The 141000-nt window shown below is 35.1% G+C and overlaps 13 protein-coding genes and 1 non-coding gene across 20 annotated transcripts; 9 read left to right on the top strand and 5 right to left on the bottom strand.

Moving 5' to 3' along the window:
- Positions 1 to 4609: 4609 nt before the first annotated feature.
- On the top strand, positions 4610 to 9059 carry LOC137838086 (uncharacterized). The gene is made up of 5 exons (XM_068647312.2): positions 4610 to 5355; positions 5862 to 5928; positions 6023 to 7772; positions 7920 to 8064; positions 8263 to 9059. The coding sequence occupies exons 3-5, from the start codon at positions 6045 to 6047 to the stop codon at positions 8892 to 8894; spliced, it is 2505 nt and encodes an 834-aa protein (XP_068503413.1). The 5' UTR covers positions 4610 to 5355; positions 5862 to 5928; positions 6023 to 6044; the 3' UTR covers positions 8895 to 9059.
- Positions 9060 to 10980: 1921 nt separating this feature from the next.
- Positions 10981 to 14530, bottom strand: AUG1 (HAUS augmin-like complex subunit). Its single transcript, XM_068647315.2, has 7 exons — positions 14296 to 14530; positions 13965 to 14178; positions 12730 to 12862; positions 12513 to 12647; positions 12024 to 12147; positions 11296 to 11433; positions 10981 to 11196 (listed from the first exon to the last, which is right to left on the bottom strand). The coding sequence occupies exons 2-7, from the start codon at positions 14170 to 14172 to the stop codon at positions 11089 to 11091; spliced, it is 846 nt and encodes a 281-aa protein (XP_068503416.1). The 5' UTR covers positions 14173 to 14178; positions 14296 to 14530; the 3' UTR covers positions 10981 to 11088.
- Positions 14531 to 19575: 5045 nt separating this feature from the next.
- Positions 19576 to 20611, top strand: LOC137838912 (uncharacterized). The gene is made up of 2 exons (XM_068648121.2): positions 19576 to 20112; positions 20567 to 20611. The coding sequence occupies exons 1-2, from the start codon at positions 19576 to 19578 to the stop codon at positions 20609 to 20611; spliced, it is 582 nt and encodes a 193-aa protein (XP_068504222.2).
- A 9492-nt stretch (positions 20612 to 30103) lies between these two features.
- LOC137838089 (pre-mRNA-splicing factor ATP-dependent RNA helicase DEAH7) lies at positions 30104 to 36324 on the top strand. Its single transcript, XM_090301226.1, has 13 exons — positions 30104 to 30244; positions 30534 to 30689; positions 30786 to 30931; positions 31140 to 31237; positions 31572 to 31680; positions 32451 to 32628; positions 32725 to 32954; positions 33047 to 33223; positions 33601 to 33672; positions 33785 to 33961; positions 34109 to 34170; positions 34266 to 34418; positions 34498 to 36324. The coding sequence occupies exons 1-13, from the start codon at positions 30235 to 30237 to the stop codon at positions 36095 to 36097; spliced, it is 3168 nt and encodes a 1055-aa protein (XP_090157352.1). The 5' UTR covers positions 30104 to 30234; the 3' UTR covers positions 36098 to 36324.
- Positions 36325 to 37405: 1081 nt separating this feature from the next.
- Positions 37406 to 41312, top strand: LOC137838091 (protein CONTINUOUS VASCULAR RING 1). Its single transcript, XM_068647319.2, has 7 exons — positions 37406 to 37686; positions 38246 to 38298; positions 38997 to 39106; positions 39451 to 39618; positions 39714 to 39811; positions 40130 to 40256; positions 40907 to 41312. Exons 1-7 carry the CDS (start codon positions 37546 to 37548, stop codon positions 41002 to 41004), a joined length of 795 nt encoding a protein of 264 aa, XP_068503420.1. The 5' UTR covers positions 37406 to 37545; the 3' UTR covers positions 41005 to 41312.
- Positions 41313 to 43328: 2016 nt separating this feature from the next.
- LOC137838090 (protein LIKE COV 1) lies at positions 43329 to 46912 on the top strand. The gene is made up of 7 exons (XM_068647318.2): positions 43329 to 43618; positions 44179 to 44231; positions 44862 to 44971; positions 45285 to 45452; positions 45543 to 45640; positions 46071 to 46197; positions 46706 to 46912. The coding sequence occupies exons 1-7, from the start codon at positions 43460 to 43462 to the stop codon at positions 46801 to 46803; spliced, it is 813 nt and encodes a 270-aa protein (XP_068503419.2). The 5' UTR covers positions 43329 to 43459; the 3' UTR covers positions 46804 to 46912.
- Positions 46913 to 48737: 1825 nt separating this feature from the next.
- On the top strand, positions 48738 to 48824 carry LOC137838969 (small nucleolar RNA Z43). Its single transcript, XR_016520719.1, has one exon. It is a non-coding gene; the product is annotated as a small nucleolar RNA Z43 (small nucleolar RNA).
- Positions 48825 to 51501: 2677 nt separating this feature from the next.
- On the top strand, positions 51502 to 54052 carry LOC137838092 (uncharacterized). Its single transcript, XM_068647320.2, has 3 exons — positions 51502 to 52359; positions 53281 to 53466; positions 53593 to 54052. Exons 1-3 carry the CDS (start codon positions 51910 to 51912, stop codon positions 53869 to 53871), a joined length of 915 nt encoding a protein of 304 aa, XP_068503421.2. The 5' UTR covers positions 51502 to 51909; the 3' UTR covers positions 53872 to 54052.
- An 821-nt stretch (positions 54053 to 54873) lies between these two features.
- LOC137838094 (RNA-binding protein-like protein) lies at positions 54874 to 59489 on the bottom strand. Of its 2 annotated transcripts, none has more exons than XM_068647323.2 (3): positions 59132 to 59489; positions 55794 to 56088; positions 54874 to 55619 (listed from the first exon to the last, which is right to left on the bottom strand). In XM_068647323.2, exons 1-3 carry the CDS (start codon positions 59319 to 59321, stop codon positions 55001 to 55003), a joined length of 1104 nt encoding a protein of 367 aa, XP_068503424.2. In that variant the 5' UTR covers positions 59322 to 59489; the 3' UTR covers positions 54874 to 55000. The 2 variants fall into 2 exon arrangements, with proteins under 2 accessions (XP_068503424.2, XP_090157353.1); XM_090301227.1 differs by lacking the exon at positions 59132 to 59489 and adding an exon at positions 56573 to 58104.
- Positions 59490 to 61000: 1511 nt separating this feature from the next.
- Positions 61001 to 66549, top strand: LOC137838093 (putative plastidic glucose transporter 2). 5 transcript variants are annotated; one of them, XR_016520376.1, is made up of 14 exons: positions 61001 to 61206; positions 61818 to 61937; positions 62301 to 62412; positions 62521 to 62588; positions 62674 to 62806; positions 63370 to 63469; positions 63560 to 63672; positions 63752 to 63845; positions 64283 to 64436; positions 64646 to 64701; positions 64789 to 64862; positions 65128 to 65216; positions 65616 to 65730; positions 65975 to 66549. XR_016520376.1 is itself a non-coding variant. In XM_068647322.2 (14 exons), the coding sequence occupies exons 2-14, from the start codon at positions 61844 to 61846 to the stop codon at positions 66155 to 66157; spliced, it is 1473 nt and encodes a 490-aa protein (XP_068503423.2). In that variant the 5' UTR covers positions 61001 to 61206; positions 61818 to 61843; the 3' UTR covers positions 66158 to 66549. The 5 variants fall into 5 exon arrangements, 2 of the variants coding, with proteins under 2 accessions (XP_068503423.2, XP_068503422.2); XR_011085548.2 differs by having other exon boundaries at positions 61001 to 61124; positions 64558 to 64701; positions 65561 to 65730; XR_016520375.1 differs by having other exon boundaries at positions 61001 to 61124.
- An 871-nt stretch (positions 66550 to 67420) lies between these two features.
- LOC137838095 (cyclin-dependent kinase F-1) lies at positions 67421 to 70024 on the bottom strand. The gene is made up of 2 exons (XM_068647324.2): positions 69370 to 70024; positions 67421 to 68481 (listed from the first exon to the last, which is right to left on the bottom strand). Exons 1-2 carry the CDS (start codon positions 69835 to 69837, stop codon positions 67636 to 67638), a joined length of 1314 nt encoding a protein of 437 aa, XP_068503425.1. The 5' UTR covers positions 69838 to 70024; the 3' UTR covers positions 67421 to 67635.
- A 4171-nt stretch (positions 70025 to 74195) lies between these two features.
- On the bottom strand, positions 74196 to 77603 carry ROP9 (RHO-related protein from plants 9). 2 transcript variants are annotated; one of them, XM_068647325.2, is made up of 8 exons: positions 77218 to 77603; positions 76845 to 76932; positions 76636 to 76745; positions 75553 to 75616; positions 75396 to 75460; positions 75208 to 75273; positions 74945 to 75051; positions 74196 to 74484 (listed from the first exon to the last, which is right to left on the bottom strand). In XM_068647325.2, the coding sequence occupies exons 1-8, from the start codon at positions 77317 to 77319 to the stop codon at positions 74454 to 74456; spliced, it is 633 nt and encodes a 210-aa protein (XP_068503426.1). In that variant the 5' UTR covers positions 77320 to 77603; the 3' UTR covers positions 74196 to 74453. The 2 variants fall into 2 exon arrangements, with proteins under 2 accessions (XP_068503426.1, XP_068503427.1); XM_068647326.2 differs by having other exon boundaries at positions 74196 to 74481; positions 77218 to 77526.
- Positions 77604 to 81766: 4163 nt separating this feature from the next.
- LOC137838098 (peroxiredoxin-2B) lies at positions 81767 to 83837 on the bottom strand. Its single transcript, XM_068647327.2, has 3 exons — positions 83502 to 83837; positions 82936 to 83015; positions 81767 to 82257 (listed from the first exon to the last, which is right to left on the bottom strand). The coding sequence occupies exons 1-3, from the start codon at positions 83654 to 83656 to the stop codon at positions 82004 to 82006; spliced, it is 489 nt and encodes a 162-aa protein (XP_068503428.1). The 5' UTR covers positions 83657 to 83837; the 3' UTR covers positions 81767 to 82003.
- A 965-nt stretch (positions 83838 to 84802) lies between these two features.
- On the top strand, positions 84803 to 86503 carry NRPB5 (Eukaryotic rpb5 RNA polymerase subunit family protein). The gene is made up of 3 exons (XM_068647328.1): positions 84803 to 85364; positions 85769 to 85882; positions 86251 to 86503. The coding sequence occupies exons 1-3, from the start codon at positions 84981 to 84983 to the stop codon at positions 86374 to 86376; spliced, it is 624 nt and encodes a 207-aa protein (XP_068503429.1). The 5' UTR covers positions 84803 to 84980; the 3' UTR covers positions 86377 to 86503.
- The last annotated feature ends 54497 nt before the right edge of the window (positions 86504 to 141000 follow it).

The following is a 141000-nucleotide window of genomic DNA, read 5'->3' on the forward strand; positions in this document are numbered from 1 at the left end:
CAATCAATCGGAAGTAGTTACTGTAGACATTAGTCTGCAATCAAAATAACGACGAATTTTGAAAAAACTATTAATTTTTTAAAAAACTAACAATCATATATATAGAATGACCAATTTTAATTATTTCTATACTATGATTTAAATTTTGAAACAAGAATAAAAACTAATTTCGTGTTATAATACATTAAGTAAAAACAAATTTAACCAAATTTATTATAAATATGTGCATTTGTTGGCTTTTCCCTTGTCACATGTTATAATTTTGAGTGAAGCAAATGTATTACCATGTAATGTCTCTGCACAAGCTCCACATGACAAGACATAACTGTACTCAAGATTATTGCCTGCAAATGTTGCCACCTATACTTTGTCTAAGTTTAAATTCAAATTTTGCAGATGGTGTGTCTCCATAGAGATTTTGAAGATGTGGAAGAAACTTTGGACAAACAAAACACAATTGCTTTGTTTATCTTCCAATTATTTAATGCAAAGTTTGATTGATATATGAGAAGGGAAACCAAAAGTGTTGGTAGCTAATTAGCTTTTTGTGATTTTGTGACCCTTCTATTCTATATGCTACAAAGTAGTAGTAGTCTTCTTTTGTCTTCAATGTCTCAGTGAGATACGTATTTGCTAAATTTCATGATATCATGTTGCTCACATTTAATCAACCACAAATTTTGAAATTGAAGATACTTTCCTCTTTCATTCATGATTTCACTCTATTTGCTTAGCCACCAGAAATGAAGAGAACATGAAAAATTTGAATTAGATGATGGGGAATTGATTGGGGAAAGTTAACAGCTTAAAGCAGAAAAAAAAAGTTGCATTTAGTAGGGAAAAGGCTACACTGATTTTAGAGTTGAAGACCATAATTGAGGAATGGGCCAAGCTTACACGTCAATTTTTGTTTTCCTCGTTTGTCTAAATCCAACTGAGATGCAATTGCACATACTTTTTGCCCATCTTTGCAAGTTTTTATTTTGTAAAACTATGTCCCTTCATGAGGCGGGAAGCACAATACTTTCTTTCTATATATTTTTCACGATATTGATTTTGCGAGATCTGACAACTCGTGTAAGAGATTAGGAATGTCAATGCGGGCTAGTCCGTTCTACATAGGCTCACTTCATGTTTGACTTACAAAATATGCACTGAGTTGGTTTGTCCTATACAAAGAATGTAGGTTCCTTTTACTAGTCCGTCCCGTATAAGAGGTAGACACGGGCCAGCCCACATGACCCACACGGGTTGCGAGTTATGCGCGATGAGTCTAAACGGGTGAGTAAACTAGATTAGTGAGTTTGTTTCATACATTTTTTTAGTAACAGGTCAGCCCACATGGCCTACACAAACTGCGAGTTATGCAGGATGAGCCTAAGCAGATCACTAGACTAGATTAGTGAGCTTGCTTGCTTGCTGGCAAAGATCCTGTTTAGTTGTGCGGTGCATGTCCTTTTTTGGGAGTGTGAGCTCATGGTGGGTTGTTGTAACTGTATTTGTGGGGCTTCTATATCTCGGACTGGTTTATTTTGGTTGATTTGTAGTGTATCCTGTGTTGGTAGGGTGTTAGGAAACTTGTTTTGGGGTGTTTTGTATAAGGGTTGTGACACCCTGAAGTGTCTCATTTTATTTTATTTATTCTTTGCTGATAAAAACAAAAAAGATTAGTGAGTTTGTTCCATACTTGTTAATAGCGGATTGCGGGGCGTCCTGCATGACCCGTCTTACATTGTCATCCATATGTGAGACTATATATTTATAGATGATCAAATTTATTTTTATTTATATACTATAAAATGTCTTTATTTTTTTTAATCAATTAATTTGGTATGCCCACATATTGAATTGCAACAACCATAATTTTGTGCTCATTGGGTGTTGCTTAGTTAGAGAGAAGCATTGAAGTCTAAGTTGCACCCTTTTTAAAATAACAGACTCTGACTTCAATTCAAATTTGTAACCAAACAAGGAAAAAAGAAAGTGGTGAGGGTTGAGTTACATTTATTATAGGGACCAAAATGTGAAATGCAGCAAGAGTCCTGTGACTTAATTTAAAAAAAAAGTGATTCCAATAACTTGTTTGAGAGTTCAGGGTACCCACTTGACAGGTGTAAAATGCAGATGAAGTTCATTTGAAGAGTGAAAACTTGGAATTCATTGAAGATAAGGGCTTGTTTGGGAAATTACAGTTTTTTTCTGTAACCAAAGTGTAAGAAATAGCTTCAAAATCAATTCAACTTGTTGCCTTCTTTTTTTATCATATGGTAGTGTTATTCCAAACACTGCAAAAGCTCATTTACGGAGATTAGATATAATATTTTAATTTAATTTTTTATATATTTTGTAAAAACTGCATTAAATAATAAACTCTTGTTGATTTGGTTTTTTAAAGCAGTCTCTTTCACACTTTATAAATAAATAAATAAACATCTTAAAATGGTAAAGTTGCACTTATATTTGTAAGATTAAATAATTTTTTGTTTTAATAAAAATGGTATCTTAAAAAAAATAGTATTTTTGATACTCAATATTCAATAAACATGTTAATTTCATTGTGGCAGTTAATGTGTGTTATCCAATTTTATAACTACCAAAAACCTATTTAACCCTAATTTTTAATATTAAAAAAGTATTGTTAAATAATGTTTTCCTTTGATAATAAGACATTTTGGGTGGCAAATTTTGTGTGGTATGTTGCCAATTGTTATTTGTACAGTTTGGTTTATTTAGTTTATTATGACTACTTTTTATTTAATACATGCTCTGCAAAATTCATGAAAGAAATTAATACATTAATTAATCTTATAGGTATGAAGAAATATTGTTCATAGCTACTCACTGTACTTGAGAACATGCAATGAGGAATTTTTTCAACATTAAAGATATAGGTGGGGTTATATGTTTTTTCAACTAATGCAATTAGTAACACTTTGGCTTTAATGAATATTATTATTATGATGAACATATGGGGTGTGTGAACAATGAATGGATTGGTTTCCTCTTTGTTCAGTGAACCAAATGCACCCATCAATTTAAACAAAAATCAATATAACACAATAATTTGACATCAATTTCATCTACTTGATACATAAAAAAAAAATTATTGTTAGTTGATCCTCGTAGTACCGATATCTAAAATTAATGAAAAATATCTTATTTATTTTTCATAAAGAAGAAGGAACATTAATTAATTACGGAGATTGATTGAAGAATATGCGGAATTGTAATCAATATGAGAATGTAGCTGAAAATAATACCAAATACAAAGAAAAAAGGAAGAGATAAAGGAAAGAAGATAACCTGATAAGGCAAAATAATAATTTAACTATTGTTTCTGACTAAATTAAATGTTTTAATTAAAAGACGTCTATCTTTATTAGAATAATTTTAAAATAGTTATAGAATATTATCTTTTACTATTAAGTGTGAAATAAATTTTATTAAAAAATAAATGATGGGAAAATTGTTTCCTTGGTATGCTTGGGAAAGAGGCAACAAGTAAAACTTTTTTATGAAAATAATTATGAACATTAAATATTGAGAATTTGGTTTGAAGATTGAGTTATATGCCGGCCAATTTAGACTTTAGTTGGAGTGTAGGGACAAGTGGAACTTTAGTAATTAATATTTCATTATAAGTAAACATTTGACTTCAAATGCTTTTATTATTATATTTATTTATTTATTCATTCAACACTAATTGTGTTTATCACACTCATATATGTAACCAGTGACTCAAATTTTAATAACAATAATTGTAATTAAATTAATAATGAAAATATTATAATGAAGAAGGACTTTTTTTCAGTGATGCAAAGGGACTAAAACTTGATAAAACTCAATTAATTATCACCTATCTGGATTGAAGACCATGTTTCTGCAAGAAAATCAGCAACTTTGTTTCCTTCTCTAAAGACATTTCATAATTTTTTAGAACCTGTTTGGGAGGATTTGATTATCTTTCAAAATTTAATATTGGGACAACATATATATTAATATTTCAACTCACATTTATGATTTTCTGTGTATGCAAAGAAGTGGTATTGGTTGAAAGAAGTTAACTTTTTAAATAAACTTTAGTGTTTTCAGAGATTCATATTAAAATCTCATTAAGGGGTATTCTAGGATTAGGAAAAATGATTTTACTATAACTTTACATGAATTTGTTTTTCCATACCGACACAAACAAAACTTAGCAGAACTAGTGATGATTTATTAGGTTGTCTGCATTGCTGAATTCCTAGTTTTTTTATTGTCTGTTTGCATCAATTATCTGCACCTGCACTGTTTTAAGACACTTTTTTTCTCAAGCAATGTGACAAAACATTATAAACAAATATTAAACATAAGATCATATGGTGGCATTGCTAGATATTATATGATAGAGGCAATGATTTATGTATGACAGCAAATAACGAATTTAACCTTAATCAAATGGCCAAGCTCACCAATCTCTGTCTTCATAACAGTAGAGTGCCGTAAAGACCAGGTTTCTAACTGCACTATTTATTATAGAGTTTAACTGATATCACTACACAGGTTTAACTTTTTTCTGATATGGATAATTTACAATATGTTGAAGAAGCTCAATGACCATGTTCACTATAATTAACAAAATTAGAGTTTTATATTACTTAAACCAATAATTTAGTATTATAAGAAGATGGTGTTTGTAAAAATTGTAACTTTATATAAAGTTAATAAATTTGTAATAGTTACTTTACGATGACATGAACTATTTTCTCATTGGTTTATTGATTTTCAAAAGGGTCTCATGAAAACTACCTTTTTATGGTAATATGTTTTAAAAAATAATAATGACATAATAACTTTAGAAGAAAAGAAGTACCAAAATTTTTGTTTTGATCAACTGGTTTGCGTGGAGCCATTTTTCCACTCTGATTGTCTGACCCGTGTGCTTTTGAAACAGGCTTTGCTTTGCTTCTTTGGCACTCTGCAACCAATGTGTACCACCAAAGCCATTTGCTGCCATTTTTCACATCCATGATCTTTCAGTGATTTTCTTGTCTCTAAACAAATCCCTTTAAACAATGCTAAGCAAAACACTCACTGTGTGGTGTTTTTTGAAAGCTCAAGGTTGTTTGTTGCTAGTATCTACCCTTCATTCATCCAATCACAAAGTCAATGCAACCATTTGACTGTCTTGTTCCTCCCATGTGGATCTGAGTCTCTTGCTTGCACCTCGCTCCCTTGGACGAAGCTTCTCTAAACCTTCCTGGCTCCTCCTCACCATAAATGCAACTTTTTTTTCTTATTTTTTTTTCATGAGTTTCTCATCTGGGTTTGGATAGGTGCTGCTGATTGTGATGAACAGTTGAAGGAAAATCAAGGGTAAGTTGTAAGTGTTGCATGTAACCGTGAATTCTTACTTCTTTTTGGATTAAAGGGTTGGCGTTTTAGCTTCTTTGTTGTGAGTTTCTGAGAATGTTGAATATTTGGTTCCATCATCAACTCTGAGGAGAAACAAAAGAAAAATGTTTGTTTTTTTATATTAATCTGGGAACGAAAAAATGGAGTGTGAATTGCAAAAATGTTTTAGCTTGCCAATGGATTCGTGGATACTATGATGATGTGTGATTAAAGTTGGAGTTTTTGGAATCATTTCCAAGTTGGGTCCTTTCTGATTTCAGTGGAGAATTACACACAGATCTCCAACTCTCTTTCTGTGCTTGCTTCAAGAGTCCAATTTGAAACATATGCAAACAGTTTCATTTTCATGGTTCAAGTGTGCTAATGATCGAGACCTTTTTTGTTTGTTTCTATGTTGATCTACCTCCTCATTTTTGCTAGAATTGTTGTTTCGATGAGGACTAATTAATTAATTGCACATGTTTCAGTTGGAAAAAAAACAAGCCTCATTTTTGTCTCATGTAGACAAACTGAGATCCAAGAGGACAAGACCATGTAAGTATTCTGAGATTTTAATAACAATTGTTGTTTATTTTGGTTGTTAAAATATTACTAGACACCCAGTTTGTTGATGAAATTTCTGTGACAGAATATCCCCTCAAGACTCAGTCATGTATAGACCATTCATGACATGTGATGATCCAAAAGGGGTAGTTGAGTGTGGGGCTATAAGGAAATACAGGACCAGTTCACAGAAAATGAAGGACAAGACAAAAACTAGGAGGCCGGCTGAGACATCATTGGCTAACAAACAAGACAAAGAGGAGAAGGTTTCAAAAGGATCCGCAGAAAGGTGTTTTGATCCATCATCCTTGCAGCTCATGGAGGTATCTAGAGGGGCTCAAAGGTTGAACAACATGATTGATTCATGGTCTAGGGGTCTTAGGTATGATGGAAGTTCTGAAGATATAGCAAAAGATTTGCTAAAAGGGGCTCTTGACCTGCAAGAATCTCTACTAATGCTGCGCAAGGTGCAAGAAGCTTCACAACACATGGCTAGCTTGAAGAGAAGACAAAATGGGAAACCTGAAAGAGGGAGATTTGATGAAATGCCGATGGATGGAACTGCACATTGTGATCATTTTGGTGAACAAAGTTATCCAATGGGATTCCAAAGACATTGGCCTTCAGCTGATGGTTCTTCAAGTAGTTGCACTGAGGAGCTTAAGAAAGTGATCAAGGAGAGCCTGATTAGCCAAAATTTGTTCACTACCACTGAAGGGTTGGATTCAGCATCCACATTCCACTCCACAAACTCAAGCCAATCTTCTGTGGCTTGGAATGATAAGCTTTCTGATTCTTCTTTCTCACCAACAACTTCAAGGAGGGAAAGACGATCCAATCTGGTTGCCAAGCTGATGGGTTTAGAAGAAGCACCTTCAAGATCATTTCCAGCTGTTATGCAGAAACAGTTGGAGAGTCCAAAGATTCTGAATCAGAAGAGACATGTATTTGACATAGATATGCCTAAACTGAGAAAAAATGTTGAGAAGGTTAATCTAGAACGTAAGATGACCTTGAAGGAAATCCTTGAGACTACTCATTTCAATGGACTTTTGAAGAAGAGTCCTGTGAGAGAGCCTAATGTTCAGGTCCATCATTCCATTGATCCGCACTACAAACATTGTGGTGATTTACCCCCTATTGTACTTATGAAACCTCGATGTACTCCATACCAGGAATGTGTAAACAGTTACCAGCATGTTGTTCCTTCAGAAAAGTTATCCCTTAGAAATCTAAAAGCAAAAGTTGGCACTTCCAAAGTGTTCCAACCCAAGGAAGACTCAACCGTGGGGAAAAGAATGGAAGAACATGTATCCAGAAGGCTTGCCAAAGAGGAAAGAACTAAACTCCTCAGAGAGCTTGTGGAGTTGAAGGAAAAAGAAATCAAGCCTCTTGGAAACGAGAAGGCCCTTGAAGGTAAGGTAAAACTGCCTAGTCATGTCAGTCACAAATCACATGTAAATGAAACTGTTGATAGAAAATCTAAGGTAAAGACCATTGCCCCAAGTAGAAAGATGTCAGAAAAGGAGGTTTCAAAATCCAAACATCAACAAAAAACTCTTGTCCCAGTAGTTGAGGTTTCCAAAACCAAAGTTGTGACAAAATCCCAAGAAGATCAAGCAGAAATCAGCTCTACAAGTACCAAGATTAGGAAGCCACAAAGTGGCTCCCGAATTGAAAAGAATGAGATTCCCAGCAGAAAGAGCACTGTTTCAAATTCAAATACCATCTCAAAACCAAAGAGCCAAAAGATTAGTTATTCCAAGGAACAGAAAAAGAAACAGATGAAGAAGCAAAGGCCTGCTGTTGCTGAGCCTGAAGCAGCTAAACCAGTTGTAAGTTTACTTTTGCCCTCATCTTTTTGTCTCTAGCAAATGTAACATTATTGTGTATCATCTCTTAGAAATTTGAGTTTGGGTTAGTAATCCATGAGTGAAGCAAGGCCTTTAATCTGAATTTTAATTCATTGTTTTTCTGAACAGGATGAACAATTAGGCCAAGAAGAAGCAATTAGTGTGGCTGTTTCTCATAAAGATGATTGCCCTGAGATTAGAATAATAACTACAATAACACATCATCTTGAGATGGAGCATGAAGAAGTATATGCATCTGCAAATAAGATTAGAGGTAAATTTCTCTCAAGTTATCTTCACTTGTGCCACATGCTAACAATTACATTGTGAGAGGTTAGCATGTGCACTGATAGTTACCTTAAAAGATCCACCAGTGATTTTATTTATAGTGCATGGAAATTAAGCTCTTATAAACCATAGTTTTCTTCATGAGTCTTGACATGGCAGGCATATTCTTTTTCTTTTATTACAGAAGTTTGTGAGCAAAACCAGAGTTCTTCTAGTGATGATTATTTTATGCTCAAGTCTGAACGTGAAAATGATGCCATTCTTGCTGAGAAAGCTCATGACAGTATCAATATCAGTGAAACCTATTGCAAGCCTGACAAAGAGAGTTCTGAGCTTAAATATTTGCTTCTAACAAGTCAATCATTTATTGAGCATGCAGAGAAGCTCCTCAATCTTGATGCTGACTGTCCCAAGCTCCTACCAAAAAGTGAAACTAAGGAAATAGCCAATCTCACACTCTATTTGGACTGTGCAAATGAAGTCACTGAGCTTAAAAGCCTTCAGGGATCACAAGCAGTTAACCCTTTATTGTTAACTTGTGCTGGGAATCCAAGATTGCACACTTCTTTAGGTAGGTTGGTTGATGAAGTCTGTAATGCCATTGAGCATCTAACATCTTACAGTGAAAAACTAGCTTCAGATAACATATATGCAATGATGGAGAGAGATATAAAGGGAAACAATGGACTGATAAATGGAATATGGAACTGGGGTTGGAGGCATGGATTTTCTGCAGATGAAGCTGAGCAAGTTGTCATTGAAGTAGAGAACCTAGTTTTAGGTGGATTGATTGAAGAGGTAATTGTAAATTTATGATTACATATTTTGAGACCATGTATACAGCCATTAATATCAGCATCTTCACCTTGTATATAGAGACTCATTGAATTGATACAAGAAAGAAGAGTTGAATCCCTTGGCTGCAGAAAGTTGCATAATTTTGCTATGAATAACATTTTTTAAGAATAGTATAATGGATTATTCTATAATGCTTTCTTTCACCTTCCATACTAATATCAAGCTATTGAAAAATGTGGAAAAGAAATGGAATTATAGACATGCAACTTGATGTTGTGGTTGGTTGTAATCTTGAACTGAAGCTACTTTTGAAGATAATGATGATGCATGAAGATAAAAGAAACAAGTTAAGATTAAAAAAAAAAAACAATACCCAGATAAATGAAAAGGTATTACAACTAAGCATTTATCATATATGAATAATCCTATATTATTATCCATTAAAAAAAAATATGGGTTTAGTTGAGTGGTGTATTGAAATTTTGATTTTTTGATGATTAGATCCGAACCAATTCATTAAGAAGTTAGTATAAATAATTGGGTAATCATACCTTCACAACTCCAATTTCCCAATTTTTTATACAAGCACGTTATAATTCTCAATATTATTATTTTACTATTTTTCATATCATTTAACTACAAATTTACCTTTTATTATACATATTTTTTTTTAAATCCATTACAAAAAATTTATATACAACTTTAAGGGTAATCATTTTCCTAAATAGTTAGTTAGTGTTAAATAATTTTAATGTAAAACCTTAAGATTTTAATTACTTTGATGATTTTATTGTAAATTATATATTTGTTTAGCAAATTTTCTAAGCCCGTAATTTGGACCAGGCTCATGCAAGAATTTGCTTTTAAATATGGGGCGTTTCTTTTCCACCTCCATACTTTTCTTCCTACACCTTCATAGTTATAGGGGTAGGAAAAGACCAAATTATCATGGGTTAAAAATATTTTAAATTATATAATTCGAAAATCTATTTTAAAGGATGTAATTTGGAATTCAAAAATATATTTCATATTGTATAAATAAATTTTTTAGGAATTATACAATTTATAATATATTTTGAATCACGCAATCCAAAAATCTGAAAATATATCGTAAATTATTAAATTTGAAATTTATTTATAAATTACATAATTTAAAAATATATTTTAAATTGTACAGTACAAAATTTTTAAAAATATATATATATATGTATATAATTCATAAATTCATAAATGTATTTCAGATTATATATATATTAAATTTTAACCTTGTTCCAATTAATTCTTAATCTTTATATTCTTTTTAATTACCACCTAAAATTTCAATTTTATTACAATTATTTATAAAACTTATTAAATCTTTATAAATACTTTTTTCTAATAACTTAAGAGTTAAATAATAATAGTAAATAATTATTTTCATACTAATAACAATGATATTAATAATAGTAATAATTTAATGAAAGTCATTTAACACAAAGATAGAAAAACAATTTCTTTTTTCTTAAGAAATAATTATAATAAAGTTAATGTTCTAGGTGTCTATTAAAAAAAAGATAAAATTAAAAGATCAATTAAAACAAAAATTAAAATTGAAGATGTCTATTTGTAAATAGGATAAAGTTTGTGGATTAATCAAAACTAAACTAAAATTTGAAATTTCTATTTATAAAAGGTGTCAAGTTTAGGAAGGTTAAATGTTTTTCCCCAAATATTCTAAATTGAAATATAAAGTTTAGACAGTGAAATTCTCACTATTTCTATTCTTTCAATTAGACAGTTTTTTATATTTTTTGAATATATTTTTTACACACTGTTCTTGCAACTAAGTAGAATTTTTTTTGCAAAACATAATTTGGATCCCTCCTTAGTATTTGGTTTTGGTTTGGTTCTACAAGAAGAAAGACCAAAAATATATGTTAACCAAATTTCTCTCTCAACTATTTCAAACTACTCTTCCAATTGTGATGATCCTCACCATTAATTTTTTTGATTTTAGGATAAAATGTGAAAGGATTGCATGCAACAATTTTTCCAGTGAATCGGATTATGGCTGCATGATATGCAATTTAAAATTCAACTCTACCTAACCTGATTCCATCATGTGAAAGCCTACTTAAGTGACACTTGTCCATATATATCTTTAGTGAGGTCAAAAATCAGAATCTTGAAACAAATTTACAAAGAAAGAGGCTTTAAAAATTATAGTACTAAGTCACTCAGAACTGGCAAGAGCTGACTGCAAAACATCTTCAAGATACTTCTCAGCATCAGCATACTGCATTTTCTTATCCTCAATTGCTAAGGCAGCTAAAGCTTTGTCCTGAACAATCCCAACCAACAGAAATATACGAATAAACACAACATAGTTTTAATACAGTCAAGAAATATAACAAACAGAAAGCATGTAAATCATGAATACCGGAGGCAAATCTTGGTAACTCCTCAGAGTATCAAGGATGGGCTTAGTTTTCTTCTCTAGCTCCTTTCTATGCTCATCCATTTCAACCAAAACCCTGTGGCTAACCTCGGGGGTATAACCTGCATGATTCAGCACCGCCTGCACCAAATGTTATTCAGCATCTAAAAGACAAGATTCCGAAGTATAAAAAAACATGACAGTATCATACAGAGTAGAGTACAACAATTCAACGTTATTTATTAATGGTAGCAGGGGCATGGAAGTAAGCCAAAAAACCACCATGATGACAAGAACACGGTGACTATAATAACATCATGTAGAGTAAGCCAATTATCAAGATCTTGTATACAAAAAAGAGAACTAAAGAAACTGCACAGTAAATTAACAAAAAGGTATACGGATAACAAACCATAAACATAAGAAGAAATAAAATCGATCAAAAGAACACAAACTGATAAACCACAAACTAAGGAGCAATATCATAAACATTAATGCATATAAAAGGCTTTAATGCGTATGGGATAATTCTTTTTTTCCTCAATGACTAAAGTTATCTACTAATTTTTCTGATTGTTCACATTCACATCCTTTTGTTTTCTCTATCTTTATCTCCCGTGCCCTAAAGTTAAATACACATCCAATATCATATACATTCCAACCATATATTATACCTCAAAGGACTAATTTCTGAAGCCTCTATCCACCCACAAGAAAAAGAGACAACATACCTTGTAGTTGGCACATTGTTGCACGTACTGTCTTTCTTTTGCAGCCATTACTTGTAAATTTGTTGCCCAACTCTCCATCTGAGCCTCACATGGAGCTACCTCATCCTCTAATTGAGCAAGTGTTCTGCATAAAAATTGATTCTTGTAAACTTATCAAAAAAACTGATAACAAAAGAGTGTAATGCCAAAAGGCTGAATATACTATCTAGGGTGATATCACAATGCAACAACATTTCAATTCTAGTAGTTGCATCGACCACATTAGGTCCCGATTGTTAACAACATCAGCCCTAACGCAACCAAAACTTGCAAAGGTAAAACACACCATGAATACATAAAAGCCCTCCATTCCCTAGTTTTAAATTGCAGTCTGAAACATTGCAATTTTGGAGGCTTCCACAACAACGCACCTGCATTTACATACCTACAATCTTCTGTAATATTGACTATTGCAATTTAAAACTCTGTTTGACTCATTTGAAAATGTACCTTTTTAAATATGTTAGCCTGGCTATTGCCTTTCTAGTGTAATCAAGTAGAAGCTTGGATTCCTTGTTAACTTCAGCCCTTTTTTCCTCCACTCCAGTCTTCCTTAGGGAAATATCACCCATAGCTACAAGAAAGCTAAACACAGATTCCAGGGTGAATTCAAACTTCAAATATTGATACAAACAAAGCAATAATGGAGAAACCAAACAAAACCCACCTACTCATTTCAGTGTCTCTTATATTCAACAAGTTGGCCACATTTGCTAGAACTTGTGCCGATGTAACCACATTGGAGGGCAGGCTCTCCTGCGCTAGGCCCACATTCTCCAAAATCTCCCTAATCCTCGCAGCTGCAAAGAATCATCATCACCAAAGCATTTAAAAGTTGACTTTGCTTAAATGTTTGCCAAGGCTTAAATCTACAAATTTTAGTTAGATTCATATAACTAATTCCATGCTTCGTAACTGCCTCAATAAGTTTTTGTGAGCTTTACCAAATTATGATGTCGAGACCAAAACCAATACCAACAACATCTAAACAGAAATTTCATTTTTTGGTGTATTACAAAACATAATTTGAAATCCAACTAAAACGGCATCGTTATCAAGCAATGTCTATGCTCAAATGATATTAATCTCAAGTCTTAAGATCAATCTTGACATGATCATTTAACTAGAAAGATATATCGTCTACTGTTTATTTTATTTTAAAACAACACTTAGTAGGACTGATACTATCTGTTTCAATCAGTGTGAATTATTTAAAACAATCAAGAGCTAACAAGGTAATTGAAAAATCTATTTGTTGACGTAACAACATTTTAATTTCTATCAGAAATTTTTTAAAATTTTGAAAAACAAAAATTGTGTTGTGTAATAACAAAATGTCTGCGTGATATCAGAATATTAAAGAAAAGGTGCTCAACACAAATGTTCACATTTAAACTTTCTCTTTATTTATATATCTATGTTAGATAGTTGACTGAATTAAATTCTAAAACTAAACATACAGATCATGATTTCTCAGTCTCAATAACTTCAGATCAATGATCGTCAGTCTGCAATCTTAACCAAACTGTAACCACATTCCCAAGAAAACTTGTGCCGACATTGGAGGGCAAGCTCTCCAGCGACAAACCCACGCTCTTCAAAATCTCCGGAATCCTCGCAACTGCAAGGTTTTAAATCCCAACGCGTAACCACCATAGCAGCCAAATTTGCCGGCAACTTCATTAATCACGATCATTTTGCTCATTGGAAAAAAATGAGGAACCCTAGCCATAACCCTAACTAGAACCAAATCATCATCATCACCATAATTTTCCACAATCCGCGGCCACGGCATCACACTTTAGCCAGTCCAATTGCAGCAGTACGTAATTTTCCACAATTGAAAACCACCGCCATTTTAGCTACAGAAAACATGAGAAATCCTCGCTAAGAGTGACTGACCTTGGGATCGGTACTCGGAGGCCTTGAGGCGGAAATCGCGAGCTACGAGGCGCGCGGCCTCGTCTTTGGCTTTGGAAAGAGTGATGAGATGGTGCAAATGCGAGACGCTGCGTGGTGTGTATTCAAATTCCGGAACGGATTTCCCAGCGCCTTCGAACGTCTTCGCAAGCCACTCCTTCACTTCCGCCATAGCCTCTTTCTCGCTCATTCTTCTCTGAAACACACACGATTTCAGATCAGATCTAATGAACGAAAATCAGAATTGAGTGCAACAAATTTCAAATCTCTTCATGAAAACAAAGGAACCAACAAAAAACAAAAACGTCGTTACCTTCTTCGGAATCTGATGAATCAATTCTCACCACTAACGCATTCTACTGTCGTCGTTTCGGTGGCGCGTGATTATGGAGAAATTCTCCTCTATAATTTGAATTTAATTTGAACAGCATAGCAGAGAAGCTTTTTCTTCTCTTTTTTTTTTAAATGATGAAAATGCAGAATTTCTATTTTGTTTTGAATTTTTGAGGATTGAAAAATGTTGTGGGAAAGTGAAACTTACTCAACTGAATCTGTGAGATAAATTAATTTATATTTATATGATTTCAGAGTATTAATCCTTTTTAATAAATTTCTGGGAAAAATAAATACGCTTATATTTTTATTATATTCAATATATATAATTATTTTAAATATATATATAATTTGTAAAAATAATATTAAAAATTAATAACCGTTATTTAAAAAAAATTAAAAACTATTTAGTAATTTTAAAATAAGAAAAATTATTCAAATCATTTATTCTCTTAAATAAATAAGTAATTTTTTATTTATTAAAATATATAATTAAAAATAATATAAAAAATACTAAATAATATGTTTCTTTATGTAATGATATAAATAGTTATAGTTATTTATTACATTTATAAGTTTCTTTCAACAGTGTCATCTATTTTATAGTAGTAAGTAAGGTTGTGATCAAGATGAAAAAAAAAATAGTTGTAATCGCGATTAGTTTTAGGTAAAATAACGGGTACTCTTATTTTAATTATTTATTTGTTAATGAAAAAAAAATACTATTATAGAACCCAACTCACATATATTCGTTAATCATTATTAATAAATTTTATTTTCGTATTTAAAAAAATAAATAATCAAAATATAATTATTGGTGAACAAAATATTTAATTAATAATTATTTAAAGATTAATTAAAATATAAAATATTTGTACTAATATTTTATTATACAAATTTCTTTGAATTTTATTTTTAAATTTATTTTTATCTGAATTTATATATTAAAGAACTTTTTAGAAAAAAAACTTTCATTGATAACTACAAATGTTCAAAAAATAATGTGTAGGGTTTAAAGTTGTTAACTACAGTGCTAATATTTTGGTTCTACTTATTCGTTGTATATGTGGATTGACGAGCGAGTGTCTTCTTTATTTGGATCAAGTGATTTGAAGACGAGTGTGCAAACAGACGAGCGAGTAGAGATGATTTTTTGTTCTACTCTCATGTGGTGATTTGCGATGATATTTGTGATAAACTTAAAAAAAAAATTGGATACCCCTCAACCCTACCAAATTGTGCATGATGCTTAGTCTCAACCTCAGAGACACTGAGCCATTACATGAGGAATCAATGATGTAGAATAATCTTTGATTATTTTTTAATTTGTTTTCTTCAAAAGCTTCAAGGCCCGTGCATGCTTTGTATGTTTTCATTTGAGGTGTTGTGTGCATATTGAGGTGTTGTGAAAGCTCTTGTTCCTGTGAGGTTTCCCTTGTTCCCTTGTCTAGAGAGATTGAAGAATTTCTTGAAGTTCTTTTTGTGGTTGAGGAAGAGAAAGCATTTATGGAAAACATTACAAAGGTGAAATTTATTTTGCATGCAATGTGTAGAGAAAGAAAATTGATTTTGTAATAGTTTCTTGTTGAGGAAAATTGAGTTTGGTAGACGCTTTACTTAAGGAAGAATCGATTTTGTTTATGTGTTGGTAATGAAAATTCTGGTGGTTGTTGTATAGTAAGACATATTCAATTTTGTCTTTGTTGGTGCTCTCAATCGATTTTCATGTGCTTACCAAAATTGATTAACTTCTTTTGTGAGGTGTTGAAATTGATTTTCATTAACATATTAGTGAAGGCATAATCGATTTTAGTTTTGTATATGGGGTGAGAATCGGTTTCGTAACTGGTTGAATTGCATGGAGAATCAATTTGGTAGCTTTGTTATTTTTTTATGCAGTTTGAAGAACTTATAATTTTTTTTACCTTGTTTCAGATTCTTGGCTCTCATTGGATATTGGGTGTCGTTATTCAACTAGTGGTGTTGAGTTGTGTTCATTGAGTTTGAATGTTGAATCTCTTAGACTTACTTAAACGTTGTTGTTCTTAAGTTTTCTTTAGTAATTTGTACAATGAATAATTGTTTATCTGTGTAATTTTTTTTACAAATTGATCATTGTATTTAATTTTCATAATTGTGTTTATAAATTTTTTTTGTCAGTTTATTCTATTCTTATTCTTGTAGTTGGATATATTTTCTGGTGATAGTAGTTGCAGCATTTATAATTAAGTAAGTTTGATTTTAATTTTGTTACACGTGTAACGTGTAGTGTTTTGATATATATATATATATATATATATATATATATTATTTTTATTTTTATTTTTTTAAAATTTATTTATATCAACATATTATTAACATGGTCATAATTATTTTTTGCCAAGTGTAATTAACTATTATATTTGTAATTTTATTTAAATTCCTATAATTCATCTATTTGTAGTGTAGTCAAAGACATTTCATGTCTATCACATGTTTATTAAAAATAAATGAAAGTTGTTATTTTATTTTCTTAGTTTTATTAGATACAAATTGAGATAAAAATTATACATTAAAATTAAAATATAAAAATTATGTTCTTAATATATTGAAATTTTGAATAGTCCAGACGAGGCATGGTCGTCTCCATCTTGTTGCAAGGTGGATGCATCTTCCCATCTTATCTTTAGAAAATTTAAATAATAACAATAATATTTTTTATAATCAGGATAATATCACAAGAAATTTAAATAATATCAATCATATCTTTTATTTCCCGGCTAATGTCACAACAAATTTAAATAATAAAAATCATATATTTTATCTTCAGAATAATGTCATAATATATTTAAATAATAACAATTATATTTTCTATTTTCATGCATCAGTTTATGAGTTTATAAGAAATAAAAATGATTTGAATAAAAAATCTTTATCAATCAACATTTTATTAAAGATAAGTACATTTTTTACTACTATTAGAAAAGTTCAAATTATTTATAATTTATGTATTACATTTTTAAATTGTGTCATCTAAGTTTGGAGGTGGTCTTCAAGATAATGTCGTTGCGGGGCTCATCCTCTATTTATATAGTTATTTTTTACTTATCTCCTCTCATTTATCTTTTTCATCAGAATAATATTACAGATTTAAATAATAATAATTATATATTTTATTTTCAGAATAATTTAAATAATACCAATCATATTTTTTATTTCTAGAATAATATCACAATAAATCTAAATAATATCAATCATATATTTTATCTTTAGAATAATGTCACAACATATTTAAATAATAACAACCATTAATTTATGACTTTATAAGAAATAAAAATCATTTAAATAAAAAAAGATATCAATTATATTTCATTAGTTTTTTCCTATCTCCATATAACTAAAAGAGAATGATTTTTTTATTACTATTAGAAAAGTTTAATTATTTATAATTTAATAGTACATTTTCAAATTGTGCCATCTAAAATTATATTCTCAATTATATAATTTGAAATATATTTATAAATGGTATACTTTATAAACATATTTATTAAATAATTTCAAATACATCTTTAAATCTTAAAATATATTTCAAATTATGTAATATTAAATAATTTTTTGAATTGTCTAATTTAAAATATTTTTTATATATTTTGAATTTTATAATTCAAAGTAATATTACAACACACACAAAATAAATACATATTAATGGGCCTAACAATAATAATTAAACTTTAAAAAAAAAATATTTTAGATTTTATAATTCAAAATAATATCACAAATACGTAAAAATAAATACATATTGATGGACCTAACAATAATAATTAAACTAAAAAAAATTGATTTGAAAAATCCGCACACATGAAATCAAGACAAAATCGCACCAAACTTAAATCGTAATTATAATTGTAAAATGCCTGAAAAAAATTAAATGGTAAAATTTGTGACACATGATCATCTAGAGAAGAAATGTACAACTAATCTAATTAATTTACTTCACATTTAATTTTTGTTTAATTTTTATAAAATTAATGTGATATACACATCAAACTCAAATTTTAGTTGTTGAGAGATGGAAATATATAAAAAGAGAAAAACAAAAAAGATCTTAAAATTTGTAAATTTAATGATTATGTTTTAAATTTTAAAGTTATTATTTATTAAAAATAAATTATCCTATTAAAAAATTATAAAAAATTGAGTTTTTTCTTTTCCTTTAACTAAAAAATCATAAATTATCGATTTGATAATAAACCAATCATAATATAGAGTTATCATATACAAAGTTAAATTTCCCTAAACAAGTATAATTATTATATGATAAATTTATTTATCATAATAAACCAATCAATATTATAAATTAAGACATAAATTTTAAATATATTTAAATATTAAGTTGACTAAGCAGTGCAGTCATAAATTTTTTTTATATTTTTTAATATGTATTTGTATTTATTAGAATGAATTATAAATTTATAATAACAATATAAATATAAAAGTAATATATTTTATATTTAATTTTTAACTTTAAAGATAACTGTATATGTAAATAATAAAAATAATGTGTTTTTGCTAGTTATAAATAGAGTGACTTATAGTCAAATGAAGTAGCAGAAGACGAATGTGCTATTTTCTTGAATCTTTAACCTCTCATTCTATTACAATTAGACCTGTTAACAATATTTATAATGCAATGCATTAGTTGTAAAAGAATTGTGTAATATGTTTAACTTGTATATCGACGAGTAAATTATAAAATTTTTAACTACTAAATATCGAACTCTGATAAATTCAAAAAAGTTACCGGACAAAATAATTATTAGACTTAATTAGACTTAATTACAGGAATATAATCACTATTAATGAGTCTATAATTAGACTTAATTATAGGAATATAATCAGGGTCTATAATTAGTCTTAATTATAGGAATATAATTACTATTAATGGGTCTATAATTAGTCTTAATTACATATGTTATGTTAGAAAAAGAATATGTACGGATCTGTACGGTTCTAATGCTATGGTTATATATATGTATAATTGCTATAGATGAAAGACAGATTGAATAAAACAGAAAATATTCTTTCATGGTATCAGAGCACAAAACTCTGATACCCGACAAACACAAAGCAAAGGCAACGGTGCACAACAGAATAATGCCAACAAAGCAAAGCACGAAGGAGGAGGTGCTAAGAAGACCTACTCGCCATATGATCTCAACGCGAGTGACAATCTCGGAAACATAATCACGCAAGTCCAATTGCGCGGAGAAAATTACGACGAATGGGCAAGAGCAGTAAAATCTCGCTTCGTGCCCGAAGAAAATGGGGCTTCATTGATGGAACACATATCCAACCAGAGGATGAGGCACCCGACCTTGAAGATTGGTGGACCGTGCAGTCCATGATTGTCTATTGGATTCTAAACACCATTGAACCAAGCTTACGATCCACAGTAGCATATGCTGAGACTGCACATAACTCGTGGGAAGACATTAAAGAAAGATTCTCGGTCGTGAATGGACCTAGAATTCAACAACTAAGGTCGGACTTGTCAAGATGCAAGCAGGAGGGAATGGTGGTGGCAACTTACTTTGGAAAATTGAAGGTCCTTTGGGATGAGCTTGCTAACAGTGACAAAATTCCATCTTGTACGTGTGGTGGATGCAAGTGTGGGATTGGTGCTCAGTTGGAAAAACAAAGGGAGGAGAAGGTTCATCAACTCCTTATGGGGTTGGATGACGCAAGCTACGGGACAGTAAGATCAAACATTCTGGCCTCAGACCCATTGCCGTCTCTGAACCGAGTATATGCTATGTTGGTACAAGAAGAAAGAGTGAGAATGATGGCCAAATCAACGGAAGAAAGGGGGTTGGTCGTGGGTCTCGCGATGTAGGCCAACTACAAAGAAAAAGGGCGTGGAGATATGGTAGAAAAATTAATGACGTGCAGTCATTGCGGTAAAAATGGTCACGACATGAAGGGATGCTTCCAATTGATCGGATATCCCGAATGGTGGGGTGACAGACCAAAAAGTGAAGGCAAATGGAAAGGGAACGCCAAGGGATGCGAAACAAAGGTAACCCGACACGTGCAAATGTGGCACGCGCTAGTGGAAGCAACAATCAAGCCAACAATGACGACAAGAAACTTGAGATGGCAGGTCTGACCAATGAACAATGGAAGGTACTGGTTCATATGATCAGCAAACAAAAATCAAATGAATAACAGAAAATGACTGGTAAGAGCATTTGGGATTTGTGGATTATTGACAGTGGGGCATCAAACCATATGACCGGGTCACTGGAAAATTTGAGTGAAAAGGAAACTATACAAGGGTACCCCGTAGGGTTACCCGATGGTGAACGTGTTTTAGCTTGCGAACAGGGAACAGTGACTCTTGAAGAAGGACTTGAATTGAAAAATGTCCTTTATGTTCCCAAATTAAAATGCAATTTACTTTCAGTACCTCAATTGACGGATGAAGAAAATTGTGTTGTAACATTCACTGATAAATTGTGTATTATACAGGACTGCACTTCGAGGACGCTGATTGGAGCAGGTGAACGGAAAGATGGGCTTTATTGGTATCGTGGGGTACGGAAGACTCAAGCATGTCAAGTCAAGATGGAAAATCAACTAGCACTTTGGCACCAAAGATTAGGACATCCGTCATTTAAGATTGTGCAAATGCTTCCTGATATAAGTGGGAAATGTACTCATGATGAGTTGAATAAAGTTTGTGAAGTTTGTGAAGAATCGAAACAAACGAGAGATAAGTTTTTCTTAAGTGCGCATCAAGCTTTGAATATTTTTGATTTAATTCATTGTGACTTATGGGGTCCTTATAAAACTCCTTCATCCTGTGGTGCTTCATATTTTTTGACAATTGTGGATGATTGTTCACGGGCAGTTTGGATCTATTTGTTAAAAGAAAAAACAGAGGTATCAGTGACTTTGAAAAAAAAATTCACACTCGTTGAGAGACAATACAACAAATGTGTTAAAATGGTTCGCTCTGACAATGGAACCGAATTCACGTGTCTAAAACAATATTTCATTCAACAAGGTATCCTTCACCAAACTTCCTGTGTCGGGACCCCGCAACAAAATGGACGCGTCGAACGCAAGCATCGGCATATTCTGAATGTTGCTTGGTCATTACGGTTTCAAGGCAATCTTCCCATTAAATTTTGGGGGGAATTCGTTTTGACTGCAGGCTACTTAATCAATCTCACACCATCCTCCATTCTAAAAGGAAAAACCTCTTATGAAGTGATCCATGGATGTGTACCCAGTTACGCGCACTTACGAGTATTTGGTTCATTATGTTATGCTCATAATCAAAATAGACAGCGGGATAAATTTGATAGTCGTAGCCGAAAATGTGTGTTTGTCGGGTATCCATATGGCCAAAAAGGATGGAAATTATTTGATTTGGAAATAGAAACTTTCTTTGTCTCTCGTGATGTACATTTTTTCGAAAATAAATTTCCATATTTTGAAGCCAAAAAGATGGACACTGCACCACCATTGCAAAACCCAATTATTGCCAACTCTTTAGAAACTGGAACGGACCCACATTTTCTTCATGAAGTTGCCTCCTCAAACCTAGATGAATGCATGTCAACCAACCCATTGCATCTCCCATCCCAGCCAAGGAGGATGCTACCCTCACAGATGACTTCGACCACACTATCAACGACTCCGATCCGTGTATAGAAGCCTCGACGCTACCCGCGGATCCACTGCCGCGTCCGACGGAGACGGCGCCGTCGGTTTCTTCACTACCGCTGACGGCCGCGGTTCCCCTTGGGCGAGGGCATCGCGCGAAGCTGCCTTCCGTACGATTACGCGATTTTTTCGCAGCCACCACGATACCGTCAAGCCCCTCTGTTCCGTCACCTCCTTCAACAGAATCCTCAGGTGTTTCGTATCCTATACATGATTTTGTGAATTGTGATTCCTTTTCTAAACATCATAAAAGTTTTCTTGCCTCTTTACACACCGAGCAGGAACCCCCTGTTCTTTTCTCAAGCGGTCCGAGAACCCCGGTGGCGTGATGCTATGGCACAGGAGATTCATGCTCTCGAACTCAATGACACCTGGAAACTCACCGCTCTCCCTCCTGGAAAGAAGGCACTTGGGTGTAAATGGATCTACAAAATCAAATACAACTCGGATGGAACAATTGAAAGATTCAAGGCTCGATTGGTAATTCTTGGCAATCATCAAGTGGAGGGTTTGGATTACAACGAGACGTTTTCTCCTGTCGTAAAGACGGTAACCATTCGCACAACTCTAGCAGTAGCAGCCGCAAAAGATTGGGAGCTTCATCATATGGACGTTCACAATGCGTTTCTCCATGGTGATCTTGATGATGAGGTTTATATGAAACTCCCTCCTGGCTTCCAAGAATCTCAACCAGGGGCAGTGTGCAAGCTTCAAAAGTCTCTATATGGCCTCCGACAGACCCCCAGGTGTTGGTTTGCTAAACTATCTTCTTCTCTCACTCGTTACGGCTTCCAACAATCCCCGAAGGATCATTCCCTGTTTACTCTCAATAATAATGACATACAGTTGGTTGTGCTAGTCTACGTTGATGATCTTGTGATTGCAGGGAATAATGGTACTGCCATCCAATGTTTTAAAGGCTACTTAAATCAATGCTTTCATATGAAAGATTTAGGCCGCCTCAAGTACTTCCTGGGGGTTGAAGTTGCTCGCTCCCCCAACGAAATCTTCCTTTGTCAGAGGAAATTTGCCTTAGATATCATTACTGAAGTCGGATTGTTGGGTGCGAAGCCCGCCACTACACCATGTGAAGAAAATCACAAATTGAGCTCCGCTACTGGTTCTTTTCTTTCTGACCCGGCTACTTATCGTAGACTTGTTGGGAGGTTAATTTATCTGTGTTTCACTCGACCTGACCTTGCCTACAGTGTCCAAGCTTTATCTCAATTTATGCAAAATCCACGAGCATTGGCAAGCTGCTCTTCGTGTTGTTCGATATTTAAAGGGGCATCCTGGACAAGGAATACTCCTACCTCGAGAGAACAACTTACAACTCTTTGGGTGGTGTGATTCTGATTGGGCAAGTTGTCCACTGACACGGAAATCTCTCACCGGATGGTTTATTCAACTCGGCACTTCCCCAATCTCTTGGAAAACCCAGAAACAACAAACGGTTTCTGCCTCCTCTGCTGAGGCTGAATATCGATCAATGGCTAAGACCACCCGAGAATTAAAGTGGATTAAAGACATTATCGCTTCTCTACATGTTCCTCATCCTGACCCAATTCGTCTTTATTGTGATAGTCAAGCAGCACTTCACATTGTTAAAAACCCGGTCTTCCACGAACGCACCAAACACATTGAAGTTGACTGCCACCTTGTTCGAGATGAAATCATTCACAAGCGCCTTCTTCCATCCTATGTGCCCACACATACACAACTAGCTGACCTTTTCACCAAAGCTCTCGGTGCTAAAAAGTTTGGAGCCATCTTGGTCAAGTTGGGCATTCAAGACTTACATGCTCCAACTTGAGGGGATATTACCGGACAAAATCATTATTAGACTTAATTACAGGAATATAATCACTATTAATGAGTCTATAATTAGACTTAATTATAGGAATATAATTACTATTAATGGGTCTATAATTAGTCTTAATTACAGATGTTTATGTTAGAAATAGAATTTGTACGGTTCTGTACTGTTATAATACTATAGATGAAAGACAGATTGAATAAAACAGAAAATATTTTTTCATTAATTTTTATATTTTTCTAATATTTTTGTTCCAGAAATATAGTATGAAAAATGATAACTCTGAAATTTTCGGTTTATATCGGAATCATACTTAAAAATGAATTGAAAATAGAACATTTGCTTAGAACTAATATGAAAGGAGATTTCACGTGAGTTCGGGTCGAATCAAATCAACTTGAACTCGAACAGACTCGATTCGGTTTGGGTAAATTTGGCAAAACATGGAATTGGGTCGATTCAGCTTGATATTGGTCTGAGCTGACTTAACCTGAACTTAGGTCGATTCAGGTTAACTTGTAATTAGGTTGACTCGGCTCGACCTAGACTTGTATCGTCTCGATTCGACTTGAAACTAGATCGACTCGACTTGACCTTCGCACAGACCGAATCAGCTAAACATGGACCGTAGTGAATCAGCTTAATTAGACTGAGGTTGAATAAGTTAGATATGTTATTCTTAATTATTTTGATTGAATTAGAGTTTTAAGTTTTATTCTTAATTATAATAATTTAAAAAGTAGTTTTGAAAATATATAATTTTTAAATACGAGTAGAGGTGAGTGGCAAAGAGGAAGATCTGACAGAAGCATAAATATGCTCGAAATTGCAATCGGTTTGTTGGTGCTAGGACTGTTTATGCACCTGCGTCCTACACCTCCAGCTTCCCTTAGTTGGACACCTTCACCTTTTGAAAGGCCTACAACTTCTCCACCACTCCCTCATTACTCTTTCCTAACGTTATGGCCCTTTCTTCTCTCTCTACTTTGTCTCTATGCCCTGCTGGGTTAAGCTGATTAGACACCATGTTTAGTGGGTGAGTTTAATCATTGTGTCCTCTTTATTATTTTTATTTAAAAAGATCATTGTGTTTGTAATTTAGGGAAAGAAATAAAACCTAATAGTTGTCCGTGTGAATGTAGGTTGCAGTTGGCGCCGAACCACGTTAAATCCTGTGTTGTTTATTTTATGCAGTTGATCTGTAATTATGTGTTGCTTCCGCGTGCATTTTGACATCAGATCTTGGTTCGTTTACACATTATATTTCATCAGTTTTTTCTTATCTCCATATAACTAAAAAATAATAATTTTTCTATTACTATTAGAAAAGTTTAAATTATTTTAATTTATTTAGTACATTTTGAAATACATTTTCAAATTGTGTCATCTAAAATTATATTGTGAATTATATAATTTGAAATATATTTATAAATTTGAAATATATTTATAAATGGTATACTTTATAAACATATTTATTAAATAATATCAAATACATCTTTAAATCTTAAAATATATTTTAAATTATATAATATTAAATAAATTTTGAATTGTCTAATTTAAATTAATTTGTATATATTTTGGATTTTATAATTCAAAGTAATATTACAACATACAAAAAAAATACATATTAATGGGCCTAACAATAATAATTAAACTTAAAAGAATTTGATTATATTTTAGATTTTATAATTCAAAATAATATCACAACAAAAAAAAAATATATGATTTGAAAAAGTCGCACATGAAATCAAAACAGAATCGCATAACCATAAATTAATTAGAAATGGAAGGCTGAAATCCATCAAATCGTCTATAAATATAAGTGTTCATTGGAATGAAAATTTCTTGCGCCATTAGCAACCTTGAAGTGATCTTGCAGCCAAGCAAGCAGAATTTGTTCTTCTTCTCAGAAATGGATCACAATAGTGACAAAAGGCATTCCAGTGATGATTCAAGAAGTGGTAGCGGAAGAGTGCGTAAGGGAGTAAGGGAGAAAGGATTCGTATGACCGTGATAATGATAGAGAGCGAAGAACATATGAAGATTCCAGGAGAACGCCTATTTCTAATTAAAAAGATCATTGTGTTTGTAATTTTGTACGTAATAGAGAAAGAAATAAAACCTAATAGTTGTCTGTGTGAATGTAGGTTGCAGTTGGCGACCAAACCACGTTAAACCTGTGTTGTTTATTTTATGTCGTTGATCCGTGATTATGTGTTGCTTTCGCGTGTGTTTTTTCTCATCGAGTGATATCATACCTTGTTCGTTTACACACTAGATTCGATCAACAGAAATTAATCGACGAGACATGAAATTTGGAGTTGCAGTAGCGTTCCAGAGCTAGGGTTTCGCAGAGGTGGAACATTGAGTTCCGTTGACAAATTACAAAAGTAGTACATGTAAATAGTTGAAGCGCAAGTGAACATTGTTCCATGACTTCAAGTGAAAGATTGTTGGGTATGAAGCTATGACTAATTGGGTTGGGCTGACTAGACACTATATTTAGTGAGTGAGTTTAATCATTGTCTTATTTATTATTTTAATAAGAGTGCTTGTAATTTTGTACGCACCAGAAAAGAAATAAAACCTAATAGTTGTCCGTGTGGATGTAGATTGCAGTTGACGACTGAAGCACGTTAAATCATGTGTTGTTTATTTGTTACAGTTAATTCATAATTATGTGTGTTGTTTATGTATACGTTTTTTCCTATCATGCCCACAGTTGTTACTTCAAAACTGAGAGGTCAATTATTAAAATTTTTGAAAATATCAAAGTTAAAGTAGTAAAATGTATAATTTAAAATATATTGTATTGGAAATTCACCTCACATAAATCATATTATCATCATAATTTTAATTTAATAATTAAAGTTTAATGGATGAAAGGATAAAATATGTAAAATTTATAACTTTAATGGTAAAATTAGTAAAAATATAAAAGCATAATGATAAAATATATTTTAACTTTATATAGTGAAATGGTTAGGATACAAAGTTAGAGAAATAAAAAAGAAGAATAATAAACCATTGTTATAATTGAGTAAAAGAGATAAAAGAAATAAAGAAAGGGTAAAAAATAGCAATGACCATTTTAAATTTTACCATAACAAACTTCCCAGTTTCAAATTATTCTTTCTTCCATCTACCTTACATACAACTCCTCTTTCTTTAAAAAAAAAAACTCAGTAATTAATAGTAAACAAAACCAAATCTTATTATGTAGGTTATGTACTAGTTTTTTTTTTTTGTCTTAGGCTCCTAATCATACTTGTATAAATGGATAATAAATATTATTAAATATATACTTAATTTAATATTGATTAATTTAGTGTTAAATGTGTTTTTTCGTCCATATAACACAAAATAAGTTTTTGTTATCTTTAGTTTAAATTTTAGATATTCGAAGTACTTGTAGTAAGAAAACTATTGAAATTAGTATTTTATTAATGTTTTTGGACATAATAAACAAATTTATTTTCAACATGAACTATATTATAATAACATCCACATTAGCAATGAGTATGTAGGAAATGATTTAACATCGTAATCTACAATGAAAATTTATTTGTCACGTATAAAAAAAACTGACAATAACCAATCTCAATAGTTTTCTTATTACAAGTATTTAGGAGGTCTAAAGTTTGAACTAGAGATGAAAACAAATTTTGAGTAAAAGTACAATGATAAAACACATATTTAATCCATTAATCTATTTTTAGGGATGAATTAGATCCTCGTGTCGTTTAGCACTACATCATACTACCAATGCATGTTTAAACATTTATGACCGTATTGTAAATTGAAGTAGTGGAAGTTTGGAAGTAGTATTAAAGATGATGTCATTTCCTCTATTTATATAGTTTTTTTTTACTTATCTTCTCTCATCAATCATTTTCGTCAAAATATTACAAATTTAAATAATAACATTTATATATCTTATCTTTAGAATAATTTAAAAAATATCAATCATATCTTTTATCTCTAGAATAATTACAATAAATCCAAATAATATCAATCATATATTTTATCTTAATGTCACAACATATTTAAATAATGACAACAATCAATTCATGAGTTTATAAAAAAATATCTAAATAAAAAATTATCAATTATATTTTATTAAGTTTTTCGTATCTCCATTAGAAAAGTTTAAATTATTTATAATTTATATAGTACATTTTGAAATACATTTTAAAATTATGCCATCATCAAATTATATTGTCAATTATATAATTTGAAATATATTTATAAATGGTATACTTTATAAACATATTTACTAAATAATATTAAATACATCTTTAAATCTTAAAATATATTTTAAATTATGTAATATGAAATAAATTTTTGAATTGTCTAATTTTTTTTTTATATTTTAGATTTTATAATTCAAAGTAATATTACAACACACACAAAAATACATATTAATGGACCAACAATAATAATTAAACTTAAAAAAATTTAATTGTATTTTAGATTTTATAATTTAAAATAATATCACAACACAGACAAAAATAATAATTAAACTTTTTTTTTTTTTTAAAAAGCTGCGCATGAAATCAAAATCAGAATTGCAACAAACTTAAATGGCAATTACAATTGTAAAATGCCTGAAAAAAAAATTGAATGGTAAAATGTGTGACACATGAATAATCTAGAGAAGAAATGTACCACTAATCTAATTAATTTATTTCACATTTTTTTAATTTTTATAAAATTAATGTGATATAAACATCAAACTCAAATTTAGTAGTTGAGAGATGAAATATATATAAAAAAAACAAAATAGATCTTAAAATTTGTAAATTTAAGGATTATTTTTAAAATTATTATTTATTAAAAATAAATTATCATATTAAAAAATTATAACAAATGAGTCTTTTCTTTTTTTCAACTAAAAAATCATAAATTATCAATTTTATAAGTTACAACAAATGATTCTAATAGATGCTGATATATGAATAGACTATAGAGTTAAATTTCACTAAACAATTATAGTTATTATATGATAAATTTTTTTATCATAATAAACCAATCAATATTATAAATTGAGACATAAATTTTAAATATATCTAATAATTATGATTAAGTTATTACCATATTTAAATATTAAGTTGACTATGTTTTAATCACAATATATGAATAGGTGCAGTCATAATTTTTTTTTTATTTTTTAATATGTATTTATATTTATTAGAATGAACTTTAAATTTATACTAACAATATAAATATACAAGTAATATGTTTTCGCTAGTTATAAATAAAGTGACTTCTAGGCCAAATGAAATAGAAGAAGACGAATGTGTTCTTCTCTTGAACCTTTAACCTCTCATTCTACTACACATGTTAACAATATTTATAATGCATTAATTGTAAAATGATTGTATAATAGGAAAAAAATTAATTTTTATATTTTTCTAATATTTTTGTTCCATAAATATTGTATGGAAAATGATAAGTCTGAAATTATTATTTATAATTTATTTATGTAGTACATTTTCAAATTGTGTCATCTAAGTTTAGAGGTGGTGATGCCGTTGCCTTTAGGGATCACCCTCTATTTATATAATTTTTTTTTACTTATCTCCTCTCATTCATCTTTTTTCATCATAATAATATTACAAATTAAAATAATAACAATTATATATTTTATCTTCAGAATAATTTAAATAATATCAAATATATCTTTTATCTCTATAACAATATCACAATAAATCTAAATAATATCAATCTTGTCTTTAGAATAATGTCACAACATATTTAAATAATAACAACCATCAATTTATGAGTTTATAAGAAATAAAAATATCTAAATAAAAAAAATTATCAATTATATTTCATTAATTTTTTCTTATCTCCATATAACTAAAAAAAAAGTAATTTTTCTATTACTATTAGAAAAGTTTAAATTATTTATAATTTATTTAGTACATTTTCAAATACATTTTCAAATTTTGCCATTTAAAATTATATTGTGAATTATATAATTTGAAATATATTTATAAATTTGAAATATATTTATAAATGGTATACTTTATAAACCTATTTATTAAATAATATCAAATACATCTTTAAATCTTAAAATATATTTTAAATTATATAATATTAAATAAATTTTTGAATTGTCTAATTCACAACACACAAAAAATATACATATTAATGTACCTAACAATAATAATTAAACTTAAAAAATATATGATTTGAAAAAAACGCGCGGATGAAATCAAAACAGAATCGCATAACCGTATATTAATTAGAAATGGAAGGCCGAGATCCATAGTATAGTTTATAAATATAAGTGTTCATTGCAATTAAAATTTCTTGCGCTATAATCAAATAATTTTGGACTTCGGAGTGATCTTGCAGCCAAACAAGCAGAATTTGTTATTCTCAGAAATGGATCACAGTAAATATTATTTTTCTGTTTCCTCTAGGTTCTTCAGATTAATCCAGAAATATCTATTGTTCTATGTTTCTTTTTTTCTGTCTGTTTTTTCTCGGGTTCTTCAGATTAATCTAAGTACTGAAAGCAAGAAATATCTATTGCTCTATCGTTTTTATATTTTGTTTACTCTAGGGTTTATCCAAGTACTGAAAGCAAGAAGTATCTATTGAACTACGCTTTTTTACAATTAGTCTCAGTGAACTGAAAGACCTAGCTATTGTTTATGACTCAGGCATTATCTATTTTGCAGTTGCAGGTAGGTCTGACTGGGATGATGACAAAAGGGATTGGAGTGAAACTCCACGAAGTGACAGTGTCTCTAGTTCTAGACGTCATCAACCTTCACCATCCCCAATGTTTTTAGGTGCCTCACCAGATGCACGACTAGTTTCACCATGGATTGGGGGTAACACACATTCATCAATGTTTTTAATCCCTATAGTTCAGTTTTATGATGGCAGTCTATGATTTAATATTTTTTATTTTGTTGAATTGAATGTAGTTAATTCATCTTCCCCCTGGGACCATGTTTCTCCATCTCCTATCCCAATACGTGCTTCTGGATATTCAGCCAAATCTTCTGTTTCTAGACACAGTGGACGGTCACATCAGTTAAATTTTTCATCTGAATCTTCAATTCCGTTTCAGGTATATTTTGCATCTAATTTCTGATAGTTAGTTCCCTTGTGAATTTGATAATTCGTTATAGATTATGCTGAACAAGTAAAATAAATGTTTTTAAAATATAAGTTCTGAATATCTTCCAGTTTTCTTCTTTCACACTAATTATTATGGATTACTTTTTAGTTTTAATATGCATGCTATGTCATCAACTTATATAATTGTGATTGTCCAGGATGAAGTGGCTGATAAGTCTGAATTGGCTGAAGACCACAAGTATGAGATTAGTGAAAGCATGCGTTTGGAGATGGAATATGACGCTGACCGAGCATGGTATCCAAATCTAGTTTGAAAAGTATTTTTTAGTTGATATTGTTTTAAAATCGCTGAATTTGAAAGTTGTTGTGCTATCATTGATCGGAGTGCATAATAATGATACATTGGAATATTGTGATGGTTCCTTTTTTGTGCTTGTCTTTTACAATTAATGACTTAAATTGCTTGATATATGGATTCAAAAAGGGACTCATCATGCAAGTTTTACCTTAGCGGTGATATAACTGAAGTTGTAGATGATTCTTTTTCACATCGCATTGTAGTTTTTAATTTGCAAAATCTATTTTGTTCATTTTTTATAGTTTAATCTAATTATAATTATATCGTGAAGGTATGACAGAGAGGAAGGTGGCACACTGTTTGATGGCGATAGCTCGTCACTTTTTCTTGGAGATGAAGCTTCATTTCAGAAAAAAGAGGCTGAGTTGGCCAAGAGACTGGTAACTTTTAGAATTTCTTGACATGTTTAAACTAACTTTTCCTTGCTTGTATTTGCAAAATTGTTAGTCATTTAGCTTCCTGCTACCAGTTAAAATATAAAAGTACATAAACTCCAGTTACTGCCCATAAGAAGATCTGATAAAATGGAAAAGCTTGCATGAGATGAAGTTCTACATCTTATCATTTGTATATTGTAGTTTATAGGTGGTTGCGTGGAAAATTTCATTCATTGTGATTTTTTAATTTGGTTATGTTTCCTTTAATCTCATCTAGGTAAAGATTGAAATCTTTGAAAGTTATTCTTATGAGTAACATGAATTAGTTTGGATCAGTTATGTGGTTTGGTAAGCTAGATGGATATGTTTTATGTTGCAATCTACTATCTTAGGGGGCTTTTGGGTGAATGACATTTGGGTATACACTCTTGTTAAAGATAGTTATTCTAATCTATATAGAGAGAGGAATTTGATTGTTTTTAATATGTATCTTAAGTATATTGTACCCTATATTTTAAAAATTTATGTTTCACTATATCAGACTTGTAATGTTTCACTATATTAGACTTGTGCATCAATCGTCATCTGTGTTTTAGGGTCAGTGTTTGCAATGTGCTGTATGTATGTACTATACACATATTTTCTTATTGTTCTATATGGTGAAATATTTTTGATTTTGCTTATTTGAGAAGCATTTAATTTGTTGGTGCATGCTGTTTAGGGCAAGTTGTATGGGTTTTGTTATCTTATAAGTGTTTTTGTCAATAATGCAGGTCAGAAGAGATGGGACCAAGATGTCCCTTGCACAGAGCAAGAAGTTGTCCCAACTTACAGCTGATAATGCTCAGTGGGAGGATAGGCAACTGGTGAGATCTGGAGCTGTTAGAGGTACAGAGATTCAGACTGAATTTGATGTTGAGGAAGAGCATAAAGCTATTCTTCTCGTTCATGGTAAATATTCATCCGGCCAACTTTGATGTTTTAATTTATTTTTGCGTGGTATGACTCCATTTTTTTGACTAATTGCTCTTTCCCTGTTGGCCACAGATACAAAGCCTCCTTTCCTTGATGGCAGAGTTGTTTTTACTAAGCAAGCTGAGCCAATTATGCCATTGAAAGATCCAACATCTGACATGGCTATAATATCTCGCAAAGGGTCTACCCTGGTTAGAGAAATACATGAGAAGCAGAGTATGAACAAGTCTCGCCAACGCTTTTGGGAACTTGCAGGCTCAAAGCTTGGTGATATCTTGGGCGTTGAGAAAACAGCAGAGCAGGTATTCTTCTGGGAATCTGGAGTAATTGTGTCCTTTGCTTTCTCTTTTCATGTTTGAAGACCTCATCTTATTTAAAATTTTGTAAATGCTAGATTGATGCAGACACTGCTGAAGTGGGTGAAGAGGGTGAAATTGATTATAAGGAGGAAGCTAAGTTTTCACAGCATTTGAAGAAGGGAGAAGCTGTGAGTGACTTTGCTAAGTCAAAAACCATTGCAGAGCAAAGACAATATCTGCCTATTTTTTCAGTGAGAGAAGAGTTATTACAGGTTGGCCTTTTTTCTTGGTTATGCATGTATTGATAGGTTCGTTTTTGGTCAAAATTTTAGGAACCTACTACGTCCAATCTTTTGGATTATGTAATTAATGATCACAATCAATCACAGTCTAAATGTTCAGAATTAGGAGATGGATATCTTTGTCATTATAGTTTTATTCATCTTTATATCATGTGGAAGGGGACTAGGATTGAACATGTCAACTCAATATTTATCTTCATATGATTTTTTGTTATAGCATAACCAAGTCCCTTTTCCTTCTTTCCTCCTGTTACGGTTTTGCATTTTGTAAGATTTTTGGATTTTTTGTTTCTCTCAGTCTTGTTTCATAAATGTTGTAATATTTTTTGTTGATATACAATGTGTAGGTGATCCGTGAAAATCAGGTGGTGGTGGTGGTTGGAGAAACTGGTTCAGGAAAGACAACACAATTGACACAGGTATAATTTTCTTTTTATTTACTTTGCCAATATCTTGTATTTGTTAATTAATCTTTATCCATCAAGAACAAAATCCCAGATAGACCTCTTAACATTTGATTTTTCTGAATAGTTTCTCCATGAGGATGGTTATACTATAGGCGGTATAGTGGGTTGCACCCAACCAAGACGTGTGGCAGCTATGAGTGTTGCCAAGAGAGTCAGTGAAGAGATGGATACAGACTTGGGTGATAAAGTTGGCTATGCTATACGTTTTGAAGATGTGACTGGGCCAAGTACCATAATAAAGGTGAACCCAACTTGTATTTGTTAGAAATAATTAGTGTGCTTCATGTTACAATGCAACAGTGTAGCTTAATGTAACTATGTTGATGATGGACACATTAATTATAAACTTGTGTGATATGCTCTAAACTTCTGCTTTTAACTTTTACAGTACATGACTGACGGTGTACTCCTGCGTGAAACACTGAAAGATGCCGATCTAGACAAGTATCGGTATGAAAATATGAACAAAATTTGCTTCCTATGTTCACATCTTATTTTTTGTTTGCAATAAAAAACCATAACCATCTTGTTTGAAACTGTTTCAGGGTTATTGTCATGGATGAAGCCCATGAAAGATCATTGAACACTGATGTTCTTTTTGGAATATTGAAAAAAGTTGTAGCTAGACGTCGTGATTTCAAGCTGATCGTTACATCTGCAACTCTGAATGCACAAAAATTTTCAAATTTCTTTGGAAGGTAAATTTCACTTTGTTATCTTGCATTGTTTCTGTTATTGACTTTTGTTAGATTCAACCTAATTGTGGCATTCTTGCAGTGTACCAATTTTTCACATTCCTGGGCGAACATTTCCCGTGAATACATTATGGAGTAAAACTCCAGTTGAAGATTACGTTGAAGGTGCAGTGAAGCAGGCTATGACTATTCACATAACCAGTCCTCCTGGAGACATCCTCATCTTCATGACTGGCCAAGATGAGATTGAGGCAGCTTGCTATGCTCTTGCAGAGAGAATGGAGCAGATGATGTCGTCTTCAAATAAAGTTGTTCCTAAACTCTTGATTCTTCCCATATACTCTCAGCTTCCTGCGGACTTACAAGCCAAGATATTTGAGAAAGCTGAAGATGGAGCTCGAAAATGCATTGTAGCTACTAATATTGCTGAGACATCACTAACTGTTGATGGTATCTTCTATGTCATAGACTCAGGCTATGGGAAAATGAAGGTGTATAACCCTAGGATGGGTATGGATGCTCTCCAGGTCTTCCCTGTTAGCCGTGCTGCTGCTAACCAGCGTGCTGGTCGAGCTGGTAGAACTGGCCCTGGTACATGCTATAGGTTGTACACTGAGAGTGCTTTCTTGAATGAAATGTTGCCAAGTCCTGTTCCAGAGATTCAGAGGACTAACCTTGGTAACGTGGTCTTGTTGCTGAAATCTCTGCAAGTTGAAAATCTACTCGATTTTGATTTCATGGATCCACCTCCTCAAGATAATATCCTCAATTCGCTGTACCAGTTGTGGGTGCTGGGTGCCCTTAACAATGCGGGGGGATTAACTGAGCTTGGGTGGAAAATGGTTGAATTCCCACTAGACCCTACACTTGCCAAGATGCTTTTGATGGGTGAACAGTTAGGGTGTCTTGAGGAGGTTTTGACAATTGTTTCCATGCTTTCTGTACCCTCTGTCTTCTTCAGACCCAAGGATCGAGCAGAGGAGAGTGACGCGGCTAGGGAGAGATTTTTTGTGCCAGAGTCCGATCACTTAACTCTGTACAATGTTTATCAGCAATGGAAACAACACGATTACCGAGGGGATTGGTGCAATGATCATTTCTTGCATGTGAAAGGTCTCCGAAAGGCGAGAGAAGTGAGATCCCAGTTGCTAGACATTCTCAAGACCTTAAAGATCCCCATAACCTCATGTTGGCCTGATACAGACATTGTAAGAAATGCAATTTGTTCTGCATATTTTCACAATGCAGCAAGGTTAAAGGGTGTGGGAGAGTATGTTAACTGCAGGAATGGGATGCCGTGTCATCTTCATCCCAGTAGTGCTCTCTATGGTATGGGTTGCACTCCTGAGTATGTGGTTTATCACGAGTTAATCTTGACCACGAAGGAGTACATGCAGTGTGCCACAGCAGTGGAGCCCCAGTGGCTGGCTGAATTGGGACCCATGTTTTTCTCTGTTAAGGATTCTGACACATCGTTGCTGGAGCATAAGAAGAGACAGAAACAAGAGAAAACAGCCATGGAGGAGGAGATGGAGAATTTGAAGAAGGTACAAACAGAGGTTGAGAGAGAAAGGAAACAGAAGGAGAAGCAAAAGACGGCTAAGCATCAGCAACAAATCTCCATGCCAGGTTTAAAAAAGGGTTCTTCAACATTCTTGAGACCAAAGAAGTTTGGTTTGTAAATTATACTGATAATACTGAAATGCAAAATGCAGAAAGTGTCCATAGCAAACAACTCATTATGTACAGATGTATTAAAAACCTCATCTTCCCCCTTTCATTGTTGTAGTTTATTCATTGTAATTAACTTGTACTTTATGGGGAAAAAATACAATTCTCTTTGTATTACCCATTTTAAATGAAGAATATATATCAGTTAATAATACTATTTGTGTTACCTTTGTTTTTGTCATTAGCTCTTATATAATTTAAAAATAAATATATATAATAATAGGTAGGTTTAGAATTAAATAATGTACAAATATTAAAATAATAATATTAAAAGTTGGATAATAGTTATATAAAAAATGTGAGTTGTTTTGGGATTTTTTTACTGCAGTGTTTAACAGTGCTTGCATGCAAAGTAGTGTTTGTCAATTTTTTAGTATAAAGTTTTACCAATGCACTACTGTTTATGATTTTACACAACCTATATAATTTGACAAAACTAAAAAATAAATACCGAGTTATAATAATGATTTATATAATTAATGAATGTTTTATATTTAGCTATTTGGACCGCATATACATACAGATCAAATTCAATAAATAAAATTTAACACTCTTTTTTTAAGTTGTATAAAATTTAAGTATTAAAATGAAGAGAGTAACAATAGAGACAATTTTAACAATGTAGTTCACGTAAATTTTGTTTTGTATGTAAAAAAATGGTAAGAGACTCATTTTAGGTACTTTCTTAACTATATAAATATTTAAAATTTGGATTAAAAATAATAATTTCGCATTATATAAATAAACAAAAAACATTTAAATTTAGATTAATCAAATATATATTTAATAGTATTTATTATCTTTAATCATTGAATATTAAAAATTAAAACATGATAATCAGGATGTTGCCTACACAAGAAGAGTTGGGTTTTGTTTATTATTAATTGCAATTTAAGTTTTTTGGGATTCTGCTTTGATTTCATGGGCAACTCTTTCAAGTTTTTAAGGACTTTTAAAAGAAATAAAAAATATTATATTAGAAAGTTTCTACAATATTTTTTTTTGGGGTTATTTTATGTATTTATAAACAAAGAGACTTTTTACTTTTAGAAATTAACGAAACAACTTGAATGATTGTTGACATCAAATTTGTATACGGTAAACAGGTCAAACAGTGTACAATACTATTTTTTTAATACATATTTATTTATTTTTTAATATTTATTATTTGTTTTTAATATAGAGTTGTGTGACTTGTATACACAGAATCATAGACTGGAACATTCAAATACAGAGAGAATTAAAACATATTTTAAGAAATAAAATTATAATAAAAAATGAAAAAAGGAAACGAAGACCAAACGTGAATTACAGCTTTGGACTCTCCGAAGGACGCAACGGAGAGTTTCAGAAACTTCAGAAAGGTTTTGCGTTTTCAGTTACCAAACGCCGTCGTTTAATGGGCGATGAAAAATCCTCCATGGCCATCACCACCAGAGACAGAGATCGAGAGCTTCTCATCCCCGTCGCTGACACCGCCGCCGTCTCACTTTCCCCCAAGCCGTCGTCGTCGTCGTCCGCGCATCATGCTGGACGCGAGGTGATCTCCTCCTTCACTCTTTCCCATTTAGGGTTTTCAATTCTCCACTGCAATTCATTTTCATTTCCCCTTTTTTATCCAATTCGCTCAACCTGGACTGTTTTGAATGTGTTGGGTTGGGGGATTTACTTTAAAGTTTATACTTTGACTTGGATTGAGTTTTTTCGGGATGAAGCAGTTAGGCATTGGGGAGTTAATAGTTTCTTGTTGAGAGCAGTGTGTGGCTTCTAGAGAATGAAGATTTAAGTGAATGATAGTCCGAGTCTGTTTCATGAATCATCGAATTGTATTCAAACTGAAAAGTGATAGCAAAATTGGTAATAAAGTGAAGCTATGTAGTGCTAACTATTACAAGCTATATGTTTATGATGGAGCAGTAGTTTCCTTTTACACCTAAGTAGAAAGAAATTTAGGTGCATCTATTGGGTGTGAATGTTCTTTTTCTGTTTTCGTGGTTTTGAATACCAAAGAGTTGTAGGTTGCATACGTGAATTTGCTATGCCTTCATAACTATGTGTCTGACAGATTGCTCTTTTTTCCTGTTTCTGTCATTTTGTAGACTTTTTGCAAAGTTATTAGAAGCTGGGCATCGAAAAAGTTCATGACTGGATGGTGCGTGATTCTTCTGTCCATCATTTTGATATTTAATCATTGATTAATGAGATGTATTGCATTGCATGTTCGTGCAAATGATATTGCTCATGTTTCCTGAATGAATTTTCCTTGTGCATGCCTTGCATTCTTTGAGGTGTTGGTTTATTTTCATAATTTTTTATCTTCATTTTATTTCTACATGCATATTGCTGTTTTTTGGAGTTGTATCGCAAAAGGAAAATTACAGAGCATAATAGTTTATATTTGAATATTGGGAAGCTCTTACTTCTTTTCTCCATTACGGGAGGATATATATTCCTGGTAATATTCCAAGAGTCCAAGTGATACCTTTTTAAATCTTAAATGAATGAAAATCCCGGGTTCTATATTCTGAACACTGTAAATCTCTTAATCACTTACTGGACACCAGATACTATCATGAACTGTTTTATGACAATTCTCAACACAAGTACCGCAAAAGTATGTAACAATCTCATTGCCATCTTGTCACTTTATTTGAATTAAATGGACAACATGATGGAGAAATAGATAGGTTTTAAGTCATTAATGATGATTTAATATGGCTGCTTGCTCCTAAGAAGAATATGTGTTCTTGTCAGCAGTATACCTCTCTCTGCTTGTACATATCTATTGTAGCATTACCCTTTTCTAATTTCCAAAGTCCTCTGCTTATCTCACTGCTATTTTTTTTGCAGTGTCATTCTCTTTCCAATTGCTATCACCTTCTATATAACATGGTGGTTTATTCATTTTGTGGATGGATTTTTCTCTCCTATCTATGCTCAACTTGGAATTGATATTTTTGGTAAGTGCTTATGTTTTATGGTATTTCGCAATTAACCTCTTTACTTATGTAAAGATTGTAAAAGGTTCGTTTTTATGCATCACCAACTTATTTTGTCCTGTGGCAGGAATTGTTTTAAGAAAATCTTTTTTTTCACTTGAGACTGCTAAGATTATGGTTATGTAGGGTTCTACTTCCTTTGATGCATGTTTAAGTGAATTTATATTTTTAATATTTCTATATTTGTTGTTTTCTCTATTTTTTGGCCCGGGAGTGGGTTGGATTATTTAATTGAGCAGCAAAACCTTTTTCAATTGATTTTATTGTTTGAAACTTGTTAATATTATTTGTTAATATTTGGTCAGGTCTGGGATTCATAACTTCCATAACTTTCATTTTCTTGGTTGGCGTCTTCATGTCATCATGGTTGGGTGCATCTGTCCTGGGCCTTGGGGAGTGGTTTATCAAGCGAATGCCACTTGTTCGTCATATTTATAATGCCTCCAAGCAGATCAGTGCTGCTATCTCTCCAGGTGTGTGTTTGCAAACATGTAACTCTTAATTTTTATAATGGTATGAATGAAAAATTGGATAAGAACAGTTTATGCTAACATGCATATTGTCACAGATCAAAATACACAAGCATTCAAAGAAGTAGCCATCATCCGGCATCCACGTATTGGAGAATATGCATTTGGGTTCATCACCTCATCTGTTACCCTTCAGGTCTCTGAAAGCTTCAGTGTTTGGAGTATTTAAGTTCAAAACATTTACTTGCATCATTTCTTGAGTCTGAGTTTAATAATGAATCATGATACCCCGGTGTTGCTTAGTGTCATTCCTTGCATCTATGATCCCATTATCTTAATATACATACAATAAGCTATAGAAAGATTTCAGTATTGGTAAGCATATGATGCTTCGAGTTTGATAAGACTAGTTTATGCTCAATTAATTCATGATGATATCTGTGTTTACAAAAATTTTACACAGCACAGCATTGCGTGTTGGAATTGAATAATTTTTTAATAATATTTTTTACAGAACTATTCTGGAGACGAGGAGTTATGCTGTGTCTATGTTCCTACAAATCATCTCTATATCGGTGATATATTTCTAGTCAACACCAAAGATGTCATTAGACCAAACTTGTCAGTTCGAGAAGGAATTGGTGAGTGATTCTTTTACATTTACTTGAAGTCTCATATTATAGAGATCAAAGCAGACATATTTATTTTGCACTGTAGTAATGTGGTTATATTACAAAGATAGTTTGTTTACCAAATCCCCTTCTGTGACTCTCTGCTCACGGTGCACTAATGTTTGAACTTTGGCTTTTTGGTCTTGCAAATTTGGAAGATAAATTTCAAAAAATAGTTATCTACACTTTGTCACATATTCTAAACATACCTTTGTGGTTCATTTTTTTAATGACACTCCGGTCCTTAGCTCATGATATTCAGCATAGTAGCTGGATTCTATTAGTACCCAACAACACTGTATGTGTGTCTATCTTTTTTTAGGCTAGCTTTTGTACTTCAAGTTGCAGACAATGAATGTGTATACAAGTGTGTGTGTGTGTGTAATTTGTTTTTCTTGGTATATGACCTACTCTTCAAGATTCATCTCTAAAAGGCATAATAATAAGAATAATGAAGAAGAACAATAACAATAACTCATTCCACTCTAGCTTCAACCTGTGCCATGCTTGAATTTGTTGGAAATGGAAGAATTGTTGCTTCCTAGTTGTCATCATTGTTATGATAATAATTCATTCACCTCTAGTCTCAAAATATGCTTGAATTTGTCTGGAAATTGCAGAAATTGTTGTTTCGGGAGGCATGTCAATGCCACAGATCCTATCAACGATTGATTCACGCATCATACCAGGGGAAATAAGTAGAATCAACAGTATCTGAGAGTGAAGAGCAAAGTAGTTAATCATGTTTCTGTTCCTTGGTGTCATATGAAGCCATCAGAATGAGAATGCAATCATTGTGTTGCCCATGCAAGTATTGAATTTTCGTGATTGATTGCTGAGAAAGTGAGACTCTGATGGCTTGTGTAACATTCGTTTGTGTCAGAATGTAGAGTTTAGCATTTATTTGACACAACCATACAAAATTCTATTCTGTGCTTGGATTCTGGAATTTTTACCTGTGTATAATGTACTGCTTCTCACTTGTTATAGCAATTCAATTTTGTAGCTCTCATTGATGCTTTTCAACTTCATGCACTATTTCTGTGTTATCATTAAGATTGAGTCTGCACAAAAGACCAGAAAAAAGTTCATTTTAATTTCTTTGCTCTAACGGGTAATGCTCAAATGGTTAATGAATTACAATTTCATTATATTATGTATATTAGGGTTTTAAAAAATTTAAAATATCCTTATATTGTATTTTATAAAATATTTAGTTGTTGCATCTAAAATATCAAATTCTATTATCTTTCAACGTAAAAATTAAAAAAAATAATAAAAAAAAATATATATATATACTACAAAAAAATCGTTAAATAAAAATTAATTCTAAATACTAAAATAATTAGTTACCATTTGAGTAAATTAAATATTATTTTATAAATTAAAAAATTTATTAGTATCTAGATTATTTTTTATTTTTAATAAAAATTTATAAAATAGTTTCTAAATTGGTATCTAATATTTAACTAACAAAGTTTTAGCTACTTACTACTTTATATTTTAAATTAATCTTTTAGAAATCAATTAAAAATTTAAAATATTATTAAACAAAACTTAAGTAGTTAATTTAAATATCAATTTAAAAATTATTTTATAATTTTTTATTAATAATATAAATCACTTTATATACTAATAATTTATTTAATATAATGTCTAATTATTTTTATTCTTTAAATTTGACTGTTATGTATGATTTTTTTTAGTGATATTCATTATTATGTGTACTAAATTTCATTTCTTTTTTTTTTACCTTAGTTCACTCACTAGCATCTCATTGTATACTTGAATGCTTTAAAAAAATTATCCTCTAATTAATGTAATTAGCTAAACATAATTTCAATTACGCATTCTTATCACGAAATAAATTATCCAAATACTAAAACTATATTATACTAAAACGTACATAGAATTAACGGATTTAAAATTATTTCAAAATAGCTAATAATTTTGAGTTTAATGTTTGAACATTTATTTATTTTTAATTATATTATGGATACAAGTTATTTAGTGGTTTCTCAATGATTAATCTCTTCCACAAACTTTACTAACCAGTTTTAGTTAAAGTCTTTTTTCCAATATTTTTTTATATATAATACTTAAATCCAAAACTTTATTTAAAAAACTAATAAAATAAGTTCACTATCACTTAAATTAAAAAATAAATCGTTATCATTTTAAAAAATATTTAAAAACATTTTTATCAAATTAAAAATGAGAACATACTTACATTAGCATTTTGAAAATTTAATCATTATGATGCCATATTATTTTCAAGAATATATATATATATATATATATATATATATATATATGGTACACGACTAAATCACTTATCTATGGATAACATCGTTGTGGTAAAGGTCGTAATTACCGCATGGCATAGAGGGGGAGGTCATAAGTGTCTATACCGTCAAAGTTATGCGGATTATGTGGGCCAACCCGTCCCGTCCCGCACTTGGACCATGCGAATTGCATGTTATGGGGTGGGCCTCAGCGAGTCAGTGGGTTGAAATTAGCAATCTGTCCTGCGTTTTTTTCAGCAGACGACACATACGGTCCGCTCCACTTTATCACCCTATTTCTGATATTTATAGTAAAAAAATTATTAAACTAACTTATTTTAATGATTTTCTTATATATATATATATATATATATATATATATATATAAAAGAGATATAAAGTTTATATTAAGAACATAAAAATTATAAGAATAAAAAATATATTTAACTATAATTTTTTTTAATAACCAGAAGAACATGTGACACGAACCATTATAAGGAAGAAAGCATTTTCATTGTAGTGAACTGAAAATGGTAGTAGAAATAGATAGATTAACCTAACAACTGAAATGATTGTTGACATCAAATTAGAAAAAAAAAATATAATAACTTTTATTTGAATTTTTTAATATAGACTTAATTAGAACTGAGTGTGACTGGCATACATAAAGTCAGATTGGAATATTCAAAAAAGACAGATAGAATTAAAAAATATTTTAAGAAAATAAAATAAAGATAAATAAATAAAAAAAGAAAGCGAAGACCAAATGTGAATTGAGGCTTTGAACTCTCCGAAGGACACAACAGAGAAAGAAGAGTTTCAGAATTTTCAGAAAAGAGGTTTTGCGTTTTGCGTTTCGCGTTTTCACTTCTCAAACGGCGTCGTTTCATGGGCGCTGAAAAATCCTCCATGGCCATAACCACTAGAGACAGAGATCGAGAGCTTCTCATCCCCGTCGCCGCCGTCGAAGGCGCTGCCGCCCCTTCCTCCATGCCGTCGTCGTCCTCTTCTTCGTCGTTGTCTTCCTCGCATCTTGCTGGACGTGAGGTGATCTCTTTATCTACCCTCTCCAAATTTGGGTTTTCGATTAACCATTACAATTAATCTTCGCTTCCTCTTTTTTTCCCCAATTCGCTCAATCTGGTCTTTTGTGAATGTATTGGGTTGGGGGATTTACTTGAAAGTTTCTTCCTTGACTTGAATTGAGGTTTTTTTTGGGATGAGCCTTTTAGGGATTGGGGAATCAATAGTTTCTTCGTCAAGAGCAGTGTGTAGCTTCAATAGAATGGAGATTTAAGTAGGTGTTAATCTGAGTTTGTATCATGATTCATCAAATCAAATTGTATTCAAAATAAAAGGGGTAGCAAAACTGGCAATGAATGAAGTGAAGCTATCTAGTGCTAATTATTGTAAGCTGTATTATGGAGCAATGATTTAGTTTAGCGTAAGTAGCAAGAAATTATTTAGTTGCATTATTGGGGATGAATGTTCTCTTTTTGTTTTTGTGGTTTGAATTAGTTGCAACTTGCATGTGAGAATTTGCTATGCCTTCATAAGTATTTGTCTGACAGATTGCTATTTTATTTGGTTGTTTCTGTCATTTGTAGACTTTTTCCAAAGTTGTTAGAAGCTGGGCATCAAAAAAGTTTATGTCAGGATGGTACGTAGTTCTTCTGTCCAACATCTTGATAAGCATGGTTATATGATATGTATTGCATGCTCTTGGATATTGTTTGCTGAATGAATTTTCCTTTCGCATATCTTGTTGTTTATGGTGTTGCATTACAAACGAAAAGTTACGAAGCATGTTAGGGGAGAGTATATATTCCAAGTAGTATTCAAAGAGTTCAACTGATATATTTTTTTTTTAATTTGCAAATCCTATATGAATGAAAATCTCAGGTTCTTTAGAGACTATAAATCTCCAAATCATTTTCTGGACACCAGTTACTGTCATGCACTCTTTTACAAGAATTCTCAACATAGTGTGACAAAAATATGTAACAATCTCATTCCTATCTCATCACTTTGATTTAAATTAAAAGGATAAGACGATGGAGAACTAGATAAACTTTAAGTCATTGATGATGATTTAATAGTGGATACTTGCTCCTGGAAGAATATTTGTTCTTGTCCAGTATACTATTTTGTGTTTGCAATATGATTTGCTGAATTATGATTGGTTACCCTTTTGTTTGGATCATTGCTCTCTTTGTCCTTTTCGAATTCCCAAGGTCCTTCGTTTCTTTGTTGTTTAATTGGTGATATCTCACTGCTAGTTCTTTTGCAGTGTCATTCTCTTTCCAATCGCTATCACCTTCTATATAACATGGTGGTTTATTCATTTTGTGGATGGATTTTTCTCTCCTATCTATGCTCAACTTGGAATTGATATTTTTGGTAAGTGCTTATGTTTTATGGTATTTCACAATTAACCTTTACTGATGTAAAGATTATAACAAAGTTCAATTTTTGGCTTGAACAGCTTATTTTGTCTTGTGGCAGGGCTTTCCTGAGAAAATCATATATTTTTCACTAAATGCTGTTAAAATTATGGCTACTTATTATTAAATGATTTTATATTAATAATATTAATTTTGGTCTTTATTTTTTTCCTTGGAGTAGCTTGGACTATTTAAAGCTGAAGTGTCCAATAGTGGAACAAAACTATTTTTTTACAACATGTTGACATTATTGGCTAATCTTTGGTCAGGTCTTGGATTCATAACTTCCATAACTTTCATCTTCTTGGTTGGGGTTTTCATGTCATCATGGTTGGGTGCATCTGTCTTGGGTCTTGGGGAGTGGTTTATCAAGCGAATGCCACTTGTTCGTCATATTTATAATGCCTCCAAGCAGATTAGTGCAGCTATCTCTCCAGGTGGGTGTTTGCTGATATCTAACTCTTGATTAATGGTATGAATGAAATATTGGATGAGAACAGCTTATGCTAACATGCATATTTTCACAGATCAAAATACACAAGCATTCAAAGAAGTAGCCATCATTCGGCATCCACGTATTGGAGAATATGCATTTGGATTTATCACCTCTTTTGTTACCCTTCAGGTCTGTATAAAACTTCAGTGTTTGGTAGATTTTAGGTTCAGAACATTTACTTGCATCAATGTTTGGTCAGATTCTCATTATGATTCCCGGCAGTTACTACTTTAATTAGTAGTTTAAATGTTACTCATTGTGTAATTTTAATTATTTTCTGATGGTGATGTAGCAGTTTAGTAAAGAATTGTTTTGACTTATTTTACTGCTTCAGGCTTTCCGATAGTGATAGGATGCTAATCTTTATTACACAAACAAGATTATCCAAACAAGTATATACGTAAGCTAAAAGTAAAGTTTTCATAAAGCTAAGCATACAATGATTTGACTTTGATGGAACTAGTTTATGGTCAACCGTTGATGATTGCATGTGTTTTTGAAGATTTTGCGCAGCATTGCATGTTGAAATTAATCTTTTTTAATAATATTCTTTTTACAGAACTATTCTGGAGATGAGCAGTTATGTTGTGTCTATGTTCCTACAAATCATCTTTATATCGGTGATATATTTCTTGTCAGCACCAATGACGTCATTAGACCAAACCTGTCCGTTCGTGAAGGAATTGGTGAGTTATTTTTTTATAACTACTTAAATTCTCTATTTATAGAAGTCAAAGCAGACATTTATTTTGCAATGTGGTAATGTAAATATTACAAAGATAGTTTGTTTGCTGATTTTTCTTTCTGTGGCTCTCTGTGGTCATGGTGCACTAAAATTTAAGCTAACAGATATGTGGCCTTCCAAATTTGGAAGATAACTTCTAAAAAGGATAGGGGCTAAACAAATAATGATAGTTATACATATTTCTAGATGACACTCCATTCCTAACTTCTAATGTACCAGATATATCTAGATGCTTCAAGTATGTATGTGGGTAAAAGGCATAATAATATGAATAATGAAGATGAAGAACATTAACAACAACAATTGGTTCCATTCTAGTTTTACCGAATGCTTGAACTTGTTTGGAAATTGCAGAAATTATTTCACCATCATTATCATTTTCATTGTTATGGTCATAATTCATTCCTCTCTAGTTTCATCATATGCTTGAATTCATTTCAAATTTTCAGAAATTGTTGTTTCGGGTGGCATGTCAATGCCACAAATCCTATCAACGATTGATTCACGCACCATACCAGGGGAAATAAGTAGAATCATCAGAAGCTAAGAGTGAAGGGCATAGATGTTCATTTTTACCTGTGTATAATGTACTGGTTTTCCACTTGTTATAGCAATTCATTTTTGCAGTGCTTATTAATTGATGACTTTCAACTTAATGTAGTGTTTCTTTCTATGCTGCTATCATTAACCAACTAACTAATGAATCTGCTACCAAACCTCCTTAGCAGACTGTAAATTGTTAAGCTTTACTTTGCACCAAAGTCAAATTTAAAAGTTAAAAGTTTTTGTGCTGTAATTTTCAGTGTGCCAATACAAGGGTGTATCTGCAGAAGTTTATATAGTCCTCTAATGAATCTTTTGAAGCTATTTTTTAAATAAATTGCCATTCAATGTAATTTAAAAAAAAAAAGAGGAGTTTTCTAGATTGTAATCACTTTTGTGTGAAAAGCATAAAAGAAAAGAAAAAAAATGCTAAACAAATGTTACTTGATGCTCTAACAATACATGTGCCTTTATTTTTTATCAGGTATCCCAAATATTTCTAAATTATAAATTATCATCATTGTAAAAAAAGTTATAAATTATGGATTAAAATAATCTTATCTTTTTTAGGTTGCAAAAGAATGTTTATGCATACATTCAATAAATATATACCAAATTGCTACTTTTAACTTATATATTATATTTTTTATTATTATTAAATCTTCTTCAATATGCTGCGTTAAAATTTAAATAACTACAAAAAATAAGATGCGAAAATATAAATTCCATACTAATAAATTAGTAAAACTTATGAAAATTTTAAAATAATAATAACATGTAATTTAGACGATGAGACTAAAAGTCACTAAATTATATAATGATATTATAGATATCTTAGATTCAAGATTTCATTAATTCAAGAACAACTCATGAATTAAAAGATAAGAAATTAAGAATCAATCTAATATCAACAACATAATGTAACGTAGAATGGGAGTTATATAAGGAAATAAAAATATAGGAATTAAAACAGAAAAAAAACAAGCAAAATAAATCAAATAAAAAAAGGAGAAAAGGGTCTGAAGATTAAAAAAATAAGTTACTTAAAAGTTAAATTCTAATTTTCTTATTGTGGGTAAGTGTAATAGAAAATCATGACTTGAACAAAAATTCAAAATAAGATTCAAAGAAAGAAGACTATTCTCATAAATATTTTAAAATCCATGTAATTTTCCAAGATATCAAAAAGTGAATTACAAAGAGAGAGAGACGTGTGTTATTTATAGTTTTGTTTGACCAAGTTTTACACCACTTTTTATAAGTAAAAATAATAATAATCCAAAATCATGTATTTGTATCACTTTTATTATACTTTCCTTTTTTTTATTTAACCCAAACTTACAGGGTTTTAATTGAGATTGAACGAGTCTTAATTATAATCCAATTTTTATGTTTTTAAGATATACAAACAAAATTCAATCTTATATAAAAAAAACTCTACAAATTATAAGTTTAAAAAATAAAAGAAATATTTTACGAACAAGAATGTTGCTCCTTGTCACTCTTCTTAAACTTATCACTAATTTTCTTATTTGTTCATACACACCATTTTCTCTCTTCATCTCTTATTCTGCACTAAATAAATAAATATTTTAAATTAGTATTGGAAATAAAAGCATTGAGTATCTCAATTTTTGTTATACTTATTTAAATATTACACTTAAAAAAATCATAAATACAAGTGTGCAAACATAGAAAAGGGGACAAAAGCCTGTTCCCAAAAGCCCAAAGTTACTCTTTAAAACCCTAGCTCTAGGATTTGGAATTGCAGGTTGAAACCTATTTCTCAAGCTGATCGCGTTCAGGGTTTTATCATTCCCTCTGTAAAGTTGGTGTTTTTATCCCTTTCTTCGTCCTTCAGCTTCTGGGGTTCATGTTTCTGCTTCCATTTTTGTTATATGGACATGCTCTGTTTCTTAGCATTTGAAACACAAAAAGGGACAGTGACGATTTTTCATCAAAGGTCTCGTTCGTCGTAATAGCCCTAATTGGGCTTTGCCGACCAATCTGATATATTCTGAGTCCCTTTTCTGTTCAAAGCAGTTTTCATTCTTTTCAATGCATCCTCTTTCAGTTTTCACAAAAAATTGGATGTTTTTGTTTTGCTAAGGTTTGTCTCTGGTGTTTGATATGCAGATCACATGTTTGTTTTATTTGTTTGGTTTGTTTTGGCTAATGATTAAATGATTGAAACTAGACAAGCATATGTCTGAAGTTGTTCAGTGTGGATTCATCTAATCTTCTCTATGAAGCCAACATTTCTAGTTTTGAAATCATAGTTGTGAATCTTAATATGCATTTTTGAAGCTTATTGTGAAATTGATCATTCATTGTTAGTTTTTGAAATGTATGTTCTGTTCTTGGTCAGTTTTTCTTTCATGAACTGATTTTCCCTTCTAATAATTTTCCCCTTTTGATTATTATCTTTTCATGGTTTTTCCCAAGAGGTAAGGATCATTTGTTGAACAAAAACAAATACTATAATTATTACTGAAATTTTACTTTTCTTCAATTTAAATTAGCTTTTGTGTCATCATCATGCTCTCAACTCACATTTAACTTTTATGCATTTGTTTTTAATTTAATGCATGTTTAGAAAAAAATTATTTTTTCAAAATAAGTTCACACAAACAACTTGTAAAGAAAACCTAATCTAAACAAATTTGGATAAAAGTATCTTTTAACTTTGATAATTATTCTTTAATCTATATCTGTATTTTATCTATTACTTTTACTTATATATTGGAATATTGTAAAATAAACTTTAAATAGTTAAAAGGACTATTAATTTAACATAAGAAACTTAAGAACATACATTTATTTGATGGTGAGAGTACTAAATAGCATGTACACAAAATATCATAAATAATTATATTTAATTGTATGAATAAATAATTTTAAATTATTAATATATTAAATTTGAGGACTATATGTTAATGGTAATTTATATAACTAATAGAGATTTGAGATTTTAACATTGATTCTATAAACAAAGTCTAAATGCTTAAGACTTTAACCTATTCAAACACATTAACACATTGTAAGATAATATTGCACAACAAAATTAGTAAGTTTTAAAGGATAATGTGATATAAAATTTAGAAAGGATAATGTGATATAAAATTTGGATTGTTTGGATTAAGTTAAATAAAGTAAAAAGTAAAGAAAAAAAAATTATGAAAGTTTGAGAGTGATTTGATGGATATAATTGAATTTTTTTTAATTAATAAAAAAATAAGATTATAAATTTGTCTTCATATTTAAAAATAATTTAAAAATATAATTTATTTATTTGTGTATTTTAGTTATTTATAATTAAAATATTATTTTTATACTATCCAATAAATTACTTGGAAAAAAATATGTATATGTGGATATTAAACAGATAATGGTACAATTCATATGGGAAAAAAAATCTCATATTATAATAATGTTTCAAAATATAATACTGATTATACATTGAAGGTCTTTAATTTGATGTTACAAACTGAAAATTATTTTATGAATCTTATCAACATGTGTTTATATTGAAGTTTATAGTCTCATATCACTAAATAAAGTTGTGGAAAATCCTAAGATCATTACATACATAAATATTATTTAATATCAAAACATGAAGATATAATCTATGATTAACCACAATAATCATTTATACTGTAAAAAACATATTTATAATTGATTATAGTACAAAGATAACTGATTATCCTTAAAAAAAATACAGTTTTTATTTAATAAAGTTATACAAAAATTATTATTCAAATCACCTATTTATGTAAAAGTCACCATTTAATATTATGACACTAAATAATAGATTATAAACTAAAAAAACCATCATAAACATTGTTAAATAAAAAAAATATCTAAAAAATGTCTCATAATAGACTATTGAAATTCTTGAAAAACACTATAATCAATTATCTACTGGACAAACCATCATATTATTTTCATCAGCATACAAAAACTTCACACGTATTTTCATCTGCATCAAGAAGAGTTGAGCAGTGGAAACACTCAACATAAATGAGATAATAGACACTAATAATTTTATTTAAAAAGATTTTATATAGGAATATAAAAATGACCATGTCATTGTTAGATTGAATTAGGTTAACAAAATTAATCATATCAAAATTCTAAACAAAATAATAATATATATTAATTCAAGAATACATATAAAATTAGAGTCAACAACAAGACCGACATCACTGGAAAAAAAAAATTCTATTAGTACTGATTAAGATCCTATAAATTCCATAAGTATTTGTTCATTTTTTCTTTTAATTTGGTTGAATAAGCTCATGGGAAAACGTTGAACGTTTCTAATAACCAAATCAAACATAGATCTTGATTAATTTAGCATTAATAAATCCTCCTAAGCACTCTCATTATATTAGTTTTATATTAAAAAATGTTATTTTTTTTTTCTAAATTTATATTAATTAAGTATTTCTTAATGAGTGTATTATACCTTTTGTATTTTTAAATTGAAGAAATAAAAAATAACCTTTGATATTGACACAAATATTCATACTATATGGATACAAGTATAATCTTTTAAAATATAAGATAAAATGACACAAATTAATTCATATTTTATATAATAAATTATTAAAAAATCAATAAATATTTTTTAAATTAAACATTTTACCTATACGTATTTTATTAGTATTATTGATATCTAATACGTACTTATACACCATTTACGAGGTGAGTCTAGGAATGAACAGAACAGAGAAGGTGGAGTGACAGTGGTACATGGAAGTGTGTATCTGAAAAGCACGAGACGTCGTCGTATTCAGTTATGAAATTCTTTCTGCAAATACTGTCTGTATCTCAATCCCACACGACACACCTCACAGCACAGACATCCTTAAACCAACAGCTGTGAATGATTCACGTCTCACTCACTAAACCCTCTTCTTATGTGTCTCTCTCACTTTCCCCATCACCCAAATTCTTCACCTTTTTCCTCTGCAACATTCAATCCACCACATTCTTCCCTACCCACAACTTTTTCTGTCAACACTTTCCGATTCCCTCATCCGGGCACACTTAAATTTCCCATCTTGGTGCCGGAATTTCATCTGGGTCGTTTTCTCAGTTCACCTCCATGATGCACGCGAAGACCGATTCCGATGTCACGAGCATGGACACGTCATCTTCGCCGAAACGTGCCGTGTACTACGTGCAGAGTCCCTCGCGCGACTCCCACGACGGCGACAAGTCCTCGACGATGCACGCGACGCCGGCGTTTAACAGCCCCACGGACTCCCCCTCGCACCACTCCTTCGGCCACCACTCCAGGGCGTCCTCTTCGAGCAGGGTGTCGGGGTCCTTCAACATTGCCACGTGGGGGAGGAAAGGGAACCGCAAACATGGCGGCGAGAAAGGGTTGCCGGATTGCAAGGTGATTGAGGAAGAGGAAGACGAGGAGAGAAAAGGGTTGTCTAGGAGGACTCAGATCTTCGTTGGGGTTGTTGGGTTTGCCTTGATTTTCACTGTGTTTTGTTTTATCATTGCTGGGGCTGCCAAGGTTTTCAAAGTTCGTGTCAGTGTTAAGGTACAGCGATGGTCGGTGCTTTTTTTCTTTATATTCAAGAATATTGCCACTTGCTTTAATTTATTTTTAAATTCAGTAAATAAATGCATGGTTGACTTTGAACGAGTGTATTATAGTTTATAATAATATATACTCTCTTTTTTTGTGTTAGTTAGAGAATAGATCTGTTAATGTTTGTCTAATGTAGTTAGTAGAATGAATCGATTGTTGTATATATTTTGCAGCAGGGTTGGGACCAAAGGGGGTTCACTCTAGCAGAAGGATTAGTCTCTTGTAACATGATAATAGATTAATCATTTGTTAGAAGAGATACTAATGTTTAGTGTCTGATATGCTTTATACAGAACTATTTTTGAAGGAGGACACATGTAAAACAAGATAGATATCCTTAATGGTTAAAAGTCATAGTCTCATAGCATATAGTCCAAGGAGATTGTTTGGGACAAAAAGTCACCCCAGTATATTTTGTGAAAGAAATTCTGTGTAAAGGTTTTATGTCATCATTTAGTTTCAGTGATGTTTACTTGTTTGCTGCACACTTGTAAAGGTATTAGTCTAATACAACATATATATTTTTTAAGAAAAATAGACATTGGGGAGAAGAGAAGATAGAGTAGAAGTTGAGATTGTGAGAATTATATTTACACAAGGACATTGATTGAGTTCAAGATTATGCAAGTGATTCTTTGTTCATTCATATTTTTTTAAACTTTTCCTGCTAATTTAGAATTGCTTGTTCCACACACTCATAATAAGTTCCTTCTTCAAAATTTTAATCTTCAAAATAGGTTACTGATGTGAAGTGAAAAATAAATTCAGTGTTATTTGGAGCTCGAACTAATATGCTTTTATTATTCATCTCCATATATCTACCACAAGTTGTTAATGAACTTTCAATTCAATGAAACCTATTCTTTGCAGAGTTTGACAGTGCACAACTTCTACTTCGGAGAAGGGTCAGACACTACAGGAGTACCAACCAAGATGCTGACAGTAAATTGCTCAGTGAGAATTAAAATGCATAACCCTGCAACGTTTTTTGGCATTCATGTGAGCTCTAAGGAAGTAAATCTTATGTATTCAGAGATTACAGTTGCAACTGGTGAGGTGAGAAAATAAAGGCCACTACTCTTTGATTGAGAAGGGTTGGTTTGAGAGTAATGCTATATACTTCTGCTTCAAATGTTGATAATGGTCACCACTCTTAACTGTTAAACTCCATGATTGGTGCAGGTGAAGAAGCAATATCTACCAAGAAAGGGTACACGGACTGTGTCTGTGAATCTGCAAGGAAGCAAGGTTCCTTTGTATGGTGCTGGTGCAAGTTTAACTGGCTTGGTGGACAATGGAAAAGTACCAGTGACTCTTGTCTTTGAAATCAGATCAATAGGGAATGTTGTTGGGAAGTTGGTGAGGTCCAAACATAGAAGGCATGTGTCTTGCTCAGTGGCTATTGATTCCCACAACAATGGACCCATCAAACTAAAAGAGAATGCATGCACATACAATTGAGTGGTTTTGGTTCTTGTGTGCATTTTAATTCCTTCTGCTGCCTCTATATTTGGCGTGAGACAAATAATAGGGTGAAAGAAATAGTAGAGTTTATATTATACAAAGGTTTGGTGGTGGTACATTTTTTGGGGACATGAGATTTCAAAATTAGTTTATTGTAATAGTATAATTCCTTTCCCCATGTTTTTTCTTCTTCTCTGATTTAACATGATTGGCATGTGGAAGAATTAAAGAGTAAATTAAACTAACAATACATGAAACTTAGTGAAATTACTCACAAAAATTAAAATTTCTATTAATTTTTGTATTTAGTAGGAATTAAAATACTTTATCCAATAGAAATTAAAATCCAATAAACTTAATTAAAACATTTGAAAATCTAAATTGTCTTGTTTAAATAAAACATTTGAAAAATTAAAAAGAAAATTGAAATGAAAATCTATTTGAATTCTCTAAAAAGTGTTAAAATTCTCTAGGAGGTTATATTATTTCGGATTACGTTTTCTGAACACTCTAAAATTGTTTTATGAATTTGGTAATGTGAAAATATAAACGTATGACGAATTCAAATTGTTGAAGAGAACGTTAATATTGAAATTTATCATCGTATGTTATATAGAGTGAGAAATATAGAATAAGGGAATTAACACCTTAAGCTGGTTTAAACCCTCGGTTCAGTTCAGATGGTGGAATTAAACCAGACTTTTTTAAAAGTCAATTTTAAATTCGATTTTTTCTTTATAGCCTTCAATAACATGTTTACAACAAACTGAATTTTGTTAGAGATCAAAGTCTGTATATAGTTTCTAACTGAACAATCCTCAACTTCATTAAAAAAAATACAATTATTCTGTTGATCGTCATTCTAACATATTTCCAAGCACATCTATTTTTCACTAGGCAAACACAGACAAGCACGAAGAGAATATTCTCACCCAAAATTTGGAGTCAAAAAAAGATGTTCTCACCACTATCAAACAGTGACAAATCTGAGGCAGAAGATCAAGGAGAATCAAACAAACCGATAAACTCAAAAACATTCAGAAGATCCAGAACTAAAAATTCTTCGTCTCCACAAAGTACAGAAGCTAATATTAGTTACATCACAAAGTACATAAAACACCCGCAACTAATACATTCCTCCAATTCTATCCCTTCCCATACCACGCCTATCATCTCTTCCACGGCTGACAAATGTATCTCGACGATAATCTTTAGGTGGTAGGCCACCTCTTATCGGAGAGCGGCTTCTCTCTCTCACATCACGAGCCCACCGACCGTTCCGGTGGTGAGGAAGGGAAGGCATAAGAGGTGCAGGGGGTGACAGTGGCCTCCTTTCAAATGCTTTCCTTTCATCAGGGAAGCCATCTCTTCCACGGTCTCTGTTATCCCAGTCCAGTGGAGGTGGTCTGTCAAACTTGTTTCTCCCCCTGTAGGGATCTTCTATGTAATCCATTCGCTCTCTACGGACATGGGGGTCTGGAAACCTGCTTTCTTGCCTGAGGGGTGGCAGGGCAGCAGAGCCATACTCTCTAGGGCCATCCCTTGCCAGCCCACGAGGAGGTGATCTAAAGCCATTCAAAGTCCTTTCAGGAGAGCGGTCCATGGGAGGTCCGGGATAGCGTCTAGGAGGAGCGTGAAGTGGTGGAGGTGCATGATAAGCCCTTCGAGGACTTCTAGCCGGCACATTGCGAGATCTATTGCAGCTGTTACAATGGTCCCGCCTTGCAAAGTTAAGATTACCACACCTGCAAAATAGAGGAAATTATCTCCAGTCTCCAAAAAATGACTCTAGCTCTTTGGATATTTAACAACCCAGAATTCTAAGTTTTAAAACTTTGAGCTGACTAATCACAATCAAAAGTAATTCCAATAATGAAAGTCAGATCACAATCAGAATTCAGAAAGAATTGCACACTTACATGAGATCGGGACAGATCCAGTCTCCCTCTCTAGGACGCACATTGGGATTATTTCTACCATTGCCTTCACCTCTAGCAAGTCCAGAAACAAAGCCATGCCCATCAAAAGCTCTACCCATTGGCCTGCCACCTACCCTACCTCGACCATACGGAGGTGAAGGGTCTCTATATCTTCCTGGATCTCTCCCGCCACCATATCCACGGCTTCGTGATAGGTAATTATAATCAGAACCAAAACGGTGATCTGCCTCTCTACGGTGGACTGGAGATGAAGAACCTGCACGAATTCTATATCCTGGGAAAACAAAGAGCGAAGTTTGAGAATAAGTGACTTACAGGAATTGTGGGAAAATTCAGCATTGCAATCTACAGTAGAATCCAATAATATTGTGATCATGCAACTGTCATAATCAGTTTGATATTCCAAAGGGGAAGGCTATCCCCACACAGGGCTCCTCCTCCTCATAGATATGAAAATTAAAAAGTGTGAAGAGCGCAGGAAGTTTAGATCATAACACCTTCAATGTCACTTCCCAAACAGCAGATCCATATTACCCTAAAGCAAACAAGTTCTATGAGCATGGTTTTCCACTAATAAGTTACTTCCTTTATATTGCTGATACCAATTCTTTCCATCTCCGAATGCTACCAAAATATAGTTAAATAAACAACAAATCATGGAACCTAACAATCTGAAATATCAAATCCAAATTCAAATTTCAGAGCAACAACCTAGGCACTGCTGTACATTCAAAACTTGGTTAAAGGTGTGCACTAACCCTAATAAAACAAATCCAAATGAATCACGATAAATGAGAACCAACGTCATTTCACCCTTTGGAAAGTTATTAAACTCAGGAGCACAGGATCAAAATGTGTGCCACGAGGATATAACCACCAACACACCACCATCGTGTGAATAATCACAAACTTTAATGCCTTGCTCCAATCAACCACTTGCTGGACTCTTTTTGGAACCATTTCTATTAGTATGCTATGACAGCCAAAAGAAGATTTGAGCAATATAGCTGAGCAGTTTGCAGAACATCATACAGAAGAAGAATGGCACAGGCAAATAAACCCCATTGAAGCCATCTACAATGATGCCAGCAACCAATTCACCCTTTTTCGGGATATACTATGCCCCCAGGTAACTTCAAAACAACAGGAGAAAGAAATTGGACAAAAAGTGTATTCCTAAGAAGATATGCATCCCTTTTCTGTACCATGTTGGTGTCCTCAATTCAAACAATGGATCAACATGAAAAAAATACTAAGGATTCAGCAGAAGCTATGCAACCATGAGATAACAGAAGTTCTTAAACTTCAATTGTGGAATTACTACACAGGAAAGAAGCCTTCCATGTTGTAAATAAAGAACAATCTGAATCATCCCTAATTAACCACCCAATGAAGAAAAACCCATGGAAACTAAAATGATAACCACCAGCCAAAAAAAATCATTGCAATCTGGAATTGGAATAACCAGGAGTTCAACAGCAAAATAACCAAATATAACCAATAATACTATGAAGTTATCATCAGTACACGTTGTCTTTCTGAAATGTAAGGCCAGCTCCTGCAAAAGTAGCAAATAAGAAATCCACCCACCCACAAACATGTCTTGTGGCAGAACCTAGAAATACCAGCCAAGCATTGGCTATAACTGCATGTTATTCAACAAAACCGATTTTTAATAGGCAGTTTCGGTCTCCTACAGAAGCTATACAACAATTTGATTACAGATGTCCCTAAACTTCACTTGTGAAATATTACTATTTCTGGAAAGCAGCCTTCCGTGTTGTCAACAAAGAACCATCAGAATTACTCCTAACCAAGCAACCAAAGAAGAAAAACCCATAGAAACTAAAATACAACCAGCAGCAAAAAACAATCATTGCAACGGCTATTCCAGAAGTAACCCAATATCTGGAAATGGAATAACCAGGAGTCCAATAACACAAACCAAATATAACCAATAACACTAGGAAGTTATCACCAGTAAACATTATCTTTCCAAAACGTCAGGTCAGCTTCCCCAAGAATATCAAATTAGAAATTCACCCACCCCCATAAACACGTCTTGTGGCAGAGCCGGATATACCAGCCAAGATAGCTTATAACCATAAGCTATTCACCAAAAAACAATGTGGTCAGTTTCAGCCCCCTACCAATCCTGTAACCATATTGATGTTCTAGCACATTGCCCACACTGTACCTTGTCTGTCAATAACTTCAAATTGTATCTCAGATTGCTTTAAACTCGGCATTATCTTAACTTTGACAGAAATCCCAAACCAAACACATGACCGTGACTCAACTAGGCAAATGAGAACCCATGCAACAGATTCTGTGCTGCAAAAGCCCCCACAAGTTTGTGTAGAATGAACTATTTCAATCATCCAACTCATTATTAACCCTTTTATATTATAAAAATCTCAGAACATGATCCATAGGTAACATGCCTTCCTGAAGGCCCAAGATCTTGCACGCAACATCAGAGCTGTAACACATAAATGCAAAGTTTATTCACTGTAGACACTCCATAATCGATAGGAGAGCCATACGTGGGCAAGTACACAATGAATACACAGCAAGATCTGACAAAAAAACTCACATCTGTATAAATACAGTAGGTGAAAAGCAAAAAAGAGAAACAAAACACGTAATAGCAGTTTTCATCTCACCAAACCCCAAAAAAATCAAATATAACAAATTCAAAATGACCAATTCAACATCAAAATTAAGATTCCACCAAAATAAACTTCACTGACGTTGGTTGGGATTTAATTCTGAGAAAAAATGCTTATTTCCCAAAAAAAAAAACTTAGAAATCAGGCTTCCTCCAAATTCAATTAAACTAAACATGCACTTCAAAACTTAGAACTACAACAATAAAAAGCATTTTCGATTATTCTCACATTTTGTCGTTATCAGTGAACAAATGGCTAAATGATCTGTGTTATCGATATTCAAGTTAAAAATCCAATCGGATCCCATTTCAATGCCTAATATATACAAGGTTTTAGATTTTAAGGCGCAACAAAAAGGGAAAACAATATATACACTACAGCAAAGCCCTGTCCCACTGGGTGAGAATGGCTTACATGGATCACACATCGCCCTTCCGCCGAGTTGAAAACGATGTATATAGCTCAATGGAACAACATAACCAAACATGTCACAAACTCACCAAATTTTCACAAACCAATTCAACAGCAGAAAGGCACATAAATCGACAAAGCCAGTTTCCAAGTCGATATTCCGAAACAAAAATTTAAAAAACCTAACTCAATCATCCGCATCACTGGGCAATAGAGACGAGAGACGAAACAAACCAGGTTCGTCGGGATATCGATCGGAGCGAGAATAGGGAGGAGGAGGATCGCGGTGGAGCTCGCCGGGCTCAAAATCAGCGGCGCGACCACCGGTGGCGGCCTCAGTGTGGGAAGGGCGGACGACGAGGCTGCTCAACAGAGGCTGGTGGTGATGCGGCGGCGCTTGTTCCTTATCCCTCGAAGAAGCCATTTTGATAACTCTGAAAACTGCAAAGAAGCTTTTTTTCTCTTATGATCTATTTGTTTCTTCTCAGCATATAAACCCTAGATTCTTTAGATGCAGTAATTAACCATTGGTGTTTATTATATAATTCAATTCAAATCACAATCACACAACAAAACCACAATGTTTTTTTCTAAATTTGTTTTGCAACTTTTTTTCCCTTTTTTAAGGAGTGAAATTTTTAAGTTTAAAATAAAATTATTAATAATTTGATTATTTTATTTATGAATTTAATTATATTCAATATGCAACAGTTTGTAAAAATTGTTAGCAACATATTGTAACAGTAAAATATATTCCTTTCTCTTAAATAAACTTCTTTTATTATTTTCAAATTTTCCAATTTAGTTTATTCATCTTTAGTATTCATGAATTGCTAATTAAATATTTATTAATCTTAATATTGTGTTTAACGAATAGATATAGTTAATTTGTTAAACAACAATCTCTTTGTATAGAAAAAGAAGGCAAATGCTCTCTACACCAACACTTTTGAAACCGTACCAAACATAATTTCAAAAATTTCAAAAATAAAAAATCCAGAATTGAAAATAATGCATTTCAGAAAAATAGATCGAAGAGATTTTTGTGTTATCCAGAAAAAAAAAATCAAAATCCTATTTTGTATAAAAAAATCTAAAATTAAAAATAATACATTCAAAAAAAATTTATTCGAAAGAGATTATTATGTTCCTAAAAAGGTGGTCCGAAATGTAGTTTTATATGTGCCTATTTTTTTAAGGATATTTTCGATTTTTCCCCTTGAGTGCAGTGATATGGTGCAGGAAGTAATTGCCAAAGAAGAAAGAAAGATAAGTGAAGGGCTACATGGTCTCTTTTGAGGCAGATTTCAACTTCTATTTGCACCCATATATTCACTAAGCTAACTCCTTTTCTTACTTTTTTTTCAGCTAAAGCCCAACACTAAAACCAAGTCATCTGTTTTTATTTTCTACACCCTCACCTAATAACCATATTCAACACTCTAGCTTAAACATAAATAACATCCTTCGTAAATAACCTAAGAGTAAACCACGTATTTTAAAAGTGTTAGTATTGTACTCTTACATATGAGAAATTAAATAAGAAAATTTACAAATTATGACTAAATTACAGAAGGTCTAATTGTACAATATTTTCTGTATAAAATTAAACACAGACTATAGCTAATCAAATAAACAACATATTAAATACGTTTTATGTGGTAAGTTCCAACGTTTTAATTAATAATGAAGATTGTAAAATAAATAATATTTTATAATATTGGAAATTGTGCATGAGGGTGAAAGCAAGAAGAAGACAAGATCTAGACCATAGGTCTCAGAGGTGGGTCCCCACTGTTTTGCTCAACACAACAGGGACCGACACTTGTCTTCATCCTAGCCGTACACGCAATTATGCCATTTTCTTTATACATTAATAAAAATTAATTAATATTAACAAAAATGTTATGATTAAACTCTTCTTAATGAGTAATTAGAATTTGGTTAGTAGTGTTGCAGTGTGTTGTTGTGCAAGTGCTGTTTCTCTCAAAGGAAGAAAACAACAAACCAGTATTCATTGATTCGATTCCTTTTCTTTCACTCTGTTTCCTTCGCGAACCATCAACAACAACCCCCCGCGCACGATAGCGTTATCGCTTTCGTTTCGCGGTTGGTAACCGTTTCTCCTTCACCACCGTAACTATTTATCGCTTCCCAACGCCACCAACCTCTCTCAGATTCTCCTTCACTTCCCTACCAAACGGAGAATCGCTCGTCGAATTGCTGCGTATTCACTTCATCCTTCTCTTTTTCAGCTCCGATTTCGTTTTCTTTTCTTTCTCTCTGCATTTTCCGCGCTTTTTCTGCTTGTATGATCTCGATTCACTTCTTCGTTTTATGCTGTTTTTCATGATAGTTTACCGTAAGCTCTGTTCTGCTTCCTTTTTATTTGTTTCTGAGAAAAACAGAGGAACTCGTTTTCTGCTTAGGATCATCAAGTTATTCGTTGTTCTCTGCTGAGTGCTGTGTATTTAAGGTTGAGTGTACGGATAAAGAAGTGAATAAAGTTCAACCCTATACTTTGCAGAGAAGTTGTACATCTAGCGTCAATATAGCTTGTTTTAGGTGATTTTTATGTGAATCGGTCTGGTTTTAGATAGATTGCTGCTGCTACTATTGTTTGTAAGTTTTAACGGTGATAGTTGATGTTTGAATCTGTGTGATGAAGATAAGTTGCTATATAGGTATTGTTGATAAATTTTTGTTGTGAGTGGTTGAATTGAAACTTTTCCAAGTTTTCCTGCTGCAGCTATAGTTTTTTTTTTTTTTTTTTTTTTTTAATTATGGATGCAGGACATGCTTGAAGTTCGATTTAAGCTTAGTTTATGATTTTTCATTTGATATATTAGTTCACGACTTTTTTTTAATACATACGCTTAAAAGTTTTACGTTCTAACTTTTGAGCTACGATTATTTTCAGGAAGCAGACAGGTAAAATATTGGCTAATGTGGGCGGGGCATCATCGTGAAAATTCATCGATGTACAAGCGTACTCCTTCCAGAGATTATTCGAACATGGAAAGTGTGGAAGAAAACTTAGGTATGCACCCTTTATTCAGCCATGGAGTATGTATTTCCAGTTTCTTTTATTTATCTGACATGTATTTATTCCATTTCGTTGTGAAATACCTAACATAAAAAGTAAAAGCCTCTGCAATGCCATCTTTCTAGCCTAATCATTTGAAGATTTCATTATTCAGAAGAATTGGCAGTTCATTTAATCTTGTTAGAAACAATAGCTATGCTGTTCAATTGCCTCTCTTATTGACTATAGATAATTTGCATCTGGAAGCGATTATGAAAATGGCAGTAGAAAACATGGCTTGGGTTTGTGTTATACTGTAAATTGTGTTAGGTCTTCTATCGTGGTGGTTATTAACTATGCTATTTTAATGCTTGATAGATATTTTAGACAATGGATTGGATAAGGGAACCTCAAATCCTTCATGGAAGCTTTCCTTACCTCATGTACTTGTGGCGACCATTTCTTCATTCCTTTTTGGATACCATCTCGGGTTTGTACTTTCTTAGTTTCTCCTTCTTGTTGCACTCTCTTGGATTGTTTGCTTTTTAATCTAGAATCCAATGAAGACTTATATTTTGATGTTTTGCGTTATATTCAGAGTTGTTAATGAACCACTCGAGAGCATTTCTGTAGATCTTGGTTTCCATGGAAATACAATGGCAGAAGGTGACAACGAAGATTCCTAAATCCGTGTTTAATTTCATTGTCTATTGTAAATTTCCCATATTGATTTTTCCCCTCTCAAATGAAGGTCTGGTGGTGAGCATATGTCTTGGTGGTGCCTTGATTGGATGTCTACTGAGTGGTTGGATTGCTGATGGGGTGGGACGACGTAGGACTTTCCAGTTGTGTGCTCTGCCAATGATAATTGGTGCTTCTATGAGGTTACACTTCCCGTACATATAGAATATTGTTTGTTTTATTTTGTTTTTCTCATGGAATAAAGCGAAATTTTCTTTGCCCTTTATTCAACCAATTTGTAGGTTTCAATTGTTTTCTCAAGGTTTATCTGTGGACTACTGTGGAAACATAGAATGGTTTATTACTTCAATTTTTTGTCCTCTAATGTAATAGCATAAATGCACCTCATTGCCATCTTATGGTTTCCATATGTCCTCTTTACCCATTATGATATCTTCATGTTCTTTTTGTTGGTTCTAAAAAAGAGCTCGAGCCTTTTTCATATATTTCACGCATATAATGTCTATAATAATTAAATAACATGGCAGCGCATATCTCCATTTTTATAAATTTCTAGATTACAAGTGGGCAGCAAGAAGATCTTTAGTTTTGATTTAAGGGCCCCATAAGTTTAAATTTCCTTACTATTATTTCACTACAGTCAGTATGCGCATTTCACTTTGGTCAAATGACAGTTTTTTACTTTTATGTTTTCCAATATAAATTCTTAGGACTAATTTCTCATTGGAAAATGGTGCATTTTCAGTGCGGCTACAAACAACTTGTTTGGCATGCTTGTAGGAAGGTTGTTTGTTGGGACTGGCTTGGGACTGGGCCCTCCCATTGCCTCTCTGTACGTGACAGAGGTATGTTGATCACTAAATTGTTGCATCTGTCTCATTGACTAGGCTAAAGGTTAACTTGATTATTCACGTGGTTACTCTCTTAAATGGCAGGTTTCTCCTGCTTTTGTGCGGGGAACCTATGGAGCTTTCATCCAGATTGCAACATGCCTTGGTCTAATGGCAGCTTTATTTATTGGAATCCCTGTCAAAGAAATATCTGGATGGTATCATATGAACTTACTTCATGATGTTACATATTTTTTATTCATGATTTAGAAATTCAACCTGAATATTTTCACACAGGTGGCGGGTTTGTTTTTGGGTATCTACCATTCCAGCTGCTATACTTGCTGCAGCTATGGTCTTCTGTGCGGAGAGTCCACATTGGTTATACAAGGTTGATGCCTAGTCTAATATTATCTCATCTTAGATATTATCTCGTCATATTTGTAACCTACTGTTTCTGTATTTGTTTTGTTTTGAACCCTTGAAGTTTCAATGTTAACGATGCTAACTAATTCTCAATTATTTATTTCCTTCCTATCTAACATTGTCATTTCTTTGCACGTCCTCTCTGTCCCATTTAATAAAAGACTTTAGGAGTGTCGTAGTGGCTAACATTGCCCATGTCTCTTTTTATCCTTGTCAGGCATAGTTTGGAATAACTTTTGTTTCTTATTGCTCAATAGTACAATAAGGAGGATCATTCATATTTCATGTTGTAGATCTTGAAAAGTTCATTCTTACTAGTAATTTTGAGTGTTCATCCCTTGATCCATTTGACTCTTCCATCCTGCACTTGATGCTTGAATATTCCTCTTTGTTGTAATGCAGCAAGGAAGAATTGTTGAAGCAGAAGCTGAGTTTGAGAGACTTCTAGGTGTATCAGAAGCAAAATTTGCTATGTCAGAGTTATCGAAGGTAGATAGAGGAGATGACAACGATTCTGTGAAGTTGTCAGAATTGCTACATGGTCGTCATTCTAAAGGTATGGATTTTCCCGGTTTGTCCCTAGGATCTTCGTAAGAAGATTTGCCATTGTTGTTCTCTTGACACTGGTTTGCTTAGGTTTCCCAAAGTTATTTTTTATTCACGAGTTCGTTTTGCAGTTGTTTTTATTGGATCAACCCTATTTGCTTTACAACAGCTATCTGGTATAAATGCTGTGTTTTATTTCTCTTCCACTGTTTTTAAAAGTGCTGGAGTGCCATCAGACATTGCAAATGTTTGCATAGGAATCGCTAATTTGGCAGGTATTGATATCTTCTGGTAGCCAGGATATTGATCTAAATTATTGGGTTATTGTATTCTCTAATGCTTATCCCCCCGGACTTCCTCAGGATCTATCATTTCAATGGGTTTGATGGATAAGCTTGGAAGGAAGGTTCTACTTTTCTGGAGTTTCTTTGGCATGGTAAATTACTTGTACTTCTTTTATTGTTTATGTGAAGGGTCACATCATGAAAATATGGGACTCATGTGTTACTTATACTGTTTTAAATCCTGACCTGGTGTTTGCGGTGAAGAGAGAGATGCTTGTTTGGAATATGAGCTAGTGCAAGTGCACAGCATTACAAAATTCCTTTTGTTTTGTTTGGGTGTTTGCATTGTTGCTGACTAGAAGATAAAGTTGGCTATTAATCAGGAAGTTGTTTGTTCTGTATTTTTTACTTGTATAGGCAGTTGCAATGATGCTTCAAGCCACGGGAGCAACTTCACTTGTATCGAAAGTGGGAGCTCTGTACTTTTCTGTTGGTGGCATGTTACTGTGAGTATGAAACATGATTATGAATATGGATCTCAATAGATGCATCTATAATGCAAATTATAAATAAAACTAAAATAGCGTTTCTACTTGTGAACTTTTAAGGGAGAATTATTAAGGATATATTCTATTTTAAAAAAAATCACGGCAATAAAACTCATGTAAACAAGTGTAAAGACAATAATATGCTGTGAGAGAAATCACGGTGCTCTGCCTCAATGTTTGGTAATTATCATCTGCCAAATTCGTCGAGAATATGACTGTAAGAGAGCATCCTCTTACTATGCATGTCTTTGTATAAATGACAATTGAGGATGAAATGACGATAAATTGAAACTTCTATGCAGGGTCATTTGGGAAGACACTGCAGTAATATGAACACTTTATACTTCTTTCATGCAGGTTCGTCTTAACATTTGCTCTTGGAGCTGGTCCGGTTCCCAGTCTCCTCCTACCTGAAATCTTTCCTAGTCGAATCAGAGCCAAGGCCATGGCAGTCTGTATGTCAGTGCATTGGGTAATTTTTTTCTGACATTTTCTTTTATATAAAATGGCATCAGTTTGGCAGGTTATGTTCTACGGTTCTTTATTGATTCTACAATGTGACATTTTGGTTGAATCAATTAAATGAGGCCTGCTCAAATTCCCGGCTTCTTTGCAAACTACTGAAACTATTTTCATTATCTGATCTCATAATGACTTAGAACGAAACTCAGTATTCATGGAATCCTTCTCTCATTAGATTAAATGGTCTTGTACAGGTCATAAATTTCTTTGTTGGCCTACTGTTCTTGCGTTTGCTGGAAAAGCTCGGTCCACAGCTGCTTTACTCTATGTTTGCTACCTTTTGCATCATGGCAGTAATTTTTGTTAGACGAAATGTGGTGGAAACCAAAGGAAAGTCACTTCATGAAATTGAGATTGCACTTCTTCCCCAAGATTAGAACTTCGCTCATTGATTTCTACAATTTTGCTTAGTTTCCGCTGAGCAGATTGTTTCATCTATTTTGGTTGACCTTAACAATACAAGGGGAAGCTCAAGGCAGGAACTATGCATACGAAGATTTGAAGTGAAGAGGTTTTAGGTATTATGGGTAGCTGTTATGTAGTAGCCACATAGCGGCTTACGACACCCTTCTGACGTTTTCGTGGCTTGTGATTCTCTGATTTGGCATCCACGTAAAGGAAGACATATGTATGACTTATGTAATATTCATCGCGAGGGATCTATGCACCCCTTTATATCCACACATTTACAGGACTTCAACATGTAATATTTTGTGTCTGTACGTCACATTATTTTTAATTACTTGAATTTTGTCCCATTTTGGATAAAGAATAGTCTAGCATGTGAGTTCTGTCACGCCGTATATCGAGGAAAATGGGCTCAAGATATTTGCACAAGAAATAATTATGAAATTTGCCTAACGATATTGATTTTTGCTAATGGAAAGTTGCCTAAGAGGGTACCAATGAAATTGATGGTTCATTCTTAAAAAAATCTTCCATGTTTGAACCTGCTTTAGAGCTTCTTGTCTGCATTCTCTTTCGTTTGAATAAATTTTTAAAAAGTGCAAAATTCTTATTTTAGCTTTGTATATATATTCAGACAGAATTAGTACAACTTATTTTTACATTTTAAAGTTCATACCTAACATTTTAAAGGACCATTTTTTCGGTAGAATAATTATAGCATAGGATTAAAAAAAGTAGAGTTCGAACCTGACTGCCATCTTCATTTTATCCGTCGACTTTAATTCATCTTAAGCTTAAACGCTGCAGACTCCATAAAATATTGGGGGCTGACTCAACACTAAAAACATACACTTTAATAAATTAATATTTTTTTTTAATTTAAAAATATTATTATATTATTATAAACAGTAAATGTATGTTATTTTATAATAATATAATAATATTTTTAAATTAAAAAATAAAAAATATTAATTTATTAAGATGTGAAATGTATTGTTGAAAGTGTTAATATATCAGCAACGTCTTAACCATTAAGAATAAAAAATCATTTAGTCATGACACGTGGATGCCATTGCTTGATCCATAATTTAGCCCGCTTTTCCCTTCCACTTTTGAATTTAGTTATAAACATGGGAATAAGAAACCTAGTGTGACTGTAACAAAAAACAAAAGACACAAGGGGTTGTAAGGATCTCTTGTCCCTGTCACTTAGCAACATTTTACATCAATCATAACATGGTAAAACAACAATTCTATTATAAGCTTATTTTCTCACTACTTTATCCTTTTCAAAAGAATCCAACTGCGGATTTCACTACTGATATTCAACAAATAAAATACCAATAGAGCACTGGACAAATTCTGGCCCAAGAATGTGATGCCACTAGAATTCATTTTCTATATACTAATATAAAACAGTATTCAAGGTGTATCATATCCTTCCAGTTCAAGAGATTTGTGCAGATACATCAGAATCAGTTGTGGTGATATTCAAAGTTCCAAACTCATCCAAATCAGAATCAGAATTTGGAACAGGAAGTGGTACTTCACTTAGGTACTTGTCTTCAAGTAACTCCATTGCTGTGGCTCTCTTAATTGGATCATAACAAACCAATCTTTTGACCAAGGAAACTTCATCAGGGGTGCAATTGGGCATGCATGCTTCAAGACCACAAGGGCTTTCCACCTTAAAAAAAGAGATGCTTCCATAATCAGGAAGTTTGGAACAGCCAGGCCAAGTTTCCTCATTGATGTTCCCCAAAACACTAACAATTCTGCTAAGCTGGTCTACATCACTTGTTCCAGGAAACAATGGCTTCGATGTTAAGAGTTCAGCAAAAACACACCCCAATGACCAAAGATCAACCTCTAAACCATAGTCTGTGGATCCATACAGTAACTCAGGAGCTCGAAACCAGCGTGTTCCAACACATGATGTGAGACAACCAAGTTCATTCCCTCCCTCCTCCTCAGCTTCGTAGGTAAAAGAGCCTTTGCAGAGTTCATCATCTATGTCACTCGCTGTGCACGTTGCAAGACATGAGGTGTTTCCATCATGGATATTCGCTTCCTTGTCAGTGTCATAAGAGTAGCTCTTGGTTTTCATCTCATCTAAAACTCTGAAATATTCTTCATGACTCAAGCTTCTGTGATCTGGGTTTTCCTGCCCAGTTTGATTTAAGTTCTCTAGTTGGGAAATAGCTTCACGATGTTGTTGGAGTGACCTTTCACTATTTGAAACATCATCATCTTCCTGGGGACCATCGAATCCAGACTCCACAAGTATCCTTGCCTGAAAAAGTAGTCAAACTAAACATTCACATATCAGCAGACAAACACAAAAAGAAAATGGTAAAATGTGTTTTAAAGCTCTCAACACTTGGAAAAAATTGATTTTAGTCCCTACATTTTAAAAATATGATGACTTTAGTCTTGTGTTTTCTGAAATGTGATGGATTTTATCCCTACATTTCAAAAACAATCAATGACTTAGACATTGTATTTTCTGAAATATGGTAGATTTCGTCCATGGATAACTCAATAACAGAACTTCAGAAATATAAGGATGAAACCATTGTTTTTTAAATATACAAACTAACACTAATTTTAAACAGATCTTGGTTGACCATAAACAAGTTATTTATATAAAAAAAAACTGATTCAGATTTACCTATTGACTAGTCAATCCAAGGATTCATTCTCCACTATAAAAAGACCAAACAAATTCACACACCAAACTCAACCCCCCAGAAAAAAAAAACCTTTCACTCACAGATTGTCATGCATAGTAAGATGCAAGTTTGTTGATTCTTATCAGAAGTATCACAGAAGTCATATATAAGATGGTTTTTATTGCTCAACAAATCATAAAAATTAACCTCTATTCCATTTCCCCCGATCCAAATTCAAATAATTCTTTAGACAGAGAAGAGAATCACCCACTAAAGATTTCAGCAGCAAAACAAAAATTATCAATATTGGCAACCATGGTAGAAGCTAGTGCCACAGAAATATGATCGATCACCATGATCATAGATTAACCCAAACCACATCACATAATCAAATAAAAAAAGAGAAGAAGAAAAAAAAGTCACGTAATAATCAAGTAGCCAACACACTCTCGTTAAACAAAGAACCCAAAAACCAGATTAAAACGAAGTTGAAAACTTTATCCTTAAACCTGTCCAAAATCTGCTAACTTGAGCACCCCATCATCGGAAACCAGAAAATTCGCGGGCTTTAAGTCTCTATGCACGATCATATTCCGGTGGCACTCATCCACAGCACTCAGAGCCTGCAACATCCACCTCTTGACCTCACCGACGCCGACACCACCTTCTCCGATCACGGCGGCGAGGTCGGTTCCGAGAAACTCGAGCACGAGAACCGCGTCCTCGTCCTCGCGCCAGAAGAACTCGTGAAGAACGACCACGTTTTGGGACCCTTGCAGGACCCGCAGAGCTTCGATTTCGCGAGACGCCGAGTGGGAATCGTGCACCTCCTTCAGCGCCACCGCCGCACCGTCCGAGCGGCGCCGCCCGTCGTACACGTCGGCGTAGGCACCCGATCCGACCCAACCAATAACCTCGTACTTGGCAGTTATTTCGGAGCGCGTGTGGATGCCCCAACTCTTGGTCGGAGGATCCATCAGTGTTCAACGCAAAAAGTTCCAAAATTTGAGTTTGTGAATTGTGAAGAACGAAGAAACTGTGTTGAAGATGGTTATGGTCTTCGTGTCTCAGTGTTTCACTCTCTTTTTTTTTTCACAGTTTTTGTTTCTGTTTTTTTCAAAGAGAAAATTTCTATGTTTTTGTACTTGAAAAAATGTTTCTTTTACGTTAGGGACTGTTTGGTTTAATACTTTGATGTGCGTTTACCAAAACAACAACAAAAATAGTAACCAAACACTTTTTTCAGTTTCTTTTTGCGTTATGAAAACTCAATTAAGTATGTTTTTCATTTGTGTAATGTATTCTCTATAAATATTTTCTTACAGTTTTGGTTTATATAAAATTTTGTGTTACAATTTTAGTTTTTGATAATTATTATTTAATATCTTGTAATATTGGAAAGTTTTTATAAGATATTTATATTAGTTTTTACTAGACAAAGAGTATGACATTTTTTTTAATAATTTAATTACTACTTGATTTTTTTAATTGGTCTTACTTTTCAACGAGTCTTTTTCATGATTTATAAGTATTTCTTTAATTTAAAAAACATAAAGTATTTCTTTAATTTAAAAAACATAAAGTATTTCTTTAATTTAGAGTTGACTTATATTAAATCATAAAATAAATTTTATGAAAATCATAATTATCAGAAAAAATATGGTTAGTGTAAAAATTTGACACTATTACTTTAGTATTATAAACATATTTAATTTTTATTTAATTTAAAAATTTAATGTCTATTTATGGTTAGTGGAAGAATTTCATACTATTATTCAACTAAAAAAATAGTATGATTATTGTGTGAGTAATAAACTTATCATACATAATTATTTGTGATAATCTAGTAATAAAAACTAGCTGATACACTATTTACTAATAATTTAAGGAAATAACATGTTTTTTACGTCATAAATAAATTGATTGTGATACTTATTATTATATTTTATTGTACTATCATCAACAATAAATAATTTTAATATGCATCATAATTAAACCATAAAAAGTTATAATATTAGAAATATTACTGATTACATAAAAAAAAGTAGCTGAAACATGCTATTCTATTAAATAATTGATGCAAACTATTTATTAATAGTTGACTTGTGATTGGTGAGTAAATGTCAAAGATACACTATTTCGAGTTTTTTCCAATTGGAATAAATTAGTTGAAATAAAATTGTTTCAATTAATTAATAGTATTGAACTAAAATTATAATAAATATATAATCGTGCAAAAAAATTGAAGATTTTTTTATTATCTGTGATACTTTTATCAAACTCAAGTAAATTTATTTTCTCTGTCAAATTTACTTTTATTATCTTTGATAAAAAAAAATCAGATATTTAACACGATCATATATAAAGAAAAAAATTATAATGTTTAGAAACTATGCCTTTTTGTTCTTTCACCGTTTTTTCGACGTTTTTCTGTGAACTTTTTTTTTTTTGTAGTTCACGTGTATTCTCTTGTAGAATAAATGTGAAAACATTTTCTCTTTAACATAATTATTGTTACGAATCCATCGTCTTCAACACTAAAAATATTGAGAAATCTGTGATGAAAACTCACTTTCAAATCCCTTTCTCCGTTTTTGAATCCACGCACAAGTGATGTGACAAGGTTATGCAGCAAACACGTCCAATTTTTTGTTAGAAAAAGGTTCCTAGCAAGGAAGCATATTATTCAACTGAATAATTATTAATATTATGAAATGTTTCAATGAGATCTCTAACATACCTTTTCCTTGAGATTACCAACTCGTGAATGAAAATATATATTGTACCTATTAGGGAGATGTGACCTAAAGAACTATTGAAGTTTTCGTTTTCTTTTTTCGGTTGGGCAGGTTGCTAGGGTTTCGCTGGGATCCTTCTCGCTTCCGTGTTTCTCCTTCGACTCTCAGTCTCGGTGAATGCCAATTGGGAGAGATACCTGTGGAAAACACTTCGATGTTAAAGTCAGTAAAGCGGGTGATCGGCACTCGAGTAGGTGCACAGTAATAAATGATAGTTTATTATAGTGGAAAAGGGTTGCATTACCTAATTCTTAATGATAGTTTAGCTTCACTAACCTTGGTTTGAGCGTTAATGGTTATATGTGTTGGTCGGCCTGGCCGTGCGTGGTGTCTCGACAAGCTTAGTCAGGTAGACCGAGTGACGTCGGCGTGTATCTCGATCAGGGAGATCAAGCCACGTCAGCGTGTCGGTCGGTCGATCATACTGATACATATATTATAGGTGATCTGATAACGATTCTAATAACATATTAAAAATGAATTTTAAACCTGATTCAACCTTATAAAATAGGTTTATAAGCAAATAAGTAAGATTTACCTCCACTTTTATAACATATTATAAAATGTTCTGGATCTTCAATAATAATGGATAAAAGATTATTTGTTTTTTTGGTAGATTTTCCTCATATTTGAAATCCAAAAAAGGTTTCACAATACGTGGCTTTAGTGGCCTGAGGAAAAGGAATTGTGCAGCACTTTATCATGTTTCTTCTTAAGGACTAATTCCCAGTGCAGGAAGCTACTTTTGATAAATTTCACACATTCCATTTACAGAACTGTGTTTCAACATGTACTACTTAGAAACAGTACCCTGCTTTAAATACCTCTACAATTGTCCCAATACTTCACAATTTCGTCCTAGAATTTGTAATATGAAAAAAGGAAAAACTAAATTCAGTCTTACAAGTGTAAGTGTTTATGATTATATACTGTTCATGAACTATGCTTGTACGTGTAGGTATACGGTATCGATGGACCGATGAAAGTTTAGACGTATTTATTAAAGTATGTATTCATGATAATTAACTGTACGAAAATTAGGTAATGTGAATGTTAATAGTGTCGCATGCCTTAATCAAGGTGTATCAGAGAAATGATCCATCAAATACTATAAATAGTTACTTCATTTAAGAAAAATGTACGTAGTTATTACAATATTTATTACACTCAAATACTAAATACTTATTTTAAAAAATCTTTTTCAAATATCATTAACCAAGAGTCGAAACCTAACTATTGAAGGAAAAAGATAAGAAAAACCAAAGAAGAACAAGAGAGACTATATATATTGTAATCCCAAAATGACATGCGCGTGGTGATTTTTTTCTTTCTTTCTGGTTATTTGAACCTTTTATTTAGTAAAATACTGCAATAAAGGCAAAGATTGAGAGCATCGATTCCAAGATTAACGATGGCATGAGAAAATAGATTGTTCTGTGAAACATGCTTTGATGTTCCATCATCCATTATTGCTCACAAAAGAGGTGACATGATTAGAAATCACAAACTACTTTTAACTGTATGGAGAAGACATGAACCTAAAGTCTCAAATCTCTAAACTCTATCTTTGACTACCAAAACAATATCATATACTTTTCTTCATATGCTTTTTGAATGAAAAAAAATTGCACACTGTTTACAAACTCTAATGTATCTTTGACCATTTGTTTAAAAAATAGAACTTAAAACAGTATCACAACAGTACAAACTAAAAACTTTGTTGTATGAAAATAGGTCTAATTTGAATAAACTTACTTTTGCTACTCATACTCTAATAGTGTGTTTAGTTCTAAAGAAGCTATCTGTTCTACTTTCCAAGTTCTTTTAGCAAATTGATATGGTTTTTCACAGTTCACTTTTTGGTCTCAGCTAGTTTACTGATTTTGGTGTTTCCTTCTATAATACCCTTGTGTTACTAAAACCATGCATGAATAATCTGTCTTTTCACAATGAGGTCCCCACTTTGTTATTTATGATACAACAACATCAGTGTGATGAGGTTGAGTGGGGTCCTTTGGAACTTGTTGGCACATGAGACATAACTCCCTGAAGGTGCAACAGGTCCTACAACAATGAAGACAAGTGGTCACATGGGCTCCTCGAAGAGGTAAAACCAACCACAAGTGTTTGCCAAAAGCTCACCCTTTCTGCCACCCTTTCAAACTCACCAAAAAGGACCAGTGACTTTAAAAAGTAAAACATAGGGTTTGCAGGCTGCAGGAGATTCAACAGGGACACATACTCCTTCATTGACTGTCTCATTTCTCATTTATAATTCTCCTAACCAAAAGTACCAAACTACTGCAACCATAATTGCACTCAGATTCAATACTCATAACCAACACATGAAATGCAGTGCAAACTCAGAAAAAGTCATAAGTGGATGGATGTCTTTTTTATTCTAATGCAAAAGGCCAAGGAATAAAAACTTGTTCTGCATAGTTTTCTAGGAACTCATTATATCATTATATATCCTCTGAAAAGTTTTATAGGGGCATGGAGCAATTCAAGGAAAAAACAAAGGTACCCTTATGATCTGGTAAAGGTAATATATAATGATAAATAAATACATTACATGCCTAAGTAACAACTGAGAGAATGAAAAATTCCCTTCAGTGTCTAAATAGGGTCTTGTAAAGAGGAAATAACTAGATATTACTATCTTACATCAGTTACAATGCAAGCATAAGGGTACATTTAGAAATTGTGATCATTTGTCAGGGTTTCCACACTTAGATCTTGAAGCTTTTGCAAAATAACATCCATGTCAAAAGTGACGGTGTAATCAATGTGTGTTAAGCAGCACAGCCTCCACACACAATACTTCTGTCAGACAGTAAAAAAAAATATATGTTAACATATAGTCAAACGCAAGAATGATAGGAATTTGCAAGCAAAATAATAACATTACACTTTATGATAAGTTATGTGCTTAAGATCATTCTCTCTGAAGCTTGAGTAGTGATCTAAGGTCAAGGGCATTTGAATGCTCCTTCAGAGAGAATGATCTTAATCCCTCTTTAATGCTCCTTCAGAGCCATCTCTTTTTTAGCAGTATTTTTCTTTTCTTTCCTTTTTGGGGTATCAAAGCCTATTTAACTTCGTCCAATCATCACAATATTTCACTGCATAAGAAGCAACATCGCCTAGTCTAGCAATTTCGTTTCTTCATCAGGAAGGTCTCTTAAATTTACACACTATCATATCATGGATTCCATCCACCAAATGCTTTGCAGAGATCAATGGTTTTAAGTATGCTTCAAAAGAATGGGAGCAAGGGACTTACACAAACGAGCAACCAGACCTTCTATGCCTTTTCTTCCTAGCCATTTCTTTCCTCCTTGGAGGTTGCAGAACAACCTTAATTGCAGTATCAAACACTGCTTTGACATTCTAAATCACGCAAAATCCAGCAATAAGTTTAAATACAAATAAACCATCGTCCATCTAAAGTTTATTCACACTTTTAACAATAAATTTTAAAAGTCATAGCAACAATGATATCTGATAGTGCATAAAAATTAAACTAATTGAGCTCAAACCCACTACCTGTTGAGTCTTGGAACTGCACTCAATGTAAGCTGCTGCACCTATTTGTTTCCTCAGTTCTTCCCCCTATTAGCAATGTACCATGATTGATAAATGGTATCATTTTCTTTACTTATAAACATAATACATAAATTGCTTCATACTTATTAAATAAAATAAAATGAAGGAAGCAAATTAAAAATGTAAACCTCAGCAGATGTTATGACATTAGATCCCATGTGATCAGCCAAATAACCTCGGTCTTCACGAAGATCTAAAACCAATAATTCAGGACGTTATGCCATTAACTTCTTCCCTCTAAAATTAACGTAAAAAGTTACAAAATTTTGCTGTGCTGTTGCTTACCTAACTTTGTGCCAACAAGAACAATTGGAACATTAGGTGCAAATCTACGCAGTTCTGGCATCCACTGAAAAAGAAAAGAAGGAATGCAGATATGAATAACTACTGCGTTATGGAGGCATAAATGCAAAAGTTTAAGTGCACATAAATGCTCTGTTGAAAACTGTCCATTATTGATCACTCCTAATAGGCTAATACAATGAAAACTTGCATGTTCTATAGTAGTAAAGCCACATAGAGGCCTAAACAACAACCTAACAGCTACAGACTTAGGCTTTGTTGGAATATGGGTCTAAAAAACATCATCTTAAGAAAAAAAAATTCTCATTAAAAACATTTTTTAAAATTTCTTTGAAGTAAACAATAGGAGTAGTTATGAACTATAAAATAACTTTTTATTAATTCAGTTGCTATATTGCCTGTTTAGATTTTTTTTTGGATCAGATTGAACCTGTTTGTTCCACTGTCTCTCTCCATCCTTCCTGTTTCTAGCTTTCCTCTTTAATTTTCTATAGTGATTTTCTTTTCCCTCTCTTTATGTAGCCATCAATAGAAAAATGTCAAGAAAGACATGCAAATATCAATCAAAGATCCGAGAGTGAACATAAACCAATGATCATTGGAGCTCCTTTCAGTCAATCACTCTCATTATTCAACTTGATTTCTCTGTCCTGAGATCTTATTTGCATGTTAAGCCTATTGATATATGCGGTACACTTTCATTATTGTTTTAAATAGGTGCTTCTAAAATCTCAAAAATTGAGTTGCACACTTTAACTTTTGGAAAGGGGTACCACACAACTATTGCAAACGACATTTTTCAAAAACGAAAATGTTTAAAGGAAGGACACAGTACAATAGAAAATGTTTCCCTTCATTTGGGTTTTATGTACACTCCCAGAGAAAAAATATTTTCAAATTTTCATCATAAACTTTCTTCTTTAATTTCTGTTTTCCTTTCATCCCATCTTATCCCCTTATCCATAGGAAGCCTGAAGGAAAATACTCATTTTCTGCAAAGTTGAATTCAAAACTAGAGAGAAGAAGTAACATGCAAAGCAAGAGAAAGAAAAGATATTTAAGAACCTTCTTGAGAACATTTTCATAGCTTGCTCTGCTAATAAGTGAGAAGGCTAAGACAAAAATGTCAGCTCCTCTGTAGCTCAGTGGCCTCAACCTGCTATAGTCTTCCTGGCCTTTAAAACAGTGAAAAAATGTATCCAAAGTTAAGGGATGGTGAACAATCAAAACACAGTTTCTGGACCATGAAAGCTCAAGAGGAAAGCTCCTAGTACCTGCTGTGTCCCATAGCCCCAAATTGACAATACTTCCATCCACAGCCACATTGGCACTAAAATTATCAAATACTGTCGGTATGTAATCCTGCAACCCAAAAAGATAAAAGAGAAAAAAAAATAGTGAGCTAGATGATAAAAAGTGAAGGGTTTCCTCACCACCATTTGAATCTTAGACAAATGAAACAAGGATAGTGAAACACAACAACACACTGAAACAAGAGCCCAAACGCCAATACAGCGTGAGTTTGAATAGAAAGCACCTTTCAGATGAAACACCTCCAAAGTTAAAAAATGGTAAAAGAACAAGAGATCCTAATGGATAAAAGAAGCATCTTTGATGGAGGGGTCTGAGTTTTCTTAATGGACTTACTGTGGGGAACTTGTTGCTGGTGTAGCAAATGAGCATGCAGGTTTTCCCAACAGCTCCATCTCCAACGGTGACACATTTAATGAACTTTGAAGCATTCATCATATGAACACTGTTAACCAAACTGAGGTTAAGCTGCAACAGACCAAGACAGAAAAGACCCCTCAAAAGTTGTTGAGTTTGAAGCTAAGAAAGTGTGGTCTCTCTGTTCACATTAAAGGGTGTGTGAGATGAGATAGATAAATAGGTGGTAGAGAGAAAAGAAAAGAGCCTCTTATACTTTCAAGAAACAAGAAATATAAAAGTAGTGAGAGAGAAAAAGAAATGAGCTGCAATGCATATATACTAATAGTTTAGTCTAGTTTAGTCAAATGGTGCTGTGTTCGTTGTTGCTGCTGCACTTTTTCGTCCCACTCAATAAATTTCAAATCCAACAGAAATTTTTTTGAATTACACAAATGGGGCCCTCTATCAAACGGTACCTATGCATGCTCAGCTAAACTAAACCTCTCTTCATTTCTTGGTTTCCAACCACATCTCATTACTCACTGATTACTGCTCATTACTTCCTCCACCATACAATACTTACTGCAGCAAGTTCAAATCACTGTTTCCACATTCCAACTCTATTCTGGCTCTGCTAACAATCATATAGCAAATAATTTCAATATCATGAAAATTCTTCTTTTTTGCATAAATATTCCTTTTTTCTTCTACCCCTAATCCGTTTTCTCCAAGAAAAAACTGTTGTTATTACAAAACTAACAATTCACACAGTAAAAAAAATGAGTAGTATTAAATTGGTGTACTGTTTTCTCGGCAATCTCGCTTTTGACCCATAATTACTTGGAGAAGAAGAATTCCAATTTTGAGACATGAATAAAGTTGTTCTGTGCAGTAGTGACAGAACACAAACGACGAACAAAACGCACACATGTCAATACTTGTCCATTTATTTATCAAACACCAATTTTGTATAGATAATTTGTTTGCACTTATTTCGGTGCATTAACCATTAATCTAGCCCTTAATCTGAATTTGGTGAAGAAAATGACGATGATGTTAAACAACAACAATAATTAAAGGAAAAAAAAAAACTCGCATCCCGACAGATTCAAATTTATTGAACCGTTTGAAGTTGTTGTTTTGTCCCAATCTCAAACACAACAGATAATAAATTAAAATGCATCATATACTTCACCATGAGAGAAAGAGACATATTCTTTGTGAAAATGTTCATTATTATGAAAAATGTTATTTTAAAAATCATTAGTTTACAATGAAATTTTAAATTGTTTCATCTGGTACATTTTGTAACATTACAATGGAATTTTAAAATTGTTTCATCTATATTTTAGTGATAAAAAAAATTATTTCTCTTTCTATTTATAATGTAGTGTAAAGTGATGAGAATAATAAATAATGAAAGGAGTTAGTGTATTTTGAAAATTTTAAAAAGTGTTGATATGTTGATAATTTTATATCATTTTATACTCGAAAGATAAATAATTCAAAAAATAAATAATTTTTTAGTAAAATAAAATAATTTAAATTTTTTATTAATCAAATTACAATTATAAATTGATGTCATATATCTTTTAAATTGGGAGTTGTGAAATTAATATTTTTCACAATCTAACATGGTAATTTATTTTAAAAATTTAATACACACTCAAAATAATGCCATTAGTTTCTTAAAATTACACAGTGCCTAAAGTATAAAAAAACAAATTTCTTATATTTTTAAATTCACTCAACACAAATCTTAAGAAGATCCTACTAAGGGATAGTTTTTCTTGAAGCACAAGCCTTTGAATTCTTTATTTAGAATTGTGGCCTAAAAGTTTATTTAATAAGATGACAATTTTTTTTTATTAAACTTATGACGTAACACGTGAACTTGTTTATAAAATATAACTTTGTAGGGACGATTAACATTGTTAAAAAAAAACTATTCCCCATTGGGTTGAACAACATATGCAGCAAATAAAATATTTTAACTTTTTATTTATAATTGTTGTTGGAAGAAGGTACATCTTTTGATTTTTTTTCTTCAGTATACCTTTTTTATTAAAATAAAAAATAATATTTATTCATGTTACTCGTGATGATGCTGAAAACACATTTAGAACAGTCATAATAAATAGCAATTAAAGCAGTTACACAAACTTTCTGAGAATCCGAGATACGTTTCACCAAATTTGGTAACAATTTGAGAGATCAAGAAACTTCTCTAAAAATAACCAAACAATTATATACGATGGTTTATGTCCATTACAATGTTCTATTCTCTAAAAATAAGCTAATAATAATATGACACATATTCAGTCCATTATAGTGGTCAATGACTAAATATCATAAACAAACATTCTGCAAAGGTGTAAGGTACTTTTTTATTCACTTTTCAACATACAGATACTTATTTGATCGTCGAAATACTTTTTGTAAGTCAACTCCAATTGAGCACCAGCAAATCGAAGAAGGAGACTTGGAGTGATAAATTGCAAGAGAACGATCTAACAACACGTCAACAATTATACAATCAATTTCAAGTACTATCTAGATTCACTTTACGTATAAAAATACAAGTTATTTATTATTACGTCGAAAATCTGATTTTTTTTTTTGAAAAAACAACTAATGAATTTCAACTGATTTTGTGATACTGATATCGTTATTTTATGTTGTGAATTCGACTGCCATATATTAAATTCTCAACATGAACAATGAATAGGACAGATAATATTCTCACATGTTCATCTTGTAATTTCCTTTCCAATAAGTTTTAGTTTATATATAAAAAAAAAATGTGATAGTTAACTGAATTAATGTCTGCAAGTTGTTGCTTATTTAATAAATTTATGTTTTCATAAAAAAAATAAATTAAGGAGAGATTTGAGAAGAACATTAAATATTTTCACTATTCACTTGATAGAGAATTAAGAGAAAGAAGAATTAAAATTCGTGGACTCTACCATATTTTATTTTATTCCTCGTCTTTCATAATTTTGTGTAGAAAAGAAACATTATGTCTTCTTAGGTTAATTGTTTTTATTTATTATTCTTTATTTTATTTAATTTTTTATCTCAATAAAATGTAATCACAATTTTTTATTTATTTTAAAGATGTCGTAATGTAACCATAGTTCAATCGAATTCTTTAATATTTTTTTTAAGACGCAACATTATAAAGTTTCAAAATTGGTAAGTGTATGTTGGTTAATGTCTCTTTTACTTTGCACCTCTAGTGTTAACATGTTCCAACTTTTCTGAAAATTTCATTAAAAATATAATAGTTTTTCATGCTCAACATTTGAATCGTAAAGAGCTTAGTGAATATCAAGTACTAAATTTCATTAAGGAAGACGGGTGCCATGAAATTAGTGATGATTTTTTCAGGGAAATGGTGTAATGGTACAATTTAGATTATAAATTACGAATTTAAATAATAAAAATTATTATAGAATTGAATTAAGATGAAACCACTTTAAATATAAAAGTAAGATGTGACACATGTGATTTGAATTTCATATGAAGTCAACGTAAAAGTTGTGTTACTCTATCACGATTTCAGTATAAAAGTCCTACACAGACTTCAATACTCTATCACGATTTTAGCATAAAAGTCATACACAGACTTTAATTTCACATCAAGTCAACATGAAAGTTGTGTTACTCTATCACGATTTCAACACAAAAGTCGTACACAAACTTCAATTATTTTTTGAATTTAGCAAACTAAATCATTTATTGGTGACACAACTTCAATTATTTATTTATTTTACCTTGATTTCGTTCATGCATTTAATTTGATTTTTTTTTGAAAATTAAAAAATTCATATTTGATGTGCAACATATTATGCTTTAATATATCTAATTAATACAAGAAAATACTAAAAAAATTAGAAAACACAAAAAAAGGAAGATTTTTTTCACAAATGTAAGTATGTATGTGAACTAAAGCATAAAGTACCTCAAAAATACTTGAAAATAGTAAAAAATAAAACAATAAACTGATAAACCCTAAATGAGTGATTTTTGGAAATTTGGGTGAGCCCAATCCCCTTTTCCTTTATTTCAGTCAACTTTTATTTTGAACACTTCTTAATTCAACCTCTATAAAATTATATCCATTTAAAGCTTTTTTCTATTAATTTTTGACCATTCAAAATCTAACTTCTCTCTCAAATATTAACTAGATGAAGTTATCACAGAAAAATGGATCAAGAATAACCTTCTACCTAATTTTAATGAATTTGACAAGATTGACTCATTGAAGTAAATTCGTACATGACTTAAAAATTCACTCCACAAAAATATAATGACTTAGAAATTCACTGTACAAAAATATAAATGAAATCGTGTATGAGTGATATAACTGATGTCTCAAGACTTTTTCACATGGACACGATTTAAAAATGAAGTTGTGTGAGTATGACACATTTTTTTTCTTTTTTATGTAAAGTTGTTCTACCTGGATGAACTTGCCCGTGCAAAACATGTTACTCAAGAGTGGTAATAATTACTAGATAAAAGAGGAAAGAAGTGAAAATTGCAAGACAGAAAGAAGTTGAACATGTTACTTCTGTGAATATTTTTTTTAACTCCAAAACACTTCAAACTAGTAAGCTTATTTATTTCCATAACATGCACCACATCATACCCTTCTGAAAGCACACAACACCATTACACCTATGAAAATGTTTCAAAGTTTGAGCATCAAAAGAGTCACAAACATTGGGGACATCAAAGAACCAACACAGCTATGAGGAAGTATTGAAGGGTTTTTTTAAAGAGCCTTGATGATCTCTTCAGCACTGGAGACAGTGAACTCTCCTCCACTTTCAACATTGGCAACCTTCACCTTGAGGTCTTCCACCAGAAGAGCAAACCTCCTTGATCGAACACCAAGCCCCTTCTCTGTGAGGTCAAGCTCAAGCCCAAGAGCGTTGGTGTATTTGGCAGCACCATCAGCAAGGAACTTCACATGCTTGTTCTCTGGGAAAGTTTTGGCCCATGAGTTCATCACAAAGGGGTCATTCACTACAAAATCAAAGAACACTTCAATTAGCCACTTCACAAAATATCTATCTTCAACACTTTGGTTACTTTACTTGCATCATGGGCACATTTTAATTTAGATCATAATATATAGGCTTGTAACTAGCCAAGTCCCTGTGATAAACTGTTCTACAATTCAATCTATAAATCTGAGCACCAAGATAAGGAGAGTAAATAACCAAGGTCATTTATTCATCATAGCTGCAAATCAAACAATTTCAATATCAAAATCATTGTATGCACGCTTTTCCAGTTTTAAGGATGATGAAAACAAATCAACAATCACTTATTTGGATTTAGGAAATCCATTTCTAGAAAGAAACCTGGTATTGAAGTCTTTTGGGCTCAAGAAGTGCAATGCAATGGTGAATTTCAACTTTCTAGACAAGTAACTTGGAAGTTTAGAACAAATCATGCAACACTAAGAATTGGGGAGAATTTTCAAACGCAAGTCAATACATACTACAGTACACAAATCCATCACTATCAATTGATTGAACAATTAACCATCCCAACTCAAATTAACCAATCAGCAACCCTTTCATATTCTCATGCCAACACTAATCTTGAATTGCACATTAAAGTAGTAAAAAAAGCACAATTACATGCATGCACATATGTGGAAGGGAAATCGTGATATATTTGTACTTAAACACTTACCACTGATACAGATTACTTCATCCACACCCTTTCCTTTCAGCTCTTCTGCTCTCTCAATGAAGCCGGGCACGTGCTTCAAGCTGTTGCAAAGTCAGAGATCAAGAACAAAATCTTCAAATACCACCATCTCTACTTTATGAACCAAAAACCTACCAACAATGGAAACAACAAAACACCCTCCAAAATTGGGGATCGAACCCCAAATCCAACAACATATCCTCCAATACCCAATTCATCGTATCACTCCCACGATTTTTCTCTCTCTAGGAAAACAGATATTTGTGTTGTTGCAATGTTAACACTAGACATCGACAAATTTTACTCAAAAGAGGAATTTTACACTGAAATAAAAATTGGATGAGAAAAAAGAAGATTACTTTGAGTACCCCAGTTGCAAATTAACTCGAATCAATGATAAAACACTTCACATTTCCTTAAAAATACTGAAACTTTGGGGGTTAAAAAGGTGAATCTGGGGTACCCACGAAGGTATTTCCGTTTATTTCAACGTTTATGATCCAAATATGAAGATTGGAATTAAGAAAGAGAAAAGGGTAAGTGAGGACCTGCATGTAGGAGTGAAGGCACCGGGAACACCAAAGATGATAACTTTCTTGCCGGCGGCAAGAGAGTGAATGGAAACAGTTTGGGGTTTGTTTTCATCATCCAGATAAGCCAAAATGCCGTCTGGAATAGCATCTCCCACAGCAATTGGAGCCATTTTCACAAAGATGATGTATGAATTTGTGTTGTGTTATTTTTCTTTCACAAACTGTATAAATATATATAGCAGAAATCAAAAGAACTTCAAATGTGGAAGATTCTAGAAGAGAGGAGGCTCAGTGGAGTTACTAGTGGTTGTATAAAAAAGTAGTTTTTTTTTTAAAAATAAAATAAATGTTGATGATTGCAAATTGACCAATTTATTTATTCAAATATTTTTTTGGTGAATTTATTTATTCAAATATACTAGTTTATGATGCACATTGACTCCAATTTTTTTTATATTTAAATTATATAGGTTATTAAATTTAACATTTTTAAAACAATCAGATAATTTTTTAATTAATAATGAATTTAATAATTAATATATTCAATATAATTTTTAAAAATGGTATTAAAAAAACTGGATAATTTATGAATTATTAATGCATTAAACAATTAAAATATCATAATTAATATATTTAATATAATTTAAAAAATGGTAACAAAACAATTAGATACCTTTTTAATTATTAATGCATTTAATAATAAATATGTCATAATTAATATATTTAATATAATTTTAAAAAATGGTATATAAGTAATAAGTAATTAAGTAACATTAGAATGTTAGTAAATTTATATTAATATGTTTATGGACTCGTATGATTAATCGTATTGTAAATGTAAATACATATTAATATATATATATGTATATATATATATTTAAATTACTCTTTAAAAGAAAATCAAATAAAATTGATTTTGAAATGTTTTTTTCGTGCATATTATTCAAAATAAGAAATAAAATTATTGTTAACTAACATCTTTATTAAGTAAATTATAATAATAATTAAATGATATAAAATATTTTTTTAGCTTAAAGTAATTATAAAATAATAAAATAATCAAAATAAATACAATAAAACAAAATATTGATATAAAGATAAAATAAAAAAATAATTATAAACAATTATAATTAAAAGAATCCTTTATATGAAATAAAAAATTATAATGAAAGATCTCCATCATACATAAAAGATATATAGATTATATATAAAATATAGATAATCCAATTTAAAGAAAAAAAAGTTATAATAGAAAATCTTTTATATACGGGTATATTAAAGATATATAATTTTTTGTAATCTATGTTTATATATATAAACTAATTTAACCCAAAAACTTAGAATTCAATTTAAGCCCATTGGGTCGAAAACCTAATTACACCCTGCGAGTATTCTTCCCCTTTATTTAAAAGAGGAAACTTTAGGGCAAAGGAAGAAAGGCGAAGAAGAAGAAGAGGAAGAAGAAAATTTGGGAGCGAAAGGAAAGAGAAGAAGATGGTGCTTACGGATGAAGAAATATCTCGGCTGTATAGAATAAGGAAGACGGTGATGCATATGCTGAGAGACAGAGGTTACCTTGTCGGAGACTTCGAGATCAACATGTCGAAGCACGAGTTTAAATCCAGTCATGGAGGAGAGAACATGAAGCGTGAAGACCTCGACCTCAACAAGTCCAAGAAGGATAACTCCTCCGACCAGATCTACGTCTTCTTCCCGGACGAGGCCAAGGTCGGCGTCAAAACCATGAAGACATACACTAATCGCATGAACAACGACAACGTCTACAGAGCCATTCTCGTCACTCAGACCAATCTCACCCCCTTCGCCAGAACCTGCGTCAGCGAAATCTCCTCCAAATTTCACTTGGAGGTTTTTCAGGTTTCCTTCCCTTTCTCTTCGTCTTTCTCTTTCAATCTTTAATTCAAATTCACCCGCCGCCGGACAACCCTCTGCCGCCTGTGTGTTGCCGCCGTCAACCTCCCACTCTTTCATATGGGTCGGGTATTCGGGTTTTAGGGTCTTTTTCCTCTCTTGTTTGTTTTAATTTGTTGGGCCTCATGTTGAGCCCAATATTTTTTTTTGTAAAACATAACATTTTTTAATCAGTAAACATTGCATGTAATTAACTAAGTAATAATAATAATAATAAAGCTATTTAAAGGCATGATATATTGATTATTATGATAGTTATGTAGTGTTATATAAAGAACATTTTTTATTTATTTATTTATTTTGAATTTGTGCTTTGTGAATGTGAGTTTTATGTTGGATTGTTGTTTCAGGAGGCAGAGCTGCTTGTGAATATTAAGGAGCATGAACTTGTCCCTGAACATCAGGTTCTCACTGATGCTGAGAAAAAAACCTTGATTGAGAGATACACTGTCAAAGAAACTCAGGTAAGATTATTTCATATGAACAACTATTTGTCCCTTGGGGTTCTGGAATGATGAAAGAAGGGTTTAAAATGATGGATGATCAGAAATTTCAGGCACTGAAATAACATTTTTTTTGTTTTTGTTTTTGGAAACTCAAATTGAATGATACGAGTAAGTTTTGTAATGATTCCTTTAAGATTCATATTCATTGTGTTTTTAAATTGGTTGAGAGTGTGAAAATCGTAACACTGACAGTGAGTTAAAAATTATACTCTAGTTTATTTCTGTTTTTGTTTTGGGTTGCATATCTAGTATTGTTTTTCAAATTTCTGTTGATGCTGACATGGTGCCTTTTTTTTTTCTTTCTATTTTGTGGGGGTGGATCTCAGCTACCTAGGATTCAGGTGACAGATCCTGTTGCAAGATATTATGGATTGAAACGTGGTCAAGTTGTGAAGATTATTCGGCCGAGTGAAACTGCTGGAAGATATGTTACATATAGATTTGTTGTATAAGAATGTTTTAACTTATTGACTATATTACTTTTTAGGATATCTTCCATAGTAATGGACATAATGGACAGGGATGTGAAGCTTTTGGAATCAAAATCGAATTTATATCGAAGTTGATTTTGTGTTGTTATATCGAAGTTGATTTATAAGTTCATTTGCTTTGTCTTTTCTCTGTCTAGATCTCATCCTCCGTTTTTCATCACTAATCAACCCAGTATTTATTGAGAAGCATGATGTTTCGATTTGAATTTGTGTTTGTCTTTCTTGATTCTGCATTCCCGTGAACAAATTTAGTTGAATATGTGCTTTTAAGTTTCTTGATTCAATTTCTGATGATTGATTCTTAGTCTAATCGATTCCTCACATGGATCCTTGTTTTGTAGTTCCTTGTGTAAATTTCCATCTTTAAAATTGATTGTTAGAACTCTTTACCTTTATGCCATGGTGGTTTAGCTGAATGTGTAGGACATTTAGTGTAACTCGAGGGAAAGAGTTCAGTTTCTTGCCAAAATCGGCTGTTAGATCAAAATTTATTATACATTGTGTTCCCTAACCAACTAATTTTACTTTACCACTGTGGAAGCACATTCAATGAGAATATGTTGATGGTAATGGTAGTTTCATTAGTTGCAAAAGCTTTTATGGCCTTTAGTTGATAACTTGTACCCAAATTTATATTACTGCAAGGACAATGTCTGTCAACATTTGCATCACTTCAGGAAAACAGGTTTAGAATTGTTGTTACACATTGGCTGCTACTCCTTTCTCTATTCTTGTCACAATAGCTTCCTTGCCAAACAGCTTGTGTTCACATAACTCTCCAATTTAACATTCTATACAAAAATAAGTATTCTATAATGAGTTTCTTTTTTCAGCTTTTCTTCACAAGTCAATATATTACCTTGTCTTCTGGAATTCCATTCACATGGAAAATTTCTTCTGGTTGATACCACACTTTGTTCAAAAGATTTGCATGTGTTGAAATCTTCTGTGCAGTTACTGTGATCGGCAAACTCAAGATAACCAAATTTAAGTTTTGATCGGCAAACTCAAGATCACCAAATTTAAGTTTTGGTAGAGGATAGTCTTTGTTTGCACAAAATTTCTGAAAAATTCTATCGAAATATTTTTTTCCTGAAATTTCACGTAAGTACTCCAAAATGCAATAACTTTCAGGTCAAACGGATAAGTATTCCCCACGAAAAAATATCAAACGGTTTCAGACACAAGGAGCATGGTGTAGTAAGTCCTAGACCGAGAGTGAACAAAACTTGCTTTTCGAAAACAAAACGTAAACAAAACGTACTAGCTTTTTGTTTATAGATGTGGCTCCTTACCTGGGTGCAAAGAGCATATGAAATTACTTTTGTGAAATTTTTAAGCGCAATACGGACCCAGAATAAAATTTCAAAAAGTAGGGCGAAATTTCACAAGTTTTGATAGAGGATGATAGTTTTGGTTTGTACAAAATTTCTGAAAAATTATTCCAAAATAGTTTTTTCCTAAAATTTCACGTAGGAATCTCCATTTATTTGGGACAAAACGCTACAAAGTTTGTGTCAAACAGATAAGTATTCGCCCACGAAAAAAACCAAACAGTTTCACACACAATCGAACCTTCCTTTCAGCTCTGGCAGTGATAAATAAAAAATTTATTGCCAATCTTGTGGGATGAATCTGGGGCTCAAATCTCAGCCGAAACTTAGTAGACACAGTGACGAACGTTTGGTAAAAATTTCATACAAAAATACCCAAGCAGTATGGCGTAGTAAGTCCCAGACTAAGAGTGACCAAAAGTGGTTTTCCAAAACAAAACGTCTTGGATTTTCTCCCTCGTATCTTCTTTTTGTGATTTGTTTATGGACGTGTCTCCTTAACAGGGTGCAAACAACATATGAAAGTACTTGTGTGATTTTTTTCAGTGCAATACGGACCCAGATTAAAATTTCAGAAAGTAGGGCGAAATTTCACAAGTTTCGGTAGAGGATAGCCTTGGTTTGCAAAAAATTTATGAAAAATTCTTCCGAAATGGTTTTTTCCTGAAATTCCATGTAAGAATCTCCACTGAATTTGGGACATTTTACGGAAAACCAGTTTTGTTCACCCTCGGTTTGGGACTTACTACGCCTTACTCCTTGGGTGTTTTGGTCTGAAATTTTTACCAGACGTTCTTCACCGTGTCTGCTGAGTTTTGGCTGAGATTTGAGCCCCAGATTCGTCCCACAAGATTGGCAATAAACATTTTATTCATCACTGCCAGGACTGAAAGGAAGGTTCGTTTGTGTGTGAAACTGTTTGGTTTTTTCCGTGGGCGAATACTCATCCGTTTGACCTGAAATTTGTCGCGTTTTGTCCCAAATCCAGTGGAGATTCTGACGTGGAATTTCAGGAAAAAACCATTTCGGAAGAAGTTTTCATAAATTTTTTGCAAACCAAGGCTATCCTCTACCGAAACTTGTAAAATTTCGCCCTACTTTCTGAAATTTTATTCCGGGTCCGTATTGCGCTGAAAAAATTCACACAAGTACTTTCATATGTTGTTTGCACCCGGGTAAGGAGGCACGTCCATAAAAAAAATCACAAAAAGAAGATATGGGGGAGAAAAGCCAGGACGTTTTGTTTTCGGAAAACCAGTTTTGTTCACCCTCGGTCTGGGACTTACTACGCCTTACTCCTTGGGTGTTTTGGTCTGAAATTTTTCCAGACGTTCTTCACCGTGTCTGCTGAGTTTTGGCTGAGATTTGAGCCCAGATTCGTCCCACAAGATTGGCAATAAACATTTTATTCATCACTGCCAGGACTGAAAGGAAGGTTCGTTTGTGTGTGAAACTGTTTGGTTTTTTCCGTGGGCGGATACTCATCCGTGTGACCTGAAATTTGTCGCGTTTTGTCCCAAATTTAGTGGAGATTCTGACGTGGAATTTCAGGAAAAAACCATTTCGGAAGAAGTTTTCATAAATTTTTTGCAAACCAAGGCTATCCTATACCGAAACTTGTAAAATTTCGCCCTACTTTCTGAAATTTTATTCTGGGTCCGTATTGCGCTGAAAAAATTCACACAAGTACTTTCATATGTTGTTTGCACCCGGGTAAGGAGACACGTCCATAAAAAAAATCACAAAAAGAAGATACGGGGGAGAAAAGCCAGGACGTTTTGTTTTCGGAAAACCAGTTTTGTTCACCCTCGGTCAAGGACTTACTACGCCTTACTCCTTGGGTGTTTTGGTCTGAAACTTTTCCAGACGTTCTTCACCGTGTCTGCTGAGTTTTGGCTGAGATTTGAGCCCCATATTCGTCCTACAAGATTGGCAATAAATTTTTTATTCATCACTGCCAGGACTAAAAGGAAGGTTCGTTTGTGTGTGAAACTGTTTGGTTTTTTTCGTGGGCGAATACTAATCCGTTTGACCTGAAATTTGTCGCGTTTTGTCCCAAACTCAGTGGAGATTCTTACGTGGAATTTCAGGAAAAAACCATTTCGGGAGAATTTTTCATAAATTTTGTGCAAACCAAGGCTATCCTCTACCGAAACTTGTGAAATTTCGCCCTACTTTCTGAAATTTTATTCTGGGTCCGTATTGCGCTGAAAAAATTCACACAAGTACTTTCATATGATTTTTGTACCCGGATAAGGAGGCACGTCCATAAAAAAAAATCACAAAAAGAAGATACGGGGGAGAAAAGCCAGGACGTTTTGTTTTCGGAAAACCAATTTTGTTCACCCTTGGTCTGGACTTACTACGCCTTACTCCTTGGGTGTTTTGGTCTGAAATTTTTACCAGATGTTCTTCACCGTGTCTGCTGAGTTTTGGATGAGATTTGAGCCCCAGATTCGTCCCACAATATTGGCAATAAATTTTTTATTCATCACTGCCAGGACTGAAAGGAAGGTTCGTTTGTGTGTGAAACTGTTTGGTTTTTTTCGTGGGCGAATACTCATCCGATTGACATGAAATTTGTCGCGTTTTGTCCCAAATTCAGTGGAGATTCTTACGTGGAATTTCAGGAAAAAAGTATTCCGGGAGAATTTTTCAGAAATTTTGTGCAAACCAAGACTATCCTCTACCGAAACTTGTGAAATTTCGCCCTACTTTCTGAAATTTTATTCTGGGTCTGTATTGAACTGAAAAAATTCACACAAGTACTTTCATATGTTGTTTGCACCCGGGTAAGGAGGCACGTCCATAAAAAAAATCACAAAAAGAAGATACGGGGGAGAAAAGCCAGGACGTTTTGTTTTCGGAAAACCAGTTTTGTTCACCCTCGGTCTGGGACTTACTACGCCTTACACCTTGGGTGTTTTGGTCTGAAATTTTTACCAGACGTTCTTCACCGTGTCTGCTAAGTTTTGGCTGAGATTTGAGCCCCATATTCGTCCCTCAAGATTGGAAATAAATTTTTTATTCATCACAGCCAGGACTGAAAGGAAGGTTCGTTTGTGTGTGAAACTGTTTGGTTTTTTCCGTGGGCGAATACTCATCCGTTTGACCTGAAATTTGTCGCGTTTTGTCCCAAATTCAGTGGAGATTCTTACGTGGAATTTCAGGAAAAAACCATTTCGGGAGAATTTTTTAGATATTTTGTGCAAACCAAGGCTATCCTCTACCGAAACTTGTGAAATTTCGCCCTACTTTCTGTAATTTTATTCTGGGTCCGTATTGCGCTGAAAAAATTCACACAAGTACTTTCATATGTTGTTTGCACCCGGGTAAGGAGGCACGTCCATAAAAAAAATCACAAAAAGAAGATACGGGGGAGAAAAGCCAGGACGTTTTGTTTTCGGAAAACCAGTTTTGTTCACCCTCGGTCTAGGACTTACTACGCCTTACTCCTTGGGTGTTTTGGTCTGAAATTTTTACCAGACGTTCTTCACTGTGTCTGCTGAGTTTTGGCTGAGATTTGAGCCCCAGATTCGTCCCACAAGATTGGCAATAAACATTTTATTCATCACTGCCAGGACTGAAAGGAAGTTTCGTTTGTGTGTGAAACTGTTTGGTTTTTTTCGTGGGCGAATACTCATCCGTGTGACCTGAAATTTGTCGCGTTTTGTCCCAAATTCAGTGGAGATTCTTACGTGGAATTTCAGGAAAAAACCATTTCGGAAGAATCTTTCATAAATTTTTTGCAAACCAAGGCTATCCTCTACCGAAACTTGTGAAATTTCGCCCTACTTTCTGAAATTTTATTCTGGGTCCGTATTGCGCTGAAAAATTTCGCACAAGTACTTTCATATGTTGTTTGCACCCGGGTAAGGAGGCACGTCCATAAAAAAAATAAAAAAAAGAAGATACGGGGGAGAAAAGCCAGGACGTTTTGTTTTCGGAAAACCAGTTTTGTTCACCCTCGGTCTGGGACTTACTACGCCTTACTCCTTGGGTGTTTTGGTCTGAAATTTTTACCAGACGTTCTTCACCGTGTCTGCTGAGTTTTGGCTGAGATTTGAGCCCCATATTCGTCCTACAAGATTGGCAATAAATTTTTTATTCATCACTGCCAGGACTGAAAGGAAGGTTCGTTTGTGTGTGAAACTGTTTGGTTTTTTTCGTGGGCGAATACTCATCCGATTGACCTGAAATTTGTCGCGTTTTGTCCCAAATTCAGTGGAGATTCTTACGTGGAATTTCAGGAAAAAAGTATTACGGGAGAATTTTTCAGAAATTTTGTGCAAACCAAGACTATCTTCTACCGAAACTTGTGAAATTTCGCCCTACTTTCTGAAATTTTATTCTGGGTCTGTATTGCGCTGAAAAAATTCACACAAGTACTTTCATATGTTGTTTGCACCCGGGTAAGGAGGCACGTCCATAAAAAAAATCACAAAAAGAAGATACGGGGGAGAAAAGCCAGGACGTTTTGTTTTCGGAAAACCAGTTTTGTTCACCCTCGGTCTGGGACTTACTACGCCTTACACCTTGGGTGTTTTGGTCTGAAATTTTTACCAGACGTTCTTCACCGTGTCTGCTGAGTTTTGGCTGAGATTTGAGCCCCATATTCGTCCCTCAAGATTGGAAATAAATTTTTTATTCATCACAGCCAGGACTGAAAGGAAGGTTCGTTTGTGTGTGAAACTGTTTGGTTTTTTCCGTGGGCGAATACTCATCCGTTTGACCTGAAATTTGTCGCGTTTTGTCCCAAATTCAGTGGAGATTCTTACGTGGAATTTCAGGAAAAAACTATTTCGGGAGAATTTTTTAGATATTTTGTGCAAACCAAGGCTATCCTCTACCGAAACTTGTGAAATTTCGCCCTACTTTCTGTAATTTTATTCTGGGTCCGTATTGCGCTGAAAAAATTCACACAAGTACTTTCATATGTTGTTTGCACCCGGGTAAGGAGGCACGTCCATAAAAAAAATCACAAAAAGAAGATACGGGGGAGAAAAGCCAGGACGTTTTGTTTTCGGAAAACCAGTTTTGTTCACCCTCGGTTTGGGACTTACTACGCCTTACTCCTTGGGTGTTTTGGTCTGAAATTTTTACCAGACGTTCTTCACCGTGTCTGCTGAGTTTTGGTTGAGATTTGAGCCCCAGATTCGTCCCACAAGATTGGCAATAAACATTTTATTCATCACTGCCAGGACTGAAAGGAAGTTTCGTTTGTGTGTGAAACTGTTTGGTTTTTTTCGTGGGCGAATACTCATCCGTGTGACCTGAAATTTGTCGCGTTTTGTCCCAAACTCAGTGGAGATTCTTACGTGGAATTTCAGGAAAAAACCATTTCGGGAGAATTTTTCATAAATTTTGTGCAAACCAAGGCTATCCTCTACCGAAACTTGTGAAATTTCGCCCTACTTTCTGAAATTTTATTCTGGGTCCGTATTGCGCTGAAAAAATTCACACAAGTACTTTCATATGATTTTTGTACCCGGATAAGGAGGCACGTCCATAAAAAAAAATCACAAAAAGAAGATACGGGGGAGAAAAGCCAGGACGTTTTGTTTTCGGAAAACCAATTTTGTTCACCCTTGGTCTGGACTTACTACGCCTTACTCCTTGGGTGTTTTGGTCTGAAATTTTTACCAGATGTTCTTCACCGTGTCTGCTGAGTTTTGGATGAGATTTGAGCCCCAGATTCGTCCCACAATATTGGCAATAAATTTTTTATTCATCACTGCCAGGACTGAAAGGAAGGTTCGTTTGTGTGTGAAACTGTTTGGTTTTTTTCGTGGGCGAATACTCATCCGATTGACATGAAATTTGTCGCGTTTTGTCCCAAATTCAGTGGAGATTCTTACGTGGAATTTCAGGAAAAAAGTATTCCGGGAGAATTTTTCAGAAATTTTGTGCAAACCAAGACTATCCTCTACCGAAACTTGTGAAATTTCGCCCTACTTTCTGAAATTTTATTCTGGGTCTGTATTGAACTGAAAAAATTCACACAAGTACTTTCATATGTTGTTTGCACCCGGGTAAGGAGGCACGTCCATAAAAAAAATCACAAAAAGAAGATACGGGGGAGAAAAGCCAGGACGTTTTGTTTTCGGAAAACCAGTTTTGTTCACCCTCGGTCTGGGACTTACTACGCCTTACACCTTGGGTGTTTTGGTCTGAAATTTTTACCAGACGTTCTTCACCGTGTCTGCTAAGTTTTGGCTGAGATTTGAGCCCCATATTCGTCCCTCAAGATTGGAAATAAATTTTTTATTCATCACAGCCAGGACTGAAAGGAAGGTTCGTTTGTGTGTGAAACTGTTTGGTTTTTTCCGTGGGCGAATACTCATCCGTTTGACCTGAAATTTGTCGCGTTTTGTCCCAAATTCAGTGGAGATTCTTACGTGGAATTTCAGGAAAAAACCATTTCGGGAGAATTTTTTAGATATTTTGTGCAAACCAAGGCTATCCTCTACCGAAACTTGTGAAATTTCGCCCTACTTTCTGTAATTTTATTCTGGGTCCGTATTGCGCTGAAAAAATTCACACAAGTACTTTCATATGTTGTTTGCACCCGGGTAAGGAGGCACGTCCATAAAAAAAATCACAAAAAGAAGATACGGGGGAGAAAAGCCAGGACGTTTTGTTTTCGGAAAACCAGTTTTGTTCACCCTCGGTCTAGGACTTACTACGCCTTACTCCTTGGGTGTTTTGGTCTGAAATTTTTACCAGACGTTCTTCACTGTGTCTGCTGAGTTTTGGCTGAGATTTGAGCCCCAGATTCGTCCCACAAGATTGGCAATAAACATTTTATTCATCACTGCCAGGACTGAAAGGAAGTTTCGTTTGTGTGTGAAACTGTTTGGTTTTTTTCGTGGGCGAATACTCATCCGTGTGACCTGAAATTTGTCGCGTTTTGTCCCAAATTCAGTGGAGATTCTTACGTGGAATTTCAGGAAAAAACCATTTCGGAAGAATCTTTCATAAATTTTTTGCAAACCAAGGCTATCCTCTACCGAAACTTGTGAAATTTCGCCCTACTTTCTGAAATTTTATTCTGGGTCCGTATTGCGCTGAAAAATTTCGCACAAGTACTTTCATATGTTGTTTGCACCCGGGTAAGGAGGCACGTCCATAAAAAAAATAAAAAAAAGAAGATACGGGGGAGAAAAGCCAGGACGTTTTGTTTTCGGAAAACCAGTTTTGTTCACCCTCGGTCTGGGACTTACTACGCCTTACTCCTTGGGTGTTTTGGTCTGAAATTTTTACCAGACGTTCTTCACCGTGTCTGCTGAGTTTTGGCTGAGATTTGAGCCCCATATTCGTCCTACAAGATTGGCAATAAATTTTTTATTCATCACTGCCAGGACTGAAAGGAAGGTTCGTTTGTGTGTGAAACTGTTTGGTTTTTTTCGTGGGCGAATACTCATCCGATTGACCTGAAATTTGTCGCGTTTTGTCCCAAATTCAGTGGAGATTCTTACGTGGAATTTCAGGAAAAAAGTATTACGGGAGAATTTTTCAGAAATTTTGTGCAAACCAAGACTATCTTCTACCGAAACTTGTGAAATTTCGCCCTACTTTCTGAAATTTTATTCTGGGTCTGTATTGCGCTGAAAAAATTCACACAAGTACTTTCATATGTTGTTTGCACCCGGGTAAGGAGGCACGTCCATAAAAAAAATCACAAAAAGAAGATACGGGGGAGAAAAGCCAGGACGTTTTGTTTTCGGAAAACCAGTTTTGTTCACCCTCGGTCTGGGACTTACTACGCCTTACACCTTGGGTGTTTTGGTCTGAAATTTTTACCAGACGTTCTTCACCGTGTCTGCTGAGTTTTGGCTGAGATTTGAGCCCCATATTCGTCCCTCAAGATTGGAAATAAATTTTTTATTCATCACAGCCAGGACTGAAAGGAAGGTTCGTTTGTGTGTGAAACTGTTTGGTTTTTTCCGTGGGCGAATACTCATCCGTTTGACCTGAAATTTGTCGCGTTTTGTCCCAAATTCAGTGGAGATTCTTACGTGGAATTTCAGGAAAAAACTATTTCGGGAGAATTTTTTAGATATTTTGTGCAAACCAAGGCTATCCTCTACCGAAACTTGTGAAATTTCGCCCTACTTTCTGTAATTTTATTCTGGGTCCGTATTGCGCTGAAAAAATTCACACAAGTACTTTCATATGTTGTTTGCACCCGGGTAAGGAGGCACGTCCATAAAAAAAATCACAAAAAGAAGATACGGGGGAGAAAAGCCAGGACGTTTTGTTTTCGGAAAACCAGTTTTGTTCACCCTCGGTTTGGGACTTACTACGCCTTACTCCTTGGGTGTTTTGGTCTGAAATTTTTACCAGACGTTCTTCACCGTGTCTGCTGAGTTTTGGTTGAGATTTGAGCCCCAGATTCGTCCCACAAGATTGGCAATAAACATTTTATTCATCACTGCCAGGACTGAAAGGAAGTTTCGTTTGTGTGTGAAACTGTTTGGTTTTTTTCGTGGGCGAATACTCATCCGTGTGACCTGAAATTTGTCGCGTTTTGTCCCAAATTCAGTGGAGATTCTTACGTGGAATTTCAGGAAAAAACCATTTCGGAAGAATCTTTCATAAATTTTTTGCAAACCAAGGCTATCCTCTACCGAAACTTGTGAAATTTCGCCCTACTTTCTGAAATTTTATTCTGGGTCCGTATTGCGCTGAAAAATTTCGCACAAGTACTTTCATATGTTGTTTGCACCCGGGTAAGGAGGCACGTCCATAAAAAAAATAAAAAAAAGAAGATACGGGGGAGAAAAGCCAGGACGTTTTGTTTTCGGAAAACCAGTTTTGTTCACCCTCGGTCTGGGACTTACTACGCCTTACTCCTTGGGTGTTTTGGTCTGAAATTTTTACCAGACGTTCTTCACCGTGTCTGCTGAGTTTTGGCTGAGATTTGAGCCCCATATTCGTCCTACAAGATTGGCAATAAATTTTTTATTCATCACTGCCAGGACTGAAAGGAAGGTTCGTTTGTGTGTGAAACTGTTTGGTTTTTTTCGTGGGCGAATACTAATCCGTTTGACCTGAAATTTGTTGCGTTTTGTCCCAAATTCAGTGGAGATTCTTACGTGGAATTTCAGGAAAAAACCATTTCGGGAGAATTTTTCATAAATTTTGTGCAAACCAAGGCTATCCTCTACCGAAACTTGTGAAATTTCGCCCAACTTTCTAAAATTTTATTCTGGGTCCGTATTGCGCTGAAAAAATTCACACAAGTACTTTCATATGATTTTTGTACCTGGATAAGGAGGCACGTCCATAAAAAAAATCACAAAAAGAAGATACGGGGGAGAAAAGCCAGGACGTTTTGTTTTCGGAAAACCAGTTTTGTTCACCCTCGGTCAGGGACTTACTACGCCTTACTCCTTGGGTGTTTTGGTCTGAAATTTTTACCAGACGTTCTTCACCGTGTCTGCTGAGTTTTGGCTGAGATTTGAGCCCCATATTCGTCCCACAAGATTGGCAATAAATTTTTTATTCATCACTGCCAGGACTGAAAGGAAGGTTCGTTTGTGTGTGAAACTGTTTGGTTTTTTCCATGGGCGAATACTCATCCGTTTGACCTGAAATTTTTCGCTTTTTGTCCCAAATTCAGTGGAGATTCTTACGTGGAATTTCAGGAAAAAACCATTTCGGGAGAATTTTTCATATATTTTGTGCAAACCAAGGCTATCCTCTACCGAAACTTGTGAAATTTCGCCCTACTTTCTGAAATTTTATTCTGGGTCCGTATTGCGCTGAAAAAATTCACACAAGTACTTTCACATGTTGTTTGCACCCGGGTAAGGAGGCACGTCCATAAAAAAAATAAAAAAAAGAAGATACGGGGGAGAAAAGCCAGGACGTTTTGTTTTCGAAAAACCAGTTTTGTTCACCCTCGGTCTGGGACTTACTACGCCTTACTCCTTGGGTGTTTTGGTCTGACATTTTTACCAGACGTTCTTCACCGTGTCTGCTGAGTTTTGGCTAAGATTTGAGCCCCAGATTCGTCCCACAATATTGGCAATAAATTTTTTATTCATCAGTGCCAGGACTGAAAGGAAGGTTCGTTTGTGTGTGAAACTGTTTGGTTTTTTCCGTGGGCGAATACTCATCCGATTGACCTGAAATTTGTCGCGTTTTGTCCCAAATTCAGTGGAGATTCTTACGTGGAATTTCAGGAAAAAACCATTTCGGGAGAATTTTTCATAAATTTTGTGCAAACCAAGGCTATCCTCTACCGAAACTTGTGAAATTTCGCCCTACTTTCTGAAATTTTATTCTGGGTCCGTATTGCGCTGATAAAATTCACACAAGTACTTTCATATGTTGTTTGTACCCGGGTAAGGAGGCACGTCCATAAAAAAAATCACAAAAATAAGATAGGGGGGAGAAAAGCCAGGACGTTTTGTTTTCGGAAAACCAGTTTTGTTCACCCTCGGTTTGGGACTTACTACGCCTTACTCCTTGGGTGTTTTGGTCTGAAATTTTTACCAGACGTTCTTCACCGTGTCTGCTGAGTTTTGGATGAGATTTGAGCCCCAGATTCGTCCCACAAGATTGGCAATAAATTTTTTATTCATCAGTGCGAGGACTGAAAGGAAGGTTCGTTTGTGTGTAAAACTGTTTGGTTTTTTCCATGGGCGAATACTCATCCGATTGACCTGAAATTTGTCGCGTTTTGTCCCAAATTCAGTGGAGATTCTTACGTGGATTTTCAGGAAAAAATTATTTCGGGAGAATTTTTCAGAAATTTTGTGCAAACCAAGACTATCCTCTACCGAAACTTGTGAATTTTCGCCCTACTTTCTGAAATTTTAATATGGGTCCGTATTGCGCTGAAAAAATTCACACAAGTACTTTCATATGTTGTTTGCACCCGGTTAAGGAGGCACGTCCATAAAAAAAATCACAAAAAGAAGATACGGGGGAGAAAAGCCAGGACGTTTTGTTTTCGGAAAACAAGTTTTGTTCACCCTCGGTCTGGGACTTACTACGCCTTACACCTTGGGTGTTTTGGTCTGAAATTTTTACCAGACGTTCTTCACCGTGTCTGCTGAGTTTTGGCTGAGATTTGAGCCCCAGATTCGTCCCACAAGATTGGCAATAAATTTTTTATTCATCACTGCCAGGACTGAAAGGAAGGTTCGTCTGTGTGTGAAACTGTTTGGTTTTTTCCGTGGGCGAATACTCATCCGATTGACCTGAAATTTGTCGCGTTTTGTCCCAAATTCAGTGGAGATTCTTACGTGGAATTTCAGGAAAAAACCATTTCGGGAGAATTTTTCATAAATTTTGTGCAAACCAAGGCTATCCTCTACCGAAACTCGTGAATATTCGCCCTACTTTCTGAAATTTTATTCTGGGTCCGTATTGCGCTGAAAAAATTCCCACAAGTACTTTCATATGTTGTTTGCACCCGGGTAAGGAGGCATGTCCATAAAAAAAATCAAAAAAAGAAGATACGGGGGAGAAAAGCCAGGACGTTTTGTTTTCGAAAAACCAGTTTTGTTCACCCTCGGTCTGGGACTTACTACGCCTTACTCCTTGGGTGTTTTGGTCTGAAATTTTTACCAGACGTTCTTCACCGTGTCTGCTGAGTCTTGGATGAGATTTGAGCCCCAGATTCGTCCCACAAGATTGGCAATAAATTTTTTATTCATCACTGCCAGGACTGAAAGGAAGGTTCGTTTGTGTGTGAAACTGTTTGGTTTTTTCCGTGGGCGAATACTCAGCCGTCTCACCTGAAATTTGTCGCTTTTTGTCCCAAATTCAGTGGAGATTCTTACGTGGAATTTCAGGAAAAAACCATTTCGGGAGAATTTTTCATAAATTTTGTGCTAACCAAGGCTATCCTCTACCGAAACTTGTGAAATTTCGCCCTACTTTCTGAAATTTTATTCTGGGTCCGTATTGCCCTGAAAAAATTCACACAAGTACGTTAAATGTTGTTTGCACCCGGGTAAGGAGGCACGTCCATAAAAAAAATCACAAAAAGAAGATACGGGGGAGAAAAGCCAGGACGTTTTGTTTTCGGAAAACCAGTTTTGTTCACCCTCGGTCAGGGACTTACTACGCCTTACTCCTTGGGTGTTTTGGTCTGAAATTTTTACAAGACGTTCTTCACCGTGTCTGCTGAGTTTTGGCTGAGATTTGAGCCCCAGATTCGTCCCACAAGATTGGCAATAAATTTTTTATTCCACACTGCCAGGACTGAAAGGAAGGTTCGTTTGTGTGTGAAACTGTTTGGTTTTTTCCATGGGCGAATACTCAGCCGTCTCACCTGAAATTTGTCGCTTTTTGTCCCAAATTCAGTGGAGATTCTTACGTGGAATTTCAGGAAAAAACCATTTCGGGAGAATTTTTCTTAAATTTTTTTCAAACCAAGGCTATCCTCTACCGAAACTTGTGAAATTTCGCCCTACTTTCTGAAATTTTATTCTGGGTCCGTATTGCGTTGAAAAAATTCACACAAGTACTTTCTTATGTTTTTTGCACCCGGGTAAGGAGGCACGTCCATAAAAAAAATCACAAAAAGAAGAGACGGGGGAGAAAAGCCAGGACGTTTTGTTTTCGGAAAACAGTTTTGTTCACCCTCGGTCTGGGACTTACTACGCCTTACTCCTTGGGTGTTTTGGTCTGACATTTTTACCAGACGTTCTTCACCGTGTCTGCAGAGTTTTGACTGAGATTTGAGCTCCAGATTCGTCCCACAAGATTGACAATAAGTTTTTTATTCATCACTGCCAGGATTGAAAGGAAGGTTCGTTTGTGTGTGAAACTGTTTGGTTTTTTCCATGGGCGAATACTTATCCGTTTGACCTGAAATTTGTCGTGTTTTGTCCCCAATTCAGTGGATATTCTTATGTGGAATTTCAGGAAAAAAGTATTTCGGGAGAATTTTTCAGAAATTTTGTGCAAACCAAGACTATCCTCTACCGAAACTTGTGAATTTTCGCCCTACTTTCTGAAATTTTATTCTGGGTCCGTATTGCGCTGAAAAAATTCACACAAGTACTTTCATATGTTGTTTGCACCCGGGTAAGGAGGCACGTCCATAAAAAAAATCACAAAAAGAAGATATGGGGGAGAAAAGCCAGGACGTTTTGTTTTCGGAAAACCAGTTTTGTTCACCCTCGATCTGGGACTTACTACGCCTTACACCTTGGGTGTTTTGGTCTGAAATTTTTACCAGACGTTCTTCACCGTGTCTGCTGAGTTTTTGCTTAGATTTGAGCCCCAGATTCGTCCCACAATATTGGCAATAAATTTTTTATTCATCACTGCCAGGACTGAAAGGAAGGTTCGTTTGTGTGTGAAACTGTTTGGTTTTTTCTGTGGGCGAATACTCATCCGTTTGACCTGAAATTTGTCGCGTTTTGTCCCAAATTCAGTGGAGATTCTTACGTGGAATTTCAGGAAAAAAGTATTTCGGGAGAATTTTTCTGAAATTTTGTGCAAACAAAGACTATCCTCTACCGAAACTTGTGAATTTTCGCCCTACTTTCTGAAATTTTATTCTGGGTCCGTATTGCGCTGAAAAAATTCACACAAGTACTTTCATATGTTGTTTGCACCCGGGTAAAGAGGCACGTCCATAAAAAAAATCACAAAAAGAAGATACGGGGGAGAAAAGCCAGGACGTTTTGTTATCGGAAAACCAGTTTTGTTCACCCTCGGTCTGGGACATACTACGCCTTACTCCTTGGGTGTTTTGGTCTGAAATTTTTCCCAGACGTTCTTCACCGTGTCTGCTGAGTTTTGGCTGAGATATGAGCCCCAGATTCGTCCCACAAGATTGGCAATACATTTTTTATTCATCACTGCCAGGACTGAAAGGAAGGTTCGTTTGTGTGTGAAATTGTTTGGTTTTTTCCGTGGGCGAATACTCATCCGTTTGACCTGAAATTTGTCGCTTTTAGTCCTAAATTCAGTGGAGATTATTACGTGGAATTTCAGGAAAAAAGCTTTTTGGGAGAATTTTTCATAAATTTTGTGCAAACCACGGCTATCATCCTCTACCGAAACTCGTGAATATTCGTCCTACTTTCTGAATTTTATTCTGGGTCCGTATTACGCTGAAAAAATTCACACAAGTACTTTCATATGTTGTTTGCACCCGGGTAAGGAGGCACGTCCATAAAATAAATCAAAAACAGAAGATACGGGCGAGAAAAGCCAGGACGTTTTGTTTTCGAAAAACCAGTTTTGTTCACCCTCGGTCTGGGACTTATTACGCCTTACTCCTTGGGTGTTTTGGTCTGACATTCTTACCAGACGTTCTTCACCGTGTCTGCAGAGTTTTGACTGAGATTTGAGCTCCAGATTCGTCCCACAAGATTGGCAATAAGTTTTTTATTCATCACTGCCAGGATTGAAAGGAAGGTTCGTTTGTGTGTGAAACTGTTTGGTTTTTTCCATGGGCGAATACTTATCCGTTTGACCTGAAATTTGTCGCGTTTTGTCCCCAATTCAGTGGATATTCTTATGTGGAATTTCAGGAAAAAAGTATTTCGGGAGAATTTTTCAGAAATTTTGTGCAAACCAAGACTATCCTCTACCGAAACTTGTGAATTTTCGCCCTACTTTCTGAAATTTTATTCTGGGTCCGAATTGCGCTGAAAAAATTCACACAAGTACTTTCATATGTTGTTTGCACCCGGGTAAGGAGGCACGTCCATAAAAAAAATCACAAAAAGAAGATACGGGGGAGAAAAGCCAGGACGTTTTGTTTTCGGAAAACCAGTTTTGTTCACCCTCGGTCTGGGACTTACTACGCCTTACACCTTGGGAGTTTTGGTCTGAAATTTTTACCAGACGTTCTTCACCGTGTCTGCTGAGTTTTTGCTTAGATTTGAGCCCCAGATTCGTCCCACAATATTGGCAATAAATTTTTTATTCATCACTGCCAGGACTGAAAGGAAGGTTCGTTTGTGTGTGAAACTGTTTGGTTTTTTCCATGGGCGAATACTCAGCCGTCTCACCTGAAATTTGTCGCTTTTTGTCCCAAATTCAGTGGAGATTCTTACGTGGAATTTCAGGAAAAAACCATTTCGGGAGAATTTTTCTTAAATTTTTTTCAAACCAAGGCTATTCTCTACCGAAACTTGTGAAATTTCGCCCTACTTTCTGAAATTTTATTCTGGGTCCGTATTGCATTGAAAAAATTCACACAAGTACTTTCATATGTTTTTTGCACCCGGGTAAGGAGGCACGTCCATAAAAAAAATCACAAAAAGAAGAGACGAGGGAGAAAAGCCAGGACGTTTTGTTTTCGGAAAACAGTTTTGTTCACCCTCGGTCTGGGACTTACTACGCCTTACTCCTTGGGTGTTTTGGTCTGAAATTTTTACCAGACGTTCTTCACCGTGTCTGCTGAGTTTTGGCTGAGATTGGAGCCCCAGATTCGTCCCACAATATTGGCAATAAATTTTTTATTCATCACTGCCAGGACTGAAAGGAAGGTTCGTTTGTGTGTGAAATTGTTTGGTTTTTTCCGTGGGCGAATACTCATCCGATTGACCTGAAATTTGTCGCGTTTTGTCCCAAATTCAGTGGAGATTCATACGTGGAATTTCAGGAAAAAATCATTTCGGGAGAATTTTTCATAAATTTTGTGCAAACTAAGGTTATCCTATACCGAAACTTGTGAAATTTCGCCATACTTTCTGAAATTTTATTCAGGGTCCGTATTGCGCTGAAAAAATTCACACAAGTACTTTCATATGTTGTTTTCACCCGGGTAAGGAGGCACGTCCATAAAAAAAATCACAAAAAGAAGATACGGTGGAGTAAAGCCAGGACGTTTTGTTTTCGGAAAACCAGTTTTGTTCACCCTCGGTCTGGGACTTACTACGCCTTACTCCATGGGTGTTTTGGTCTGAAATTTTTACCAGACGTTCTTCACCGTGTCTGCAGAGTTTTGACTGAGATTTGAGCTCCAGATTCGTCCCACAAGATTGGCAATAAATTTTTTATTCATCACTGCCAGGACTGAAAGGAAGGTTCGTTTGTGTGTGAAACTGTTTGGTTTTTTCCATGGGCGAATACTCATCCGTTTGACCTGAAATTTGTCGCTTTTTTGTCCCAAATTCAGTGGAGATTCTTATGTGGAATTTCAGGAAAAAACCATTTCGGGAGAATTTTTCATAAATTTTGTGCAAACCACGGCTATCATCCTCTACCGAGACTCGTGAATATTCGCCCTACTTTCTGAAATTTTATTTTGGGTCCGTATTGCGCTGAAAAAATTCAAACAAGTACTTTCATATGTTTTTTGCACCCGGGTAAGGAGGCACGTCCATAAAAAAAATCAAAAAAAGAAGATACGGGGGAGAAAAGCCAGGACGTTTTGTTTTCGAAAAACCAGTTTTGTTCACCCTCGATCTGGGACTTACTACCCCTTACTCCATGGGTGTTTTGGTCTGAAATTTTTACCAGACGTTCTTCACCGTGTCTGCAGAGTTTTGACTGAGATTTGAGCTCCAGATTCGTCCCACAAGATTGGCAATAAATTTTTTATTCATCACTGCCAGGACTGAAAGGAAGGTTCGTTTGTGTGTGAAACTGTTTGGTTTTTTCCGTGGGCGAATACTCATCCGTTTGACCTGAAATTTGTCGCGTTTTGTCCCCAATTCAGTGGAGATTCTTACGTGGAATTTCAGGAAAAAAGTATTTCGGGAGAATTTTTCAGAAATTTTGTGCAAACCAAGACTATCCTCTACCGAAACTTGTGAATTTTCGCCCTACTTTCTGAAATTTTATTCTGGGTCCGTATTGCGCTGAAAAAATTCACACAAGTACTTTCATATGTTGTTTGCACCCGGGTAAGGAGGCACGTCCATAAAAAAAATCACAAAAAGAAGATACGGGGGAGAAAAGCCAGGACGTTTTGTTATCGGAAAACCAGTTTTGTTCACCCTCGGTCTGGGACATACTACGCCTTACTCGTTGGGTGTTTTGGTCTGAAATTTTTCCCAGACGTTCTTCACCGTGTCTGCTGAGTTTTGGCTGAGATATGAGCCCCAGATTCGTCCCACAAGATTGGCAATACATTTTTTATTCATCACTGCCAGGACTGAAAGGAAGGTTCGTTTGTGTGTGAAACTGTTTGGTTTTTTCCATGGGCGAATACTCATCCGTTTGACCTGAAATTTGTCGCTTTTTTGTCCCAAATTCAGTGGAGATTCTTATGTGGAATTTCAGGAAAAAACCATTTCGGGAGAATTTTTCATAAATTTTGTGCAAACCACGGCTATCATCCTCTACCGAGACTCGTGAATATTCGCCCTACTTTCTGAAATTTTATTTTGGGTCCGTATTGCGCTGAAAAAATTCAAACAAGTACTTTCATATGTTTTTTGCACCCGGGTAAGGAGGCACGTCCATAAAAAAAATCAAAAAAAGAAGATACGGGGGAGAAAAGCCAGGACGTTTTGTTTTCGAAAAACCAGTTTTGTTCACCCTCGATCTGGGACTTACTACCCCTTACTCCATGGGTGTTTTGGTCTGAAATTTTTACCAGACGTTCTTCACCGTGTCTGCAGAGTTTTGACTGAGATTTGAGCTCCAGATTCGTCCCACAAGATTGGCAATAAATTTTTTATTCATCACTGCCAGGACTGAAAGGAAGGTTCGTTTGTGTGTGAAACTGTTTGGTTTTTTCCGTGGGCGAATACTCATCCGTTTGACCTGAAATTTGTCGCGTTTTGTCCCCAATTCAGTGGAGATTCTTACGTGGAATTTCAGGAAAAAAGTATTTCGGGAGAATTTTTCAGAAATTTTGTGCAAACCAAGACTATCCTCTACCGAAACTTGTGAATTTTCGCCCTACTTTCTGAAATTTTATTCTGGGTCCGTATTGCGCTGAAAAAATTCACACAAGTACTTTCATATGTTGTTTGCACCCGGGTAAGGAGGCACGTCCATAAAAAAAATCACAAAAAGAAGATATGGGGGAGAAAAGCCAGGACGTTTTGTTTTTGGAAAACCAGTTTTGTTCACCCTCCATCTGGGACTTACTACGCCTTACACCTTGGGTGTTTTGGTCTGAAATTTTTACCAGACGTTCTGCACCGTGTCTGCTGAGTTTTTGCTGAGATTTGAGCCCCAGATTCGTCCCACAAGATTGGCAATAAATTTTTTATTCATCACTGCCAGGACTGAAAGGAAGGTTCGTTTGTGTGTGAAATTGTTTGGTTTTTTCCGTGGGCGAATACTCATCCGTTTGACCTGAAATTTGTCGCTTTTAGTCCTAAATTCAGTGGAGATTATTACGTGGAATTTCAGGAAAAAAGCTTTTTGGGAGAATTTTTCATAAATTTTGTGCAAACCACGGCTATCATCCTCTACCGAAACTCGTGAATATTCGTCCTACTTTCTGAATTTTATTCTGGGTCCGTATTACGCTGAAAAAATTCACACAAGTACTTTCATATGTTGTTTGCACCCGGGTAAGGAGGCACGTCCATAAAATAAATCAAAAAAAGAAGATACGGGCGAGAAAAGCCAGGACGTTTTGTTTTCGAAAAACCAGTTTTGTTCACCCTCGGTCTGGGACTTACTACGCCTTACTCCTTGGGTGTTTTGGTCTGACATTTTTACCAGACGTTCTTCACCGTGTCTGCAGAGTTTTGACTGAGATTTGAGCTCCAGATTCGTCCCACAAGATTGGCAATAAGTTTTTTATTCATCACTGCCAGGATTGAAAGGAAGGTTCGTTTGTGTGTGAAACTGTTTGGTTTTTTCCATGGGCGAATACTTATCCGTTTGACCTGAAATTTGTCGCGTTTTGTCCCCAATTCAGTGGATATTCTTATGTGGAATTTCAGGAAAAAAGTATTTCGGGAGAATTTTTCAGAAATTTTGTGCAAACCAAGACTATCCTCTACCGAAACTTGTGAATTTTCGCCCTACTTTCTGAAATTTTATTCTGGGTCCGAATTGCGCTGAAAAAATTCACACAAGTACTTTCATATGTTGTTTGCACCCGGGTAAGGAGGCACGTCCATAAAAAAAATCACAAAAAGAAGATACGGGGGAGAAAAGCCAGGACGTTTTGTTTTCGGAAAACCAGTTTTGTTCACCCTCGGTCTGGGACTTACTACGCCTTACACCTTGGGAGTTTTGGTCTGAAATTTTTACCAGACGTTCTTCACCGTGTCTGCTGAGTTTTTGCTTAGATTTGAGCCCCAGATTCATCCCACAATATTGGCAATAAATTTTTTATTCATCACTGCCAGGACTGAAAGGAAGGTTCGTTTGTGTGTGAAACTGTTTGGTTTTTTCTGTGGGCGAATACTCATCCGTTTGACCTGAAATTTGTCGCGTTTTGTCCCAAATTAAGTGGAGATTCTTACGTGGAATTTCAGGAAAAAAGTATTTCGGGAGAATTTTTCTGAAATTTTGTGCAAACAAAGACTATCCTCTACCGAAACTTGTGAATTTTCGCCCTACTTTCTGAAATTTTATTCTGGGTCCGTATTGCGCTGAAAAAATTCACACAAGTACTTTCATATGTTGTTTGCACCCGGGTAAGGAGGCACGTCCATAAAAAAAATCACAAAAAGAAGATATGGGGGAGAAAAGCCAGGACGTTTTGTTTTTGGAAAACCAGTTTTGTTCACCCTCCATCTGGGACTTACTACGCCTTACACCTTGGGTGTTTTGGACTGAAATTTTTACCAGACGTTCTGCACCGTGTCTGCTGAGTTTTTGCTGAGATTTGAGCCCCAGATTCGTCCCACAAGATTGGCAATAAATTTTTTATTCATCACTGCCAGGACTGAAAGGAAGGTTCGTTTGTGTGTGAAATTGTTTGGTTTTTTCCGTGGGCGAATACTCATCCGTTTGACCTGAAATTTGTCGCTTTTAGTCCTAAATTCAGTGGAGATTATTACGTGGAATTTCAGGAAAAAAGCTTTTTGGGAGAATTTTTCATAAATTTTGTGCAAACCACGGCTATCATCCTCTACCGAAACTCGTGAATATTCGTCCTACTTTCTGAATTTTATTCTGGGTCCGTATTACGCTGAAAAAATTCACACAAGTACTTTCATATGTTGTTTGCACCCGGGTAAGGAGGCACGTCCATAAAATAAATCAAAAAAAGAAGATACGGGCGAGAAAAGCCAGGACGTTTTGTTTTCGAAAAACCAGTTTTGTTCACCCTCGGTCTGGGACTTACTACGCCTTACTCCTTGGGTGTTTTGGTCTGACATTTTTACCAGACGTTCTTCACCGTGTCTGCAGAGTTTTGACTGAGATTTGAGCTCCAGATTCGTCCCACAAGATTGGCAATAAGTTTTTTATTCATCACTGCCAGGATTGAAAGGAAGGTTCGTTTGTGTGTGAAACTGTTTGGTTTTTTCCATGGGCGAATACTTATCCGTTTGACCTGAAATTTGTCGCGTTTTGTCCCCAATTCAGTGGATATTCTTATGTGGAATTTCAGGAAAAAAGTATTTCGGGAGAATTTTTCAGAAATTTTGTGCAAACCAAGACTATCCTCTACCGAAACTTGTGAATTTTCGCCCTACTTTCTGAAATTTTATTCTGGGTCCGAATTGCGCTGAAAAAATTCACACAAGTACTTTCATATGTTGTTTGCACCCGGGTAAGGAGGCACGTCCATAAAAAAAATCACAAAAAGAAGATACGGGGGAGAAAAGCCAGGACGTTTTGTTTTCGGAAAACCAGTTTTGTTCACCCTCGGTCTGGGACTTACTACGCCTTACACCTTGGGAGTTTTGGTCTGAAATTTTTACCAGACGTTCTTCACCGTGTCTGCTGAGTTTTTGCTTAGATTTGAGCCCCAGATTCATCCCACAATATTGGCAATAAATTTTTTATTCATCACTGCCAGGACTGAAAGGAAGGTTCGTTTGTGTGTGAAACTGTTTGGTTTTTTCTGTGGGCGAATACTCATCCGTTTGACCTGAAATTTGTCGCGTTTTGTCCCAAATTAAGTGGAGATTCTTACGTGGAATTTCAGGAAAAAAGTATTTCGGGAGAATTTTTCTGAAATTTTGTGCAAACAAAGACTATCCTCTACCGAAACTTGTGAATTTTCGCCCTACTTTCTGAAATTTTATTCTGGGTCCGTATTGCGCTGAAAAAATTCACACAAGTACTTTCATATGTTGTTTGCACCCGGGTAAGGAGGCACGTCCATAAAAAAAATCACAAAAAGAAGATACGGGGGAGAAAAGCCAGGACGTTTTGTTATCGGAAAACCAGTTTTGTTCACCCTCGGTCTGGGACATACTACGCCTTACTCCTTGGGTGTTTTGGTATGAAATTTTTCCCAGACGTTCTTCACCGTGTCTGCTGAGTTTTGGCTGAGATATGAGCCCCAGATTCGTCCCACAAGATTGGCAATACATTTTTTATTCATCACTGCCAGGACTGAAAGGAAGGTTCGTTTGTGTGTGAAACTGTTTGGTTTTTTCCATGGGCGAATACTCATCCGTTTGACCTGAAATTTGTCGCTTTTTTGTCCCAAATTCAGTGGAGATTCTTATGTGGAATTTCAGGAAAAAACCATTTCGGGAGAATTTTTCATAAATTTTGTGCAAACCACGGCTATCATCCTCTACCGAGACTAGTGAATATTCGCCCTACTTTCTGAAATTTTATTCTGGGTCCGTATTGCGCTGAAAAAATTCAAACAAGTACTTTCATATGTTTTTTGCACCCGGGTAAGGAGGCACGTCCATAAAAAAAATCAAAAAAAGAAGATACGGGGGAGAAAAGCCAGGACGTTTTGTTTTCGAAAAACCAGTTTTGTTCACCCTCGATCTGGGACTTACTACCCCTTACTCCTTGGGTGTTTTGGTCTGAAATTTTTACCAGACGTTCTTCACCGTGTCTGCTGAGTTTTGGCTGAGATTTGAGCCCCAGATTCGTCCCACAATATTGGCAATAAATTTTTTATTCATCACTGCCAGGACTGAAAGGAAGGTTCGTTTGTGTGTGAAACTGTTTGGTTTTTTCCATGGGCGAATACTCATCCGTTTGACCTCAAATTTGTCGCGTTTTGTCCCAAATTCAGTGGAGATTCTTACGTGGAATTTCAGGAAAAAACCATTTCGGGAGAATTTTTCATAAATTTTGTGCAAACCAAGGCTATCCTCTACCGAAACTTGTGAAATTTCTCTCTACTTTCTGAAATTTTATTCTGGGTCCGTATTGCGCTGAAAAAATTCACACAAGTACTTTCATATGTTGTTTGCACCCGGGTAAGGAGGCACGTCCATAAAAAAAATCACAAAAAGAAGATACGGGGGAGAAAAGCCAGGACGTTTTGTTTTCGGAAAACAAGTTTTTGTTCACCCTCGGTCTGGGACTTACTACGCCTTACACCTTGGGTGTTTTGGTATGAACTTTTTACCAGACGTTCTTCACCGTGTCTGCTGAGTTTTGGCTGAGATTTGAGCCCCAGATTCGTCCCACAAGATTGGCAATAAATTTTTTATTCATTAGTGCCAGGAATGAAATGAAGGTTCGTTTGTGTGTGAAACTGTTTGGTTTTTTCCGTGGGCGAATACTCATCCGTTTGACCTGAAATTTGTCGCGTTTTGTCCCAAATTCAGTGGAGATTCTTACGTGGAATTTCAAAAAAAAACTATTCCGGGAGAATTTTCTAGAAATTTTGTGCAAACCAAGGCTATCCTCTACCGAAACTTGTGAAATTTACACCTACTTTCTGAAATTTTATTCTGGGTCCGTATTGCGCTGAAAAAATTCACACAAGTACTTTCATATGTTGCTTGCACCCGGGTAAGGAGGCACGTCCATAAAAAGAATCACAAAAAGAAGATACGGGGGAGAAAAGCCAGGACATTTTGTTTTCGGAAAACCAGTTTTGTTCAACCTCGGTCTGGGACTTACTACGCCTTACTCCTTGGGTGTTTTGGTTTGAAATTTTTACCAGACGTTCTTCATCGTGTCTGCTGAGTTTTTGCTGAGATTTGAGCTCCAGATTCGTCCCACAAGATTGGCAATAAATTTTTTATTCATCACTGCCAGGACTGAAAGGAAGGTTCGTTTGTGTGTGAAACTGTTTGGTTTCTTCCGTAGGCAAATACTCATCCGTTTGACCTGAAATTTGTCGCGTTTTGTCCCAACTTCAGTGGAGATTCTTACGTGGAATTTCAGGAAAAAACTATTTCGGGAGAATTTTTCATAAATTTTGTGCAAACCAAGGCTATCCTCTACCGAAACTTGTGAAATTTCGCCCTACTTTCTGAAATTTTATTATGGGTTCGTATTGTGCTGAAAAAATTCTCACAAGTACTTTCATATGTTGTTTGCACCCGGGTAAGGAGGCACATCCAAAAAAAAAATCACGAAAAGAAGATACGGGGGAGAAAAGCCAGGACTTTTTGTTTTCGGAAAACCAGTTTTGTTCACCCTCGGTCTGGGACTTACTACGCCTTACTCCCTTGGTGTTTTGGTCTGAAATTTTTACCAGACGTTCTTCACCGTGTCTGCTGAGTTTTGGCTGAGATTTGAGCCCCAGATTCGTCCCACAAGATTGGCAATAAATTTTTTATTCATCACTGCCAGGACTGAAAGGAAGGTTTGTTTGTGTGTGAAACTGTTTGGTTTTTTTCGTGGGCGAATACTCATCCGTTTGACCTGAAATTTGTCGCGTTTTGTCCCAACTTCAGTGGAGATTCTTACGTGGAATTTCAGGAAAAAACTATTTCGGGAGAATTTTTCATAAATTTTGTGCAAACCAAGGCTATCCTCTACCGAAACTTGTGAAATTTCGCCCTACTTTCTGAAATTTTATTCTGGGTCCGTATTGCGCTGAAAAAATTCACACAAGTACTTTCATATGTTGTTTGCACCCGGGTAAGGAGGCACGTCCCTAAAAAAAATCACGAAAAGAAGATACGGGGGAGAAAAGCCAGGACGTTTTGTTATCAGAAAACCAGTTTTGTTCACCCTCGGTCTTGGACTTACTACGCCGTACTCCTTGGGTGTTTTGGTCTGAAATTTTTACCAGACGTTCTTCACCGTGTCTGCTGAGTTTTGGCTGAGATTTGAGCCCCAGATTCGTCCCACAAGATTGGCAATAAAGTTTTTATTCATCAGTGCCAGGACTGAAAGGAAGGTTCGTTTGTGTGTGAAACTGTTTGGTTTTTTCCGTGGACGAATACTCATCCGTTTGACCTGAAATTTGTTGCGTTTTGTCCCAAATTCAGTGGAGATTCTTACGTGGAATTTCAGGAAAAAACTATTTCGGGAGAATTTTTGATAAATTTTTTTCAAACCAAGGCTATCCTTTACCGAAACTTGTGAAATTTCGCCCAACTTTCTGAAATTTAATTCTGGGTCCGTATTGCGCTAAAAAAATTCACACAAGTACTTTCATATGTTGTTTGCACCCGGGTAAGGAGGCACGACCATAAAAAGAATCACAAAAAGAAGATACAGGGGAGAAAAGCCAGGACGTTTTGTTTTTGGAAAACCAGTTCTGTTCACCCTTGGTCTGGGACTTACTACGGCTTACTCCTTGGGTGTTTTGGTCTGAAATTTTTACCAGACGTTCTTCACCGCGTGTGCAGAGTTTTGGTTGAGATTTCAGCTCCAGATTCGTCCCACAAGATAGGCAATAAATTTTTGATTCATCAGTGCGAGGACTGAAAGGAAGGTTCGTTTGTGTGTGAAACTGTTTGGTTTTTTCCGTGGGCGAATACTCATCCGTTTGACCTGAAATTTGTCGCGTATTGTCCCAAATTCAGTGGAGATTCTTACGTGGAATTTCAGGAAAAAAATATTTCGGGAGAATTTTCCAGAAATTTTGTGCAAACCAAGGCTATCCTCTACCGAAACTTGTGAAATTTCGCCCTACTTTCTGAAATTTTATTCTGGGTCCTTATTGTGCTGAAAAAATTCACACAAGTACTTTCATATGTTGTTTGCACACGGGGTAAGGAGGAACGTTCATAAAAAAAATCACAAAAAGAAGATACGGGGGAGAAAAGCCAAGACGTTTTGTTTTCGGAAAACCAGTTTTGTTCACCCTCAGGTTGGGACTTACTACGCCTTACTCCATGGGTGTTTTGGATTGAAATTTTTAGCAGACGTTCTTCACCGCGTCTGCAGAGTTTTGGCTGAGATTTGAGCCACATATTCGTCCCACAAGATTGGCAATAAATTTTTTATTCATCATTGCTAGGACTGAAAGGAAGGTTCGTTTGTGTGTGAAACTGTTTGGTTTTTTCCGTGGGCGAATACTCATCCGTTTGACCTGAAATTTGTCGCGTTTTGTCCCAACTTCAGTGGAGATTCTTACGTGGAATTTCAGTAAAAAACTATTTCGGGAGAATTTTTCATAAATTTTGTGCAAACCAAGGCTATCCTCTACCGAAACTTGTGAAATTTCGCCCTACTTTCTGAAATTTTATTCTGGGTTCGTATTGTGCTGAAAAAATTCTCACAAGTACTTTCATATGTTGTTTGCACCCGGGTAAGGAGGCACATCCAAAAAAAAAATCACGAAAAGAAGATACGGGGGAGAAAAGCCAGGACTTTTTGTTTTCGGAAAACCAGTTTTGTTCACCCTCGGTCTGGGACTTACTACGCCTTACTCCCTTGGTGTTTTGGTCTGAAATTTTTACCAGACGTTCTTCACCGTGTCTGCTGAGTTTTGGCTGAGATTTGAGCCCCAGATTCGTCCCACAAGATTGGCAATAAATTTTTTATTCATCACTGCCAGGACTGAAAGGAAGGTTTGTTTGTGTGTGAAACTGTTTGGTTTTTTTCGTGGGCGAATACTCATCCGTTTGACCTGAAATTTGTCGCGTTTTGTCCCAACTTCAGTGGAGATTCTTACGTGGAATTTCAGGAAAAAACTATTTCGGGAGAATTTTTCATAAATTTTGTGCAAACCAAGGCTATCCTCTACCGAAACTTGTGAAATTTCGCCCTACTTTCTGAAATTTTATTCTGGGTCCGTATTGCGCTGAAAAAATTCACACAAGTACTTTCATATGTTGTTTGCACCCGGATAAGGAGGCACGTCCCTGAAAAAAATCACGAAAAGAAGATACGGGGGAGAAAAGCCAGGACGTTTTGTTATCAGAAAACCAGTTTTGTTCACCCTCGGTCTTGGACTTACTACGCCGTACTCCTTGGGTGTTTTGGTCTGAAATTTTTACCAGACGTTCTTCACCGTGTCTGCTGAGTTTTGGCTGAGATTTGAGCCCCAGATTCGTCCCACAAGATTGGCAATAAATTTTTTATTCATCAGTGCCAGGACTGAAAGGAAGGTTCGTTTGTGTGTGAAACTGTTTGGTTTTTTCCGTGGACGAATACTCATCCGTTTGACCTGAAATTTGTTGCGTTTTGTCCCAAATTCAGTGGAGATTCTTACGTGGAATTTCGGGAAAAAACTATTTCGGGAGAATTTTTGATAAATTTTTTTCAAACCAAGGCTATCCTCTACCGAAACTTGTGAAATTTCGCCCAACTTTCTGAAATTTAATTCTGGGTCCGTATTGCGCTAAAAAAATTCACACAAGTACTTTCATATGTTGTTTGCACCCGGGTAAGGAGGCACGTCCATAAAAAGAATCACAAAAAGAAGATACAGGGGAGAAAAGCCAGAACGTTTTGTTTTCGGAAAACCAGTTTTGTTCACCCTTGGTCTGGGACTTACTACGGCTTACTCCTTGGGTGTTTTGGTCTGAAATTTTTACCAGACGTTCTTCACCGCGTGTGCAGAGTTTTGGTTGAGATTTCAGCTCCAGATTCGTCCCACAAGATTGGCAATAAATTTTTGATTCATCAGTGCGAGGACTGAAAGGAAGGTTCGTTTGTGTGTGAAACTGTTTGGTTTTTTCCGTGGGCGAATACTCATCCGTTTGACCTGAAATTTGTCGCGTATTGTCCCAAATTCAGTGGAGATTCTTACGTGGAATTTCAGTAAAAAACTATTTCGGGAGAATTTTTCAGAAATTTTGTGCAAACCAAGGCTATCCTCTACCGAAACTTGTGAAATTTCGCCCTACTTTCTGAAATTTTATTCTGGGTCTGTATTGCGCTGAAAAAATTCACACAAGTACTTTAATATGTTGTTTGCACCTGGGTAAGGAGGCACGTCCATAAAAAAAATCACAAAAAGAAGATACGGGGGAGAAAAGCCAGGACGTTTTGTTTTCGGCAAACCAGTTTTGTTCACCCTCGGTCTGGGACTTACTACGCTTTACTCCTTGGGTGTTTTGGTCTGAAATTTTTACCAGACGTTCTTCACCGTGTCTGCTGAGTTTTGGCTGAGATTTCAGCCCCAGATTCGTCCCACAAGATTGACAATAAATTTTTAATTCATCAGTTCCAGGACTGAAAGGAAGTTTGCTTTGTGTGTGAAACTGTTTGGTTTTTTCCGTGGGCGAATACTCATCCGTTTGACCTGAAATTTTTCGCGTTTTGTCCCAACTTCAGTGGAGATTCTTACGTGGAATTTCAGGAAAAAACTATTTCGGGAGAATTTTTCATAAATTTTGTGCAAACCAAGGCTATCCTCTACCGAAACTTGTGAAATTTCGCCCTACTTTCTGAAATTTTATTCTGGGATCGTATTGCGCTTAAAAAATTCACACAAGTACTTTCATATGTTGTTTGCACCCGTGTAAGGAGGCACGTCCATAAAAAAAATCACGAAAAGAAGATACGGGGGAGAAAAGCCAGGACGTTTTGTTTTCGGAAAACCAGTTTTGTTCACCCTCGGTCTGGGACTTACTACGCCTTACTCCTTGGGTGTTTTGGTCTGAAATTTTTACCAGACGTTCTTCACCGTGTCTACTGATATTTGGCTGAGATTTGAGCCCCGTATTCGTCCCACAAGATTGGCAATAAATTTTTTATTCATCAGTGCCGGGACTGAAAGGAAGGTTGGTTTTTGTGTGAAACTGTTTGGTTTTTTCCGTGGGCGAATACTCATCCGTTTGACCTGAAATTTGTCTCGTTTTGTCCCAAATTCAGTGCAGATTCTTACGTGGAATTTTTGGAAAAAACCATTTCGGGAGAATTTTTCATAAATTTTGTGCAAACCAAGGCTATCCTCTACCGAAACTTGTGAAATTTCGCCCTACTTTCTGAAATTTTATTCTGGGTCCGTATTGCGCTGAAAAAATTCACACAAGTACTTTCATATGTTGTTTGCACCCGGGTAAGGAGGCACGTCCCTAAAAAAAATCACGAAAAGAAGATACGGGGGAGAAAAGCCAGGACGTTTTGTTTTCAGAAAACCAGTTTTGTTGACCCTCGGTCTTGGACTTACTACGCCGTATTCCTTGGATGTTTTGGTCTGAAATTTTTACCAGACGTTCTTCACCGTGTCTGCTGAGTTTTGGCTGAGATTTGAGCCACAGATTCGTCCCACAAGATTGGCAATAAAGTTTTTATTCATCAGTGCCAGGACTGAAAGGAAGGTTCGTTTGTGTGTGAAACTGTTTGGTTTTTTACGTGGGCGAATACTCATCCGTTTGACCTGAAATTTGTCGCGTTTTGTCCCAAATTCAGTGCAGATTCTTACGTGGAATTTGAGGAAAAAACTATTTCGGGAGAATTTTTCATAAATTTTGTGCAAACCAAGGCTATCCTCTACCGAAACTTGTGAAATTTCGCCCTACTTTCTGAAATTTTATTCTGGGTCCGTATTGCGCTAAAAAAATTCACACAAGTACTTTCATATGTTGTTTGCACCCGGGTAAGGAGGCACGTCCATAAAAAGAATCACAAAAAGAAGATACGGGGGAGAAAAGCTAGGACGTCTTGTTTTCGGAAAACCAGTTTTGTTCACCCTTGGTCTGGGACTTACTACGGCTTAATCCTTGGGTGTTTTGGTCTGAAATTTTTACCAGACGTTCTTCACCGCGTGTGCAGAGTTTTGGTTGAGATTTCAGCTCCAGATTCGTCCCACAAGATTGGCAATAAATTTTTTATTCATCAGTGCGAGGACTGAAAGGAAGGTTCGGTTGTGTGTGAAACTGTTTGGTTTTTTCCGTGGGCGAATACTCATCTGTTTGACCTGAAATTTGTCGCGTATTGTCCCAAATTCAGTGGAGATTCTTACGTGGAATTTCAGGAAAAAAATATTTCGGGAGAATTTTTCAGAAATTTTGTGCAAACCAAGGCTATCCTCTACCGAAACTTGTGAAATTTCGCCCTACTTTCTGAAATTTTATTTTGGGTCCTTATTGTGCTGAAAAAATTCACACAAGTACTTTCATATGTTGTTTGCACACGGGGTAAGGAGGAACGTTCATAAAAAAAATCACAAAAAGAAGATACGGGGGAGAAAAGCCAAGACGTTTTGTTTTCGGAAAACCAGTTTTGTTCACCCTCAGGCTGGGACTTACTACGCCTTACTCCATGGGTGTTTTGGATTGAAATTTTTTGCAGACGTTCTTCACCGCGTCTGCAGAGTTTTGGCTGAGATTTGAGCCCCAGATTCGTCCCACAAGATTGGCAATAAAGTTTTTATTCATCAGTGCCAGGACTGAAAGGAAGGTTCGTTTGTGTGTGAAACTGTTTGGTTTTTTCCGTGGACGAATACTCATCCGTTTGACCTGAAATTTGTTGCGTTTTGTCCCAAATTCAGTGGAGATTCTTACGTGGAATTTCAGGAAAAAACTATTTCGGGAGAATTTTTCATAAATTTTTTTCAAACCAAGGCTATCCTTTACCGAAACTTGTGAAATTTCGCCCAACTTTCTGAAATTTAATTCTGGGTCCGTATTGCGCTAAAAAAATTCACACAAGTACTTTCATATGTTGTTTGCACCCGGGTAAGGAGGCACGTCCATAAAAAGAATCACAAAAAGAAGATACAGGGGAGAAAAGCCAGAACGTTTTGTTTTCGGAAAACCAGTTTTGTTCACCCTTGGTCTGGGACTTACTACGGCTTACTCCTTGGGTGTTTTGGTCTGAAATTTTTACCAGACGTTCTTCACCGCGTGTGCAGAGTTTTGGTTGATATTTCAGCTCCAGATTCGTCCCACAATATTGGCAATAAATTTTTTATTCATCACTGCCAGGACTGAAAGGAAGGTTCGTTTGTGTGTGAAACTGTTTGGTTTTTTCCGTGGGCGAATACTCATCCGTTTGACCTGAAATTTGTCACGTTTTGACCCAACTTCAGTGGAGATTCTTACGTAGAATTTCAGGAAAAAACCATTTCGGGAGAATTTTTCATAAATTTTGTGCAAACCAAAGCTATCCTCTACCAAAACTTGTGAAATTTCGCCCTACTTTCTGAAATTTTATTCTGGGTCCGTGTTGCCCTGAAAAAATTCACACAAGTACTTTCATATGTTGTTTGCACTCGGGTAAGGAGGCACGCCATAAAAAAAATCACGAAAAGAAGATACGGGGGAGAAAAGCCAGGACGTTTTGTTTTCGAAAAAGCAGTTTTGTTCACCCTCGGTCTGGGACGTACTACGCCTTACTCATTGGGTGTTTGGTCTGAAATTTTTACCAGACGTTCTTCATCGTGTCTACTGATATTTGGCTCAGATTTGAGCCCCAGATTCGTCCCACAAGATTGGAAATAAATTTTTTATTCATCACTGCCAGGACTGAAAGGAAGGTTCGTTTGTGTGTGAAACTGTTTGGTTTTTTCCGTGGGCGAATATTCATCCGTTTGACCTGAAACTTGTCGCGTTTTGTCCCAAATTCAGTGGAGATTTTTACGTGGAATGTCAGGAAAAAACTATTTCGGGAGAATTTTTCATAAATTTTGTGCAAACCAAAGCTATCCTCTACCAAAACTTGTGAAATTTCGCCCTACTTTCTGAAATTTTATTCTGGGTCCGTGTTGCCCTGAAAAAATTCACACAAGTACTTTCATATGTTGTTTGCACCCGGGTAAGGAGGCACGTCCATAAAAAAAATCACGAAAAGAAGATACGGGGGAGAAAAGCCAGGAAGTTTTGTTTTCAGAAAACCAGTTATGTTCACCCTCGGTCTGGGACTTACTACGCCTTACTCCTTGGGTGTTTTCGTCTGAAATATTTACCAAACGTTCTTCACCGTGACTACTGAGTTTTGGCTGATATTTGAGCCCCAGATTCGACCCAAAAGATTGGCAATAAATTTTTTATTCATCACTGCCAGAACTGAAAGGAAGGTTCGTTTGTGTGTGAAACTGTTTGGTTTTTTCCGTGGGCGAATACTCATCCGTTTGACCTGACATTTCTCACGTTTTTTCCCAAATTCAGTGGATATTCTTACGTGGAATTTCAGGAAAAAACTATTTCGGTAGAATTTTTCATAAATTTTGTGCAAACTAAGGCTATCCTCTTCCAAAACTTGTGAAATTTCGCCCTACTTTCTGAAATTTTATTCTGGGTCCCTGTTGCCCTTAAAAAATTCACACAAGTACTTTCATATGTTGTTTGCACCCGGGTAAGGAGGCACGTCCATAAAAAAAATCACAAAAAGAAGATACGGTGGAGAAAATCCAGGACGTTTCTTTTTCGGAAAACCAGTTTTGTTCACCCTCGGTCTGGGACTTACTACGCATTACTCCTGGGGTGTTTTGGTCTGAAAGTTTTACCAGACGTTCTTCACCGTGTCTACTGAGTTTTGGCTGAGATTTGAGCCACAGATTCGTCGCACAAGATTGGCAATAAATTTTTTATTCATCAGTGCGAGGACTGAAAGGAAGGTTCGTTTGTGTGTGAAACTGTTTGGTTTTTTCCGTGGGCGAATACTCATCCGATTGACCTCAAATTTTTCGCGTTTTGTCCCAAATTCAGTGGAGATTCTTTCGTGGAATTTCAGGAAAAAACCATTTCGGGAGAATTTTTCATAAATTTTGTGCAAACCAAGGCTATCCTTTACCCAAACTTGTGATATTTCGCTCTACTTTCTGAAATTTTATTCTGGGTCCGTATTGCGCTGAAAAAATTCACACAAGTACTTTCATATGTTGTTTGCACCCGGGTAAGGAGGCACGTCCATAAAAAAAATCACAAAAAGAAGTTACGGGGGAGAAATTCCAGGACGTTTTGTTTTCGGAAAACCAGTTTTGTTCACCCTAGGTCTGGGACCTACTACGCCTTACTCCTTGGGTGTTTTGGTCTGAAATTTTTACCACACGTTCTTCACCGTGTCTGCTGAGTTTTGGCTGAGATTTGAACCCCAGATTCGTCCCACAAGATTTGCAATAAATTTTTTATTCATCAGTGCGAGGACTGAAAGGAAGGTTCGTTTGTGTGTGAAACTGTTTGGTTTTTTCCGTGGGCGAATACTCATCCGTTTGACCTCAAATTTGTCGCGTTTTGTCCCAAATTCAGTGGAGATTCTTACGTGGAATTTCAGGAAAAAACCATGTCGGGAGAATTTTTCATAAATTTTGTGCAAACCAAGGCTATCCTCTACCGAAACTTGTGAAATTTCGCTCTACTTTCTGAAATTTTATTCTGGGTCCGTATTGCGCTGAAAAAATTCACAAAAGTACTTTCATATTTTGTTTGCACCCGGGAAAGGAGGCACGTCCATGAAAAAAATCACAAAAAGAAGATACGGGGGAGAAAAGCCAGGACGTTTTGTTTTCGGAAAACCAGTTTTGTTCACCCTCGCTCTGAGACTTACTACGCCTTACACCTTGGGTGTTTTGGTCTGAAATTTTTACCAGACGTTCTTCACCGTGTCTACAGAGGTTTGGCTTAGATTTGACCCACAGATTCTTCCTAAAAGATTGGGAATAAATTTTTGATTCATCACTGCCAGAACTGAAAGGAAGGTTTGTTTGTGTGTGAAACTGTTTGGTTTTTTCCGTGGGCGAATACTCACCCGTTTGACCTGAAATTTGTCGCGTTTTGTCCCAAATTCAGTGGAGATTCTTACGTGGAATTTCAGGAAAAACTATTTCGGTAGAATTTTTCATAAATTTTGTGCAAACCAAAGCTATCCTCTACCGAAACATGTGAAATTTCGCCCTACTTTCTGAAATTTTATTCTGGGTCCGTATTGCGCTGAAAAAATTCACAGAAGTACTTTCATATGTTGTTTGCACCCGGGAAAGGAGGCACGTCCATAAAAAAATCACGAAAAGAAGATACGGGGGAGAAAAGCTAAGACGTTTTGTTTTCGGAAAACCAGTTTTGTTCACCCTCGGTCTGGGACTTACTACGCATTACTCCTGGGGTGTTTTGGTCTGAAAGTTTTACCAGACGTTCTTCACCGTGTCTACTGAGTTTTGGCTGAGATTTGAGCCCCATATTCGTCCCACAAGATTGGCAATAAATTTTTTATTCATCACTGCCAGGACTGAAAGGAAGGTTCGTTTGTGTGTGAAACTGTTTGGTTTTTTCCGTGGGCGAATACTCATCCGTTTGACCTGAAATTTGTCGCGTTTTGTCCCAAATTCAGTGGAGATTCTTACGTGGAATTTCAGGAAAAAACTATTTCGCGAGAATTTTTCATAAATTTTTTGCAAACCAAGGCGATCCTCTACCGAAACTTGTGAAATTTCGCCCTACTTTTTGAAATTTTATTCTGACGTCGTATTGCGCTGAAAAAATTCACAAAAGTACCTTCATATGTTGTTTGCACCCGGGAAAGGAGGCACGTCCATGAAAAAAATCACAAAAAGAAGATACGGGGGAGAAAAGCCAGGACGTTTTGTTTTCGGAAAACCAGTTTTGTTCACCCTCGCTCTGAGACTTGCTACGCCTTACTCCTTGGGTGTTTTGGTCTGAAATTTTTACCAGACGTTCTTCACCGTGTCTACAGAGGTTTGGCTTAGATTTGACACACAGATTCTTCCTAAAAGATTGGGAATAAATTTTTGATTCATCACTGCCAGGACTGAAAGGAAGGTTCGTTTGTGTGTGAAACTGTTTGGTTTTTTCCGTGGGCGAATACTCATCCGTTTGACCTGAAATTTTTCGCGTTTTGTCCCAAATTCAGTGGAGATTCTTACGTGGAATTTCAGGAAAAAACTATTTCGGGATAATTTTTCATAAATTTTTTGCAAACCAAGGCTATCCTCTACCGAAACTTGTGAAATTTCGCCCTACTTTCTGAAATTTTATTCTGGGGCCGTATTGCGCTGAAAAAATTCACACAAGTACTTTCATATGTTGTTTGCACCCCGGTAAGGAGGCACGTCCATAAAAAAATCACGAAAAGAAGATATGGGGGAGAAAAGCCAGGACGTTTTGTTTTCGGAAAACCAGTTTTGTTCACCCTCGGTCTGGGATTTACTACGCCTTACTCCTTCGGTCTTTTGGTCTGAAATTTTTTCCAGACGTTCTTCACCGTGTCTACTGAGTTTTGGTTGAGATTTGAGCCCCATATTCGTCCCACAAGATTGGCAATAAATTTTTTATTCATCACTGCCAGGACTGAAAGGAAGGTTCGTTTGTGTGTGAAATTGTTTGGTTTTTTCCGTGGGCGAATACTCATCCGTTTGACCTGAAATTTGTCGCGTTTTGTCCCAAATTCAGTGGAGATTCTTACGTGGAATTTCAGGAAAAACTATTTCGGTAGAATTTTTCATAAATTTTTTGCAAACCAAGGTTATCCTCTATCGAAACTTGTGAAATTTCGCCCTACATTCTGAAATTTTATTCTTGGTCCGTATTGCGCTGAAAAAATTCACACAAGTACTTTCATATGTTGTTTGCACCCCGGTAAGGAGGCACGTCCATAAAAAAATCACGAAAAGAAGATATGGGGGAGAAAAGCCAGGACGTTTTGTTTTCGGAAAACCAGTTTTGTTCACCCTCGGTCTGGGATTTACTATGCCTTACTCCTTGGGTCTTTTGGTCTGAAATTTTTACCACACGTTCTTCACCGTGTCTACTGAGTTTTTGCTGAGATTTGAGCCCCATATTCGTCCAACAAGATTGGCAATAAATTTTTTATTCATCACTGCCAAGACTGAAAGGAAGGTTCGTTTGTGTGTGAAACTGTTTGGTTTTTTCCGTGGGCGAATACTCATCCGTTTGACCTGAAATTTGTCGCGTTTTGTCCCAAATTAAGTGGAGATTCTTACGTGGAATTTTAGGAAAAAACTATTTCGGGAGAATTTTTCATAAATTTTGTGCAAACCAAGGCTATCCTCTACCGAAACTTGTGAAATTTCGCCCTACTTTCTGAAATTTTATTCTTGGGCCGTGTTGCCCTGAAAAAATTCACACAAGTACTTTCATATGTTGTTTGCACCCGGGAAAGGAGGCACGTCCATGAAAAAAATCAGAAAAAGAAGATACGGGAGGGAAAAGCCAGCACGTTTTGTTTTCGGAAAACCTGTTTTGTTCACCCTTGGTTTGGGACTTACTACGCCTTACTCCATGGGTGTTTTGGTCTGAAATTTTTACCAGACGTTCTTCACCCTTTCTACTGAGTTTTGGCTGAGATTTGAGCCCCAGATTCGTCCCACAAGATTGGCAATAAATTTTTCATTCATCACTGCCAGGATTGAAAGGAAGGTTCGTTTGTGTGTGAAACTGTTTGGTTTTTTCGGTGAGCGAATACTCATCCGTTTGACCTGAAATTTGTCGCATTTTGTCCCAAATTCAGTGGAGATTCTTACGTGGAATTTCAGGAAAAAACTATTTCGGAAGAATTTTTCATAAATTTTAGGCAAACCAAGGCGATATCGAAACTTGTGAAATTTCTCCCTACTTTATGAAATTTTATTCTGGGTCCGTATTGCGCTGAAAAAATGCACACAAGTACTTTCATATGTTGTTTGCACCCGGTAAAGGAGGCACGTCCATGAAAAAAATCAGAAAAAGAAGATACGGGGGAGAAAAGCTAGGACGTTTTGTTTTCGGAAAACCTGTTTTGTTCACCCTTGGTTTGGGACTTACTACGCCTTACTCCTTGGGTGTTTTGGTCTGAAATTTTTACCAGACGTTCTTCACCCTTTCTACTGAGTTTTGGCTGAGATTTGAGCCCCATATTCGTCCCACAAGATTGGCAATAAATTTTTCATTCATCACTGCCAGGATTGAAAGGAAGGTTCGTTTGTGTGTGAAACTGTTTGGTTTTTTCCGTGGGCGAATACTCATCCGTTTGACCTGAAATTTGTCGCGTTTTGTCCCAAATTCAGTGGAGATTCTTACGTGGAATTTCAGGAAAAAACTATTTCGGGAGAATTTTTCATAAATTTTGTGCAAACCAATGCTATCCTCTACCGAAACATGAGAAATTTCGCCCTACTTTCTGAAATTTTATTCTGGGTCCCTATTGCGCTGAAAAAATTCACACAAGTACTTTCATATGTTGTTTGCACCCGGGTAAGGAGGCACGTCCATAAAAAAATCACGAAAAGAAGATACGGGGGAGAAAAGTCAGGACGTTTTGTTTTCGGAAAACCAGTTTTGTTCACCCTCGGTCTGGGACTTACTACGCCTTACTCCTTTGGTGTTTTGGTCTGAAATTTTTACCAGACGTTCTTTACCGTGTCTACTTTGTTTTGTCTGAGATTTGAACCCCAGATTCTTCCCACAAGATTGGCAATAAATTTTTTATTCATCACTGCCAGGACTGTAAGGAAGGTTCGTTTGTGTGTGAAACTGTTTTGTTTTTTCCGTGGGCGAATACTCATCCGTTTGACCTGAAATTTGTCGCGTTTTGTCCCAAATTCAGTGGAGATTCTTACGTGGAATTTCAGGAAAAAACTATTTCGGGAGAATTTTAAATAAATTTTTTGCAAACCAAGGCGATATCGAAACTTGTGAAATTTCTCCCTACTTTATGAAATTTTATTCTGGGTCCGTATTGCGCTGAAAAAATTCACACAAGTACTTTCATATGTTGTTTGCACCCGGTAAAGGAGGCACGTCCATGAAAAAAATCAGAAAAAGAAGATACGGGGGAGAAAAGCTAGGACGTTTTGTTTTCGGAAAACCTGTTTTGTTCACCCTTGGTTTGGGACTTACTACGCCTTACTCCTTGGGTGTTTTGGTCTGAAATTTTTACCAGACGTTCTTCACCCTTTCTACTGAGTTTTGGCTGAGATTTGAGCCCCATATTCGTCCCACAAGATTGGCAATAAATTTTTCATTCATCACTGCCAGGATTGAAATGAAGGTTCGTTTGTGTGTGAAACTGTTTGGTTTTTTCCGTGGGCGAATGCTCATCCGTTTGACCTGAAATTTGTCGCGTTTTGTCCCAAATTCAGTGGAGATTCTTACGTGGAATTTCAGGAAAAAACTATTTCGGGAGAATTTTTCATAAATTTTGTGCAAACCAATGCTATCCTCTACCCAAACATGAGAAATTTCGCCCTACTTTCTGAAATTTTATTCTGGGTCCCTATTGCGCTGAAAAAATTCACACAAGTACTTTCATATGTTGTTTGCACCCGGGTAAGGAGGCACGTCCATAAAAAAATCACGAAAAGAAGATACGGGGGAGAAAAGTCAGGACGTTTTGTTTTCGGAAAACCAGTTTTGTTCACCCTCGGTCTGGGACTTACTACGCCTTACTCCTTTGGTGTTTTGGTCTGAAATTTTTACCAGACGTTCTTTACCGTGTCTACTTTGTTTTGTCTAAGATTTGAACCCCAGATTCGTCCCACAAGATTGGCAATAAATTTTTTATTCATCACTGCCAGGACTGGAAGGAAGGTTCGTTTGTGTGTGAAACTGTTTTGTTTTTCCGTGGGCGAATACTCATCCGTTTGACCTGAAATTTGTCGCGTTTTGTCCCAAATTCAGTGGAGATTCTTACGTGGAATTTCAGGAAAAAACTATTTCGGGAGAATTTTTCATAAATTTTTTGCAAACCAAGGCGATACCGAAACTTGTGAAATTTCTCCCTAGTTTATGAAATTTTATTCTAGGTCCGTATTGCGCTGAAAAAATTCACACAAGTACTTTCCTATGTTGTTTGCACCCGGGAAAGGAGGCACGTCCATGAAAAAAATCAGAAAAAGAAGATACGGGGGAGAAAAGCCAGGACGTTTTGTTTTCGGAAAACCAGTTTTGTTCACCCTCGCTCTGAGACTTACTACACCTTACTCCTTGGGTGTTTTGGTATGAAATTTTTACCAGACGTTCTTCACCGTGTCTACTGAGTTTTGGCTTAGATTTGACCCACAGATTTTTCCAAATAGATTGGGAATAAATTTTTTATTCATCACTGCGAGGACTGAAAGGAAGGTTCGTTTGTGTGGGAAACTGTTTGGTTTTTTCCGTGGGCCAATACTCATCCGTTTGACCTGAAATTTGTCACGTTTTGTCCCAAATTCAGTGGAGATTCTTACATGGAATTTCATGAAAAAACTATTTCGGGAAAATTTTTCATAAATTTTGTGCAAACCAAGTCTATCATCTACCGAAACTTGTGAAATTTCGCCCTACTTTCTGAAATTTTATTCTTGGTCCGTATTGCGCTGAAAAATTCACACAAGTACTTTCATATGTTGTTTGCACCCGGGTAAGGAGGCACGTCCAAAAAAAAATCACGAAAAGAAGATACGGGGGAGAAAAGCCAGGAAGTTTTGTTTTCGGAAAACCAGTTTTGTTCAACCTCGGTCTGGGACTTACTCCGACTTACTCCTTGGGTGTTTTGGTCTGAAATTTTTACCAGACGTTCTTCACCGTGTCTACTGAGTTTTGGATGAGATTTGAGCTCCAGATTCGTCCCACAAGATTGGCACTAAATTTTTTATTCATCACTGCCAGGACTGAAAGGAAGGTTCGTTTGTGTGTGAAACTGTTTGGTTTTTTCCGTGGGCGAATACTCATCCGTTTGACCTGAAATTTGTCGCGTTTTGTCCTAAATTCAGTGGAATTTCAGGAAAAAAATATTTCGGGAGAATTTTTCATAAATTTTGTGCAAACCAAGGCTATCCTCTACCGAAACTTGTGAAATTTCGCCCTACTTTCTGAAATTTTATTCTGGGGCCGTATTGCGCTGAAAAATTTCACACAAGTACTTTCATATGTTGTTTGCACCCCGGTAAGGAGGCACGTCCATAAAAAAATCACGAAAAGAAGATACGGGGGAGAAAAGCCAGGACGTTTTGTTTTCGGAAAACCAGTTTTGTTCACCCTCGGTCTGGGACTTACTACGCCTTACTCCTTGGGTGTTTTGGTCTGAAATTTTTACCAGACGTTCTTCACCGTGTCTACTTTGTTTTGTGTGAGATTTGAACCCCAGATTCGTCCCACAAGATTGGCAATAAATTTTTTATTCATCACTGCCAGGACTGTAAGGAAGGTTCGTTTGTGTGTGAAACTGTTTTGTTTTTTCCGTGGTCGAATACTTATCCGTTTGACCTGAAATTTGTCGCGTTTTGTCCCAAATTCAGTGAGGATTCTTACGTGGAATTTCAGGAAAAAACTATTTCGGGAGAATTTTTCATAAATTTTGTGCAAACCAAGGCTATCCTCTACCGAAACTTGTGAAATTTCGCCCTACTTTCTGAAATTTTATTCTGGGGCCGTGTTGCCCTGAAAAAATTCACACAAGTACTTTCATATGTTGTTTGCAGCCCGGTAAGGAGGCACGTCCATAAAAAAATCACGAAAAGAAGATACGGGGGAGAAAAGCCAAGACGTTTTGTTTTCGGGAAACCTGTTTTGTTCACCCTTGGTTTGGGACTTACTACGCCTTACTCCTTGGGTGTTTTGGTCTGAAATTTTTACCAGACGTTCTTCACCCTTTCTACTGAGTTTTGGCTGAGATTTGAGCCCCATATTCGTCCTACAAGATTGGCAATAAATTTTTCATTCATCACTGCCAGGATTGAAAGGAAAGTTCGTTTGTGTGTGAAACTGTTTGGTTTTTTCCGTGGGCGAATACTCATCCGTTTGACCTGAAATTTGTCGCGTTTTGTCCCAAATTCAGTGGAGATTCTTACGTGCAATTTCAGAAAAAACTATTTCGGGAGAATTTTTCATAAATTTTTTGCAAACCAAGGCGATACCGAAACTTGTGAAATTTCTCCCTACTTGATGAAATTTTATTCTGGGTCCGTATTGCGCTGAAAAAATTCACACAAGTACTTTCATATGTTGTTTGCACCCGGGAAAGGAGGCACGTCCATGAAAAAAATTAGAAAAAGAAGATACGGGGGAGAAAAGCCAAGACGTTTTGTTTTCGGAAAACCTGTTTTGTTCACCCTTGGATTTGGACTTACTACGCCTTACTCCTTGGGTGTTTTGGTCTGAAATTTTTACTAGACGTTCTTCACCCTTTCTACTGAGTTTTGGCTGAGATTTGAGCCCCAGATTCGTCCCACAAGATTGGCATTAAATTTTTCATTCATCACTGCCAGGATTGAAAGGAAGGTTCGTTTGTGTGTGAAACTGTTTGGTTTTTTCCGTGGGCGAATACTCATCCGTTTGACCTGAAATTTGTCGCGTTTTGTCCCAAATTCAGTGGAGATTCTTACGTGGAATTTCAGGAAAAAACTATTTCGGGAGAATTTTTCATAAATTTTGTGCAAACCAAGGCTATCCCTCTACCGAAACATGAGAAATTTCGCCCTACTTTCTGAAATTTTATTCTGGGTCCATATTGCGCTGAAAAAATTCACACAAGTACTTTCATATGTTGTTTGCACTCGGGTAAGGAGGCACGTCCATAAAAAAATCACGAAAAGAAGATACGGGGGAGAAAAGTCAGGACGTTTTGTTTTCGGAAAACCAGTTTTGTTCACCCTCGGTCTGGGACTTACTACGCCTTACTCCTTGGGTGTTTTGGTCTGAAATTTTTACCAGACGTTCTTCACCGTGTCTACTTTGTTTTGTCTGAGATTTGAACCCCAGATTCGTCCCACAAGATTGGCAATAAATTTTTTATTCATCACTGCAAGGACTGTAAGGAAGGTTCGTTTGTGTGTGAAACAGTTTTGTTTTTTCCGTGGGCGAATACTCATCCGTTTGACCTGAAATTTGTCGCGTTTTGTCCCAAATTCAGTGAGGATTCTTACGTGGAATTTCAGGAAAAAACTATTTCGGGAGAATTTTTCATAAATTTTGTGCAAACCAAGGCTATCCTCTACCGAAACTTGTGAAATTTCGCCCTACTTTCTGAAATTTTATTCTGGGTCAATATTGCGCTGAAAAAATTCACACAAGTACTTTCATATGTTTTTTGCACCCCGGTAAGGAGGCACGTCCATAAAAAAATCACGAAAAGAAGATACGGGGGAGAAAAGCCAGGACGTATTGTTTTCGGAAAACTAGTTTTGTTCACCCTCGGTCTGGGACTTACTACGCCTTACTCCTTGAGTGTTTTGGTCTGAAATTTTTACCAGACGTTCTTCACCGTGTCTACTGAGTTTTGGCTGAGATTTGAGCCCCAGATTTGTCCCACAAGATTGGCAATAAATTTTTTATTCATCACTGCCAGGATTGAAAGGAAGATTCGTTTGTGTGTGAAACTGTTTGGTTTTTTCCGTGGGCGAATACTCCTCCGTTTGACCTGAAATTTGTCGCGTTTTGTCCCAAATTAAGTGGAGATTCTTACGTGGAATTTCAGGAAAAAAACTATATCGGGAGAATTTTTCATAAATTTTTTGCAAACCAAGGCGATACCGAAACTTGTGAAATTTCTCCCTACTTTATGAAATTTTATTCCGGGTCTGTATTGCGCTGAAAAAATTCACACAAGTACTTTCATATGTTGTTTGCACCCGGGAAAGGAGGCACGTCCATGAAAAAATCAGAAAAAGAAGATACGGGGGAGAAAAGCCATGACGTTTTTTTTTCGGAAAACCAGTTTTGTTCACCCTCGCTCTGAGACTTACTACGCCTTACTCCTTGGGTGTTTTGGTCTGAAATTTTTACCAGACGTTCTTCACCGTTTCTACTGAGTTTTGGCTTAGATTTGACCCACAGATTCTTCCAAAAAGATTGGGAATAAATTTTTTATTCATCACTGCCAGGACTGAAAGGAAAGTTCGTTTGTGTGGGAAACTGTTTGGTTTTTTCCGTGGGCCAATACTCATCCGTTTGACCTGAAATTTTTCACATTTTGTCCCAAATTCAGTGGAGATTCTTACATGGAATCTTAGGAAAAAACTATTTCGGGAGAATTTTTCATAAATTTTGTGCAAACCAAGGCTATCCTCTACCGAAACTTGTGAAATTTCGTTCTACTTTATCAAATTTTATTCTGAGTCCGTATTGCGCTGAAAAAAATTCAAAAAAGTACTTTCATATGTTGTTTGCACACGAGTAAGGAGGCACGACTATAAAAAAAATCACAAAAAGAAGATACGGGGGAGAAAAGCCAGGACGTTTTGTTTTCGGAAAACCAGTTTTGTTCACCCTCGGTCTTGGACTTACTACACCTTACTCCTTGGGTGTTTCGATATGAAATTTTTACTTGACGTTCTTCACCGTGTCTACTGTGTTTTGGCTGAGAATTGAGCCCCATATTCGTACCACAAGATTGGCAATAAATTTTTCATTCATCACTGCCAGCACTGAAAGGAAGGTTCGTTTGTGTGTGAAACTGTTTGGTTTTTTTCGTGGGCGAATACTCATCTGTTTCACCTTAAATTTTTCGCGTTTTGTCCCAAATTAAGTGGAGATTCCTACGCGGAATTTCAGGAAAAAAACTATTTCGGGAGAATTTTTCATAAATTTTTTGCAAATCAAGGCTATCCTCTTCCCAAACTTATAAAATTTCGCCCTACTTTCTAAAATTTTATTTTGGGTCCGTATTGCGCTGATAAAATTCACACAACTACTTTCATATGTTGTTTGCACTCGGGTAAGGAGACACGTCCATAAAAAACATACAAAATGAAGATACGGGGGAGAAAAGCCAGGACGTTTCGTTTTCGGAAAACCAGTTTTGTTCACCCTCGGTCTAGGACTTACTACGCCTTACTCCTTGGGTGTTTTGGTCTGAAATTTTTACCAGACGTTCTTCACCGTGTCTACTGAGTTTTGGATGAGATTTGAGTCCCAGATTCGTCCCACAAGATTGGTAATAAATTTTTTATTCATCACTGCCAGGACTGAAAGGAAGGTTCGTTTGTCTTTGAAACTGTTTGGTTTTTTTCGTGGGCGAATACTCATCCGTTTGACCTGAAATTTGTCGCGTTTTGTCCCAAATTCAGTGGAGATTCTTACGTGGAATTTCAGGAAAAAAGTATTTCGGGAGAATTTTTCTGAAATTTTGGGCAAACCAAGGCTATCCTCTACCGAAACTTGTGAAATTTCTCCCTACTTTCTGAAATTTTATTCTGGGTCCGTATTGCGCTGAAAAAATTTAAACAAGTACTTTCATATGTTGTTTGCACACGGGTAAGGAGGCACGTTCATAAAAAAAATCACAAAAAGAAGATACGAGGGAGAAAAGCCAGGACGTTTTGTTTTCGGAAAACCAGTTTTGTTCACCCTCGGTCTGGGACTTACTACGCCTTACTCTTTGGGTTTACGGTCTGAAATTTTTACCAGACGTTCTTCACCGTGTCTACTGAGTGTTGGCTGAGATTTGAGCCCCAGATTCGTCCCACAAGATTGGCAATAAATTTTTTATTCATCACTGCCAGGACTGAAAAGAAGGTTCGTTTGTGTGTGAAACTGTTTGGTTTTTTTCGTGGGCCAATACTCATCCGTTCAACCTGAAATTTGTCGCCTTTTGTCCCAAATTCAGTGGAGATTCTTATGTGGAATTTCAGGAAAAAACTATTTCGGGAGAATTTTTCTGAAATTTTGTGCAAACCAAGGCTATCCTTTACCGAAACTTGTGAAATTTCGTTCTACTTTATGAAATTTTATTCTGCGTCCGTATTGCGCTGAAAAAATTCAAACAAGTACTTTCATATGTTGTTTGCACACGGGTAAGGAGGCACGTCCATAAAAAAATCACAAAACGAAGATACGGGGGAGAAAAGCCAAGACGTTTTGTTTTCGGAAAACCAGTTTTGTTCACCCTCGGTCTGGGACTTACTACGCCTTACTCATTGGGTGTTTTGGTCTGAAATTTTTACCAGACGTTCTTCACCGTGTCTACTGAGTTTTGGATGAGATTTGAGCCCCAGATTCGTCCCACAAGATTGGCAATAAATTTTTTATTCATCATTGTCAGGACTGAAAGGAAGGTTCGTTTGTGTGTGAAACTGTTTTGTTTTTTCCGTGGGCGAATACTCATTCGTTTGACCTGAAATTTGTCGCGTTTTGTCCCAAATTTAGTGGAGATTCTTACGTGGAATTTCAGGAAAAAACTATTTCGGGAGAATTTTTCTGAAATTTTGTGCAAACCAAGGCTATCCTCTACCAAAACTTGTGAAATTTCGCACTACTTTCTGAAATTTTATTATGGGTCCGTATTGCGCTGAAAAAATTCACACAAGTACTTTCATATGTTGTTTGCACCCGGGTAAGGAGGAACGTCCATAAAAAAAATCACAAAAAGAAGATACAAGGGAGAAAAGCCAGGACGTTTGGTTTTCGGAAAACCAATTTTGTTCACCCTCGGTCTGGGACTTACTATGCCTTACTCCTTGGGTGTTTTGGTCTGAAATTTTTACCAGACGTTCTTCACCGTGTCTATTGAGTTTTGGCTGAGATTTGAGCCCCAGATTCGTCCCACAAGATTGGCAATAAATTTTTTACTCATCACTGCCAGGACTGAAAGGAAGGTTCGTTTGTGTGTGAAACTGTTTGGTTTTTTTCGTGGGCGAATATTCATCCGTTTGACCTGAAATTTTTCGCGTTTTCTCCCAAATTCAGTGGAGATTCTTCTGTGGAATTTCAGGAAAAAACTACTTCGGGAGAATTTTTCTTAAATTTTGTGCAAACCAATCTACCTAAACTTGTGAAATTTCGCCCTACTTTATGAAATTTTATTATGGGTCCGTATTGCGCTGAAAAAATTCACACAAGTACTTTCATATGTTGTTTGCACCCGGGTAAGGAGGCACGTCCATAAAAAAAATCACAACAAGAAGATACGGGGGAGAAAAGCCAGGTCGTTTTGTTTTCGGAAAACCTGTTTCGTTCACCCTCGGTGTGGGACTTACTACGCTTTACTCCTTGGGTGTTTCGGTCTGAAATTTTTACCAGACGTTCTTCACCGTGTCTACTGAGTTTTGGATGAGATTTGAGCCCCAGATTCGTACCACAAGATTTGCAATAAATTTTTTATTCATCACTGCCAGGACTGAAAGGAAGGTTCGTTTGTGTGTGAAACTGTTTGGTTTTTTTCGTGGGCGAATACTCATCCGTTTGACCTGATATTTTTCGCGTTTTGTCCCAAATTCAGTGGAGATTCTTACGTGGAATTTCAGGAATAAAATATTTTGGGAGAATTTTTCAGAAATTTTGTGCAAACCAAGGGTATCCTCTACAGAAACTTCTGAAATTTCGTTCTAGTTTATGAAATTTTATTATGGGTCCGTATTGCGCTGAAAAAATTCAAACAAGTACTTTCATATCTTGTTTGCACACGGGTAAGGAGGCACGTCGATAAAAAAAATCACAACAAGAAGATACGGGGGAGAAAAGCCAGGACGTTTTGTTTTCGGAAAACCAGTTGATGGAGATCAAGCCCAAGAGGACATGGAGGCCAATCAACAAGATCAAGAGGAGGTGGAGGCACAAATAGAAGACCCCCATGGAGGTCAAAGTCCACCTCAAAGGATTACAAGAAGCATGTTTTAAGCTTTGGGAGCTAGAGGACATTTATTTTCTCTTTTTGTAATTTCTTTAGTTGAAGGTGCTTAGAGGGAAACATTAGAAACCTCTTTTGTTTTAGCATCTTTTAGGCTTTAGTTAGGAGCTTTAGGGGGGTGTATTAGTAGATAGGTGTAGGAGTGGAATAGGAGGTGCCAAAGTGAAGGAAAGAGTCACACCTTCCTCATGCATGGAATAGGCGCCGGTTTTGAATAGTTTTAGGAGGGAATTTTGAATTCTCTTAGCTTTATTGTTCAGCACCTTAGGCTATAAATAGAGGTGTTCTCCTTGTAAAATTCAGATTGGAATTAATCTAAGAAAACTCTACTCAAATTTTGAGTGAACTTTGGAGAGCTTTGAGTCTTCTTCTCTAGTCTTATCTTGATGGATCAATGGAGTCCTCAAGTGGCGGCATCACTCTCATCTAGGAGCATTCCACACTTCTAGTGGCGAGATCATCCATCCTCCTTCCATCTTCATGAGCATTTCTTTTCTCCTTCCTTTCTTCTTTGTTAATTCTTTGTTCTAAGCTTGTTGTCTTGTTTTTGGTTCGGCTGTTCTTAATTTTTCCAGCACCTATGTTTTGTTCTTTGCCTTCTAAATTCATTTTGTTCGGTTGAAATGTGTTCTTATGCAATTCTGTTCGGTACTTCTTAATTCTACCTCTTTTGTTTGGTTCAATTTGACTATAATTGGTTCATCCAAATGAGTTTGGGATTTGGTACTAGTTTTTGGTGAGTTCTTGTCTTAGAACAATGATCCAACTCTAAGAAAAGTGTCTCTATAATGTCCAACTCAAGGTGATTCCTAAGAAGGTCAAGAACCTTTCTCTATATGGCTAGTGGAATCACATCATGTGGTATCATGAGTTTAGGTGTGTTCTTGTTTAATTGTTGAGTTGTGTAGCACTTTATTTCAAGAGCTCTTTTAATTTCTTGCAATTTAAGTTTCTGTTTTAGAATTTTAATTGAGTATTCTTGCTGTTTTTCTTTTACACCAAGTGCTTGTGAAAAGGTTTATGGCACTCATAATTCTTATGAGTATGGTTGCTCTTTTGGAATGGCATTATCCTTCCTAGAGTTTACCTTAAGCTTCCTTTCACTTGTTGTTAAAATTTGTGATGTGTCTTTTAATTTTGTAATCATGTCAAGTTTTGTCTTAGTCATGTTATTCCATAATTGTCATTACTTCTAGTAGTACTTTTATTGCTTTGATTGTTTCTTGCTTTGGTGCATATAATTTTCTGAATTGATATTGATCCTTTGTGCATTTTCTTTTTAGAATTGAGTTCATACTTGTATTCTAGACCTATACAAGTTCCAATACATCATTTTCCATTATGTCTTTGCTAGTTCATAATTCTGTTTTTTATTCCTATTAGGATTCCTCTGTTTCTGAAAAAAGTGCTTACTGTTTTCCCTTATTGCAATTGATTTAATTACTGGAAAATTCTGAAATTCTGGATTTGAGATATTCAAAGTGTTAGAAAACAATAGAAAAAAGAATCATTCAAAAATACGAAGTACACAAAAAATGATAAATAAAATAAAAAAAGTGTACAATTCTGCCGAAAAAAATACGGTAATCTGGCAGCGATTTTGAAAAATTTATTTCTCTCAATTGGCTTACTTTTTTTAATTGATTCCAGTTCCATTATTGAGTTAACATCTTGAAGTTTCTGTGGTTTAAATTTCATAATCCAGTTCGCTCTACATCATTCCAGTTAAATCAGTGAATATCAAGCACAGTTTGCCTTTTAAAAAAAAAAAAAAAATTTCCAGTAGCTAATTTTTTTGTTTTCTTCATCTACTCTAGAACTTTTCCTTAAGTATTCTTTTGTGTGCCTACTTTTCTCATTGAGTTCTTTATTTTCTTGATTGTCTTTCATTCTTACTCTTTGAGTTTGTCTCACATATAGTTTTCCTTTTGCAATTACCTTTCTTTGCTTATACCTTTTCTTGTTTGTCTTTATTGTTTCATTGGTTTTGTGGTGGTTGCTTTTGAGATTGGTGTGCTTGCTTTGACATCTTTCATTTGCGGATTCCAAGGCCTCAAGATCAGATTGGTGCAAGAACATTATTTCTTTGAGAGTGACCTCTTTTTCTACCTCATTTCACTTCGGCAGTTTCAATTGCAAAGCTCACTGTTTTTGCTAATTTTTTAACTTGTTTGCTATTTTGTGTGTTTGCTGTTTTTAATTACAAATGACTGGATTTTCAAGTGATGCATCCTACAAGCAGAATTCTCCTTCCAAAGCTTCAATTCTTGGTGAATTACATGAAGCTCAAAGAACAATTAGACGGTTGGAGGAGAAAATGCAAAAGATGGAGGTCCAACAAGCTAGACCATCTCCTTCTATCCATGATGGACATCATTCTCATAGACCATCTTCAAAAGCTTCTTCAAATGATGGTGGCCGTGAAGATGAGCATAGGAGAAGGAGACCTCCACCCCAAGTCCATGGACAAAGACATCATCACCAAGGGGAAAGAATTCACTACGGCAATGGCTTCTATCATGATGCAAAGTCCAAGCTTCCTTCGGTCAAGATACCTTCTTTTAATGGTTCTAGTGATCCAAATGTATATTTAGATTGGGAGGCTAAGTGTGAACAAATTTTTGAGATCCATGAGATCCAAGATGAGCATAAGCTCAAGCTAGCCACCCTAGAGTTTAGTGATTATGCCATGAAATGGTGGCATGGAATTGTAAAGGACATTATCTATCACAAGGGTCCTCCCGTGGACTCTTGGAACTCTTTAAAGGATCATATGCGCGCTAGGTTTGTGCCCCCACATTTTAGGAAAGACCTCATGTTGAGACTCCAACGGTTTCAACAAGGCACGCTAAATGTGGATGAATATTATAAGGAGCTTGAGACGCTTGTGCTTAAAATTGAATTAGAAGAAAGTGAAGAAGCCATGGTTGCTAGGTTTGTAAGTGGTCTTAGGAAGGATATTCAAGACATTGTTGAGTTACAAGAGTATTCATCATTGGGCTCTTTAGTTCATCTTGCAATGAAGGTGGAAGCCCAACTTGCTAAGAAAAACTCTTTTAAAAATGCTTCCAATGATGGATACTACTCCAAGTCTTGGAGAAACAAAACTTCTTTTTCTAAACATCCTTCCAAAGATTCTTCTTTCAAACCCAAGGAATCTAAGCCATCTACTTCTAGACCTAAGTCTCCCACTAGAACATTTAATACTAAATGCTTTAAATGTATGGGTTATGGTCATATTGCTGCAAATTGTCCTTCCAAACGAAGTATGTACATGCATGAGGGCATTGTAGTTAGTGAGCATGATTCGGATTCTCCAAAGCATTCATTGCATTCTCATACATCTAGTGAGGAAGAGAGTGAATGTCCACTTGAAGGGGACTTGTTAGTTGTGAGAAGACTTCTTGGACTAGTTTCACAACCTTTTGATGAAAGTCAAAGGGAAAATATTTTCCATACACGATGTCTTATTCAAAACAACATTTGTTCCTTGATAGTGGATGAGGGTAGTTGTGCAAATGTGGCTAGTACAAGAGTAGTAGATAAGCTTGGATTGCCAACTATCTCTCATACAAAGCCCTACAAATTACAATGGCTTAGTGAAGTAGGAGAAATAATTGTTAATAAACAAGTCCTCATCCATTTCTCCATTGGAAAATACAAAGATGAGGTATTATATGATGTTGTGCCCATGGAAGCCACTCATGTTCTTTTGGGAAGGCCTTGGCAATTTGATAGAAAAGTTTTACATGATGGCTTTACCAACAAACTATCTTTTGAATTCCATGGTCACAAGGTTACTTTAAAATCTCTCTCTCCAGGAGAAGTCCATGAGGACCAAGTTATTATGAAGAAAAAGAGGGAGAGTGAAAAAGATAAAAAAGATAAAAAAAGATAAGAGTTCTAAGCCTACACTCCTTGTGTCTAGGCGTGACATTGAAAGGGAAATAGTGGCTCATCATCCTCTTTTCTTAGCCATCCCTAGAACTCTTAGAGTTGAATCACTTGTTGATAGTCCTCATTGCTTGGAAAATTTGGTAGAAGAGTTCCAAGATGTGTTTCAAGATCCTCCAAATGGACTTCCACCTTTGAGAGGGATTGAACACCAAATTGATTTGATACCGGGCTCTTCTTTACCAAACCGTCCAGCATATAGGACCAATCCAAGTGAAACCAAGGAAATTCGCCAACAAGTTGAGGCTTTGATTGAGAAAGGGTGGGTGCAAGATAGCATGAGTCCTTGTGCTATGCCTATCATCTTAGTGCCAAAAAAGGATGGCACATGGCGAATGTGTTCGGATTGTAGGGCCATAAATAACATAACCATTAAGTATAGGCATCCCATACCAAGACTAGATGATTTGTTGGATGAATTACATGGTTCTAAAATCTTTTCAAAGATTGATCTTAAAAGCGGCTACAATCAAATCCGTATCAAACCGGGTGATGAATGGAAGACGGCTTTTAAGACCAACTTTGGTTTATATGAGTGGTTAGTTATGCCTTTTGGTTTAACTAATGCACCAAGTACCTTCATGCGCCTCATGCATCATGTTCTTAGACCTTTCATTGGTAAGTTTGTTGTGGTTTACTTTGATGACTTTCTCATTTATAGCTTATCTTTGAATGACCATAGGTTGCATGTTAGGCAAGTTTTAGAAACCCTTAGGAAGGAACATTTGTATGCTAACCTTGCTAAATGTATGTTTGCTCTTGATCATATAGAATTCCTAGGGTTTGTGGTGAGTTGTAAAGGGGTCCATGTGGACAAAACAAAGGTGGTGGCCATTCAAAATTGGCCTACACCAAAATCTTTGAATGAGGTCCGAAGTTTTCATGGACTTGCTTCTTTCTATAGAAGATTTGTCCCAAACTTTGGTACCATTGCTGCACCACTCAATGACATAGTGAAAAAGGATGTGGTCTTTCATTGGGGAGAAGCACAACAAATTGCTTTTGACACTTTGAAAGAAAAATTAACTAATGCTCCCATCTTGGCCCTTCCTAATTTCACTAAGACATTTGAGATTGAGTGTGATGCTTCAAGCATAGGTATTGGGGCTGTTCTCCTCCAAGAGGGCCACCCCATAGCCTATTTTAGTGAGAAATTGAAGGGAAGTCATCTCAACTATTCCACCTATGATAAGGAATTATATGCACTTGTTAGGGCTTTGTTTACTTGGCAACACTATCTTTTTCCCAAAGAGTTTGTGATACATAGTGATCATGAATCTCTTAAATATTTGAAAAGCCAAAACAAACTTAACAAGAGGCATGCTAAGTGGGTGGAATTCATTGAGCAATTTCCTTATGTGATCAAACACAAGCAAGGCAAAATAAATATTGTGGCGGATGCTCTTTCTAGAAGATACACCTTGCTAAATCTTTTAACCTCTCAATATCTTGGTTTTGATCACATTAAGGAACTTTATCATGATGACCTTGATTTTTCTCTCCTCTATCAAGAGTGTCTTAAGGGAGGACACAAAGACTTTTTTATTCAAGATGGCTTTCTTTTTAAAGGAAAACGTCTTTGTGTTCCCCAATGCTCTATTAGATTATCTCTTGTTAGAGAAGCTCATGAAGGGGGTTTAATGGGACATTTTGGGGTTGCTAAAACTTTGGATGTGTTGCATGAACATTTCTTTTGGCCTCATATGCATAAACATGTTCATAGTTTGTGTGATAAATGCATAGCTTGCTGCAAAGCTAAGTCTAAAATGCATCCCCATGGTCTTTATACTCCTCTTCCTATCCCTTCAATGCCTTGGGTAGATATATCTATGGATTTCATCTTAGGCTTACCCAAGACATCAAAGGGAAAGGACTCCATTTTTGTGGTAGTGGATCGTTTTTCAAAGATGGCTCACTTTATTCCTTGCCACAAAGTGGATGATGCATGCCACATTGCAAACCTCTTCTTCCAAGAAGTGGTTCGCTTGCATGGGATTCCTAGGTCTATAGTGTCCGATAGAGATCCTAAGTTCTTGAGTCACTTTTGGAAGACCTTGTGGGGCAAGCTTGGAACTAAGCTTTTATTTTCTACCACTTGCCACCCACAAACTGATGGTCAAACCGAGGTGGTAAATAGAACTTTGGGACAATTATTGAGATGCTTTATTTCGAGGAATCCTAGAGTGCGGGAGAATTTACTACCCCATGTTGAGTTTGCATATAACCGAGTAGTAAATTCTACCACCTCCCATTCTCCTTTTGAGGTGGTCTATGGGTTTAATCCCCTAACACCTCTTGATCTTCTTCCTATTCCCCTTCTTGGAGATGTCTTGTGCAAAGATGGGGATGAAAAGGCTTCTTTTGTGAAAACTTTGCATAAAGACATCAAGAAGAGAATTGAGAATAAGGTTGGCAAGTATGCTGAATTTGCCAATAAAAGGAGAAAAGCATTGTTGTTTGATAAGGGCGATTGGGTTTGGCTTCACTTGAGGAAGAATCGTTTTCCTACTCAAAGGAAGTCCAAACTAATGCCTCGAGGGGATGGACCTTTCCAAGTCCTCAAGAGGATTAATGACAATGCTTATGAGTTAGATATGCCTGATACATTCTTAGGTAGTCATACTTTCAATGTCAGCGATCTAACTCCTTTTTCTGTAGGTCTCCAGAATTCGTGGTCGAATTCTCTCCAACTCGGGGAGTATGATGGAGATCAAGCCCAAGAGGACATGGAGGGCAATCAACAAGATCAAGAAGAGGTGGAGGCACAAATAGAAGACGCCCATGGAGGTCAAAGTCCACCTCAAAGGATTACAAGAAGCATGTTCAAAGCTTTGGGAGCTAGAGGACATTTATTTTCTCTTTTTGTAATTTCTTTAGTTGAAGGTGCTAAGAGGGAAACATTAGAAACCTCTTTTGTTTTAGCATCTTTTAGGCTTTAGTTAGGAGCTTTAGGGGGGTGTATTAGTAGATAGGTGTAGGAGTAGAATAGGAGGTGCCAAAGTGAAGGAAAGAGTCACACCTTCCTCATGCATGGAATAGGCGCCGGTTTTGAATAGTTTTAGGAGGGAATTTTGAATTCTCTTAGCTTTATTTTTCAGCACCTTAGGCTATAAATAGAGGTGTTCTCCTTGTAAAATTCAGATTGGAATTAATCTAAGAAAACTCTACTCAAATTTTGAGTGAACTTTCGAGAGCTTTGAGCCTTCTTCTCTAGTCTTATCTTGATGGATCAATGGAGTCCTCAAGTGGCGGCATCACTCTCATCTAGGAGCATTCCACACTTCTAGTGGCGAGATCATCCATCCTCCTTCCATCTTCATGAGCATTTCTTCTCTCCTTCCTTTCTTCTTTGTTAATTCTTTGTTCTAAGCTTGTTGTCTTGTTTTTGGTTCGGCTGTTCTTAATTTTTCCAGCACCTATGTTTTGTTCTTTGCCTTCTAAATTCATTTTGTTCGGTTGAAATGTGTTCTTATGCAATTCTGTTCGGTACTTCTTAATTCTACCTCTTTTGTTTGGTTCAATTTGACTATAATTGGTTCATCCAAATGAGTTTGGGATTTGGTACTAGTTTTTGGTGAGTTCTTGTCTTAGAACAATGATCCAACTCTAAGAAAAGTGTCTCTATAATGTCCAACTCAAGGTGATTCCTAAGAAGGTCAAGAACCTTTCT

This window comes from Phaseolus vulgaris, chromosome 4 (assembly GCF_051622355.1).
Source record: "Phaseolus vulgaris cultivar YP4 chromosome 4, ASM5162235v1, whole genome shotgun sequence".
In the NCBI taxonomy this organism is placed as follows: Eukaryota; Viridiplantae; Streptophyta; class Magnoliopsida; order Fabales; family Fabaceae; genus Phaseolus; species Phaseolus vulgaris.

Excerpts from the sequence above, each read along its gene's own strand:
- LOC137838098 (XM_068647327.2), bottom strand. The coding sequence starts at position 83,656 with ATGGCTCCAATTGCTGTGGGAGATGCTATTCCAGACGGCATTTTGGCT. Across the intron at positions 83,016-83,501 it reads GCCTTCACTCCTACATGCAG|CTTGAAGCACGTGCCCGGCT; the intron begins GTCCTCACTTAC and ends ACTTTGCAACAG. Across the intron at positions 82,258-82,935 it reads TGAAGTAATCTGTATCAGTG|TGAATGACCCCTTTGTGATG; the intron begins GTAAGTGTTTAA and ends TTGATTTTGTAG.
- LOC137838086 (XM_068647312.2), top strand. The coding sequence starts at position 6,045 with ATGTATAGACCATTCATGACATGTGATGATCCAAAAGGGGTAGTTGAG. Across the intron at positions 7,773-7,919 it reads CTGAAGCAGCTAAACCAGTT|GATGAACAATTAGGCCAAGA; the intron begins GTAAGTTTACTT and ends TTTTCTGAACAG. Across the intron at positions 8,065-8,262 it reads ATCTGCAAATAAGATTAGAG|AAGTTTGTGAGCAAAACCAG; the intron begins GTAAATTTCTCT and ends CTTTTATTACAG.
- LOC137838092 (XM_068647320.2), top strand. The coding sequence starts at position 51,910 with ATGATGCACGCGAAGACCGATTCCGATGTCACGAGCATGGACACGTCA. Across the intron at positions 52,360-53,280 it reads AAGTTCGTGTCAGTGTTAAG|AGTTTGACAGTGCACAACTT; the intron begins GTACAGCGATGG and ends TATTCTTTGCAG. Across the intron at positions 53,467-53,592 it reads TTACAGTTGCAACTGGTGAG|GTGAAGAAGCAATATCTACC; the intron begins GTGAGAAAATAA and ends TGATTGGTGCAG.
- LOC137838089 (XM_090301226.1), top strand. Across the intron at positions 30,690-30,785 it reads AGTTTCACCATGGATTGGGG|TTAATTCATCTTCCCCCTGG; the intron begins GTAACACACATT and ends AATTGAATGTAG. Across the intron at positions 31,681-32,450 it reads CTGAGTTGGCCAAGAGACTG|GTCAGAAGAGATGGGACCAA; the intron begins GTAACTTTTAGA and ends TCAATAATGCAG.
- LOC137838093 (XM_068647322.2), top strand. The coding sequence starts at position 61,844 with ATGTGGGCGGGGCATCATCGTGAAAATTCATCGATGTACAAGCGTACT. Across the intron at positions 63,846-64,282 it reads GTCCACATTGGTTATACAAG|CAAGGAAGAATTGTTGAAGC; the intron begins GTTGATGCCTAG and ends GTTGTAATGCAG. Across the intron at positions 65,731-65,974 it reads TCTGTATGTCAGTGCATTGG|GTCATAAATTTCTTTGTTGG; the intron begins GTAATTTTTTTC and ends GGTCTTGTACAG.
- LOC137838094 (XM_068647323.2), bottom strand. The coding sequence starts at position 59,321 with ATGGCTTCTTCGAGGGATAAGGAACAAGCGCCGCCGCATCACCACCAG. Across the intron at positions 56,089-59,131 it reads TCGATATCCCGACGAACCTG|GATATAGAATTCGTGCAGGT; the intron begins GTTTGTTTCGTC and ends TTGTTTTCCCAG. Across the intron at positions 55,620-55,793 it reads TGGATCTGTCCCGATCTCAT|GTGTGGTAATCTTAACTTTG; the intron begins GTAAGTGTGCAA and ends TCTATTTTGCAG.
- NRPB5 (XM_068647328.1), top strand. The coding sequence starts at position 84,981 with ATGGTGCTTACGGATGAAGAAATATCTCGGCTGTATAGAATAAGGAAG. Across the intron at positions 85,365-85,768 it reads TTCACTTGGAGGTTTTTCAG|GAGGCAGAGCTGCTTGTGAA; the intron begins GTTTCCTTCCCT and ends TTGTTGTTTCAG. Across the intron at positions 85,883-86,250 it reads ACACTGTCAAAGAAACTCAG|CTACCTAGGATTCAGGTGAC; the intron begins GTAAGATTATTT and ends GGTGGATCTCAG.
- LOC137838095 (XM_068647324.2), bottom strand. The coding sequence starts at position 69,837 with ATGGATCCTCCGACCAAGAGTTGGGGCATCCACACGCGCTCCGAAATA. Across the intron at positions 68,482-69,369 it reads AGTTAGCAGATTTTGGACAG|GCAAGGATACTTGTGGAGTC; the intron begins GTTTAAGGATAA and ends CTACTTTTTCAG.
- LOC137838912 (XM_068648121.2), top strand. The coding sequence starts at position 19,576 with ATGGGCAAGAGCAGTAAAATCTCGCTTCGTGCCCGAAGAAAATGGGGC. Across the intron at positions 20,113-20,566 it reads ACCGAGTATATGCTATGTTG|TGGGGCATCAAACCATATGA; the intron begins GTACAAGAAGAA and ends GATTATTGACAG.
- LOC137838090 (XM_068647318.2), top strand. The coding sequence starts at position 43,460 with ATGGGCGCTGAAAAATCCTCCATGGCCATAACCACTAGAGACAGAGAT. Across the intron at positions 44,232-44,861 it reads AAAAAGTTTATGTCAGGATG|TGTCATTCTCTTTCCAATCG; the intron begins GTACGTAGTTCT and ends GTTCTTTTGCAG. Across the intron at positions 46,198-46,705 it reads GTCCGTTCGTGAAGGAATTG|AAATTGTTGTTTCGGGTGGC; the intron begins GTGAGTTATTTT and ends TCAAATTTTCAG.
- AUG1 (XM_068647315.2), bottom strand. The coding sequence starts at position 14,172 with ATGAGCGAGAAAGAGGCTATGGCGGAAGTGAAGGAGTGGCTTGCGAAG. Across the intron at positions 12,648-12,729 it reads AGAGACACTGAAATGAGTAG|CTTTCTTGTAGCTATGGGTG; the intron begins GTGGGTTTTGTT and ends ATCTGTGTTTAG. Across the intron at positions 12,148-12,512 it reads AGGCTAACATATTTAAAAAG|AACACTTGCTCAATTAGAGG; the intron begins GTACATTTTCAA and ends ATTTTTATGCAG.
- LOC137838091 (XM_068647319.2), top strand. The coding sequence starts at position 37,546 with ATGGGCGATGAAAAATCCTCCATGGCCATCACCACCAGAGACAGAGAT. Across the intron at positions 37,687-38,245 it reads CGCATCATGCTGGACGCGAG|ACTTTTTGCAAAGTTATTAG; the intron begins GTGATCTCCTCC and ends GTCATTTTGTAG. Across the intron at positions 39,619-39,713 it reads CAGTGCTGCTATCTCTCCAG|ATCAAAATACACAAGCATTC; the intron begins GTGTGTGTTTGC and ends ATATTGTCACAG.
- ROP9 (XM_068647325.2), bottom strand. The coding sequence starts at position 77,319 with ATGATGAATGCTTCAAAGTTCATTAAATGTGTCACCGTTGGAGATGGA. Across the intron at positions 76,746-76,844 it reads GGGGCTATGGGACACAGCAG|GCCAGGAAGACTATAGCAGG; the intron begins GTACTAGGAGCT and ends ACTGTTTTAAAG. Across the intron at positions 75,052-75,207 it reads GCAGTTCCAAGACTCAACAG|AATGTCAAAGCAGTGTTTGA; the intron begins GTAGTGGGTTTG and ends TGCGTGATTTAG.